The 144,179-nt window shown below is 42.4% G+C and overlaps 2 protein-coding genes, 1 long non-coding RNA gene, 1 other non-coding gene and 1 pseudogene across 5 annotated transcripts in view; 2 read left to right on the forward strand and 3 right to left on the reverse strand.

The window, feature by feature from the left end:
* The window catches only part of ABI3 (ABI family member 3), a 9,133-nt gene extending 260 nt beyond the window's left edge, over window positions 1-8,873 (reverse strand). Inside the window, exons 1-8 of one of the 2 annotated variants that reach the window (XM_037809211.1) lie at window positions 8,608-8,873; window positions 4,377-4,544; window positions 3,174-3,350; window positions 1,807-1,892; window positions 1,525-1,620; window positions 1,134-1,279; window positions 571-708; window positions 1-168 (exon numbers count right to left, since the gene is read on the reverse strand). The exon at window positions 1-168 is cut by the window's left edge and continues 260 nt beyond it. In XM_037809211.1, coding sequence (XP_037665139.1) covers window positions 5-168; window positions 571-708; window positions 1,134-1,279; window positions 1,525-1,620; window positions 1,807-1,892; window positions 3,174-3,350; window positions 4,377-4,544; window positions 8,608-8,724 — 1,092 coding nt within the window. In that variant the 5' untranslated portion in view covers window positions 8,725-8,873 and the 3' untranslated portion in view covers window positions 1-4. Of the gene's footprint in view, window positions 169-570; window positions 709-1,133; window positions 1,283-1,524; window positions 1,621-1,806; window positions 1,893-3,173; window positions 3,351-4,376; window positions 4,545-8,607 lie in introns of both variants that reach the window. The other variant, XM_037809210.1, reaches the window with a different exon arrangement.
* Window positions 8,874-13,723: 4,850 nt separating this feature from the next.
* LOC119514084 lies at window positions 13,724-22,104 on the forward strand. Its single transcript, XR_005212748.1, has 3 exons — window positions 13,724-13,830; window positions 16,317-16,497; window positions 21,969-22,104. It is a non-coding gene; the product is annotated as an uncharacterized LOC119514084 (long non-coding RNA).
* Window positions 22,105-27,117: 5,013 nt separating this feature from the next.
* On the reverse strand, window positions 27,118-27,189 carry TRNAQ-UUG. Its single transcript has one exon. It is a non-coding gene; the product is annotated as a tRNA-Gln (tRNA).
* Window positions 27,190-38,109: 10,920 nt separating this feature from the next.
* B4GALNT2 (beta-1,4-N-acetyl-galactosaminyltransferase 2) lies at window positions 38,110-107,857 on the reverse strand. Its single transcript, XM_037810489.1, has 11 exons — window positions 107,853-107,857; window positions 95,579-95,779; window positions 94,893-95,030; window positions 78,928-79,034; window positions 61,319-61,356; window positions 59,556-59,736; window positions 57,796-57,882; window positions 42,167-42,354; window positions 40,817-40,957; window positions 38,930-39,149; window positions 38,110-38,315 (listed from the first exon to the last, which is right to left on the reverse strand). The coding sequence occupies exons 1-11, from the start codon at window positions 107,855-107,857 to the stop codon at window positions 38,110-38,112; spliced, it is 1,512 nt and encodes a 503-aa protein (XP_037666417.1).
* LOC119513568 lies at window positions 104,075-120,021 on the forward strand (annotated as a pseudogene).
* Window positions 120,022-144,179: the final 24,158 nt, after the last annotated feature.

A 144,179-nucleotide genomic window follows, 5' to 3' on the forward strand; every position in this document is an offset into this window, starting at 1 on the left:
GTGGTCAGCAGCTTGGCTGCACATAGTTCCCGGGGAAGAATCCAGTCCCTTCCGAGCTGACGCCCTCACACCAGCCATCGGAGTAGCGGCGGGTGATGCAGATGACAGTGCCCTCAGAGAAGGAGAGCTCGTTGTCCTTCTGGCGGGTATACGGGTACAGTGTCACAACTGCAGGCCAGGAGGAGAAGGTGCTGTGAGATGCACATCCCACCCCTTCCTCGTGGAAGTGCAGGGGTGTGAGTGCTGAATTCTAGGGAACATCTAGGGGAGAAGGCTGGAGGGAGGGGTAGGAGGGGCCTTTTCCCAAGCCCTTATGATCCCTCCCCAGCTCGTTTAGTATCTAATACCAAGCCAGCTGTCCCCCCTCCTCCGAGTAGTGTGGTTCTGACATGACTCCTGGGTGAATATTTGGTCAGTTCATCAGAAAATGGAGGTGTGTGTGTGTATGTGTGTGTGTGCAGATAATAGGCTCACATCTTTGCAGAGGGTGGGGGTGGGGGGCGGGGGGGGGGGGATGTTTCTGGAGTAGGAGAGTGCGGTCAGTGCCCTTTAGCCTCAGGTGTCAGGTACCTTTCTCCAAGTATGTAGCAGGGACCCAGCTGGGCTCATCGAGGCCAAAGCCTGGGGGTGGTGGAGGCGGCAGCCCCAATTCATCTACATCCAGGGGTGGAGGTGGGGGCAGATCCAGGGGCAGGGGCAGCTCTGGGACTGGTAGGGAAAGCAAAAAGCCTGCAAATATGGCACAGGGAACCCTCTCCGCTGGCCCCAGGAATCTTCACTGCCCAAAAGCAGGGCCCCAGGACCTGCCCATTTTTATACAAACTTCCTCCAGCCGTTGCCCATCCCAGTCCTTTCACAATGCCTCTAGGCACATAATAGGTGTTCAGCAAACACTGAAAGACTGAACAGTGTGGGTAGTCACGTTTAAATAAGAAAATGGATGTGAAGCTTCTAACAGGGTCTGGTATAGAGCAGGCGCCAACAGTCACTTCCTCGGCTTCCTTTCTCTGCCCTTATTCCCCACGTTGGGCCCAGAGGGCCGAGTTAGATCCAGGAGGGGTGGGGTAAAGAGGAGTATCAAGAGGCAAAAAAGCCACGCCATAGTGGAGGAAGAAGGAGGCGGAATTCCTTACCCGGTGGAGACAGCTCCTCCGGAGGAGGGGGCAGCAGGAACACTTCGGTGGCCAGTGGGGGGAGCGGGACCGTGGAGTCAGGAAGAGGTGGGGGGGGGGGGGCCTCCTGCCCTTTGGGGGTGGAGACCCCGCCGACACCTTCCGCGCTGCTGAAGACCAGAGGAAGCGGGGCTTGGTTCGACTGGGGGGGGCGCCTTCCCTAACTCTGCATCCTCCAACTGGTTCCGCCCCTTCAACCGTAATCCCTCCCCTTGACTCCGGAGCCCCAGCTCTGCCCCTGCGACCCCGAGCCCTCTCAACCCCAGCAGTCACCATGACAACAGGCAGGTGGCCCCTCTCAAACATCACCCCCTCCGCACCCACCCACCCACGTAGACTGGTTAGGGCTCACCCCGCCGAGGTCAGGGAGGAGGCGGAGGAGGCGGCGGAGAGTTTGCCGTCGGGCACCACCGGGAGATGCACGGGCTCGGGGATCCGGGGCGGTCTCCTGGAGGGGGTGGGAGAGGTTGTATGTGTGTGTGGGGGGGGGGGCGCATCTGGCAAGCCCGGGTGGGGTGCGGGGAGGAGGGGGCAGCTGGCGGACAAGGAAGTTTGGCGCCAGGAGTTGGGGGCGAAGGTGAGGGCATAGAGAAAGTTTCCGACGGGCAAGGCTTAGATCACCCGGGAGCCTCACCCCAGCGTGGCAGAGGCGGGGGTGGCAGGTGCCTTGATGCTCTTGCGAGACAGGGTCCCGGTCCGCGACAGCTGCGTGCTCAGGTCCTGCGAGGGAGCGGGGTGCCGGGCTGACATCTGTTCCGGACCCCCCAATCCCCACCCTCATCCCCGAGAGGAAATGGGGGAAGGGTAGACGAGAACTGGGAGGGAGAGCGGGCACAGCAAGTTCTCACTTCCACTTCCCGGCCCCTCTCTCGCCCCCGTCCCGCGTCTCCCTCTTGCTCACGGCCTGGGCTCTGGGCCTCAAGTCTGCCTCCGAGCGCAGCTGGGGGCTGGCGGCCACTTCCTCTGCCAGGCCACAGCGGGCTGAGCAGGCCTCCCCCCCCCCCCCAAGCCATCTCAGACCCCTGGGAACTGCAGGCCTGCTTTGGTGGTCCCTAACCTTGATTAGACCCTAACTCTACAGCACGGGAGGGTAAGGTTGGGGATGAGTCACATCAAACTGAGACGGGTCCCACCTGTCATTTTCTCAGGCCTGCCCTGGGGAGTTCAGGGCAGAGATGTGCAGGACTGAAGACACTTAGAGTGCACCAATGACAGGGTGCAAACCCAAGTGCAACTGTTACTGAGGGGATTTCCTTTTCTTTGAAGTGGGGCTACATGGGGAGCAGTGTTCTCTGTTTGCTATACTTCACTAGGGATGAGACAAAAGGGCTGAAGCATAAAGAATTTAAGTTGGACAATAGAGAGAACTTACTGGTGGAGAGGCATGGTGACTGAAGAAAGGAGTGTGGTTTCCCCTTTGGGGGGGATGGTATGTTGCAGGTAGCAAGGAGTCATTTAGCTACAGGAGAGCTTCTCAATCTAGTCTGGAATGTGCAAGAGTGGAGGATGGGATGGGGTGTGTGTGTGTGTGCCCTCTCCCACGTCTCCAAAGGAGACAGAAGAAAACGCCAGAGTCCTGCTCCCCCTCCCTTGTCCCCTTTGAGTGGCTGCATTCCTGCCCCTTCCCACCCAACAGCAGCTCTGGGGTGACTGTTCAGTGCAGTGACCTCAAACCCCCAGACAGAGGAAGTTGCTGTTCTCATGTGGCTGGGAGCTGTTCTCATGCACACCCGGCATCCTCCCTGCCCCCTCTTCCCTCTCACATTCACCCAGTACCCACAGGGGGCAGGGCCCAGGATGTCACACTCAGCAGATCATCTGAGTACAGGGTAAAGGTGAATTATGGAGTGGGGAGTCATGGGAAGATCACAGAATTTGGGGAGGAAGAGGACAACTTGAGGTGATGGCTTCAGGGAGTAGGGAAAGAAAGGGGTTGCAGATTCAGACAAGAATATGGAGAGAAGACAGGGTATGGTGGGAAAAGGGGGCCCCTCACTCTACCTTGATCCCATGGCCAATGTCATCCAGGCAACCAAAGTTGAGGGGTTTCCTGTAGTAGGACGTGAGCGGGGGTAGGCTCTCAGGAGCAATGACCTTCTGGCCGGGGTGCAGCCTCTGGACGGTGGCCAAGGTACCAATCTCCCGGCGGGCTACCTTCTCCATGTGCATGTTCACCATCTGCATGGCGGGGTTGGGGTGACAGTGAGGCACCCGTCTAGCCCCCTTCCCCCTAAGGGGGTAGGGGAATAGAGACTTTGGGATGGGGCAGGGAACATAGGAGGCAGGGAGGTCCAGAGACAGAGTGAGTTTTGTCCCCAGGGCCACACGGCAATTGGGAAAAGAGTAGCGGGGGGAGGATGGAGCCACTTTGGAGCAACTTCCTGGTGGAAGAAAATGAAGGTTATTATTAGCTGAACAGGAACAGGAGGAAAAGGGAAAACAAAGTCCCTGGGGATTCTGGGAAGAGCCTGAAGGACTGGGCTGGCTGGGAGCAGAGGGGGACAAGGTGGGGGTCACAGTGAATCGTGGCTGGATCAGCTCTCCCCTTTGAGGGAAAAATAAGTGAATTAACTTCCTCTGGGAATGCTCTGTGGAGAAACCGAGAGGGCGTGAACTCCAGTTTGCTGGGGTAAGAGGAAAAGACACACCCCAGGCACTGAGCATGTGGGTGATGCACAGGCCAGAGGCTGACTGTGGAAGTGGATATGTGCATGTGCCTCACGGGGCAATTTCTCGGCCAAGGATCCAGGAAGGAAGGAGGAGGGTGTGTATGATAGAAGGGTGGGGACATTATATGGTCGTGGCAGTGTTTCCCGGCTGAAGATGACCTTGCCAAGCAAGCGCTCTGGGTCTAGGAATTTATCAAGTCACTGCCTGTTGTTAGATGGAAACAGGGTCCATTTGTCTCTTTCCTGTACTGTGCAGCCACCATGGATGGCAGGGTCTGTTTACTAAGCTGCAGAGTAGAATTCAGAGAAGAAAAACCTCTGCCTTCAGGGAGTTTCTAGTCGGATGGGGCAATACGCCCCACCACCGTGACAGAGCCACAGAAGTAAGGAAGCCCAAAAAGCTTGGGCAGCACCAAGTTTCTATGGGAGAGTCAGGCTTTTGGACATAGAGGAAAGGAGGAAGGAAGAGAACATCCAAGTGCAGAGGGGCTGAAGAGTTGGGAGCAGATGCAAGGAGGCTGCCTGCACCCCTTACCTGGCCCAGAGTGCTCACACGGGCTTCCACCTGCCGCAGTCCGGCTGCCTGCAGGTCCAGCAGGCGCAGAGTGTGCCCGGCCAGGTTGCCCACCTGGTAGGCCACGCTGGCCAGTGCCTGGGTGGTGAAGGCCATGGTCTCCTCCAGTGCCTTCCGCTTGTCTGTGGCCTGAAACACACCCAGCCTTGGCCTGAGACCAGCAACTCCCACTGTGTCCTTGGCAGGGCAGAGTGGGGTGGGAGGGGGTACAGGGAAGGTGAGAGCTGTTTAGGGGTAAGAAACAGCAGCCCTTAGATGTTTCCAAAAAGATGATGTTGTAGCAAGAGGGACTTGACATTTGGAAAGAGAATCTGCAGCCCTGGGGACTGTGCAAAGGGAGGGCAAGATAGCCCCCCTCAAATGGTCTAGCTGAGGATAGAGTTGAGATGACCCTGCACCTTCCTGGGGACCTCAGTAATGAGCTGCCCTTTTGAGGGGTATGTTGGGGGGAGTGAAAGGGAAGAGGAAGACAATACTGGCTGAAGGGAACGTTCTCAAACTTAAAAAAAACAAACCAGCCAATCCCAGGCACCCCAGACAGAACTGAGGCCGAGGATTCTGTGCCTTTTAAAGCTTTCTGCATGACTCCTGTGCTCATTGTTTAATAACCCCAGTCTCCAGGTTAGAGTTTGGGAAAAAGTGATCTGGTCCATTTTACAGATGAGAAAACTGAGGGCCAGAAGGCAGTGACTTCATTCATTCATTCCCTCCAGTAGCTTCCCAGTACACTGAGAATAAAATCCAAACTTCTAACCATGGCCTATATATGGCTCCACAAGTTTGGCTCCTGCCTTTCTCTCTAGCCTCATCCCCTACCACTCCAACTCACCCACTCCCCTCCAGTCACACTCACTGGCCACTGGGATTCTATTCCTGAGCAAGCTAAGTTTGTGTCTACCTCAGGGCCTTTGCACTTGCTGTACCTCTTTCTAGAAGCCTTCTCACCAGCTTATCTAAGATTTCCCCCAGCCCACCCCCATATTTACTTTCTATCATATTTGCCCTGATCTCCTTTCTTCATGGCACTCAGCACTATCAGAAATTATTTTATCTGTTAACTTCTTCATTATCTCTCCCCTACCCACTAAAATTTAAGTGCCATGAGGGTAGGGACTTGCCTGTTTTATTCTCTATCCTAAGGACCTGGAATAGTGCCCAACACACAGAAGATACTTAATAAATTTGCAAGAACTAATTAACACTTGGATGGGAATCCAGACACTTGCTGGGCATCTTTCTGCCGCCTGCCAGGCGCTGGCCCGTCACACCGCCAGTCAGTGGTAGAGGGGAGGGCAGGGAATGGCCAAAGACAGAAGAGGTTTTTTCAGTCTCAGAGCAGACCATGGGGGCTGGGGCCAAACTTCTGTGTCTTTGGCTTCCCCCAGCAGCTTCCTCCTCTCAACCTGGCCTCGGGCATGGAGCAGCTGCTCTCTGCCTGGCTCCTTTTTCCTCAGAGCCAGCGGAGAGACTGGGACTGACAGGCAAGGCTGCACACTGGTTCCCGCAGCACCTGTCAGTGGGGAACAGACCTGGAACCCGTCAGAGAAGGGTGCTGCGGGGGACCTGGGGGCCTCCAAGGCGGCCTGAGCCAGGCTGGAGCCCAAGGGCACGCCTAGATCCTCCCACATTGTGGTTCTCCCCTCAGGCACACACCCTGCCCTGCTGTTCTGCTCCCCAGCTGGGAAGAGAAACTCAGCTTACAGGTCAATTTACATCTCATCGGTATAAATAACCAAGAGTCTTGAAAAGGCAAAGAAATCAACCTAGGATGCTAAAACCAGAAAAGTTAGCAGGTCCTGTTCCAGTTCAGGAGTGAGGAACCGAAGGCCCAGGCAGGACTCGCTAGCTGGCCCCTTCTCCCACACGCCCCCCAGCCCTGGACTGGCAAGTGGGGTAGTAGGCCAGAAAGGAGAAGTGGGAGAAGTGGCTGCTTGGGCCCGGCTCTGGGAGGCTACAGACCCCACCCCTGGCTTTGCTCTTGGCCCAGAGTTAGGTGTGGAGAAGGGCCAGGGATCCATCCTCATGGCTGAGTGCTTGTTCATCATGCAAATTACCCGGTGGACCCTGACGGAGAACTCCACAGAGCAAAGATCTGAAGTTCACCCCGGCTTGCCCTCCCCCATTCCCCAAGGGTTTCCTGACACCTGGTTGGGGAGGGTCGAGGAGGGGGGGCAGGGAGGGAGGAGCGGAGGGCCTGGGAACCAGGCTTCGTTTAAGAGCAGTTTTGAGTAGTCAAAACTGGGGCACTTGCTCCCCAGACAAAGTGCCTCAGAAAGGCCTGGGAAGGTCACTGGTGGTGTGGGGTAAGAGGACACTGCACGAGGGAAGCAGGAGTCCAGGGGTTCCAGCCTGGGTGTCTTCGCCATGGTGGCTTCACCTCTCTAGAACTGAATTTTATGGTTCACAATGTCCCTTTTATCTCTCAGCCATTAATAATGATAATAATAATAATAATGGTAATAGGTGCCATTTATTCTGCCCTTCTTAAGGGACAGACACTGGGCTAAATGTTTGAATTCATTATCACATTTAACCTGTGTAACCACCCCTCATAGAAGGTATAAGAATCCAACAGGGGAATCTCCCACAGGTCCAGTAGTTGGCAGGTGGGAGAGCTGGAAATTGGACTCGGGTCTTTGTGGCCTTGAATCCTGCGTGCACACTAGGTGTGCAACGGAGAGCCCATCCGGATGCACTTTGAGACCTGCAGGTTACTGAAGGGGTGGAAAGGCCCGCTTTGCCATTGCCGATAGGAGGAGCGCGCCTTTCCGGGCTGCGAGAACCGGGGCTGGTTTGCAAGCCACATTCCAGCTCATCTACGAGGTGGTCACTCAATGTCTACACAGACTGAAATTTTACCTGGGGCAGCATTTTCAGCTAGAGGTTTAGAGAGTAGGCTCTGGAGCCAGGTTTCTGGGTTTGAATCCAGACTCTGTCACTAGCCTGGAGACTTTGGGAAAATGACTTAAACTTTCCAAACCTCAGCTTCCTCATCTGTGAAATGGGGGTGGTGACTACCTCACAGGACTTAGTTGAGGGCTAAATGAGGCATGGCAGGTAACCATGCCTGGCCCAAAGCGAGGGTACAGACTATTTTAAATGTTATCATTATTGACTCTTTTTAATCTGCTATTTTACTGTAAGTATTAGTCTCCCCTGCACCACCCCAACTGGGCTGGGACGTTCCCATGTATCTTCTTACAGTTGAGTTAGTTCTGGTTGGAAAAATGAAGTTTTGCCCAAGGAGCATCAGGTTTAGCCTGTAGTTCTTAAGGGAGCAGAGGAAAAGGAGGACAAGAAGGCAAATAACTTTCTTAAAGCCAGAGATATAGAATATTGGGAAGCTTCAGAAGACAGAGAAGCCTGGGCGGATGCCTGGCTCTGCATTTCTGAGCTGTGCGACCTTTGGCAACTCACCTCACCTCTCTGAGCAGCTATTTCATCATCTATAAAACAGGAATACTAATACCTGCCTCACCAGGTAGTTGTGAGGGTTAATGGAACAACAGGTGCTCAATAATTATGTTTCCTCATCCCTCTTCCCTTGATCTGGGAATCTACATCCCCAGTCCTGGGACAACCACACATTTACAAAACTGTTCTAAAATGCCACCACCGCCCTTATCTTTTGCAGGCAGCCTGCTCCACAAGTCATGTTGTCCATCCCCCTGCCTCTGCATCAGACTTCCCGTCTAAAACCCAGCCTAGTCTGATGTCTGTCCAGCTCTCGAGATATCAGGGAAGGAACTTCACTCCTCCTTCCCCTTGTCCATTTTAAGTTCACTACAATGATTGGGCAGTTCTTCTGAAGTCTTGCCTAGAACCAGCCTGAAAATGGAACGATGGTGCCAATATTTGCGAGAGGACAAGTCTGTGGGCTCTCTGGATTTGAGTGGGAGGGTATGAGGGAGATGACCCTCCAGTGAGGCCTGATAACAGGATAACAGGATGGAAGAGCATTGTCCCAGACATCTCTGAGGCTCTGGGGTGGAGAAGGGGTACAACGGGGGATTGGATGGCATGGGATCAGGATTAAAGTTTGGGGGGCAAGGATGAGGCCAGGCTTGGAGCAGGCAGATTTCTCAGCCAAGGCTCTCAATATCTGCCGAGCCCTCTCTGGCACCTGTTGGGGACGGTTCCCATGACCTGGCCCTGGGGCTGGGGTGCCGCAGCCTGTGCCTGCTCTGCCTACCTGCACGTAGTTGTCCTCGCAGTAGTCGGCGACCCGCAGCAGGGCGCTGTGGTTGCCCCGCAGAGCCTCTCGGCCCGTGGGGATCTCAAACTCCTGCAGCTGCTGCAGCTCCGCCATTGCCCCAGCCTCTGGCCGGCTCCCCAGGGAGCCCGCCGGTTTTGAGCCTCACCCTGCCCTTGATTGGTCGCTCTGCCTCCCCTCCCTCTCACCGCTTTTGGTTTCCTCTGAGTGAGACCCAAACCTGCTTGCAAAGGGCAGGAGGCTCATTCCGGGACAAGAGGAAGTCAGTCCCTGCTCCCTGGGCCTGCGCCTCTCTGTCCCCTGCCCAGATGAAGGGGGAAGCCGGGGGCCCCAATCCCTCCCAGTCCCCCAATCCCTCCCAGCAGAGGAAGCCAAGGCCCGGGCGGCTGTAATTGCTCCCTGGTCCCAGAGAGGAAACTGGATGGTGGGGGGATGGAGTGGCAGACTAAGGAGGAAGGGGGCTGGCCTGCTTTGGGGGGTGGAGATGGGTTTTCCACTCATGGAAGGGGGAGGAAAAGGCAGAGGGTGGGGGCTTCCTTGGGAAGCTCAGGGATGAGTCACCGAGGGATGGGGAGTGGAGGGTGGCTAGGACTCAGAGACCGGTCGTGCCGGGGGGCCTGTGCGGTGGTGGGGCAGCACCAACGGCAACAGCAGGGGCAGCAACAAGAGGCACCAGGGTTGGACACCAGGAAGGACACCACCAGGGGTTCTCTGAGGAGTGATATCAAGTCACTGAAGGGTTATGTACAACAAAGGGCTGCTCTACATGTTCTGTGCCTGGTGAAGGCAGGATAAGATGAAACCAACCAAGCATAGTGTGAGCGATTCAGATTAGGCAACAGGAAGGACCTGAGTTGGAAAAGCACCAGGTTCAAATTCCAGACTAACTTGTCAGTTGTAGGAAGCGGCAGTGGACAGAGCACTGAGCCGGGCACAGGAGGTGTGGGCTCTATTCCATGCGTTAACAGGGAGTTGGATGAGACCACCTCCAGGGTCCTGACCTGAGCTCAGATTTTTAGATTTCACAGCCGTGAGTAGGACTTGGATCCTGAAATAGGGCAGTTGAAAAGGCAGAATGGGCCACGGGCTTCCTCCCCAGCCCACCCACTGCCCAGTCTGTCCCCTAGAGGCAGGAGAATAAGAGGACCCCCCCACTGACCACAGTGATCCCTGAGGGTGTCTGCTCCTCAAGAGGCCCCTTGTCACTGGACCACAGCCAGCCAGAGCAGGAGCTCGGGGTCTGTTAAAAAGCAGGGACCTTGGGTGCTCCTGGGAGGAGACTGAGGGAAAGACCAGGATGTGAGTCCTTGCTCAGGGACCACCTGTAAGGGAGACCCCCACTAGGGCTCCGAGGCCAGGAGGGCAAGAAGCATGGACATGGGCCTTAGAGGTCCCCATGGCCCGAGTGCTAACTGGCACGTGCTAACTGGCACATGCTGCATAGGCAAGGAGTCTGCTTTTATTACTTGAGAAAATGAAGGTTGAGCTAGAACCTTGCAAGGTGCAATTTGGGAGGGACACAGAGGCTTCTTGGATGAAGGAAGTGAGGAGCTGGTTTAGGACTTGCCTTGGAATAAACAGCTTCAGAGCAAGCCCAGAGTTGGGGGAGGGAAGGGCTTGGGGGCATGTAGGGCTGGAGGGTGGAAATTAGAGGTCAGTGAGGGCTCTGACCCAGGAGGGGTCACTGAAGGATGTGGGGCTGATGCAGGAAGCAGGGTGATGAGAAGGTGGGCCAGAGGCAGAGAGAGCAAAGCTGGCCTCTGTTTCCTAGGGCTCAGAGGCTCAGGCTGGTGGATGGGCTTAGAACCTTGAGCTTATAGTCATCTTAGGCATCAGAGATGTTGGCTTGCAGACCTTCTGTGTTATCTGAAGATTTTCAGCTGAGGAGGAGCTAGGAGGCTCAAACACCATCTTGTCTGGGTCCAGGGCAAGTGACTCGAAGTGTGCGCTCCTTCTTGGCAGGTGAGAGGGGCTGAGGTTGCACTGGGCTGGCATCTAGTCTTAGAATTACCAGGCAGGCCTTCCCAATAACCTGCAATAATAATGATGATGATGACGATGATGATAATAATGGTAATAGTAATAAATGTATTAAGTATTCATTATGTGCCAGGCAATGAATTAAAATATTTTATATGCATTATTTTCTTAGTACTCACAATAACTGTATGAGGTAAGTACTATTATTATACCCATTTTGCAGATGGGGAAACAAAGACCCAGGGAGGCTGAGTGCCTTGTGAAGGCCACACAGTGAGGAAACAGCAGAGCTCTGATCAGAGCAGAAATGTGGCAGACTCCAAAGCCCATTCTCTTAACCACTAGGGTATACTCTTCCCCTGCCAGGATCTGGGGACCGAAAAGAAAACTTCCAACCTGAGTCATTATATAGGACAATAACCTTGCCTTCCAAATCCTCCTCACTGAAAGAAGCTCCTTTTCTGTTCCTTCTCCACACTCTGGATTCCTGTTTCCTCCTTAGACAGGCCCTTATCTAAGAGCAAAGACTGTGCCTCCCCCACCGGACTGGCGGCTTCCTCTCCTCCTGAGCCAAAACTCATGAGACCTGCAAGGAGGCAGTGAATATATGTTGCGTGATGAGGGGCCTGAACTGAAGGATATGGCAGGGAAGAGGAAATAAGTTGGGGTGTGGAATGTGCAGAGGAGGGCAAGGGATTTGCAATCCTGGCTGCTGAATACTTTCTGGGACCTGGACTCTCCAGGGCAGGATGGCTCAGGACCTCAGCAAGAAAGAGCTATTGAGGATGGAGGTGGCACAGCTGAAGAAGGAAGCAAGGAACCCAAGAGCTCTGGTGAGCCTCCTCATCCCATCCTCGCTCGCCACTTCTCCATCCCTTCCTGTTCCAGAGGGGGGCTGGGGCACCAAGGAGCAAGTAATGGAAAACAGGATGGGGGACCTCTCCAGGCAGTAGAAGGGGCAGGAGGAGCCTGTGGGGTGGGGTTGGATGTAGAAGGCGGCTGGGGCTTGGTCACATGGAGGTCCCACCCTTCTCTGAGCACGGGAAAGCACCTCTGAGCCTTGCGGAGCTCAGCGTGTCCAGCTCAGTCTCTGGGCTGAGTCTGGCCAAAGCCTCCCACAAAGGCAAGAATTAGTCCTGGTAGTTCGAGTTAAGGGATCACTTACACCCCTCTCACTCTTGCCTGCCCCCCTGGTTTTCCTCCTCTCTGGCCTCTATTCCCCATCCTGCCCCAGAAGCCTGTTTTTTGGGGTCTGAACATATCATGGATCCTGAGAAACAAACAGGGGCTGTAACCATATTTTGTTTCCTCACAGGTTTCTAAGATGGGAGAGGAAATCAAGGATTGTGCGGAGACCCAAGTGGGAAATGACCCTCTTCTCAAAGGCATCCCTGAGGACAATAATCCCTTCAATGTTGGGGACAATTAAGGTAGCATATATAATATTCACCTTCAGCGATACCGGTGACATGCAACATGGCCGCCAGGGCTGATGCAAGAACAGCCTAAGCTATAATTAGCCTTCTTCTAGGAAGTAACAGTAGTTCCCGCCTAAGCAGTAGCTAGTTCGCGCCTAAACAGTAGCCGCCCATTGGCCATCCACCCCAGCAACAGTTATCACCAATCCCAGACCCCCAGCAACAGCAACCGCCAATCCCCCTACATCTGCCTTCCACCCTAGCAACAGCAGCAGCCAATCCTAGATCGCCACCCATCCTTACTAGCCACTCCCTCCACCCTTAGAGTATATATACCCCGCCTCTTCAATAAAATTTTGCAGCTTGATCAGAAACCTGTCTTGCTGTCGTTCTTCGTGTCTCTTGTCCCATACCATTCTTCCCTCGCAGGACTTGGAGCTTCCGTTGATCGTCCCGCGGGCCGGGACACTTCAAGGAGAAAGGCACCTGTATGATAAGCTAATGGCACCAGAGCCCCTCACCCTGAATGTCTGTCCCTCCTCAGCCCCACTCCTCACCCAGAACCAAGTGTCCCCAGACAAACCCCCAGGGGACCTTCTCCCCATCTCCTCAGAAGCCCCAGCTCTCTCAGTCACATAATGAGTAAAGATACCTGGCTAAATGCATCGTGAATCTATTCCCCAATCCCACTTTCAACTCTTTTCTCCCATTATCTCCTCCACCTCCTGGGTCTCCACTGCCCCAGCTTGGGAACATTCTGAGGGGAGCTTTGCTGGCTTAGCAGTTGGCTCCAAATGTGTTGGGGTCTGAAGCGTGTGATACCATGAGTCCTCAGAAGGGGTCCCAAGGGGATGGTTCCTCCTTCGTGGAATCCCTCCTATCCTTCCCCTCCAACCTCTTCCTGAGCAAATGTGTTTCCACAGCAGATCAGTTTGAGGGCTAAAGTTGTGGAAGGGGGCCCTTTCCCCTAGTGTCACGTCCTAACCTGTGGGCCTTGTCCCAGTTGTTTAAATTCTCCCTGATGACAAAAAGAGTCTGTAAAGTCATGATTTTGTGATTTCATGATTTATTTAATATTGATGAGTGCTTCTCACATGCTGGGCACTAGGGATAGAACAGTGACTAAGACTAACATGGTTGCTACTCTTGTGGAATTTAGCTGAGTAGACCTGAAACAAGCAATTTACAATTGAGTTGATAAATTGGGAAAGTCAAGGGCAGTGTGGGGACACACTGCAGACAGCAGCTGTCCTAGTTCATGGGAGGGGGTCAGGGGGAGCTCCTTGGAGGAAGTGACTTTTAAGGAGATACTTGAAGAGAGGTGAGCCGGAAGGGAAGAGTACTCCAGATGGAGGTGAATACAAGTGTAAAGTCTGGAGGTGACCGAGAGCGTGGTCCATTCAGGGCAACGAACAAGGTCATTTGCTCTGTGGCCAGTGGTGGTGGTAGGGCAGGAAGTGGTAATGTGAGGCTGGAGAGGGAGATTGGAGCCAAGTCTTGAAGGCCCTTGCTGTAGGCCCAGTTAAGGAGTTTCTCCATCATCCTTAGGGCAACAGGAAGCAGTGGAGGGTCAGGCTTTGATAGCATTTTTAGCGGATCATTCTAGCAGAAGGGAGGACAGACCCTGTTGAGGGCTGGGAGTAGAATGATAGATGAGTGGTTCCTGGACAACAGACAGGGTCTGCCTGGGGTGTGATGGGAGTCCACAGGAGGGCTTCTCGATCCAGCTTGGGTGGGCTGCATCCTGGGAAGGACAGGAAAGGCTTCTAGGAGGAGATGATGTCAGAGCTGAGTCGTAAAAGGGGTAAGTAGTAAATGGGTGGATGGACAGCACTTCTGGTAGAAGGGGCAATATAAGCACAGGCATGGATAAGAGAAGAAAAAAGAAACATGGTTTGATAGGGAACACCAAACAGCTTGGAATTGTTGGAATGTAAAGAGGGAGGCCTAGATCCTTGAGTTATGCAGCTAGAGAGGTGAGGTTGGAGGCTTTCAGAGGGGCTGCTTTGCTGTATTAAACAACCTTATCCACTAAAGGGTTTTAAGACAGGGAGTAAGTGGGTAGTGTTTGCATTTTGAAGGAAATTTGCATTTTGACAAGATTTAAAGGGGGAAAGAATGGAGGCAAGGATACAGATGTGGAGGTAGTTGTCAGCTCAGGGAGAGGTGAGGAAGGCCATAATTTGAGAGAGTGGGGTTGAAGAATTCTTTGGGAGTTAAAGTTTTCAGATCTTGACAACTCATTGAATGACGAGCAAGGGACAGGAATTTCTCAATGATGACCTCCAAGTTTCTGCCTTGGGGGATTTACTAGATAGGATTGAAAGCAAATCTGAAAACAACTCTGACATAATACAGTGATCCTATGTACAGCTACAAACTTGCTCAGTCTCCTCTCCCCAGCAGGCAACACCCAAAGGCATGTCCTTCTCCTAGGAGTGAGGTCATCAGGCATCTGTGGTCAGAATCCAGCATCTCCAGGGGGTTGTCCACTCCTTTCCCTGTTCTGTCTTGACCCCCATCTCACCATTCTGCAACCTTGAGTCAATTCAGCCACTCTCAACATACCCTACTCAAGAGGAAATTGTTCCGGTTTGCTAATGCTGCCATTATGCAAAGTACCAGAAATGGATTGGCCTTTATAAAGGGGGTTTATTTGGTTGCAAAGTTACAGTCTTAATGCCATAAAAGTGTCCAAGCTAGGTGTCAACAATAGGGTACCTTCACAGAAGAATGGCCAATGGGGTCTGGAACACCTCTGTTGTCTGGGAAGGCACGTAGCTGGCATCTTTTTCCTTTGCTCCCAGGTTGTGTTTCCAAACGGCTTTCTCCCAGGATGTTTCTCTGTAGGCTTCTGGGGGTGTTCTCTTAGTTTCTCCCAGGCAAACTCCAGACTAGCAAAAGTCTACTTTCAATGGTCATCTCCAAAATGTATCTCTCAGCTGCAGCCAACATCAGGGGCCCACACCTCCAAGTATGTCTAAGCACCGGCATCAGCAAGCATCTGGCCCTGTGTGGCTCTCTTTTAAAGTACCCCAGTGATTAAATAAAGACCCACATTGAATGGGCAGGGTCACACCTCCATGGAAATACTCTAATCAAAGGTATTACACAGAGTTGGGTGGCTCACATCTCCATGGAAACAATCTAATCCAAAGATTTCAACCTAATCAACACTCATAGTCTGCCCCCACAAGATTGCTTCAAAGAACACAGCATTTTGGGGGACATCATACCTCCAAACCATCACAGAAATGAAGAGGAAAGAGAAAGAGAAAACATTTAAATACAATTTTTAAAATGGGGGAGAGTAAATATTCCATATGTCTCCAGCAGTTGGAGAGAAACAGACCAGGATCAGAGGCTATAGGTCTTGTGGTTCCTTCTTCTACGTTCCCTGGCCCTTGTTCTCCTACCTTCAGGTGGAATCTCTCTGGTTGGAGTTCTTGGTCCAGGGAGCAGACTCCAACTTTTATTCCTGAGGGATGTGAACCCCTGGAGGGCCTCTGTATGGAGCAGCAATTTCTTCTGTTCACCTTCACTCAGGGCATGGTGTCTCAGGTCTCCCCTTGGCTCCTCCACCCCTTTCTGGCCACCCCAAGGAGGGTAACAATCACAGGACCCCCTGAGCCTCAAGGTCAGTCACTTGGTCCAACAGCTGACCCCTATTCTGTTTTCCTAGTGCCATGAGGAGCCCAAAAGGCTGAGTGGCAATCTCAGCTTCTTGTTCAGAGGAATTACGATTTTGTGCCAGGTGGCAGCATCCCTCCCTTGGGTCCCCAAACCTTCACATAGCAAGTTGAGAGGATGGGAAGGAATCTAAGCCATCCATCCCCATTTCTACCCATGGATCCTTGGGCTTTCCAGCTATGAAAGAAAAGCACCACATGTTGTTACTGATTCGGTTCAGAGTACATCCAGTGGACCTTTTCACAGCACCTCCTCTTTGCAAAGCAGTGTCTCCTAGCTGGTGCCGTGGCTGGGGATTTACTAGGCCAATCTATCATTCTGGAAATCCACCTGCTGGAGACATTTGCCCTTTGCCGCTGCCACCTTTTTTTCCCTTCAGTAGTTTTATTCTGAAATAATTTTGTATTTACAGAAGAGCTCCAAAGATAGTACAGAGTTCCCATAATCTCCTTCATCGAATTTCCCCTAATGTTAACATCTTACATAATCATGGGACTTTTATCAAAACTAAGAAATTAACATTGGTACAATACTATTAGCTACACTAGACTTGATTTGGATTTCCCTGGTCTTTCCCTTAATGCCATTTTTCTCTTCCAGGATCCACATTACATTCAGTGCCTTACTTCTTTCGCTGGGAAGGGTTCCTTGGTTGGAAACAATATGGAGTAGGACACCCTGGCTGTCTCTAAGGCACTCCATAAGTCTACAGACGGTGGTGATGGCAGGGACGCAGGAAGCAAGGAATGCAAATCCAATGACCGAAGAAGTGCCTATTCCGGTGAGAACAGCTCTCTGTCCTCTCCACTGACCTGCCCCCAGAGACTGGCTGCTTGCCTCGAGGTCTGGTAGGGCAGTCAGCCCTGTGGTCAGGCTGTCGATGGGGTTCTGAAAAGCCTCTTCTGCAGTGGGATGAACATGTTTATGAGACCTGAATATTTCCAGACCCTAAGGGGTCTGGTCACAGACCTCTCTCCAAATCTCCTTATCTCTAGTCCTCCAGTTGTGCTCCAATCCCTTGATCACCTTGTCAGAGCCATATCAGTTCCCAGGAATCGGAGTGGAAGGAATTCCTTTCTCCACTGACTTTCAGGGCCCGATCCCGAGAAAGGGGGAGTCACTGTAATCCAGGCACCCCAATGAGATTAGGAACTGACTTGGGGAAGTGGAGTGTGAATGGCGAAGAGGTGAAGAATTGGAGCGATAACTAGGAAGTAAAATTCACAGGGCTTAGAGACCAATTGAGTGTTGAAATGGTGCAGAAGAAAATATCTAGGGTGACTTCAAGTTTCTACCTTAGATGACTGGGCAAATGGTGGTATCGCCAAGTGAAAGTGCTCCCCTTCTGGGTGATTCTAAAGACTCCCCAGGCTTCTCCTTCCCCCATGTTCTGTTGAGAATCACAGAGGTGGCAGCTGATACTGTAAGAATGGATGAGATTGCTCAGAGGGGTTTGTGGAGGGCAAGGAAAAGAAGATCAACAATAGAACTTGGAGGGACACCAGCAACACAGCGTGGTGAAGGAAGAGGGGCTGTGAGGCAGAAAAGAAGGGAGGGTCAGAGAGGTATAAGGATGCCAGGCAGAGACCAGATAATTGAAATTCTGATGATCCCGAGGAGTAAAATGATGCCAAGCCAGGAAAAAAGGAGGAAGAGGAAAAGAATGCTCTTGGAATACTGATTCCCTGATCAAGTGATACTGAGTTGAATAATTCTCAGGTTTCAAATATTTTATCACTTTCCTTGCTTACTCCACATTCCCAGATACTGCCAGGATGGGAGTCTAGGCCTTGGAAGGCGGGAAGGGCCAAAGGGGAACAGGTGATGAGTTCACATGGGGCTCAGCTCCCCGGGCTGGCAGCAGCTCCCAACCCTTCCTCCTGGATCCGGGGGCCAGCCCCTCCCGCCCCGCCTGCCTTCTGGAGCTCTCACCCAAGCAGCCTGGAGAAGAGGCGCAGGGATGGGGTATCATGTGCTTGGCATCTCAATACCCTGAGCAGAGGATGATTACTTTCCCATGATCTCAGGGCCTCTAGGAAAGTTAGTCAGATGCACCCCCACATTTCCCTGCCTGAGTTTGAGGCCTGGGGACAGGGCCAGCTTTATGGGTTTTCGGCCTTGGCAGTCACACAGCACCCCACGCTTAGAAGGGCCCCATGCTTGACTTAATGCTCTGCCCTCACCATACTGAAATTCTTAATAATTTTTAAGCAAGGGGTCCCACATTTTCATTTTGCCCTGGGCTCCGCTTATGCATCTGCTCCTCACAGGGGAGTCAGAGACCCCAGCCTGACGGAGGAGGCAGGGAGCTTATTCAGGAGCAGGGGTTAAAGTGGGGTTCAAAATAAGCACCAAAGTGATTCTGTTCCCTGCTCTCCACCACCATTTCTGACAGTTAATAGCTGGGATGGGAGAGGAGCAGGGGAGGCAACTCTGGAGTAGTTTCTCTCATGCCCCTCTTCCCTCTCTGACTTGCCTGTTCTCTACCAGACCACGGAAATGGGTAAAGAGGGTGACTCAGGGCCACGCATCAGGGCTGAGGAAGCAGGAACCAGGAGAGAAGAAAGAGAAACAGAGAGCCAAGGATTTGCCTCTTCCCTGCCCTATCCCTACCCCATCTCATCAGATGCTGTTTCCTGAAGCTTCTACCTTTAAATCTCTCCCACATTCACCTGGTTAACTCGTTACTCCCTTAGTTAAAGACTCATCCCCTGTTCTAGTTTGCTAATGCTGCAGAATGCAAAACACCAGAGATGGATAGGCTTTTATAAAAAGGGGGTTTACTTGGCTACACAGTTACAGTCTTAAGGCCATAGTGTCCAAGGTAAAACATCAGTAATCGGGTACCTTCACTGGAGGATGGCCGATGGCCTCCAGAAAACCTCTGTTAGCTGGGAAGGCACGTGGCTGGCGTCTGCTCCAAAGTTCTGGTTTCAAAATGGCTTTCTCCCAGGACATTCCTCTCTAGCAAGCTTGATCCTCTTCAAAACGTCACTCACAGCTGCACTCTCTTTCTTCCCCCCGAGTCAGCTCATTTATATAGCTCCACCGATAAGGGCCCACCCTGAATGGGCGGGGCCACGCCTCCATGAGAACATCCCATCAGAATCACTGCCCACAGCTGGGTGGGGCACATTCCAAGCAAATCCAACCATCACCAAAAACGCCTGCCCCACACAAGACCACAAAGATAATGGCATTTGGGGGACACAATACACTCAAACCGGCACATTCCACCCCCTGGAACCCAAAATGGCATTATCTTTCCAAATACAAAATACATTCATTTCATCACAATATCACAAAAACTTAAATCATTTCAGTAACAAAAGTTAAGTACAAAATCCCTTCAAAATCAGTTTAGGCTTGGTCAGTCCTAAGGCATAATTCCCCTCTAGCTGTGGATCTGTGAACCTAGAACAAGTTATGTGCTTCCAATATACAAAGGAGAGACATTCATAGGATAAACATTTCCATTGCCATAAGGAGAAACAGTAAGGAAAACAGGGTTAACAGGACCAAAACAGTTCCTAAAACCTGCAGGACAAACTCCATTAGATTTCAAAGTCTGAGAGTCATTTAGAGAACGACGTTGCATCCTTGGGGCTTGAGAGAGTGGGAGTCTAACCCTTCCTAAGGGCCTTTTTGGCAGCTGTTTCCTCTCCAAACGCTTAGGTGAGTGCTCCAACATACCCGCACATTGGGGAGACCACCTTCTCGGCCCCACCCTCCTCAAACCTCGGGGCAGCTCCCGGATTCCCTTCCATCTCTGGGGCACATGCTCAACCCTTTCAGAACAGTGTGGTGGCAGCCAGGCTCTCCCCAATTCCCTGGGAATGTGCTCCACCCTCTTTGGGACCTCGGGTGGCAAAACTCTTCCAGAGCATCGAGGTGGAATGCCCACCCTCGACCTCCAGGGCAAACTCACCCTTTCCATGTGTGTGGGCTGCTCCACTCTCCCAGCCCAAGGCCTCTTGACTCCAGACCTCAACCTCCATGGCTCTGTGTTTGAAGAAATTTTTCCTGCAATTTGTTCCTTGTCTGTCTCCTCCAGTCCAGACTGGCAGCGGCTCTGTCTATAAAGTTCTCGCAAAAATTCTGTTGGCTTTGCATGAAGCACACAGGGGTCAAAGCCATCAGACAATAGGAGTTTCCACAAATCCTTTCTGGATAATTCCATCTCCAATATTGGCTTGTACTGAAATGGCAGCTGGGTTCCATGTTTGGTTACATCCTCACGTTGGGCTGTAGCTTCTGGGAATCCAATCCCTGGAAGCTCGTAATTTCCCAAGCCATCAACTTCTGGTTTCTTTGAACCCAAGAGTTCAGTTCTAAGTTTATCTCTTTCCGCTCGCATTTTACTATAAGCTGCAAGGAGAAGCCATGGTATATCTTCCACACATAGTCTGGAGATCTCCTCAGCTAAGTATTCCAGGTTGCCACTTTTAAATTCTTCCTTCCATCTGACACCAGGCCTCAATTTTGCCAAATTCTCTGCCACTTTAAAACAAGGATCGCCTTTCTTCCAGTTCACAGCAACACATTGATCATCTCTGTTCAAGGCCTCATCAGAAGTATCTTTAGAGTCCATATTTCCACAAACAGTCTCGTTAAAGCAGTTTTGGCCTTTTCTATCAAGCTCCTCACAATTCTTCCAGAATATTCCCCTTATCCATTTAAAAAGCTGTTCCAACATGTTTGGTATTTGCAAACTCAGCAGCAAAAGCACCCCACTTCTCTGGTACCAAAATCTGTTCTAGTTTGCTAATGCTGCAGAATGCAAAACACCAGAGATGGATAGGCTTTTATAAAAAGGGGGTTTACTTGGCTACACAGTTACAGTCTTAAGGCCATAGTGTCCAAGGTAAAACATCAGTAATCGGGTACCTTCACTAGAGGATGGCCGATGGCCTCCAGAAAACCTCTGTTAGCTGGGAAGGCACGTGGCTGGCGTCTGCTCCAAAGTTCTGGTTTCAAAATGGCTTTCTCCCAGGACATTCCTCTCTAGCAAGCTTGATCCTCTTCAAAACGTCACTCACAGCTGCACTCCCTTTCTTCCCCCCGAGTCAGCTCATTTATATAGCTCCACCGATAAGGGCCCACCCTGAATGGGCGGGGCCACGCCTCCATGAGAACATCCCATCAGAATCACTGCCCACAGCTGGGTGGGGCACATTCCAAGCAAATCCAACCATCACCAAAAACGCCTGCCCCACACAAGACCACAAAGATAATGGCATTTGGGGGACACAATACACTCAAACCGGCACATCCCCTTTCACCCTGATGATTGCAACTGCCTCCTGGTGGCGTCTCCTCCTACCTAGTTCCCTCCAGATCCTCCAGGTGCTGCTAGTATCTTCTCTGTGGCTCCCTTGCTTAAAGCCTTTCATGGCTCTCCACTCCCTAAGATAAAGTCAAAACTTCTGGGGTTAGCACCAAGGCTTCTCAGTTCTGCCCTCTGCTTGCCCCACCTGCCCCCTGAGCTCAGCCATGTGGCGCTTCTTTCAGTTCCTGGACTGTTTCATGCTGTTTCACATCCTCACAGTGCCTGGAACATGCTTAGCCCACTGCCTCATCTTTATCCAGTGAATTCACATGGTGAGTCAACACCTGGTTGAAGCAGCACTTCTAATGAGCTTTCTTTGACTCCTTGAGCTCCTGTGTTTCCTTTGTGACTGAATGAATAGGTAATTCAAATAAGGTGGTTCACAAAAGAATTGAAGACAAGGACTCAGATACCTGTACACCAACATTCATAGCATTATTCACAACTGCTAAAAGGTGAAAACAACCCAAGTGTCCATCAACAGATAAATGAATAAATAAAATGTGGCATATCCTCATAACGGAATACTATACAGCCATAAAAAGGAATGAAGGTCTTATATATGCTACAACATAGATGAACTTTGAAACCATTTTGCTGAGTGAAATAAGTCAGACACAAAGGAACAAATATTGCATGATTCCACTTATATGAAATATCTAGAATAAGCAAATTCATAGAGACAGAAATAGATTAGGGGTTCTCAGGGGCCAGAAAGTGGGGGAATGAGAAGATATTGCTTGAGTGATGAAAAAGTTTTGGTAACGGATGGTGGTGATGATAGTGAAACATTGTGAATATAATTAATGCCACTTATTGTACACCTAAAACAGAAAATTTATGTTATATGTTACCACAATAAAAATTTTTTAAAAAGAATCTAGAGAGGTCACGAAGTCCTTCTGTCTACCTCTTTCTCTCAGCCAAGCCCTGCCTAAATCATAGCAACCAAAGAAGACTTCCACTGGAGAGGATGCCAAACTTACCTTAAACCATTCCAGTGCTTATCAGTCTTCCTCTCCCAGCTGCCTCCGTCTTGCTCCAGGATCAAGGCTCAACCTTACTGTAAGTGGACCCTGGGCCCTTTCTATGGATAAAATTATCTCCTATTTTAAAAATCTTTTCTTTTAGACTTTGGATTAAATACATATTTAATTAGATTGTTCAAAATTCAAGAAGTATAAAAGGGTATATCATGAAAGCCCCTCCATCTTTCTCCCCCCATTTCCTTCCTGGGGACACTAATCTTATCAGCTTCTCATGTAAACTTCCAGAGATATTTTATGCATACGGAAGCTGATACACAAACAAAAACAGTCTGCCCTTTGTACACAAATGGTAGCAAGTACCTGATCTTCTGCACTTTGGTCTGGATTTCTTTCTTTCTTTTTTTTTTTTTACCTTATCAAATTGGATTTCACTTACCTTTGTGTCCACATGTACTCTTATGTTTATTGCTTTCATTTTACACTGTAGTTTTCTATGTATCAGTCCAAATTTCAAGCTCTTTGAGGGCAGGGATCAAGTGTTTTCTGATTTTGTATGTCTAGTGCCTTGAGTAGAGTTGGGTGTTTAACAAATGGGTGCTAAATGACTGTGTTTGCGTTGGAGAACTTACAGGCTTCCCGTTGCGCTGTGTTGTACCTATGTCATCTCATGCACAAATAAAGTTGGACGGCAATCCTGGGAACCTTGCGTAGGCGAGAGGCCGCGCTGGGCACAGCCGTGGCTCCCCGGACGGTCCCGGGTGCGAGCACACCGCCCTCTGCTGGCGACTCTGGTCAGGGGCAGCACCCTGCAGACTAACTTCCCGAAAATGCCCCCGGACCGCCACCCTGGCTCCCTTCACCAGAACAGGACCACTGGAATGGGCTCCGGGAGCGAGAGGTTCTCCCCTGAAATACCGGGGATGGAAAGGGGGGCGAAGGCCGCGGGAAGGTCTCTGAGGAGCTGGAGGAGAGGAGGGACAGGGGCAATGGCGGTGAGCGCATAGGCTCCTGGTCCTCTAGGCCAGTATTTTACGAACTGTGGGTTGCGCGAGACCCATTAGTGGGTTATCATATCAATTTAGTGGTTGTGATCAGCTTTTAAAAAAATAAAGTACAATAGAAAACACCAGAGTATGCCCTTACGAGTAGCAAGGGTAAATATTGTTTCTTAAACCTTTCGTTTCAGTTTTTTGTTTTGTTTTGTTTTGTTTTGGTGTGTATGTACTGGGTCTTGGTGCAAACAAACAAAAAACTGTGAAAGCCACTGGAGAAATGATGAAAAAATCATGGTGAGAAAAGTCCTGAGGCTGGAGTGAGAATTCACAGCAGAATCAAACTTCAGAGCAGAGCAGGAAGGCAACATACTTTTGTGGAGCCCAAGCTTCCAGAAACCTTCCTACGCCCCCGATTGGCAAAGACTTTTCAGCCTCCCCTAGAACGCTACCAAAAACCAGAACCAGAAGCTCAGTATTTCTCAAGCCTGTTCAAATTGTTAGAAAGTTCTTCCTATTTGTCCCTCTATCTAACTTCCACCTGCAAGTTCTCATTCTGTCTATGTAGCAACCAAATAAGGCACAACTAAACAACTAAATTAAGATGGCTACCTTGTGCCCTCCCCATATAAGCATTTACTGTTTTCTCAAATATCTGAGTTTCCATGGTCTTCACCATTCTGATTGTGTTTTTAGCAGTTACCCATTATTGATCATATCATGGATCAGATGTAGAGCTAGAACTTTTACTGTTTTATTAAACCTCTAATATTCCTATGCAAAAAGTATTCTTGTTAGCCTTTTACAGATGAGGCTCAGAAAATTTAAATTGCTTGCCCAAGTGTCCCCAGCCAGTTAGTGACAGAATAAAATTTATCAATGTATTTGTGTTATGCTAAGAATCAAACTTGATCCCCAAATGTGGTTCTACTGGCCCAGAGAAGAGGGTCTTTATCATGACTCCCTCTTTGGACAAACTTTCATCTCAGATTTCTCATCTGTGACCAAGCCTCTAGAAGGATAATTTTGACCTTCTTAATTGAGAAATATAACACACCTTCAGAATAGTGCATACAAGATAAATGCTCATTTCAACCAATTATTGGAAAATGAACATCTATGGGCCTCTATCCAGGTCAAGAACTAGAACAGTACAAGCACTTCCAGAAGACCCCTGTGGTCCCTTGCCAATCACAGCCCCCTCCCTTCCCCAGAGGTATCCCTATCCTGACTGACTTGGTAATCTTTTCCTTTGCTTGATAGTTTTACCACCTAATTTTGCAGTTCTAAACAATATACAGTAGTTAATTTTGCCTATTTTGGATTTGTACAAATGGAATCACACATTATTTTTTCTTTTGTTTCTGGCTTCTTTTTCTCAGTACTATTTTTTGTTTGTTTCATCCTTTTTATTGCAGGTAGCTGTCAACCAAGAATTGACAAACTAAGTGCAAGTCAACAAAGGCATTTACTGGGGGTTTTAGAATCACAATTTGGGAAGCATAGATTCAGGTAGCAACCCAAATTATGTCCAGACTTGGAGCTTACAGGCAAGGGTTTTTAAAGAAAAAGATATTTATGGTTAGTGGATATTTGGGGGTGCTCCAAATGTCCTTCAGGTTAAATAGTTTACTGAGTTCTATATCTTGTGGTTTGCTTATGGTGTCCAGATGTCCTTAAGTGTTTTGAGGAATATTGTTGCTTGAGGCTTTACATACGATGGCAGTTTGTGGTATCTGGCTGAGACCTGCGTAAGAGTAACCTCCAGAATGACCTCCTGACTCCATTTTAAATCTGCTAGCCATAGTAACTCTATTTTGTTTTGTTTTGTTTTGTTTACATAGTGGTTCATTTTTGATGCTGTATAGTATTCCATTGTATTGACATACCACAAATTATCCATTCCACTGTTGATGGGCATGTGAGCTCCTTCCAATTTTCAGCTATCGTGTTGCCATAAGCATTCTTAACCATGTCTCTAGGTGCACATATGCACACATATTTGTGGGTATACTTACAAGAGTGAAATTGTTAGATCATAGGGTATGAGTATCTTCAACTTTAATGTCAAACGGTTTTCCAAAGTAATTGTACCAATTTGCACTCCTATCAGCAGACTATGAGGGTTCACATTATTGCATATTCTTGATAACACTCGACGTTGTCATTCCAATGAGTATTTAGTGGTGTCTCATTGAGCTTTCGATTGGCATTTTCCTGATGACTAATAATTTTGTGCATTTTTCTATGTATATTGGTCATTTTGAATTTCCTTTTTTCTGAAGTGCCTGTTCAAATATTTTACTATTTTTCTATTGGGTTGTTTGCCTTTTCTCTTAGCAATTTTTTTTGTATTTATATAATCCAGATATGAGTTTTTGTCAGTTATGCATTACAAATATATTTTCCCACTCTGTACCTTATTTTTTCACTTTTGTATTGGAGTCTTTAAATAAAAAGAATATATAGTATCATATTCATGGAGTGAAACATACCAAGCTTTTAGAACTTTTTGTGTTTTGTTTAAGAATACTTTTCTCACTCTGAAGTTACGTATTCTCTTGGTTATGTCCCAAAAGCTTTATTGCTTTGCCTTTCACATTTATGTGTATAATTCACATGGAATTTATTGCTGCATTCAGTATAAATTAGGGAAGAATCTGATTTCATATTTTTATATATAGACACCCATTTGTCCCAGAATAATTTATTGAAAAGTACATGTTTTTTTTTTTCCCCCTCACTGCTCTGTTGTGCCACCTTTGTCATAAATCAATTGTCCTACTATATTGTGGAGCTGTATCTGGGCTCTCTGTTTTATTGGCATATTTATCCTTGCACCAGTACCACACTATCAAATTACCTTAATTCCTATAGTTTATAGTCAACCATAACGTTTAATATCTCGTAGAGCAAGCCCTCCCACCTTATTCTTCTCTTGTCTAGATATTTTTGGAGACTGGGATCACTCATACACACAGATCCATTCAACATTTAAGGAAATGTGTGGGATGGGGTGGGAAAGAGGGGCGCTCAGGGGAGAGATGGGGAGAGCAGCGCAGGATCCTGTTTCCATGGCATCTTCCCAAGGGGCGGGACCATGGAACCACAGTGCCAATCACCCTGTAGGGAGAGCATAAGTGCGTCAGCGGGCTCCCTCGTCACTTATACCAGAGGGACAGACGGCTCTCAAAACCCAGATACTAATCCAAAGAAGACAAAGCTCTGGGCAAATCCCAGAGGTACACCCATTCCCGCAAATCATATGCTCCTGGCCGGCAGCCTGAACACATCTCCTGGACAGATCCACCAACAGAGTCATTCTCAACCCTGGCGGTAAACCCCTCAGAGATTACTTATCCTCCGCTCGAGAGAAACGTCCCATCGATACGGTGACAAACCTCCAGCAGGAATCCCCTGATGGACGCTGACACGGACTGAAGAACGGATACCTTGACTAAGGGATTCTTCCTGCGTGGAAGACACAGACAACCCCACTGCCTGAGTGATGGACAACCGAGACCACTTCTCATCTCCGTGACGGGCTCACAGGGACACTGACCCCCAAACAGACAACCCAACACCACCCTTCTTCCCAGCCTTGCTGTCCTGTTGGCAATCAGAGTCACGCCAGTGCCTTTTTTTTCCCTCCCCTCCCCGCCCTTTAGCTCTGTCCCGCCATTTCATTCGCGGATTTTAGAGTAACAATTTACGGCACTCTGCACGAGAGCCAATAGGAGGAAGGAGTCTCCGCTGCTTTCGGGGAAAGGGGGTCGGCCTCCTAGATCTGAAAACTAAAGTGGCTCTCCGCCGGAAGCGGGAGCCTTGGAATCCTTCGGGTTCTGTTGCATGTTTCCCTCTAGAGTTAAAACACGTTCAATATCCTATCAACATGTTTACATTTCCGCCACTCCCTGCGCACGCGCACTGTGACTCTCAAGACTGCCCCGAAATGAAAGCATCTTGAGGGTGGTGCGGGGGAGGATCCTAAATTCCTGTCTGGAAGGTCAGCCGAGATACCGCATAGCTGGAGCTGGCTCCTGCCAGCAACAGTCCCCAAAACACAAATTTCACAACTAAAAAGGTATGAGAGGTCCCACCGAGATTTGAACTCGGATCGCTGGATTCAAAGTCCAGAGTGCTAACCATTACACCATGGGACCCGTTGACGACTTTAAGCGGCCGGGCACATCCTCAAATCTTATGGCTCGCTGAGCTGCGTTTCGAAAGTGGTGGTGGATGCCAGGTTCGCCGGGACTGAGGTTGCACTGGCGGGCGGAAACCGAGCAGCGAGGACTTCCGCAACCCTCGCGTCCCAGACACTCTTGACTCCGTGGATGTTGTCTTTTCCTGCCGCTCTTCCTGAGTCTCCTGCAACGGCCCTGCGCGGCGCCCCGGGAAGCCGAGAGGACGGCGGGCTGGCGGGGTTGCTCTCAGAGAGGCGGGACCGGCGATGACGGGCGGGCCCTGAGCGGGAAGCTCCGCGACCAGAAACTGGGCTTCGTACTTGTTTATTTAATTATTTTTCAAACCCTTCCTCGGCAAGCGCTTTGGCGAAGCAAGGAAGGAAACGGACCGGCACGCTGGGGGACAGTAGTTCAAACCCGCGCGGGCGCCGGGGGTTTTAAAACGGGTGCGCCCCATCTGGCTTGGCCTCCGCTGTGGTGCGTGGCTCTCCCGAAAACTTGCACAGTCGCTCCTCACTACCATTCACCTGGCGGGAGAGTTTCTCTTAACCTCCCGAAATCTTAGGTCAGGGGGAGAGACCAAATCTTTAATGTTACGCGTTTTTCAATAGGTATAAAACAAAATACAGTTCCTGAACTTCGGGTACCGTTTTTTACCCACAGAGGCGATTTCTGATACTCTCCACTAGGGATATTTTATTTTTAAACATGTAAATACACACTCTTTTTCTTAAAAAAAAAAAAATCAAAACACCGTTCTGCATCTTGTTTTACTTAGCTGGAGGATTGTTCTATAACAGTACATAAAAAATTAAATTTTAATGGTTTTTAATTGAGACATTATTTACATAATAATAAAATGAATTGCCCAAACCTGAACTGGAGAGCTCAATGGTTTTTGATTTTTTACAAATGTATACACCTGGTTACCATCAATCGAGAGAGAGAGCATTTCCATCAGCCCTGAAGGTTCCCTTTTCCAATCATTACTATTTTTATTCCCCTGGAATCACTATTCTAGTTTCTATCGCCACTAAGGAGTTTTTGCCTGTTAAACTTCACATATATATGGAATTCACTTATATCATATGGTATATTTTGTGTCTGGCTTCCTTTGCTCAACATGTTTTTGAGATTGATCCTTGTTATTTTTTTATTTCTGCAGCACATTCTTTTTATTCCAGAGTAGCAGTATCCCATTGTATGAATATACCACAATTTGTTTATCCATTCTCTACTTGATGGACCCTGGGTTTTTTCCAGTTTGGGTCTAATATAAACAAAGCTGCTATGACAATTCTTATACAAGCCTTTTTTAATCTCAGGTATATATACCAGAGAATGGATTTACTGGGTCAGAGGGTTGGTGTGTATTTAAGTTTATTAGAAACTGCCAAACTGTACTCTTTTACACTCCCACTGGTAGTGTATGAGACAGTTCTTGTCCCTCCACATCTTTCCAAAAGGTGATATTGTTAGTCTTTTAAAGTTTTAGCCATTCTGGTGGGTGCGACGTGATCGTTCGTTGTGGTTTTAACGTGTATTTCCTTGATGGTTAATGATGTTGGAGCATCTTTTTTACATGCTTGCTGGCCATTTAGGTATCTTCTAAGTGCATCTTCAAGTATTTTGCCGATTTTAGGAAATTATCTTTTGTATACCAATTCATAGGACTCCTGGCTTCAGTGGCTCCCTCTCTCAGCTTCTCTGGTGCTCTTAGGTTCTTGGGGAGGGGGGATGTTCTCTCTCTTTTCTGTGTGTCCTTTATCCCCTTATAAAGGACTCCAGTAACAGGATTAAGACCCATCTTGAAAGAGGTGGGCCACATCTCAATTGAAATAACTTAATCAAAAGATCCCACCTATAATTGGTCTACACCCACAAGAATGGATTAAAAGAACATGATCTTTACTGGAGTACAAACAGCTTCAAACCTTCACAAGGTCCAATAAGAGAGAAAGGTTTTAGCATGAAGTTGGCCTATTCTAAAGCAGGCAGAATATTGTTTTTTAAATTTTATTTTTTAAAAATTTTTATTGAAATGTATCATCCACACAGAGAGATGCACATATCATAAGTGTACAGCTTGATAAGCTTTCACAAGCTGTCTAAACAGCACCAGATCAAGAAACAGAACATGAGCCCAGAGCCCTAGGGGTAACCACTATCCTGACTCTGACACCATAGAGCACTTTTGTCCAATTTTGAACTTTATATGAATAAACATCTATGTATTCACTGGTGCCTGGCTTCTTTCGTTTGACCTTATATTGTCAGATTCATCTGTGTGTTGCACAGAGCAAGACTGTTTCATTGCTGTGTAGAGCATACATTTGCTGTAAATTTTTTTTTTAATCCCTTTCACTGTTGATGGATATTTAGGTTGCTTCCTGGTTTGGGTCCTGTAGTAACTGCAGGAGAGCAAATATGGGCCATGCTATAGATCAGCCTCTCAAAATCTCGCAGTTGAAGGAATCAGACTTTAGCTGAGCACCTATTACCTTCGATGGGAGTCTAACTTCTCCGGGTCCCTGGACTCTCGCCCAGCATTCCTGTTTGGTGTTTATCTGTTTTCATAAGTGTCATCCTCACCCACCCCTAAGTACTGGCTGGGGCACTGGGATATTTGGTGCCAAAAGAAATAGCAAAGTAGCTCTGCTCAGCAGTTGGCATCCAAAAAAGGCTTGAGAAGAAGGTGCCCTTTTCCGCAGGGAGATTTTCTGCTGTCAGGCATTGGGGGATGGGGAGTGGATCCCCTCTGAGGCCCCATGGAGTGGAGACAGGCCAGCAGTGGCATCTCTGGGACCAGCATCTTCCACGTAGCAACTCCCCTGCTTGTCTCATCACAGACAGGAGAGATGGTTCCACGGCGGCGGCCAGCCGGGAAAGATGGAAGTTAGTGCTCCGCCAGGTGTAATGTGATTCTGCTAAGAAGGGCTTACAATCCATATTTATAGGATGTCTTAAAATTTGGAGACTTGCAGTGTTGGAAAAGCAGTATTCTCTACCCAAGAACCCCAAGAGACAATTAGCACCAGCAGAGACAGTAGTCTTAGCAGGAGATAAGTTTGAGCAAAAGATCAGCATGCTGCATTGCCATGCTTTAAACATTTTTTGCTCAAAAAGAGGAAGAAGCCGGGGGCAAAGCGAGTATTATAGACGGCCCTTCTCTGCCTTAGACAATTATTTAGAATCGTCTCAAGACAAAGGCCATTTAAGTGAGGGCCAGGGGATATGCAAGGCATAGAATCCTGAAATTAAGAGAATGGATTTCCCAGCCTATAAGACTATGTCTAGATAAGACATCTGGATTTGACTGGACACATCAGGAAATCTGTAAGCTTTAAGGAGACTGAATTGCCAGTGACTGGTAACAGCTAATGAGTTTTAACTCCTAAGGCCGTTCCCAGCCTTTGACCACTACTAACAGGAAGTGGTCGGTTAGAGCTGTGTAGGTCTCAGAAAGGTCACCCTGCCCAGTGCCCCCCCAAATGTGGATAGAAAGAAGAACCTGGGGCCACTGAATGGTCTAACCAAAGCAGCCTCTGTGGCAACCCGTGGCCTGAGCAAAACAGGCCTGCAGATCTTTGGTGCACAGCAGTCTGCAAAACCTAGGCAGCTAAATATTTAACCTATTGTCTTTCTGAGCCAGTAAAGAGAAAAAGGGTAAATTGACCTTAAAATGTAACTTTATGCAAGCAGGCAGGAAGTGAGAGGCTCTTAGTCTCACAAAAAGAGCAAAATGTAATTGTTCAAGTGTTATTCTAGTCCTTCCTGCACCACCCCCTAGGTCAAAATGACCTATTCCTGCATCTATGCTCCCCCCACCCTTAGGAAGGCCTTTGTCTTAAACCCGTATAAAAGGCTCTCTGTCCTTTTTGCATTGGTCGGTCATCTTCCATGTGAACGCAATGCCTCCCTGGCCTGTGAGAGCCGTCATGATCTCTCCACGACGTCTCCGTAAGCCCTGAATACAAGTTCATGTATCAGAAAATGCTCGTTGTTTTCTTTGGCCTTTGGACTGGCATGGCGCTCTTGGGCTGCGACAGCCCCTCTATTTCAGGGCTTGGAATCCCAGTGTGGGGACCCAGGGCCCCGGCCCCCTCCCCTCCATTAGTGATTTCACTTAGTTGCCTAGTTGACCTGGACGACCATTAAAAGTCATCAGACCTCCCCAGGGGAGGAAACAATGTACTGTAAACAAAGCATTGACACTCCCCTCCCCTGATCACTGTTGATAACAAATCTCCACACCCTTGTGTCTCAAGACCCTGCTGAAACTCTGTTCTCATAGCTCCTTGTCCTAACCCATACACACCACCCCTGGCACCCCATCCCCCACCCCTCCCCAACCCCCACCCGCCACCCCACCCCGCATTTGCAGAGCGCTAGCTTCCATCTTTCCCAGCCTGCTTCTTCCGAGGAACAAATCATCTCCTGTAAGTCAGTTCTGTTAAACTCATGGCTAACTTCGTGCCTGGCATGGTCTTTGGTCTTGGGGCTAAGCTGGGTCGGAACACCTGTTATTCCTGTTGATGTCTGACACCTGAAGTCTGCCCCACCACTGGGCTTCAAGCTATATGAGATAGTTTAAGACAGCTCAAGACAAGTTTCCGGTAATTTCAGGAAAAAGTATTCTAGTAGACACACTTTTGATATTGTATTTTTGTTCTACCAAAAGTCAAAATCGGGGGTGGGGGGTGGGGGAGGAACTTCCTAAGGGTGGAAAAGAGAGTATCCAGAAGGAAGCAGACCCCAGCCCCATTTCTGCTTCAGTCACAGGAAAGGGACATGTCCAGGAATGCAAGTAAAAGGCCACTGGCCTAGTTGCCAATAAGATTCCTCCTGTCTGAAGTCATAGTAGCAGTTCTCCTTTCCTGGTGTTAAAAGAAATAGAACATGTTGTGGGGTTTTATTGGTTGTTGTTTGCCTGTTTGTTTTTAATTTTTTGATAAACAAAGTTAAAAAATTGAAAAAAAATCAGTAGAAAAATGGGAGTAAAAACTAAATGACAAATAGGGTGGGATGGGGGGATGGTTTGGGTATTCTCTTTTCACTTTTATTTTTTATTCTTATTCTGATTCTTTCTGATGTAAGGAAAATGTTCAGAAATAGATTGTGGTGATGAACGCATAACTATATGATCATACTGTGAACAGTTGATTGTATACCATGGATGACTGTATGGTTTGTGAATATATTTCAATAAAACTGAATTAAAAAAAAAAAAAAAAAAGAAATAGAACAAAATAGAATTCCTATGGCTAAGAGATTTCAAATGGAGTCTGGAGATCATTCCAGAGGTTACTCTTATGCAGGTCTCAGCCAGATATCACAAACTGCCAAAGTATGCAAAGCCTCACACAACAATATTCCTCAAAACCCTAAGGACATCCAGACACCATAAACAAACTACAGGACAAAAAACTCAGTAAACTGTCTAATCTGAAGGGCAATTTGGACCACCTCAAATGTCCACCAACCTCAAACAATTTGTCTAATCTTACTTTCCTTTAAAAACCCTTGCCTGGAAATGCCAAGAGAGGACACGATTTAGGTTGCGAACCCCCTGTGGCTGAGAATGTGACTTTATTTGGAAATAGGGCCTTTACAAATGTAATCAAGTTAAAATGAGGCCATACTTGATAGGGGAGGGCACTAAATCCAATGACTGGCACACTGATGAGGAGAGGGCAATTTGGGGACACAAAGGGAAGAAGACCCTGTGAAGATGAAGGCAGAAATTGGAGTGATGCGGCTACAAGCCAACGAACACCAAGGATTGCTGGCAACCACAGAAAGCTAGAAGAAAGGCATGGGACGGATTCTCCCTCAGAGCCTCCAAAAGGAACCAACCCTGCTGATACCTTCATTTTGGACTCCTAGCTTCCAGAACTGTGAGAGAATAAATTCCTCTGGTTTTAAGTGATCCAATATGTGGTACTGTGTTATAGCAATCCTAGAAAACAAATAAACCATCCAATGAGAAAATCTTTTATTTATACCTTTCTGTTCTGAAAATAGGTAGACATACAGTACGGTTGTATTTGTTGGGACACTTTGATTACAAGTAACAGGAACCAACACAAAATAGTTTAAGTAAAAAGGAAGCATGAATTATGAATTATGAGTATTGTGTTTCATAAAACTCTAGGACAGGGCTGTAGCCAGACATCAGGAAAGAACTGGAATGCTGTCAGGAGTCTCCCATTTCAGCTTCTATTTGTGCATATGCTGAATTCTTTTCTAGCTGCAGACTGGCCCTCTCTGCTCCTCAATCCATAGTGTAAAGTGGCAGCTCCACAGCTCCTGAGCTTAGTGTGTGAAGTTCAGCCACCCACAGGGCCTGTCTTGCGTTTTTCAGGCCAAATTCCTGTTTTTGTGCCTGTCTGGGTATTTAGTTGATGGCTTGGTGATGCTTGGATGAGTAAGGACAAAGTTTTTTCCAGAAACTTAATTTTCTTGCTTTCATTTCAGCAAAATCACTCTGCTTTTATAATTGATATTTTCACATAATTTATACCCTGATGACAGTACTAATCTAAAGCAGGGGTTAGCAAATGATGACCCATGGGCCAAATGCAGCCAGTGGCCTGTTTTTGAATGGCCCCTGAAGTCAAAAAGGTTTTTGTATTTTTAAAGGTTTGTAAAAAAAAAAAAAAAGAAGAAGAAGAAGAAGAAGAAGAAAAAGATGTGACAGAGGCTTTATGTGACCTACAAAGTCTAACATATTTACTAATATTTATTATCTGGTCCTTTACAACAAAAATAAGTTTTTACCAAAAAAAAAAAAAGTTTGCTGACCTCATTTCACCTAAAATAATGTTACTCAAAGCCAGCTGTAAGGTCTGGCCTGTAAGCAACTTGTTACCAGTCTGCAATGAGATAAGGAGCTTGTGCCACAATCAAAATCAACTACATCTCACTTGCGCAGTGTGACTGTGTGATTGTGAAAACCTTGTGGCTCACACTCCCTTTATCCAGTGTATGGACAGATGAATGGAAAAAGGGGTACAAAAATTAGATGAAGAATAGGGTGGGATGGAGGGGATGGAACGTTTTGGGTGTTCTTTTTTGCTTTTGCTTTTATTTTGGAGTAAGGAAAAGGTTCAAAAATGGATTCTGGTGATGAACGCACAACTGTATGATGGTGCAGTGAATGATTGTACACTGTGGATGACTGTAGGGTGTGTGACTATATCTCAATTAAACGGTATTTAAAAAAGTAAATGAACAACGGGGGATGAGGGGGGAAATGGGATATTTTGGATGTTCTTTCTAATTTTAATTTTATTTTTTGAGAAATGAAAATGTTCAAAGATTGTGATAATGAATACACAACTGTATGATGATACTGTGAACAACTGATTGTACACTTTGGAGGAGAAAAAAAAATCTACAGCCAGTTTTCAATGTTAAAGTACTTGAACTTGATTAAAATACTTACAGTGGTTAAAAAAAATCAACTACATCTCTAAGCATGCTGTTTTAGTTGAACTGACATGCTTTCATGCAAAGACTTTATCAATGAAGAAAGTCAATGATTTACATTCTGACAAAAGCTCCTTATCCTATGGACCAATAAGTTATTATTGGTAATTATTACTACCCAACAACTGAGTAGTAATAACCAAGGAATTAAAAAAATAAAGTATAACCATATTCAAAGTGCAAAAAATTTAAGGGTAAACTGAAGTAAAGGTAAGAAAAAAATTTTAAATTATTTTTTCATGTTTTTAGAACTAATTTTCCTTCTAAAGTATTCAAAGTTATGTTTTAAAATTAAAGGTAAAAATGATACTAAATACCAAAATGTAAAATAAAATTAAACAAGGCTATTCTGAATTTAATTTTTGTCAATTTAATTAAATCTTCTTAAATATATTTATAAAAATAAAATTATTTGCAATTTTCACATTCAAGGCCCAGCTAGTTACCAATATAAAGAAGTGGTATCACATTTTATGGATGATACATATAAAACTTTATATATATACAGTTTAAGAGTAATATAAATGATTTACTATTTTAAAATGTTATTAACCCACTATGTGCAATTGTTGGTAAAACCATGCCAGTTTTTAGAATTTTTGGAACCATGAATTGAAAGAGGAAGAATAGCAAGAAAGTGGACACTAGCTACTAGGGAAGACTCGAATGAATTTATGCTATGTGAAAGGAAGAATTTGACAAATTAAATAATTTGTATTTTCTCTCACCTAAGTGCCTTCACAGTTCCAGTCCTCCCTGAACTCCAAAGCACTGTCCACACACTTTCATGGCATTCAGATGCAGTCCTTTTTTTAAGAGAGTAAGGCAAGAAAAGTAGGTAGAGAAGCATTTCCCTGGAGCCTGAACAGTGTTAGTCCTGAGAATGGGTGTTTAAGGTGACAGGTCTTGCTGTGCTGTGCTCGGGCTGAGCGCTGGATCCCAAGTGATTGAGATGCCCATTTGTGAGTCAAAAATACATGTTTGTGATCCACGGGGTTTTCTAAGGCACAGGACCTAGGCAGGAGCTTTTCTTGCCTGGATGTAAGAGCAGCACTGAGTGGAACAACCCAACATTGTTTTCCTATATAGCTATGTTAGTGTGATTAAAATGCATGTACTATTGTGCAAAATGACACTGCAACTTCAAGTTGTAAAGGCTTTTGCAATGGAACCTTTATGACATACACAATGGAGTGATGTATGTGCCCAGTTCTGTTTGAGGAGAATAAAGATGATGACCAATCGCTATCCATAGCTGGGAAATGCTGAATTAAACCAAGCTAAACAGATTTCTTTACTGCAGGATTTCTGAGAGCGTTTCATATGCTAATGTGAATGTGGTGGTTTGAAGCTGTATGTACCACCAGAAAAGATCATGTTCTTTTAATCCATTCCTGGGGATGTAGACCTATTGAGGGTGGGACCTTTTGATTAGGTTATTTCAATTGAGATGAGACCCACTTCATTCAAGGTGGGTCTTAAGCCTCTTACTGGAGTCCTATTTTATAAGGGGATAAAAGAAAGAAAAAACCCAGAGAAGCTAAAAGAGACAGAAGCTAAAAGAGAGAAACACACAGAGAAGCTGAGAGAGGAAGCTACTGATGCCAGAAGCTAGAAGCAACAAAACTCAGCAGAGAGAAACCAGCAGACGTTGCCATGAACCTGGCCACATTACAGAGGAGCTGAGCATCATCAGCAGCTAGTAGTAAACTCTCATTGCAAAAGCCAACCCATTTCTGGTAGATTGCATTTTGTCAGCTTTACCAAATCAAAACGGTGAATTGTGACTTCCTAAGAGATACAACATGCAGTATCTCAAAATTATTTGACCACCAAAACATTTTTCATGAAGTTTTGTTGCCATCTCACAGAATACATTTTCAGAGATCCTAAACTACCTTAGCCCATCTTCAGTAGGAGAGAGTCTCTAGGGAGCACCATAGTAAGTAGAAACCATAAAGTCATGGCTAGAGGAGGAATTATAGAACCTGCTGACTCCCAAGAAACCAGAAAGAGCCTTCCTAAACCATGTGTGATGGCTGCACTCCATAGATGACATGGGTCTTGAATGGTCAGCAGCTGGTCTCAAGTCACTGGAATTTTGTGGTTTGCCATTGCATTTACACTGAGTTAAGTATCAGTGATATCTGTTTATCATGATGCCTTAGCACAGGCTCCAAGGTCAACCCATGGCATTCTGGAATGTGTCTTTGTGGTAGTGAGTCGATGCCTAGGAAACCCTTGTTCTGGTAGACAGTGGAATGGCCCCCAGTGCTCTCTTCCCTTCCTCTGCATGCCTGAATCCCATCCATCTTTCGGGCTCCAGACTAGCTTACTTACATGGAGCATTCCTCTGTTGCCTGCGTTCTGGTAACTTCTTTCTTCTCTGATCCTCTGACCCTGGTTGCCCAAATCTTTTATTGGATGGAAGAACCAGGCTCAACCTCTCAAGGTAAGGACTGTGTGTGCTCGTTTGAATCTATTATGTACCCCAGAAAAGCTTATTGTGGATGGGACCTTTTTATCATGTTGTTTCCATGGAGATGTGACCCCACCCATTCAAGGGTGGTATTAATCCCCTTTCTGGAGTCCTCTATGAGAGGATAAAAGGCAGAGACATTTTGGAGAGAGCTCAGAGATAGTTAGAAAGAAAACGTCCCAGGAGAAGCAAGAAGGGCTTGACTCACAGAGAGGCTAAAACAGAAGCCCAGATACATTTTGGAGAAAGTCGCAGAAACCAGAAGGTAAACCTGGGAGAGGACCAGCAGACTCCGGCCATGCGTCTTCCCATGTGACGAAGAACCCGAGATGCCATCGGCCTTTCCTCAGAGAAAGTATCTACCTCTTAATGCCTTAATTTGGACATTTTCATGACCTTAGAACCGTAAATTTGTAAAAGCCAATCCATTTCTGGTATAGTGCATTCCGGCAGTTTTAGCAAACTGAAACACCATGGATTATTCACTTTTTTGAGTCCACAAGGTAAGAACAAACAGGTTTGCAGATGGCAGTGATGTTGGAGATGCTGCTGCCGATTATGATATGATTTCCACCAACTCTCAAGGTAACCATCAGCATTCTTTTGTCTGGGGATACCAATCCATTATATACTCTTAAGTGAGATTATGCAAGAATGTACAAAGGCTTCATAAAAGGTAAAGCATCATACAAACAAATAATACAATCTCCATTGCCCTGGTTAGTGATTGGCCCATTTCTAATGACCCTTAACCTCTAATTGGTACTTCAAGCAACTGAGCCATATCCATTTCCCCTATCCGTTGGCTGGTTCATTATGATGATCATATGATCAGCAATCCATTTTTGGTAGCCCCACTCACCACTTTTTCTGTTCTAGATACCCACAACCAGTCAGTCTAGTGCTTTTCCAGTGCCCCTGCATCTTCAGGTGGAGCACTGGAGATGGTTCTTGAAATAGTGGAGAGCCAGCTTGAACTGGACCTGGGCATTAGTGTTGACCCGGTATTTGCCATACATCTTCTCTAGAGCAGCGAGCTCTGAGTCCACCACTTGAGAACGGGGCTGGTGACCTATAATCACTTCTGGGCATGACCCGACGAGCAGACTTCCTAGCCCATCAATAAAAAACTCTGCAAGGAGAGGGGGAGCAGGAGAAGGAAATATGAACTTCAGTCAGAGATCCAGGGACATATTCCAGGTCTGGGAGGAGAGGCCGGGGGAAGTTTCAGCCCCACACCACACCCTTCACTCTAGGAGCCTGCCTGTGCTGATGAGTTGGAAGGAAATGAATAAGCTCATTTCTCAGGCAGAGATATGGGCACAGAATCAGAGAGCTGCAGATGAACTTTCCAGCTGGACAGAACTGTGGACTGCAGGACTAGAGGATTAAGAGGAGAAAGAGAGAGGGCAATTAACCAGTTGCAGTTAACTGGGAAAGGGTTTCTGGAAAAAGAGAATATGAAGCAGGGTGGGAAGAGAGGGAAGGGACAGAGCTATAGGGAAGGAAAAGGGAAAGTGTCACAAATGGGCAGGGACACCCTATGGGAGACACAGAAGTCAAATAGAGAGTAAAGAGGGAGGCAGGAGAGCCCATGAGATCCCTAGTTGGGGGGACTATCAGGGAAAGGAAACCCACTGTTGCTGGATTGAAACCATGATCAGTGGAGTATGGCATATGGAAAGAACAAACTTCTGAGGTTAATTCATAGCCTGACTCCCTTCCTCACTCTTCCAATGTCCCCACCTGAGTGAGCCACTCGTTGCAGGCGAGGGTCGAAGCCAACTCTTTGGAGTCGTTCTGTGTGAGCCAGGAAGAAATTCACAACGCCACTGGTCACCACGCAGCTGGGGAAGCCGTCAAGGGGCCGGAAAGATCCTGACCTCCGGTGAAGACAATCTCCATTCTCACTCTTTTCCAGCCAGAGCTTAAACTGGAACACATTTCCAAGCACGCTGCCGCCTACCTAGTCAGCAGGCAGAGAAAGCCACATTAGAGAGCACAGACTCACTATTCATCTTGCCTCTTACTGGACCACACTTTAATCATAACATGAAGTATACCCTTCCTGAATCCATCCTTCAAATTGTCCCTTTTACTCTTTTTGCTGGTGAGCCACAGCCTTCACCATACTACTGCTAGGTCCTTTGGAGCTTTCGTTCCTGCCTACCCCCAAAATGTCCTTGGTCTGAGCAGCAGCCCCTATAGAGTCCAAAGGACAGACAGTTTCTGTCTATACTCTGCCTGCTGTAGAGCAAACACAGTCTCTCTGGAAGAAGGTGGCTCACTCACTCCCTTCCAATAGGAGAACAGAATTTGGGTGCAGGCAAGAGGCAGTCTTTGTGCAATGGTCTGTATGTGGAATCTCTACCTGTTAGATTGTCCAGTGAGCTCTTTGTCTCCTGTTCTCTGTTTGCTCTGGGCTGCCTCTCTGTGCATTCTTGGGAGATATCTGAATTTAGACTTTGAGTCTGAGCAAAACAGGATGAACGCATACGTATATTCCTGGAACAATCATAATCGTCTAAGGATGTTAGGGTAAAGTGTGCTCATCATCCCGCATCATGTTCTTTCCTTCTTCCTTTTAGTAAACAAGCCCTTTGAGTTTTAAGTGATATAGTCAACTACCTGACTAAAGACATTTCCCCACCACATTTGCAACAAGGCTTGACCATGTGACAAGGTTCTGGCTGATGGGTATGAGTTGAACTAAAGTATACAGCATCCAGATCACATCCTTGAAAGCTTTCCCTTTGCCTCCTCCCCCCACTTCCCCCCATTCTTCTGGTCATGCAGCCGAGGACCACAAGGATGGTGAAGCAACCAGAGAAGGAACCTGCTTCAAGATGACCGTGGAAGCTGGGTCAACTGTCAGCTTAGATTTTTATCCTAGGGAGAACTGTACCTTCTATCTTGTTTAAGCTCTTGAGACTTTACAAGAGTAGCCAAGCTATTGCTTGGCTAATCCAGATACTTTGGGGATTATCCACCTTGGTTTAAGAGTTAACTGTGGCCATGATAGATCTTACATTCTTACCCATTTTCTTTTTTTTTTTTCCTTCTCTTTTGCACTTATGGGTTGACTTTTGATGTTTTTATTCTTTTCTTTTTTTAAAAATGTCATTAGGGCCATGTGTATTTTTAAAATTTCAAATCATTTACCTGTTGTGTATGTGTGTGTGTGTGTGTGTGTGTGTTTTATAGAGTGTGCCAGAACTAGAGGGCTGCTCTCTATTTTCTATTTAATCTTGCACGAGGAAATTAGAAGTGATATATACGCACACCATTTTAAAGGCAAAACAGTTGTGAACTGGAGGCGGAGACAAAGGGAGGGGAAGAGGAGAGCACCTTTTGATTTGCTCAAATTAAAATAAGTCAAATATGGAGGCAGAAGCAGACTCACACATCTCCTGATTCCTGGAGCGATGCTCTCAAACCTAGAGCTGTGCTGGCTGACTCATCTCCTACATCAGCCCCTCTCCCATCCTGCCCCTTCCCTCCTACTCTCTCCTCTTTCCTTTTTTCTTCTCCTCTTCCCAGATGTACTTTCCTCTCTTTCTTTTCTCCTCCCCTTCCCTCTCCTGGCTGCCTCTACAGATTGCAACTGGGGTAAGACTAGTAACTATCCCTTACCACATCCAATTCAGTTTTCTCCAGGACATCCACCAGCACCTCGATCTTGGTCTTGTTGATGAAGAGAAAGTCATCATCTATCCAGAGAACATATTTGGTGGTGACCTGAGATATGGCCAGGTTCCTACCAGCAAACCAACCCTGTAGATGGGAACAAGGTTAGAGCAGTGATTGTCACTGATTAGAATCACCTGAGGAGCTTTTTAAATTCCCAGGACCCAAGCTGCATCCCAGATAATTAAATCAGAATCTCTGGAAACAGGACCCAGTTATCAATATATTTTTTTCTCCTTGCAATTTTATTGATATATGGTCACATACCATACAGTCATCCAAAGTGTACAATCAGTTGTTCACAGTATCATCATATAGTTGTGCATTCATCACCACAGTCAATTTTTGAACATTTTCATTACTCAAAAAATAATAATGAAAATAAAAATAGGAGTAAGAATAAAAATAACAGTAAAAAAGAATGCCCAAAACAACCCATTCCCCCATCCCCCCTTATTATTCATTTACTTTTTTGTCCATTTTTCTACTCATCTGTCCATACGCTGGATAAAGGGAGTGTGAGCCACGAGGTTTCCTACAATCACATGGTCACACCACATAAGCTATACAGTTATACACCGGTCTTCAAGGATCAAGGCTACTGGGTTTCAGTTCAACTGTTTCAGGGGGCATCAGTATTATTAAATCTTCTAGGTGAATCCAACATGTAGTGAGATTGAGAAACATGATGGTAAAGGACATCCACATCTCAAAGAAAAATGAAGAAGGGATAATGACTCTCTGAGATGAAGAAAGGCTACAAAGGTCCTTCCTTGGCCCTGTGGCTATAGGGATTAGTTGGAGTCCTTCTTGACCTGGCAAAGTTTCCATGGCTCTTCTCCCATCTCTTATGCTGCCTGGAAGATGTTGAGTGGAGGGCACTTAGTAGGTATAATATCCATTTACTCCTGTGCCCTGTGTGTGTGTGTGTGTGTGTGTGTGTGTGTGTGTGGTATGTGGCAGAGAGAAAGTAAGTCTGGACTCCCCAACTTGGGTGGAATCACAGGGTTGAGAGGTATCTCTGCTGAGGACGTCAGAACTCTCAAGTCAATTATAAGGACCCTGCTCAATTTCCACACCAAATATGAGGGAAGGCTGGCTTAATCACCCCATTAATGTAGAAAATTGAGGGTAACTCAGTTTCTCTTGAATCTGGATGTGAATCCTCACATTCTCCCGCTCCAGGACCCGGCCTCCTTAGGAAGGCAGTCAAAGCAGCCCCGTCCAGGGTGGGGCCTGGCTCTGGGAACCTCTTGTCCCGAGACCTGGATGTCCACCCATCTAGGAGGGACGTACCTTCCCAAAGGGCATCTTGTAATACTCCACGTGGTCGTCGTTAATGTTCAGGGGCTCCTTGCCGTCGTCAGCCACAATCACTGTCAAGTCTGGATAATACTCACGGATACTCCGGAGCATGATCATCAGTTTGTGGGGGCGGAGGAAGGTCTTGGTGGCAATGGTCACCAGGTCTCGGAGCTGCCTCTCTAGGGAAGAAACGGTGGGTGTTAGACGTGTGTCTGCAGGAAGCCTCTCCGCCTTGACTTGCTTTGTTCTGATTGCTTCTTTATGCCACAACATCTTAGTGTTTATGAGCCTCATGCCCTTTGTACGCAGTAGGTGCTTAGCAAGAATTTGTTACTTGGATTGGAAAATAAGCATACTTAAAATGTACCCAATTTGTTGAAATTTTATCTGCTTTTCTTTTGGAGTTTCCTTTCCTGGTTCTATTGCTCTACCATGCCATTTTCCTACCATTTATTTGAATGCTTCATTTTACATTTATCTGTCAGCACTGTGCTAGAACCCTGCTTTCATCTTATTACTAGTTGTCAAGGTTTCCAGAACTTTGTCCCTCAAGGGCTGCAATCCCTGAGGGTCACAGGGCCTGGGATGACGAGATCTGGCTCTGCCGTCAGCTGCAACAACTAGAAGAAGGGACAGTGCTTCGCCTACCTGGTCTTTATGCTCAGGAAGACATGGTTGGGGACTGGAAGGTTTGGACAGGACTGTCCATCTTAAGGCATGTGACTTTTATAAAAGTTGGAGAAGGGACAGTTTTGTATGGTAAAGACTCCACAATGAAATGATTGGAGCTGCTGGTGTGTGTTGGGATCAGCCACCACACGTGGAGCCAGGCCGGCTGAGTGCATGTGCGATGTCTGGATGAGCGTGTGGTCAGCTGGGAGTTGAGGCATGCCCAAAGCCACAGCCCTGCCTACTGTTTGCAGGTGAGTGCTCTGTAGCCCCACCACAAAATCACCTTTTCAGAATGACAGAAATCAGAACCCCTTTTAAAACGCATCTTGCAATATTACCCCAGATCCTCTGGAGTTGGAGGGAGTGAAGAGATGTCGGTGGAGACGTCAAGTAAGCTGTGTTTAAGAGTACGTCAAATGTGGCCCCCTCTCTCTCTAAGCCCAATCAGAAGGTGAACTCACTGCCCTCCCCCCTACATGGGACATGACACCCAGGGGTGCAAATCTCCCTGGCAACATGGGAAATGACTCCTGGAGATGAGTCTGGACCCAGCACTGTAGGATTGAGAGGATCTTCTGGCCCAAAACGGGGAAGAGAGAGGAAAAAAAATAAGGTTTCAGTGGCTGAGAGATTTCAAATGGAGTTGAGAGGTCACTCTGGAGGGTATTTGTATGCGCTATATAGATACCATCTTTTAGTCTTTAGTGTGTTGGAATGGCTAGAGGGAAATACCCGAAGCTCTCAAACTGCAACCCAGTGACTTTGATTCTTGAAGACGATTGTATAACTACGTAGATTGCATAGTGTGACTGTATGACTGTGAAAACCTTGCAGCTCACACTCCCTTTATCCAGTGTATGGACAGATGAGTGGAAAAATGGGGACAAAAATTAGAATAGGGTGGGGTGGAGGGGATGGAAAGATTTAGGTGTTCTTTTTTGCTTTTATTTTTATTTTGGAGTAAGGAAAAGGTTCAAAATGGACTCTGGTGATGAGCACACAACTGTATGATGGTGCTGTGAATAACTGCTTGTACACTGTGGATGACTGTAGGGTGTGTGAATATATCTCAATTAAACTGTATTTAAAAAAGTAAATGAATTAAGGGGGGTAGAGGGGAATGGGATGTTTTGGATGTTCTTTTTTGTTTTAATCTTTATTTTATTTTTGGGATAATGAAAATGTTCAAAGTTTGATTGTAGTGATGAATGCACAACTATATGATGATACTCTGAACAACTGATTGTACACTTTGAATGATTGTATATTATGTGATTATATCGCAATAAAATTGCATAAAAAAAGAGAGCACATCAAATGAATCTGTCCCTCTTTTTTCTTTTCTTAGGCCAAATTAATAAGTTGGTTCTTTTGTTATAGTAAAGAGAGAAACTAGGGTGTGAACCCCTATAGACATTGTCTAGGTGGCAGACTACTGCCCAAGCTGGTTGTATAAGCATTTGCGTTGACATTCCTTTCTTTTCCAAACACATAGTGATGATAGTTAAAATATAAAAAGAAAAATGCAAAGATATAACCATGCTCAAAAGTAAAATAAATTTCCCCAAGGAACAGAAATAAAAAACCAAGTAGAGCCGAAGCTGGGGCCTGGTGCATTCTGGAGTCTGAAGCAGGCAAAGGAGGCCACATCGAGGGGCTGCAGGGAATGAAAGGGTCTCATGGGATGCATGGGTCCAGAGTCAGGCTCTTTGCTAAAAACCAGAAACTGGAACATGGCTGCACTTCTTCTGTCCCCCACCACCTACCACTTGCCATTTAAGGAGAACCTTAACAGCTAGCATCTGTGCTGATATAGCCCTGGGTGCAGACACAGCTGACAACCTCACAGCCAGCACCTGTGCCAAGCTACCCTCAAATGGCTCTTCAATGACTCATCTATCACCAGGGAACAGGAACCCTGAGACTCCAGTTTAATGGGTAAACTAGGAATCTGGGGAACTGGGGCTTGAAGCAACTATAAAACTGTGAGATGGGAAGAAGTCTGCTGAAGGAAGAAAAACAAAACAAGTAAGCAAAAGCCTTCTACTACAGATAAGCCCACTAATGAAAATTCCAAAAATACTCAGAAAATTAGTCTGAAGAATGTAGCTGACAGATCTACCATGTGCAGATGAACCCACTCCAGATAGCTCAAAAACAATAGAGAAATCTGAAAAAGATTTAAACCAAATCTTTAAAGAGATGAAGATTCACGTCTGAAAAAAAGAAAATATGAAAAGAAAATAGGCATAAGTGAAATGAGAATATTTGGGTATGAAAACAACCTTAAAATTACTGAAGATAAATGCTAAGAACCAAAGGGGAGAAAACCAGACAGAGGAGGCGGGGCAAGATGGCAGACTGGTGAGCTGTATGTTTTAGTTACTCCTCCAGGAAAGTAGGTAAAAAGCCAGGAACTGCGTGGACTGGACACCACAGAGCAATCTGTCTTTGGGCATACTTCATACAACACTCATGAAAACGTGGAACTGCTGAGATCAGCGAAATCTGTAAGTTTTTGCGGCCAGGGGACCCGCGCCCCTCCCTGCCAGGCTCAGTCCCGGGGGAGGAGGGGCTGTCAGCTCCAGGAAGGAGAAGGGAGAATTGCAGTGGCTGCTCTCATCGGAAACTCATTCTACTGATTCAAACTCCAACCATAGATAGACTGAGGCCAGACACCAGAGACTCTGAGAGCAGCCAGCCCAGCAGAGAGGAGACGGGCATAGAAGGAAAACAACACGAGAAGCTCCAAAGTAAAAGCAGAGGATTTTTGGAGTTCTGGTGAACACAGAAAGGGGAAGGGCGGAGATCAGGCCTTGAGGCGCATATGCAAATCCCGAAGCAAGGCTGATCTCTCTGCCCAGGGCACCTTTCCTTAATGGCCCTGGTTGCTTTGTCTATTAGCATTTCAATAACCCATTAGATCTCTGAGGAGGGCCGTTTTTTTTTTTTTTGTTTTTTTTTTTTGTTTTTTTTTTTTTAAATCCTTTTTGCTTTTTCTAAAACAATTACTCTAAGAAGCTCAATACAGAAAGCTTCAAAGAATTGAAATTTGGGCACGTCAAGTCAAGAGCAGAACTAAGAGAGCTCTGAGACAAAAGGCAATAATCCAGTGGCTGAGAAAATTCACTAAACAACACAACTTCCCAAGAAAAGGGGGGTGTCCGCTCACAGCCACCATCCTGGTGGACAGGAAACACTCCTGCCCATCGCCAGCCCCATAGCCCAGAGCTGCCCCAGACAACCCAGTGTGACGGAAGTGCTTCAAATAACAGGCACACACCACAAAACTGGGCGTGGACATTAGCCTTCCCTGCAACCTCAGCTGAATGTCCCAGAGCTGGGAAGGGGGAGCAGTGTGAATTAACAGAGCCCCATTCAGCCATCATTTGAGCAGACTGGGAGCCTCCCAACACAGCCCAGCAGCCCAGAACTGCCCTGGGGGGACGGCACTCACCTGTGACATAGCACAGTCATCCCTCAACAGAGGACCCGGGGTGCACAGCCTGGAAGAGGGGCCCACTTGCAAGTCTCAGGAGCCATACGCCAATACCAAAGACTTGTGGGTCAGTGGCAGAGACAAACTGTGGCAGGACTGAACTGAAGGATTAGACTATTGCAGTAGCTTTAAAACTCTAGGATCATCAGGGAGATTTGATTGTTAGGGCCACCCCCCCTCCCCGACTGCCCAGAAACACGCCCCACATACAGGGCAGGCAACACCAACTACACACGCAAGCTTGGGACACCAATTGGGCCCCACAAGACTCACTCCCCCACTCACCAAAAAGGCTAAGCAGGGGAGATCTGGCTTGTGGAGAACAGGTGGCTCGTGGACGCCACCTGCTGGTTAGTTAGAGAAAGTGTACTCCACGAAGCTGTAGATCTGATAAATTAGAGATAAGGACTTCAACTGGTCTACAAACCCTAAAAGAACCCTATCAAGGACAGCAAATGCCACGAGGCCAAAAACAACAGAAAATTATAAAGCATATGAAAAAACCAGACGATATGGATAACCCAAGCCCAAGCACCCAAATCAAAAGACCAGAAGAGACACACCTAGAGCAGCTACTCAAAGAACTAAAGATGAACAATGAGACCCTAGTACGGGATATGAAGGAAATCAAGAAGACCCTAGAAGAGCATAAAGAAGACATTGCAAGACTAAATAAAAAAATGGATGATCTTATGGAAATTAAAGAAACTGTTGACCAAATTAAAAAGATTCTGGACACTCATAGTACAAGACTAGAGGAAGTTGAACAACGAATCAGTGACCTGGAAGATGACAGAATGGAAAATGAAAGCATAAAAGAAAGAATGGGGAAAAAAATTGAAAAACTCGAAATGGACCTCAGGGATATGATAGATAATATGAAGCGTCCGAATATAAGACTCATTGGTGTCCCAGAAGGGGAAGAAAAGGGTAAAGGTCTAGGAAGAGTATTCAAAGAAATTGTTGGGGAAAACTTCCCAAATCTTCTAAACAACATAAATACACAAATCATAAATGCTCAGCGAACTCCAAATAGAATAAATCCAAAAAAACCCACTCCGAGACATATACTGATCACACTGTCAAACATAGAAGAGAAGGAGCAAGTTCTGAAAGCAGCAAGAGAAAAGCAATTCACCACATACAAAGGAAACAGCATAAGACTAAGTAGTGACTACTCAGCAGCCACCATGGAGGCGAGAAGGCAATGGCACGATATATTTAAAATTCTGAGAGAGAGGAATTTCCAGCCAAGAATACTTTATCCAGCAAAGCTCTCCTTCAAATTTGAGGGAGAGCTTAAATTTTTCACAGACAAAGAAATGCTGAGAGAATTTGCTAACAAGAGACCTGCCCTACTGGAGATACTAAAGGGAGCCCTACAGACAGAGAAACAAAGACAGGACAGAGAGACTTGGAGAAAGGTTCAGTACTAAAGAGATTCGGTATGGGTACAATAAAGGATATTAATAGAGAGAGGGGAAAAATATGGCAAACATAATCCAAAGGATAAGATGGCCGATTCAAGAAATGCCTTCACGGTTTTAACGTTGAATGTAAATGGATTAAACTCCCCAATTAAAAGATATAGATTCGCAGAATGGATCAAAAAAAATGAACCATCAATATGTTGCATACAAGAGACTCATCTTAGACACAGGGACACAAAGAAATTGAAAGTGAAAGGATGGAAAAAAATATTTCATGCAAGCTACAGCCAAAAGAAAGCAGGTGTAGCAATATTAATCTCAGATAAAATAGACTTCAAATGCAGGGATGTTTTGAGAGACAAAGAAGGCCACTACATACTAATAAAAGGGGCAATTCAGCAAGAAGAAATAACAATCGTAAATGTCTATGCACCCAATCAAGGTGCCACAAAATACATGAGAGAAACATTGGCAAAACTAAAGGAAGCAATTGATGTTTCCACAATAATTGTGGGAGACTTCAACACATCACTCTCTCCTATGGATAGATCAACCAGACAGAAGACCAATAAGGAAATTGAAAACCTAAACAATCTGATAAATGAATTAGATTTAACAGACATCTACAGGACATTACATCCCAAATCACCAGGATACACATACTTTTCTAGTGCTCACGGAACTTTCTCCAGAATAGATCATATGCTGGGACATAAAACAAGCCTCAATAAATTTAAAAAGATTGAAATTATTCAAAGCACATTCTCTGACCACAATGGAATACAATTAGAAGTCAATAACCATCAGAGACTTAGAAAATTCACAAATACCTGGAGGTTAAACAACACACTCCTAAACAATCAGTGGGTTAAAGAAGAAATAGCAAGAGAAATTGCTAAATATATAGAGACGAATGAAAATGAGAACACAACATACCAAAACCTATGGGATGCAGCAAAAGCAGTGCTAAGGGGGAAATTTATAGCACTAAACGCATATATTAAAAAGGAAGAAAGAGCCAAAATCAAAGAACTAATGGATCAACTGAAGAAGCTAGAAAATGAACAGCAAACCAATCCTAAACCAAGTAGAAGAAAAGAAATAACAAGGATTAAAGCAGAAATAAATGACATAGAGAACAAAAAAACAATAGAAAGGATAAATATCACCAAAAGTTGGTTCTTTGAGAAGATCAACAAGATTGACAAGCCCCTAGCTAGACTGACAAAATCAAAAAGAGAGAAGACCCATATAAACAAAATAATGAATGAAAAAGGTGACATAACTGCAGATCCTGAAGAAATTAAAAAAATTATAAGAGGATATTATGAACAACTGTATGGCAACAAACTGGATAATGTAGAAGAAATGGACAATTTCCTGGAAACATATGAACAACCTAGACTGACCAGAGAAGAAATAGAAGACCTCAACCAACCCATCACAAGCAAAGAGATCCAATCAGTCATCAAAAATCTTCCCACAAATAAATGCCCAGGGCCAGATGGCTTCACAGGGGAATTCTACCAAACTTTCCAGAAAGAACTGACACCAATCTTACTCAAACTCTTTCAAAACATTGAAAAAAATGGAACACTACCTAACTCATTTTATGAAGCTAACATCAATCTAATACCAAAACCAGGCAAAGATGCTACAAAAAAGGAAAACTACCGGCCAATCTCCCTAATGAATATAGATGCAAAAATCCTCAACAAAATACTTGCAAATCGAATCCAAAGACACATTAAAAAAATCATACACCATGACCAAGTGGGGTTCATTCCAGGCATGCAAGGATGGTTCAACATCAGAAAAACAATCAATGTATTACAACACATTAAAAACTCGAAAGGGAAAAATCAATTGATCATCTCAATAGATGCTGAAAAAGCATTTGACAAAATCCAACATCCCTTTTTGATAAAAACACTTCAAAAGGTAGGAATTGAAGGAAACTTCCTCAACATGATAAAGAGCATATATGAAAAACCCACAGCCAGCATAGTACTCAATGGTGAGAGACTGAAAGCCTTCCCTCTAAGATCAGGAACAAGACAAGGATGCCCGCTGTCACCACTGTTATTCAACATTGTGCTGGAAGTGCTAGCCAGGGCAATCCGGCAAGACAAAGAAATAAAAGGCATCCAAATTGGAAAAGAAGAAGTAAAACTGTCATTGTTTGCAGATGATATGATCTTATATCTAGAAAACCCTGAGAAATCAACGATACACCTACTAGAGCTAATAAACAAATTTAGCAAAGTAGCGGGATACAAGATTAATGCACATAAGTCAGTAATGTTTCTATATGCTAGAAATGAACAAACTGAAGAGACACTCAAGAAAAAGATACCATTTTCAATAGCAACTAAAAAAATCAAGTACCTAGGAATCAACTTAACCAAAGATGTAAAAGACCTATACAAAGAAAACTACATAACTCTACTAAAAGAAATAGAAGGGGACCTTAAAAGATGGAAAAATATTCCATGTTCATGGATAGGAAGGCTAAATGTCATTAAGATGTCAATTCTACCCAAACTCATCTACAGATTCAATGCAATCCCAATCAAAATTCCAACAACCTACTTTGCAGACTTGGAAAAGCTAGTTATCAAATTCATTTGGAAAGGGAAGATGCCTCGAATTGCTAAAGACACTCTAAAAAAGAAAAACGAAGTGGGAGGACTTACACTCCCTGACTTTGAAGCTTATTATAAAGCCACAGTTGCCAAGACAGCATGGTACTGGCACAAAGATAGACATATAGATCAATGGAATCGAATTGAGAATTCAGAGATAGACCCTCAGATCTATGGCCGACTGATCTTTGATAAGGCCCCCAAAGTCACCGAACTGAGCCATAATGGTCTTTTCAACAAATGGGGCTGGGAGAGTTGGATATCCATATCCAAAAGAATGAAAGAGGACCCCTACCTCACCCCCTACACAAAAATTAACTCAAAATGGACCAAAGATCTCAATATAAAAGAAAGTACCATAAAACTCCTAGAAGATAATGTAGGAAAACATCTTCAAGACCTTGTATTAGGAGGCCACTTCCTAGACTTTACACCCAAAGCACAAGCAACAAAAGAGAAAATAGATAAATGGGAACTCCTCAAGCTTAGAAGTTTCTGCACCTCAAAGGAATTTCTCAAAAGGTAAAGAGGCAGCCAACTCAATGGGAAAAAATTTTTGGAAACCATGTATCTGACAAAAGACTGATATCTTGCATATACAAAGAAATCCTACAACTCAATGACAATAGTACAGACAGCCCAATTATAAAATGGGCAAAAGATATGAAAAGACAGTTCTCTGAAGAGGAAATACAAATGACCAAGAAACACATGAAAAAATGTTCAGCTTCACTAGCTATTAGAGAGATGCAAATTAAGACCACAATGAGATACCATCTAACACCGGTTAGAATGGCTGCCATTAAACAAACAGGAAACTACAAATGCTGGAGGGGATGTGGAGAAATTGGAACTCTTATTCATTGTTGGTGGGACTGTATAATGGTTCAGCCACTCTGGAAGTCAGTCTGGCAGTTCCTTAGAAAACTAGATATAGAGCTACCATTCGATCCAGCGATTGCACTCCTCGGTATATACCCGGAAGATCGGAAAGCAGTGACACGAACAGATATCTGCACGCCAATGTTCATAGCAGCATTATTCACAATTGCCAAGAGATGGAAACAACCCAAATGTCCTTCAACAGATGAGTGGATAAATAAAATGTGGTATATACACACGATGGAATACTACGCGGCAGTAAGAAGGAACGATCTGGTGAAACATATGACAACATGGATGAACCTTGAAGACATAATGCTGAGCGAAATAAGCCAGGCACAAAAAGAGAAATATTATATGCTACCACTAATGTGAACTTTGAAAAATGTAAAACAAATGGTTTATAATGTAGAATGTAGGGGAACTAGCAGTAGAGAGCAATTAAGGAAGGGGGAACAATAATCCAGGAAGAACAGATAAGCTATTTAACGTTCTGGGGATGCCCAGAAATGACTATGGTCTGTTAATTTCTGATGGTTGTAGTAGGAACAAGTTCACTGAAATGTTGCTATATTATGTAACTTTCTTGGGGTAAAGTAGGAACATGTTGGAAGTTAAGCAGTTATCTTAGGTTAGTTGTCTTTTTCTTACTCCCTTGCTATGGTCTCTTTGAAATGCTCTTTTATTGTATGTTTGTTTTCTTTTTAACTTTTTTTTTCATACAGGTGATTTGAAAAAAGAAGGGAAAGTTAAAAAAAAAAAAAAAAAAAAAAAAGAAAAAAGACAAACAAGGGGAAAAAAAAAAAAAAAAAAGATGTAGTGCCCCCTTGAGGAGCCTGTGGAGAATGCAGGGGTATTCGCCTACCCCACCTCCATGGTTGCTAACATGACCACAGACATAGGGGACTGGTGGTTTGATGGGTTGAGCCCTCTACCATAAGTTTTACCCTTGGGAAGACGGTTGCTGCAAAGGAGAGGCTAGGCTTCCCTGTATTTGTGCCTAAGAGTCTCCTCCTGAATGCCTCTTTGTTGCTCAGATGTGGCCCTCTCTCTCTGGCTAAGCCAACTTGAAAGGTGAAATCACTGCCCTCCCCCCTACGTGGGATCAGACACCCAGGGAAGTGAATCTCCCTGGCAACGTGGAATATGACTCCCAGGGAGGAATGTAGACCTGGCACCGTGGGACGGAGAACATCTTCTTGACCAAAAGGGGGATGTGAAAGGAAATGAAATAAGCTTCAGTGGCAGAGAGATTCCAAAAGGAGCCGAGAGGTCACTCTGGTGGGCACTCTTATGCACACTTTAGACAACCCTTTTTAGGTTCTAAAGAATTGGGGTAGCTGGTGGTGGATACCTGAAACTATCAAACTACAACCCAGAACCCATGAATCTCGAAGACAGTTGTATAAAAATGTAGCTTATGAGGGGTGACAATGGGATTGGGAAAGCCATAAGGACCAAACACCACTTTGTCTAGTTTATGGATGGATGTGTAGAAAAGTAGGGGAAGGAAACAAACAGACAAAGGTACCCAGTGTTCTTTTTTACTTCAATTGCTCTTTTTCACTCTAATTATTATTCTTGTTATTTTTGTGTGTGTGCTAATGAAGGTGTCAGGGATTGATTTAGGTGATGAATGTACAACTATGTAATGGTACTGTAAACAATCGAAAGTACAATTTGTTTTGTATGACTGCGTGGTATGTGAATATATCTCAATAAAATGATGATTTAAAAAAAAAAAAAAAAAAACCAAAGGGGAACTTAATTTCACATGTGTTAAAACTTATTTAAAAGCATAGAGAATATTATGAACAACTTTATGATAAATTGAAAAATTTAGGTCAAGTGGATAATTTATGGAAACATTTTAAAAATTGAATCAATATACATACAGATCAATGACCATTAAAGACAGGGAACTGAGATACAAAAATTTTTCCCTTTTCTCTCATTTCTCCCCATTCACATTCCCACCTCCAACCCCCACCCCCTTGGGCACATGCACACACACGACACAAGGATCAGATAAGTTTTAACAAACTTTCAAGGGACATAAATTCTTATTTTATTACAATCCATCTCAGAAAACAGTAAAAAAGGGAAAACTACCCAACTCATTTTGTGAGACTTGTATAATATTACCACGCTGGGCAGGACATTACAGGAAAAGATAATCCCATTTTGGGGTATAGAAGAAAGAATCCTAAATAAAATACTATTAAATTTAATTCAGCATTTAATCAAATCATGCATCACAATCAAGATGGGTTTATTGCAAAAATGCAAGGATATTTCAACAGCAGAAAACCTATCACTATAAATCAGCACATGAACTGAATTGAAAGGAGAAAAATTATTTCTATAGTTGCAGACAAATTATCTGATAAAATTCAATATTCATTCATAATAAAAACTCAGCAAGGAAATAGAAAATTAAAAAGAGAAATAGAAAATTCTTAGCAATGGAAGTAGAAAAAAGAAGGAAACTTTCTTATCCTGATACATCTACCACACTCCTAAACAACAAACATTAATGGTGAAACATTAGAATATTCTGAAAGTCAGGAACAAGCAAAAATGCCTGCTACCGCTGCTACTATTCAACAGTATATTGGAGATTTTAGCCAATGCAATAAGACAAGAAAAAGAAATAGATTATAAGCATTGGAGTGAAAGAGACAAAAATCATCATTTTCTAAGAAACTCTATGTTACAAAAAAAATCACTGATAAGAGAGTCCAACAAGAATACTGTTTGTAAATTTAACCTCAGAAGTCACTAGTGTTTCTATATATCTGCAATAACCAATAATCAATTAAAATGTAGAAAAAAATATCCAATTCATAGAAACAATAAAAAATATGATATCAAAGACTAAAGCCAATAAAATATGTGCAATTCCTTTACTAATAAAATTATAAAAAATTATTGAAGAACCTATAATGAGACCATAATATATGGAGAATTATACCAGATTCACATTTGCAAATATTCAGCTTTATAAAGTTGTCAGTTCATTTCTAATTAATCTATAAATTCAATACAATTCCAATCAAAATCTTAAGAGATTTTAGAGGATCTTGATAAGCTGAACATAAAATTTTAACGAACAAAAAAAGCTAAGAAAATTTGCAAATGAAGTACAGTGAGACAGGATTTGTCCTCACCAAATATCAAAGCCTATTATAAAACATTTGTAATTAAACATTATGGAATTAGCCCAATGATAAACAGGCAGATTGATGGAACCTAACAAAGCCCAGATTCAGGCACCTGCACGTATGGAAACTTGGCATGTGAAAGAGGTGGCAACACAAGCCAGAGAGTTGGTGGATAGGCTATTTAATAAATGATATTGGGACAATATACTATTCATATGTCAAAAAAATTAGATCCCTTCATACACCATATATAAAAATAACTTCTAAGTGGATTAAATGTCTGAGTGTGAAAGGCAAAAATGTACAACTTTGGAAGGAAATAGAGGAGAACTTCTTTATGGCTACAGGGTGGGGAAGAATTTCTTACCAAACAAGGCACAAAAAGCAAAAGCCAGAAAGAAATAAGTTAATCAATTTTACTATATTAAAAGCTAAAGCTTGTGTATGACAAAAGACACCAGAATCAAAATAAAAAATACAGACCAACAAAAAATCAGAGTCTATAATTTCATACCATGCAGTGCAAAAACTTTTATGAAAAGTTTAAAAACACATAAAGCCACACTATATGGTATATACATATAGCTAAAATATTGTAAAATTGAAATGAAAATTAAAATCTACACACTAAATGTACAAAAATATGGAAAAGATAGATACACATAATCATGGTTACTGGAAGAAGGGGATTAAGGTTGGGGAAATTTCCATTGTTTCTGTAACACTTTATCTGTAAAACAAATCGGAAGCCAAAAGAAGTTTTTCATGAATTTTCTTGCACTTTTTTTTTTGAGATAGTCGTTGTGTTAAGCAAATATTTTGACTCCTTCATCACAGATATTTAATGCTATTACATTTAAATTTTAGTTCAACATATTTTGAATAGAATCTATTTGGATAGAATAAATTCTATTCTGAATAAAAGGTAATATATCCAAAAAATGCCAAGGGATTCAAAATTCAAAATATATCAAATTTATGCCATGAAAATTCTTCTTCCCATCCCTGTCCCGTAAATGCCTAGTTTCCTTCCAGGAGACTACCAATATTACCAATTTCTTGTTTGTTTTCCCATAATCAAGCAATTATATACATACATTCTATCCTCCACCCCGTTTTTCTTTTTACATAAATGGTAGCTTACTATTCACTAGGTCACTTACCTTTCTGGCATCTTGGAAAACATGTATCAGCATTAAAAACAAATGGGAAGAAAAAACCCTTTTCCCTTCTGCTTTTGTGACCGCATGGTATTTCATTGTTCAGATCACCACACTTTATTTAACCAATCTATCCCACCTTTAAATTGTTTCCAGTATTCTGGCATTGCAAACTGCACTGCAATACATAACTCTGAACAAATGTTGTTTCACACAGCTGTAAGTAACTGTAGGATAATTTATAGAAGTGGAATTGCTGGCCTAATGAGTCTACACATTTAAAATGTTGATATTGCCAAATTGCCTTCATAAAGATTATGTCTATTGACATTCTCATCAGCAGTTTATAAGTGCTCATTGCTCCACCCCTTATCGAACATTTTTTATGTGAATGTAGTTTTCATTTGCACTTTTCTTAATGTGAGATTTTGCACCTATTTTATTTTTTTAATTTTTTATTAAGATTTATTATCATATCATACAATCATCCAAAGTATATAATCCATTGATCACATTACCATCATATAGTTGTTCATTCATCACCCCGATCTATTTTTTTAACATTTTCCTTGTACCAGAAAAAGTGAAAGCAAGAATTAAAAAAACAAGAGTAAAAACAGAACACCCAAATTGCCCCCACCCCATTCTTCCATTAGGTTTTTTTTTTTTTTCTTTTGCCCACATTTTTCTACTCATCCATCTATATACTGGACAAAGGGGAGTGTGATCCACATGGCTTTCCCAATCACATTGTCACCCCTCATAAGCTACATTGTTACACAATCATCTTCAAGATTCATGGGTTCTGGGTTATAGTTTGATAGTTTCAGGTATTCACTGCTAGCTATTCCAATTCATTAAAACCTAAAAAGGATTATCTATATTGAGCATAGAATGCCCACCAGAGTGACCTCTTGGCTCCTTTTGGAGTCTCTCAGCCACTGAAACTCATTTAATTCCATTTCTCATCCCCCTTTTGGTCAAGAAGATGTTCTCCATCCCACGATGCCAGCTCTAGATTCCTCCCTAGGAATCATATTTCACATTGCCAGGGAAATTCACACCCCTGGGTGTCAGATCCCACGTAGCAGGGAGGGCAGTGATTTCACCTGCCAAGTTGGCTTAGCTAGAGAGAGAGGGCCACATCTGAGCAACAAAGAGGCATTCGGGAGGAGGCTCTTAGGCACAATTATAGGAAGGCCTAACCTCTCCTTTGCAGTGATGGTCTTCCCAAGGGCAAGGCCAGTGATAGAGGGCTCAGCCCATCAAACCACGAGCCCCCAATGTCTGTGAGCACATCAGCAACCATCGAGGTGGGGAAGCCCAACACCCCTTGCACCTATTTTAATGGTTAAGAGGATTGTTGAATTTAGTCTTTTTGTGAACTCCTGGTTTGTATCACTTGTGCATTTTTCCATTGGATTAAGTGTTATTTTCTTACTAGTTCATAGGTGTTCCTCAGTAAAATGAGACCTTTGATTTTCAAGTGAGTTAAAGATAGTTTTCCCCAATTTGTCTTTTGTCCTTTGACTTTGCTTGTGGTGTTTTTCCACCTCGTAGATATTTAAAATTTTTACTTCTTTTATGTTTTCAGTCTTTTCTTTATGACCTCTGGGTTTTATGTCATAGTCAGAGGCATAAAACACTCTAACATAATTAAAAAAAAAAACCCAAATACTTAAAAAAATATTTAGATATTTGATCTACTTGGAATTTATCTTGGTATGAACTGGGAGATAAATTCAAGTTTTTATCTTCTAGGTAACTACACAGTTATCCCACATGGTTTCTTGAATAATCCATATTTCCTCCTTTGATTTGAAAAGCTATCTTTACGACAGTGAAATTCCAGCATATATTTTTTTTCTGGATTTTCAAATTGATTCCATTATTATATCTGTTCATGCTGTTTTTGTTAGTACTACTTATTAAAATACTGTAATTCATTAAGTTTTTTCAAAATAAGTAGAGACCATATAATAAGTTAAATATTAGGGGAGTGTGTGAGAGAATTTTTTTTCCTCCAAACAAAGCTTGCTGTCAGGAATCATATTAGAACTGTGATTTTTCAACAACTCTCCCCCCACCATCTCTGAGACAATCCCTTCCGACTTGCATCTACAGCGCTGCAGCGTCCCGTCCCAGATCCCCAGGGTCACGGGCCTTACCTGGTCCAGGGTCATACAACTTGGGGAGGATGGGATGGCAGATAGTCACCGGAAACTTGGCCACCGAGGTGCCAGACTCCAGACTCACTGGAGGGAGAAAGGAGGTCAGAACCTGGGCACCACCCCATCTGCTCTCTCCCCACTGCCCAGGGAAGCCGACTGGATGGCCGAGTGAAGGCGTGGTAGGGAGTGTGCTGGCTGGGATGCGATGGAGCGGACTCCTTCAGGCTCCCAACTTGCTGTGTGTCCCCAGGGCAACCTGCCAAATGCTTCCGGAGCTCACATGGGGTGGAGTACAGCACTGGGCCAGGAATCAGAGGATCCGGACTAAGTTCTGACTTTGCCACCTACTGTCTGAAATAACTTGGAGAAGTCACTTCATTTCCTTAAAGTCAGTTAATCCATCTACAAAAATGAGGATAATTATACCCACTCTATTAGGTGACAGTAGCACATTATTGTGAGAGCGATTCATCGTACTGAATGGTGTGGGAATGTGGTGGAAAGGGGAGGTTTAGAGTCACCGGAAGGAAAGTTGGAGGTTAAAACACGAGAATATATAATACAGTGTATTTTGTGGTGGACTATGACTGTGATTAACTGCACAAATATAAAAAAAATTAAAAAGTTCTTTCATGACCTAGAACAAAGCTACGACTCTATTACAAGGAGTTAATAATAGAGGGGATATATGGGAAAAAATGTACCTATTGCAAACTATGGACTATAGTTAACAGTAATATTTTAATATTTTCATCAACTCCAATACTATGGGCAAACAATGGGGGGAATAAGACGTATGGAGGGATTTGGGTTTTCTTTTCTATTTCTATTTCTTTTCTGGAGTAATGAAAATGTTCTAAAATTGATCATGGGATGTATGCACAACTGTGTGATGATAGCATGAGCCAGTGATTGTATAAATCGGGTGGTTGCTATGGTGTGTGAATATATCAATAAAATTGAAGAAAAAAAAGTAATACATGCCACTTAATGGAACACTCCTAAATACTGAAGGATACAAAAAAAAATACAGAAAAATCTCCAAAATTAATACCCACGCTATTTTATTTCATGGGGTCATTCTATGAAGGGGAATGGTTGAAAATCTGCAGATGAAGAGAACTATTTCTATAGTTTATGTTCACGGGTAATCTGTCCCATGTTTCATTTTCTCTGTTGGTGCCGTGGGGATGCATTCTGTGTAGCAAGTCAGAGGAGAAAAGGTGATCATGATTCACGCAGAAAGAAACAGGGGCTACCCAGATGGCGGCAGTAATTGTTTTCCCGGGAATTCCTGCGGGTGGTGTTGGGGGGCGGGGGAGGAGACTAAGCTGCTGCCCTCCGGACTGGCTGGTCCTCTACATCCCCTTTCCTGCTGCCCCTCACAGTGCCCAAGATAAGACACCATGCGTGGACAGACTCCCTCCTTTGAGAATTGCAGAGAAGGGTAACAAAATTGGCTGGTTCCACAGTGAGTGCTCCCCATTGCCAGGAGCACAGCATGAATGAGCTGTCCTCTCCGAGATGAGCGGAGACATTTCACCCGTCCTCCCTTGGAGTCACTGCTGGGTGGTCAGTGGCAACTTGGGGATAGTATTGGGTTCAGTAATTGGGAAGTTAGGTGTGTGGGGTTAGAAACAGGAGTGAGGGAGGAATCTTAAATGCAGATAGGCTTCCTGGAGGGGAAGGACTTAGAGGGGGCCTGGTAGTGTTTTCTGGCTCCCTGAGCATTTTGCAATCCAAGGACTGGCTCTCACCCATGTCCACCCTGTGATGCTGGTACACTGAGCTGGTGTATGTCACGTGCTGGAGGATGAAATTCAAGAGCTTCCGGTCACTGGTTGAAATGATCAGCTGCTTCTGGCCTCTGCCCCGCACCACACTGCCTGAGGTGTCAGCGAGGGTGTTCAGTGTCCCCAGAGAAGCTGTCAGTGTGACCTGGAGAGGGGGGCGGTAAGAAAGACGCTAAATGCAAGGTTTAGAAAATGTCTGTCCTCCGGGAATGGCACCTACCCAGGATGGCCAGCAGGGGGTAGAGCACATACGGATGAGAGGGAAAGCATGAGGGATGTCCCTGGCTCTGCAGCCTTACCCGGCTCTAGTTCCCAAGCCCTAAGGTACAGGATATTCAAGGGCAGGGCTTCTAGAAATTCTTATAGATAGATTCTTACTCTACAGCCTGCTCCTTTTTACTTTTCTCTGCCCTCTCTGCCTCTTCAATCTGACCTCCAAATGGAGTTTTTCAGGGCGTGGTTCTGGGCCCTTTTCCCTTCTTACTCTATACCTTCCTACCAGGGGACTTCATCCATTCCCATGGCTTTAAGTACTGTCCATATGCTGATGGTTTCAAACCGCTCATCTCTCTCAGACCCAATTGCTTGGTTGGTCGCTCTGCTAGGAAGTTTCGCAAGCAACTCACACCTGATATCTTCAAAACTGATCTACTGGGCTTTTCTATGAATCTGTTCCTCATTCTCTCCCCAGTTCTCCCTGCCTGTCTCAGGAATGGCACTGTCATGACTCAACAAAGCTCCCAAATGGAAGTCGTCCTGCTTCTGCTCTTTCCCTCACACCTACATCCAATCTATTAGTGAGTCCTGTTGGTTCTACCTTCAAAATGTGGCTAGAACTGATCTACTTCTCTCCATCTCCATTGCTACCTGCTAATGCAAGCCACCCTCTTCTATTGCCTTATCTTCTGCAACAGCCAATTAGCTTCCTGAAAAGTAACCTGTATTATGTTACTCCTGCCCAAAACCCTTTTGTCAGTCAACAGGTATTTCCTGAGAAACAAGTTACAGACACTGGGAAAACAGTGGTACACAAGACAGACTTCCCTACTTTCAACAAGCTTATATTCTAGTAGGGAAGGAGGCACTAAGCATATAAGCATATAAGATAATTCAGGTACAGGTACAGATAAGTGCTATGAAGAAGGTAACAGAGTAACAGGAAAGTGACAGTGGCAGCACGGTGGGGACTTAGCTTGGGAGACAGAGAAGGCCTCTGGAGGACAGAGCAGCTCTGTGGATTTGCTCACCCGTCGCCCATTCCAACCCCTGTCTAGTATGCAGAGTTGGAAGAACTAAAAACACATTTCCTAGACTCCTTTTTAGTTGGGCTTCGGGATGTGAATTGTATCCCACCAACCAGATACCCTTGCATAAGACCCCGATTTGGAGCTAAGCTAAGTGGGGAAAAAAGACAAGGCACATAGCATCCACACTGCTGCAGCTAACCCTGACGGAGGCAGCACCACATGGGGACCTGTGCTATGGCAGCAGCTCCCATGGTGGCCCAGTTCTTTGGTGGTCTCAGAAGTCCTCCCTGGAGCTCCAGCCATTCCCATGGCAGGAAAAATCATTCCTTCTGTGCACACTCTTGCCACCTCCATCCCCAGCCTTGGACTCACATTTAATATTTAATCTGGATAGGGGCTTCTGTCAGAGTCCGTGGCCTGCCATAACTGAGGGAGAACAGGATGCTAAGTGCAAACATGGGCTGGGAAGGGGACCCTTACCTCATAGATGGGGGCGTGAGGTCCTTCAAACTGGAGACCTGGATGACACAGGGAAAGCGTAAACAACACTCTCTGAGAGGATGCCAAGGGCTCCCAATCCCCTCACTACATGACTGATACCTGCACATCCTTTGAGAGTCCCTTCAAATGTCACCTTTCATCCAGAAGAGAGTGTACTGACACTCCCCACTCCAGGACTTTCTGTTAGATGATATTCCATGGTCCTTCTCAAAGCCCAACAGTTCTAAACCCTCTGATTCCCACCCTCAGCTTTGGATGGGAATTGTGAATTTGTTCGATCCTATGATGGTCAGGTTCATGTGCCAGCTTGGTCAGGTGATGATGCCCAGGTGTCTGGTCAAGCAAGCACTGTCATAACCATTACTGCAAGGACATTTGTGGCTGGTTAATAAACCAGAAGCCTGGTTTATTAAATCATCAGCCAATTGACTGCATCTGTGGCTGATTACATCAACAAAGGGTGTGTCTTTCGCAATAAGAGAATTCAATTAGCTGGATTTAATCCAATTAATTGAAGACTTTTAAAGGAGAAGAGAGAGAACCTTCACTTCTTCAGCCAGCCAGCCTCTCCTGGGGAGTTCATCGGAAACCTTAATCAGACTTGCCAGCTGGCTGCCTGCCCTACGGAATTTTGACTCGTGCATCCTGCCCTACGGAATCTGGACTCATGCATCCCCACGGTTGCATGAGACACTTTTACAAAATCTCATATTTACAGATATCTCCTGTTGGTCTGTTTCCCTAGAGAACCATAACTAATACAGCTTGGGACCAGGAGTGGTTCTTAAGAAACAGAATCCTAAAATAGGCTTTTATAATTGGTTTTCTATTCTGATTCAAAGGCACTAATGATTCCATTTCCAATAATCAAGATGGCACTGACAGTCCATGGCATGAGTTGGCAACAGAGATATGCAAAATATCACCACTTGATTCTCCTAATCATACTCTTGTACAAGGCAAGGCTCTGAGTGACAGTGTTTTTGACACCTTAACAGAATTTTGTTGAGTTAAGAGGTATAATGATGTTGGCTGGTTGCTCTTAGGTACGCTGGATAAAGTTATAAGAGAAAGGGATGAGCTGAAGGCATCAAATTTGAAACTTAAACACTGTATGACAGATGTAAAGGTTGCTATGTGTGACCTGAAAGAAGATCTTATTTCCTGTGGCTGCAGACTTGAGATTTCTGAAAACCAGACCCAGAGTCTCATTGCATGAGTACCAGATTTACAACGTAAACTAAAATCTCAACCTCACAGGGTGTCTGTTGTTAAAGGCATTGACTGGAAAAGAATGGGATTCTGAAACTTGGGATGGGGACATAAGGATTGATAATGATGGCAGTGGGGATGCTGGAACCCTGGATTCTGCTAAGTCTTTGCTAGATATATCTGTAGTGGTCTGTCCTGAGGAAACAGCCCCCCACCTCCAGTCGGCCCTGAGGAGACAGCTAACCAACTGCCAGCCTGCTTTGAGGAAACAGTTTCCAGAACTCCAGTCTGCCCTGAGGAGCTTGCCTCCAACTTCTACCTAAAGAGATTAACCCTTCAGCGCCTTCTAAACCTGTAATCACCTCCCCTGAGGAAGCAGCCCTCCTCTGTCTAGAGAGATTAATCCTGTTTCACCAGATAAAACTGCAACAGAATGACCTCAGGTAATTGGGTAGAGGGACACTCTAATTCTTTTCATAACCCACCCCACCACCACTCTTTTCTTTCAAGACCTATAACTAGACTGAAGCCCCAATAAGCCCCGAGGGGTGAGGTACAAAATGTGACCCATGAGGAAGTATGCTATACTACAAAAGAACTGCATGAGTTTTCCAATTTATATAGACAGAAATCAAGGCAATATGTGTGGGAATGGATATTAAGCGTGTGGGATAATGGTGGAAGGAATATAAGATTGGATCAGGCTGAATTTATTGATATGGGCTCACTAAGCAGAGATTCTGCATTCAGTGTTGTAGCTTGAGGGGTTAGAAAGGGCATTAACAGTTTGTTTGGGTGGTTGGCTGAAACATGGATCAAAAAGTGGTGGACATTGCCTGAGGTCAAAATGCCAGATCTGTCCTGGTGTAATACAGAGGAGGGGATTCAAGGGCTTAGATAGATTGGAATGTTAAAGTGGATTTTCATGGAAGACTTGCTCACACACCCCAGAATGTCTAGAGGACACACCTTTTACCAGGACTGTGAGGAATAAATAAGTGATACTAGCTCCATCATCCCTGAAGAGCTCTGTAGATGCCCTTCTCTGTAGGTCAGATATTACTGTGGGAACTGCTGTCACTGAGCTGGAATCCTTAAACACAATGGGGATAATTGGATCCTGAGTTGGCAGAAGCCACACGGCAGCAGTTAATTGCCAAAGACAAGGCAGGTGTGACTATCATAATGGACAACAGACTCAAAGCAGTAGTCAAAATAATCTGACTCGCAGAGACTTATGGTGTTGGCTAGTAGATCATGGAGTATCCAGAAGTAAAATAGATGGACAGTCTACTAAATTTTTGTTTAATCTGTTTAAGCAGAAGAATTTTAGATCAAGTGAACAAAAATCTAACTTGAATTACAAAAACAGGGAGTCATGGTCCTTAATCATTTCCCAGACTGGAGACAGTTTACAGACCCAGAACCCCTTGAATGAGGGGAAGGACGGTACCCTTGGGGAAGGACCCTGTTACACTGCCAAAAATTTATACTGTTAATCTTCCCCACCTTCCCCAAAGAGACCTATGGCCTTTTATTGGGGGGGGGGGGGGCTCAAGTAGTACTTTAATATTTATTTATTTTTTTTAAATTTTATTTTGAAATAAATTCAAAGTTAAAGGAACAGTTGCAAAAACAATACTAACCCCATACACAGAATTCCATCATACCCTGACCCCCTCCCCCGATAGCCCAATCCACCAACTTTAACATCCTGTCACACCACCATTTCTTTCTTTCCCTCCCTCCCTCCCTATCTATCATCCACCATCTATTGCTCTGTCTTCTGAACATATGAGAGCAGGCTGCACACATCCTTGAACAAACAATATAATTCACATATACATTTACCATGAACAAGAACATTCTTTTATGCATTCCCATTAAGCACAGCTAAGAAGTTCAAGAGATTCAACATTGATACAAAGCTTACATTCTATATTTCCTTTTTTTTTCCTTATGTCCCAACTGTGTCCCTTTGAGCCTCCTCTCCTCCATTTTCAGATCCCATCCAGGATCATCCTTGGCATTTAATAGTCGTTGTCTATTTAGACTGTCTTTTTTTTTTTCCACTTGTAGAAACATACATACAGCCTAAATCTTCCCATTCCAATCCCTCCCTAGCATTCCATTAGTGGCATTAATCACATTTAGAATGTTGCAATGCTATCACCTTCCCACCACCCATTACGAGAAATTTCCCTTCACCCCAAACAGAAACCCTGCACTCCTTTCTTAACTCCCCATTGCCCCTTCCCCCACTTCTCGTAACCCATACTCCAATTTTCATCTCTATGGTTATATTCTCTGACACTTTCTTTGTGTTTACCATGTGGCTTAAATTTAACCTCTTAAGTCTGTAACAATCTTGTTTTTCTTTGATACCAACTTAACTTCAATAAGACACATAAACTATGTTCCTTTACTCCTCCATTCCCCCACCTTTATGTAGTTCTTGTCAAAAATTATGTATTTTACACTGAGTCCAAAACCACTGATTTATCATTATACTTGATGTATTTTAGATCCTGTAGGAAGTAAATAGTGGAGTTACAAATCAAAAATACAGTAGTATTGGTATTTATATTTACCATGTGATCTTTACTGGAAATCTTCATTTCTTCATGTGGTTTCAGTCAATTGTTTAGTGTCCCTTCCTTTCCACCTGCTCAATTCCCTTTAGCATTTCTTATAGGACTGAACTACTGGTGATGAAGTCCCTCAGCTTTTGATTATCCAGGAATGTTTTCATCTCCCCCTAATTTTTACCTTCCAGGTGTTTGTGAATTTTCTAAGTCTCTGATGGTTACTGACTTCTATTTGTATTCCATTGTGGTCAGGGAATGTGCTTTGAATAAATTCAATTTTTTTTAAATTTATTGAGGCTTGTTTTATGTCCCAGCTTACGGTCCATTCTGGAGAAAGATCCGTGATCACTAGAGAAGAATGTGTGTGCCAGTAACCTGGGATGTAATGTTCTATATATGTCTGTTAAATTTCTCTACATCTCTCTCTCCTTTCTTTGTTTCTCTGTCGGTAGGGCTCTCTTTATTATCTGAAGTAGGGCAGGTTTTTTATTAGCAAAATCTCTCAGCATTTGTTTGTCTGTGAAAAATTTAAGCTCTCCCTCAAATTTGAAGGAGAGCTTTGCTGAATAAAGTATTCTTGGTTGGAAATTTTTCTCTCTCAGAGTTTTAAATATGTCATGCCACTGCCTTCTCGCCTCCATGGTGGCTGCTGAGTAGTCACTACTTAGTCTTATGTTGTTTCCTTTGTATGTGGTGAATTGCTTTTCTCTTGCTGCTTTCAGAACTTGCTCCTTCTCTTCAGTATTTGAGAGTCTGATCAGAATATGTCTTGGAGTGGGTTTATTTGGATTTATTCTATTTGGAGTTCACTGGGCATTTATGCTTTGTGTATTTATATTGTGTAGAACGTTTGGGAAGTTTTCCCCAATAATTTCTTTGAATACTCTTTCTAGACCTTTACCCTTCTCTTCCCCTCTGGGACACCAATGAGTCTTAAATTTGGACATTTTATTTTATCTATCATATCCCTGAGATCCATTTCAATTTTTTCGATTTTTTTCCCCATTCTTTCTTTTGTTCTTTCATTTTCCGTTCTGTGGTCCTCTAGGATGCTGAGTTGTTGTTCACCTTCCTCTAATCTTGTACTATGAGTATCCAGTGTCTTTTTAATTTGGCCTACAGCTTCTTTTATTTCCATAAGATCTTCTATTTTTTTATTTACTCTTGCAATTTCTTCTTTATGCTCTTCTAGGGTCTTCTTTATGTCCTTCATATCCTGTGCCATGCTCTTCTTCATGTCCTTTATATCCTGTGCCATGCTCTCGTTCTTTGACTTTAGTTCTTTGATTAATTGCTCCAAGTACTGTGTCTCTTCTGATCTTTTGATTTGGGTGTTTGGGTTTGGGTTCTCCCTATCGTCTGGTTTTATCATATGCATTAAGATTTTCTGTTGTTTTTGGCCTCTTGGCATTTGCTTTACTTGATAGGGTTCTTTCAGGGTCTATAAAATACCAGTCTCTAATTTGTCAGATCTACAGCTTGGTGGCATACACTTTCTCTAACTAACCAGCAGATGGCATCTGTGAGTCACCTATTCCCCTCAAGTCAGTTCTCCCCCGCTTTGTCTTTGTGGTGTGTGGGGGTCTGATTCTTGTGGGGTTCAATTGGTGCACCAAGTTTAGGTGTGTTGTTGGTGCTGTCTGCCCTGAATGTGGGGCATGTGTCTGAGCAGTTAGGGTGGCAGGGCAGCTTTAATAATGAAACCTCCTAGGTGTTCCTGGAGATTTAAGCTGTTGCAAGAGTCCAAGCCTTCACCTCAGTCCCGCCACAGATAGTTTCTGCCGCTGACCCACAAGTCCCTGGCACTAGCTAGGGTCCCTGGGATTTCCGAGCGGGTCCCCCTTCTCAGCCATGCTCTTCCAGGACCCCTACCGAGGGAAGGCTGCGTCATGTCACAAGTGTGCACCGGCCCTCCAGGGAAGCCCTGGGCCACCGGGCCATGCAGGGGCATTCCTAGCCTGCTGTAAAGATGGTTGAATGGGGCATGTTAATTTCCCCCTCTTTGCACAGCTCCGCCTTCCCAGCTCCGGGACAATTAGCTGTGGGTGTCCTAAAGGCCACTGTCCATGGCCGATATTGTGGCGTGTGCGCGGTGCTGCAGGAAACACTCCCTGTCACACTGGGTTTCTTGGCGCAGCTCTGGGTTGTGGGTATGGCCCCAGGTGGGAGCATCCCCAGCCTGCCTGGGAGGTGGTTGCAAGGGACGCAGTTTCTTTCTCCTTTTGGCTCCCCTCCCCCTGGCCCCGAGACAATCAGCAGCGGGTGTGGGTAGGGCTAGCCTCCATGCCAGACACTGAGGTGTTGGCAGAGCCCACTCCTGCTGTGCTTCACTGCACAGTTCTCACTGTTTTATCCACAGTCCGTCCCAGGTTTGTTTGTTTTTTTTTTTTTTTAAAGGCCTAGTCCATCTCCAAACTCCAACCCACGGTTTCGCCACACTGCAGCATAGCCACCAGACATTCAGCTGGCTCACTCACTCGTTTCAGAATGCAGACTCCCGGTTTCACCAAATGCACGGTCCCTGTGGATTTAGCAGACCTTGTCCGGCTGGTGCATCGCTGGAATGGTGTTCTGGGTCACTTTCTGGCTTTTATCTAGTATTTTCCACAGAGGTGTTTTTTTTCCCTGTCTTATCTAGCCGCCATCTTGGGTTCTCCAGGACCTATGGCCTTTTATCAGGGTAAGTGTGCATTGGGGAAAAGGAAATGATCAGATATTTCAGGGATTATTAGATACTGGCTCAGAAGTGACATTAATTCCAGGAGACCCAAAACACCCCTCTGGTCCACCAGTCAGAGTAGGGGCTTATGGAGGCCAGGTAATCAATGGAGTTTTAGCTCAGGTCCCTCTCACAGTGGGTCTAGTGGGTCCCCAGACCCATTCTGTGGTTATCTCCCCAGTTCCAGAATGCATAACTGGAATAGACATACTCAGCAACTGGCAGAATCCCCACATTTGTTCCCTGACTTGTGGAGTGAGGGCTATTATGGTAGGAAAGGCCAAGTGGAAGCCACTAGAACTGCCCTTGCCTAGCAAAATAGTAAATCAGAAGCAATACTGGATTCCTGGAGGGATTGCAGAGATTAATGCCACTCTTAAGGACTTGAAATGTGCAGGAGTAGTGATTCCCACCACATCCCCATTCAACTCTCCTATTTGATCTGTGCAGAAAACAGATGAGTCTCAGAGGATGACAGTGGATTATCATAAGCTTAAGCAGGTGTTGATTCCAATGGCAGCTGCTGTTCCAGATGTGGTATCATTGCTTGAGTAAATCAACACATCCCCTGGTACCTGCTATGCAGCTATTGATCTGGCAAATGCTTTTTTCTCAATAACTGTTAGTAAAGGCCACCAGAAACAATTTGCATTCAGCTGGCAAGGCCAGCAGTATACCTTCACTGTCCTACCTCATGGTTATATCAACTCTCCAACCCTATGTCATGATATTGTCCTCAGGGATCTTCATCGTTTCTCCCTCCCACAAGATATCACACTGGTCCCATATATTGATAATACCATGTTGATTGGACCTAGTGAGCAAGAAGTCACAAACTGCTCTAAACTTATTGGTAAGGCATTTGTGTGTCAGTGGATGGGAGATAAATCCAACAAAAATACAGGGAACTTCCAGCTGTCCTAAAACTTCTAGGTGTTCAGTGGGTGGGGCATGTGGAGATATCCCTTTTTGGTGAAAGGTAAATTGTTGCATCTGGCCCCTCCCACAACCAAAAATGAGGCACAATGCCTAGTTGGCCTCTTTGGATTTTGGAGACAACATATTCCTCATTTGGGAGTGCTACTCCAGCCCATTTACTGAGTGACCAGAAATGCTTCTAGTTTTGAGTGGGGACCAGAACAAGATGAGACTCTGTGACAGGTCCAGGCTGCTGTGCAAACTGCTCTGCCTCTTGAACTATATGATCCAACTGATCCAATGGTGCTGGAAGTGTCAGTGGCAAATAGAGATACTGTTTGGAGACTTGACAGGCTCCTATAGGAGAATCACAATGCAGGCCCTCAGGATTTTGGGTTCAGCCTTACCATCTTCTGCAGATAACTACTCTCCTTTTGAGAAACAGCTTTTGACCTGCTACTGGGCCTTAGTAGAGACAGAGCACTTGCCCATGGCCACCAAGTTACCATGAGACCTGAGTTGCCTGTCATGAGCTTGGTGTTGTCAGACCCGCCAAGCCACAAAGTTGGGCGTGCACAGCAGCACTCCATCATAAAATGGAAGTGATATATATGAGATAGGGCTTCAGTGGGTCCTGAAGGCACAAGTAAGTTACCTGAGGAAGTGTCCCAAATGCCCATGGCTCCCACTCTTACCACATTACCTTCTCTTTCCTGGCCCAGAGCTATGGCCTCTTGGGGATTTCCTTACAATTAGTTGACTGAAGAAGAGATAACTCGGGTTATCACGATATGCAGGTACCACCCTAAAGTGTACAGCTACAGCCCTGCAGCCCCTTTCTGGGATGCCCCTGAAGGACAGTGGTGAAGGGAGGTCCTCCCAGTGAGTGGAACTTCAAGCAGTGCAGCTAGTTGTTCATTTTGCTTGGAAGGAGAACTGGCCAGAAGTGTGTTTGTATACTGATTCTTGGACTGTTGCTAATGGTTTGGCTGGATGGTCAGGAACTTGGAAGGAACAGGATTGGAAAATTGATGACAAAGAAGTCTGGGAAAGAGGTATGTGGATAGACCATTCTGAGTGGGCAAAAAACATGAAGATATTTGTGTCCCATGTGAATGCTCACCAGAGGGTGACTTCAGCATAGGAAGATTTTAATAATCAAGTGGATAACTTGACCCATTCTGTGGATACCAGTCAGCCTCTTTCCCTAGCCACTCCTGTCAATGCCCAATGGGCTCATGAACAAAGTGGTCATGGTAGCAGGGATGGAGGTTATGCATGGGCTCAGCAACATGGACTTCCACTCACCAAGGCTGATCTGGCCACAGCCATTGCTGAGCGCCCAATCTGCTAGCAGCAAAGACCCACACTCAGTCCCCGATATGGCACCATTCTCCAAGGTGATCAGCCTGCTACCTTGTGGGAATACTATGGATAAAAGATTTATAATATTTGTTGCTTGCTGTCCCTGATTCCTATTGCAAATGATAGGAACGTCACATCTTTACTGATTCCGATCGCAAACGATGAGAACGTCCTGCTTCGCTATGTTCCAGCGCCCAGCACTTACTGCTCTTAGTCTATCTACTAGCACATTGCTTCCGTCATTTCTTTAGCATTCACAATGGGCTTTGTTTTTTGTAAACTTGCAGCACTGCCTTCCATCATGGCCTCGCTCTTGTTTTTTGGTAATAAATACTTGAGAAACTATGGCTCGAGAGGACACTCTCTTTGAGCTGTTCTCGCTCTTGCAACTTGTGGTTTCACCTCAAGTTATTTCGCTGCGTCACTGTGGGTCCGGCTGGTTTGGCTCCCACAAGTGGTGCCCCATGTGAGGCACACTGCACCCTGCTCATTCATCAGGTATTGCTGCCAGCTCGTCCAGTGGAAGTGATATTCGCCTAGGCTCATAATCATTCCAAGGTAAGGGACAGCAGCGTTCTCTTGAAATAGCTGCCGACGTGCTTAGTCTCAGCAGGAGCTTTTCTTCTTTCTTTATCATGGGTTCAGGTCTCACTAAAGAGCAGTCTATCTATATTAAAACCCTGCAACAGCTTCTAAAAGCTGCTGATTGCTCAGTTAAGGAAACTCAGTTACTTTCATTCTCCAAGCTATATAAGCTTATTGTCCTTGGTTTCCCAACCGAGGCACCTTAGATCTTGAATTATGGGAGCAAGTTGGTTATGTGCTTAAGAAGAAACGTGAATTGGGAAATAAAATTTCAGTCTCCGCTCTAATGACATGGGGCCTAGTGCTGCCTTGCGTCCACTGCAATCTGCAGTACTGCCCGAGTCTTCCTCCCCGTCCGCTCCTCCTGCTGAAGTTAAGCAGCCAGCTCCCACGGAAACAGATAAATCCTGGCCACCTCCTGTTCTACCTATTGCCCCCATTTCTTCCAGCAAGGCTCCTCCACCTTTTACCTCGCGTCCTGTAACTGAACAGTGCTTAATGACTGCTGCATTACAGGGAGACTGTACTGCATTCCCTGTAATCCTAAGACAACGGCAGCCTCAGCATGATGGCCTCCCTTATACTGGCTTCGAAGAACTGCGTAAAAGCATTGCAGATAATGGTATTCAAAGCACTTTTACTAAGGGAATTTTAGAAGCCATTGCTAGTAGCTATCAAATGTGCCCATGGGACTGAAAATCACTTATTAAGACTATTGTAACTCCTGCTCAGTTCAGTGTCTGGCAATTAGAATTTCAAGAGGGTTGCCTTCAGCGCTCTCTTTGTAACCTGGAACAACAAATTCCTATTTGCCTTGATGCCCTTGCCAGTACTGGCGCATGAAACTTCGCATTCAGACACAACAAAATGCCCAGGTTTTTAGTCAATGTGCCCAAATTGCTCTTCAGGCTTGGAATAAAATACCAGAATCAAAATCTATCCAGGGTTCCTTTGCTGCTATCAGACAAGGCGCTACTGAGCCTTACATAGATTTTGTAAATAAATTGCAAAGCGCAATCTCGTGTCAAATAGACAATCCTGATGCTGCCTCTGCACTTTCACTTCAGTTAGCCTGTGAAAATGCCAATATAGACTGTAAACAAGCACTAGAAGCCTTAGAGCTACTGCCCAATCTATTGGAGAATTTGTAAAGGCTTGTCAAAATGTGGGAACTGAAACTCATAAAGCTCAAGCATTAGCTCCTGTCCTTCACCCTCCACCCACTTGTTTCTGATGTTGGAAAGAAGGACATTTTCAAAAGGACTGTACCCAAAATAATAATAACCAAAGCAGTAAACCTCCTGCCACAGTTTGCCCAAAATGAAAAAAAGGGAAACATTGGGCCGATTAATGCTGTTCTAAATTTGATAAAGAAGGTCACCCTATTTCAGGAAATGGGAAGAGGGGCACTTGCTCTGGTGCCCCCCAAAATCAACGGAGTGCCCATCCAATGCCCCCTCACCCATCTTATTGGAACCAGGCCATAGAAGGGTCGGCGATCTCAGCACCGCCACCCAGGGCAGGGCCGGATTGGACCTTCTCATTACCAACGAATTAGTCCTTAATGAGCAAGACAAAGTTTATTTAGCCCCTACTGGGGTCTGGGGACCACTCCCTGCTGGTATGGTCAGCCTCATTCTTGGGCATTCTAGTTTTTCCCTCAAAGGTATCTATGTCCTCCCTGGTGTTATTGATTCTGATTATCTAGGAGAAATTAAAATTATGATACAAACCCCCACTTATCAGTTGCAACATTTGTTCAACTCGCTAAAAGGAAATTCTGATCTACTCTCCCCTCATACACTAACCCCAGCAGCTTTACAAGAAGTTCAAATAGTCAGTAGCGCCATTCAGTCTCGGCAACTTACAGACGAAACCCTACCCTTCCAATAAGTCTTTTTCTATTTCCTACAGCCCTTTCACCCACCGGACTGTTAGGTCAGCTTGCCCCGCATCTAACCTGCATAGAATGGCTATTTCTTTCTCACACCCCTCGTAAAACATTAATCCCGTACTTAAGTAATCTTGCATCATTATTGTTTAAAGGCTACTTTCACTGCCAGCAACTTACTGGTTATGGTCCTGATTATATACATGTTTGTTTGCCTCAAGAACTATTTCAACAAGCCTTATTCAATTCTGCAGAATTACAAACACCTATGCTGATTACATAGGGTAACTCAGCTTCTCACTGCCAGCAGATAAAATTCTGCCCAACTTCCTTTGCTGCACCTTAAGCTTCCTGCAAAGATTAGCTCCACACCTCTCCCCAACGCCATAACTATTTTTAGATGGATCAGGAAAAGCTACTAAAGCCGCTATCACTTGGTACCAAAATTCTATCTGGCAATCGGCCGTTACTAAACACCATACATCCACTCAACGTGCTGAACTAGCGGCCTCCATTATGGCTCTCAAGCAATTTCCCTCTCAGCCTATCAACATCATCTGTGATTCTGAATACGTAGTTTATACCCTTCTCCATATTGAACAAGCATTTATTAAACCTATTAATGACCAAGATTTGTACACACTTTTTCTCACTTTGCAAACTCTATTAAATCAACGATATCAGCCAATCTTTGTTACCCATATTCACTCTCATTCTAATTTACCTGGTCCTCTTACTGAAGGAAATCAGAAGGCTAACTCTCTAGTCGGACTAATCTTAGCTTTTTAGCAAGCGCAATGCTCACACAGTTTTTTTCATCAAAACGCAAAAGCACTTGTCAAAGAATTCCAACTTACCCTAGCCCAAGCTAAAGAAATCATTCTAGCCTGCCCAAACTGCCAGCAACATGCAGACCCATCTGACCACTAGGCAGTTAACCCTCACGGCTTAGCCCCTAATCAACTGGGGCAAATGGATGTAACAAATGTCCCGTCTTTTGGACGTCAGCGTTTTGTTCATGTTTCATGTGACACCTTCTCTGGGTTTATACATGCCACCCTGCTAACTGGAGAACGAGTGAAAAATGTTAAATAACATGTCCTTGAAGCAATCAGTCACGTGGGACGTCCAAAAACTTTAAAAACAGATAATGGCCCTGCATGTACTGCACTTTTATTCCAGCATTTTTTACAATTTGGAATATTAAACATGTTACTGGCATCCCCCATAATCCTCAGGGACAAGCCATTATCCAAAGAGCACATCTCACACTCAAACAACTTAAAAAACAAAAACAGGGGAGTATGGAAGCTAATCCCTAAAGCAAATTAGCAATTGTTCTCTTTACTCTAAATTTTTAACATTGTGACGCTAATGGGCTCACTGCAGCCGAGCGTCATTGTCAACAACTATCAAATTCCACCCAACCAAAAGTGAAAGTTATGTATAAAGATTCATTAGGTGATGGTTCCTGGAAAGGACCCTATGACCTTCTCACTTGGGGAAGAGGATATGCTTGTGTGCTTACTCCCTCAGGACCGCAGTGGTTCCCAGCAAGACATGTCAAACCATATCATAAGCTGGAAAGACCAACCACCAAACCCGATCCCGCAGTTGAAACAGATGAACCTGGCTGATAAGAGAAATGGCCGCGCACAGCCATTCGTCCCAACTATGCATGCACAGGGAGTAACCTGGGGTGGTCTTAAACAATTAGATCAAAAGACCATAGAAATGTGTAGCACCAACACTCCGGCTACACCTAAAAATAGATTTCTTGCTTATCTTGCAATCGTGTCTCATAATTCCTCGCAGGTATTTTTTCTGTCAGTGTTGATTCTTATGCTTTTACCACCCGTTTCTACTAATTACATTTATTGGGCATGTATAGTAGACCCTCCCTTTTTTAAGCCTGTCACTTGGTGGGACTCAGACCCCCCTATGTCTTCCAATGACACTCACTGGACTGGGGGACATTGGGTACCACCTAATGGCCTTCTGATAGAAAATGTCCATTGGCTCCATCTAAACCAAACTACTACCGTTTTCTCACAACGAAAGCTCTTCTAGTCTTTTTCAAATTAACCATGCTCTTGCTCAACTCCATGTAAAAAGGTTTCTGGGAATGCTAATTGCTTTTATTATTTCAGCTGTTATTACAGCCGCTACTGCTGCTACAGCAGTGGCGGCCTTAACAGAATCTGTACAAACTGCTCATGCAGTTAATCAAGTAATGACAAATTTTTCGGAAGACATGCTTTCCCAAACCCATATTGATAATGAAATCCTTACTCACCTTGATGCTCTTGAGACTGCTGTACTATAGATTGGAGAATGACAACATGCAATAGCCACTCGACTTAGCTTACAATGCGATTGGAACTATACTAAAATTTGTGTCATTCCCTTAGCATGGAATGAGTTTTTGAAAGACTGGTCTCAAATTAAAGCCCATTTACTAGGTGCCTTTACACCTAATGTAAATTCTGAAATCTCCAATCTTCACCATAACCTAAAGCAACGACTCACACAAATACAAATTTTAACACAACAAAAAATTTTTGATACACTTAGTAACAATCTGAAATGGTTAAATCCCTCTAACTGGTTCCAAGGCCTCAACTTATGAATCTGGATTTTAACTGGTTTAGGCTTAATTTTATTTCTCATTCTTATTTGCTCCTGCAGACTCACCATTAAACTTTCCCAAAGAATCTGCCAAGCAGAAACCAAGCTCGTCACCTTCACCACCACGGCCGCCTTCCCTGATTGTCCCTCAACTATTACACAGTCAATTAATAGAGAGGGGGGAAATGTGGGAATACTATGGATAAAAGATTTATAATATGTGTTGCTTGCTGTCCCTGATCCCTATCTCAAATGATAGGTATGTCACATCTTTATTGATTCTGATCACAAACGATGGGAACTTCCTGCTTTGCTATGTTCTGGTGCCCAGCACTTACCGCTCTTAGTCTATCTACTAGGACATCGCTTCTGTCATTTCTTTAGCATTCACAATGGGCTTTGTTTTTTGTAAACTTGTAGCACTGTCTTCCCTCAAGTCCCCGCTCTTGTTTTTCGGTAATAAATACCCGGGAAACTATGGCTCGAGAGGACACTCTCTTTGAGCTGTTCTCACTCTTGCAACTTGTGGTTTCGTCTCAAGTTATTATGCTGCGTCACCATGGGTCTGGCTGGTTCAGCTCCCACACTACCTGATGGCAAGTTGATTACATTGGACCACTTCCATCATGGAAGGGACAGAGATTTGTTCTAACTGGAATAGACATATACTATGGACATGGGTTTGCCTTCCCTGCATGCAATGATTCTGCCAAAACTACCATCCATGGACTTATGGAATGCCTTATCCACCATCATGATATTCCACACAGCATTGCTTCTAATCAAGGAACCCACTTCACAGCAAATGAAGTTGGGGAATGGGCACATGCTCATGGAATTCTCTGGTCTTACCATGTTCCCCATCACCCAGAGGCAGCTGGGTTGACAGAACAGTAGAATGGCCTTTTGAAGACTCAATTATGGCACCAACTAGGTGGCAACATCTTGCAAGGCTGGGGCAGTGTTCTCCAGGAGACTGTGTATGCTCTGAATCAGCATCCACTGTATGGTTCTGTTTCTCCCATAGCCAGGATTCACAGGTCCAGGATTCAAGGGGTGGAAATGGGAGTGGCACCACTCACTATCACTCCTAATGATCCACTAGGAAAATTTTTGCTTCCTGTCCCTGCAATCTTAAGCTTTACTGGTCTGCAGGTCTTAGTTCCAAAAGGAGGAGTGCTCCCACCAGGAGACACAACAATGATTCCACTGAACTGGAAGTTAAGACTGCCACCTGGCCACTTTGGGCTTCTCATGCTTCTGAATCAACAGGCAAGGTGGGGGGGGGGGGGATTACTGTACTGGCTGGGGTGATTGATCCTGACTATCAAGGGGAAGCAGGACTGCAACTACACAATGGAGGTAAAGAAGAGTTTACCTGGAATACAGGAGATCCGCCACGGTGTCTCTTAATACTACCATGCCCTGTGATTTAAAGTTAATGGCAAACGGCAACAACCCAATCCAGGCAGGACTACCAATGGCCCAGAAACTTCAGGAATGAAGGTTTGGGTCACCCCACTAGGCAAAGAACAATGGTCAGCTGAAGTGCTTGTTGAGGGTAAAGGGAACATAAAATGGGTAGTGAAAGAAGATAGTGATAAATATGAACAATGACCATGTGACCAGTTACAGAAACGAGGACTTTGATGGCATTAATATTTCCACCTTGTTCTGTTATGAGCATGTTTGTATTTGTCCATAAAGCAAATACCTTTGTTTTGTTTTCTTCTCTATCTTATCCCCTTACCATATGACAAGTTGTACTGTTCATTTCATTGTGTTTAAGTTATAGGACATCAAGTTTAAGAGTGAATGTTTCCCAAGAACTTGTACCCTATTCTGGAGAGATTTAGTGCATTTCCTGTTGTATGCAGGACAGCTGAGTATTGTTAGGTGAAACATATGTCTGTTATTGTGTTCTATTTAGAAATTAAGTATGGTTTAAGGTGATGTGTATAGCTGCCAAGTTGACAAGGGGTGGACTGTGATGGTTAGGTTCATGTGTCAACTTGGCCAGGTGATGGTGCCCCGATGTCTGGTCATGCAAGCACTGGCCTACTGCTACTGCAAGGACATTTGTGGTTGGTTAATAAGCCTGAAGGCTGGTTTATTAAATCATCAGTCAATCGACTGTTATCTGTGGCTGATTACATCAATGAAGGACATGTCTTCTGCAATGAGAGAATTCCATCAGCTGGATTTAATCCAATCAGTTGAAGACTTTTAAGGGAAAAGAGAGAGAATCTTCACTTCTTCTTCAGCAAGCCAGCCTCTCCTGGGGAGTTCATCAAAGACCTTCATCAGAGTTGCCAGCTCGCTGCCTGCCCTATGGAATTTGGACTCCTGCATCCTGCCCTATGGAATTTGGACTCGGGCATCCCCACAGTTGCATGAGACACTTTTATAAAATCTCATATTTACAGATATCTTCTGTTTGTTCTGTTTCCCTAGAGAACCCTAACTAATACAGATCCCTTCTGGGTATCTGTGACTGAAGGGTAGGAAGCAATGGATAAATAATCACCCAAAATGGCAAATCATTTTAAAAATGGATATTAAAAATTGATATTAAAAAAACACTGACAATTTATTCCACATGTATTTAGTTCTTATGACTAATTAGTTCTTATGACTAATTCAAGCTCTAATTCAAGCATACTCCCTACGTGGCCTTGGATAGCTTACCAAGTTCATCATCAGTGAAAGTGGTGAAATAATACTTACCCCTCAGGGTTGCTGTAAATGTGAAGTCCGCTTAAAAGAAAGGATGCTGAGAGTGGAATCCGGGTGAACCAGGCTCACCTAGCTTAGGGGCTGTAGCCTCAGTCCTGCATCCCCCTGCTCTTTGTCCCCTCTCTAGGACAGCTCAGCTGCACCTTTGCAGGTAGGGCCATCCACTGACATATCCTACATTCCCTTCTGTCTCATGACACTCACATTCATCATTACCCTGTTTGATATGTGCGTTTATGTGACTTGGGTGTCTGTCTTTCTCACTGGTGCTGGAAACAAAGAAAGCTCAGCTAGATCCATGTGACATGAGATGTCCAGGTGGCATCACCACCCAGACACTACTGGATCTTTTCCAGGGCCCCTGGTGGGACTACTTGCCTCAAGATGCCAAAAGCCCAAAAGCAGAAGAGTTCATGGGATAGGGTCATAGAATTCAACATCTCTGAATTGGGGGAACATGCTTGCACCTGCAGGCTCACTCCTCTGGTCTCTCTTGATTATACTCCACTTGACTTTGATATGAGATGCAAAACTGGACTATAGAGGTATGTAAAAGTCCATTGTGGAGGGGATTTTTAAGTCATAAATATTCTTTTCAAAATGCATTTCCCAGAGATTGGCTTGTGCTTTGCCTGCTCCCCTGATGCTGGGTGACATCAAAAAACCAATTATATACTAAGACGCTTTGAGGCACACAGATTTCTGTCTTCTTCTAAGTTATCTCGGAGCCCCAGGGAAGTCAAAGCTACTAAGGGAGATTCCCAGTTGTGGAAACAGTGAGACTAACATTAAATGAAATAACGTCAAGCTTCTTGCCTGGTGCTGAGTACACAGCAGGTACTCAGTGAATGATTGGGCCCTTCTGTTCCCTCCTTTTGCTCCAAAAGAAATGCCTAAAAGGGAATGAGAAAGCTGTGTGGGTTCTCCCAGGATGGGATGTACTTACCTGGGATGGGAACTGTGTGCAGGGGCATCACTTCTACCCCGTAGACTGGGTACCCAAAGGGGAGGTTGGGCTGAGCCAGCAGGGGCGGGGGGCGGGGCAGCCCTTCCCTGCAGGGAAACAGAAATGTTAGCAACTGCCATCGATGGTGATGGTGGTCCCCAGTTAGTTCTTAAAGGGGTACCTGCTTATAGGGGAAGTCAAAAGTAGATTGCCTGGCTCTATATCCCTTCCATCCTCTCTCCCCTTCCTTTACTCATCTCCCCTTGCCCCCTTAAGCCTCTAATTCCACAGAGGTACCAAGGCAGTGTCCAACAGAGCATATAAAAATAAAAATCAGGACCAGCAGAGAAGAAGAAATGAAATCATCAAATCATAAGGGTAACCTAGATGTAGAAGATGAACAGCAAAGACATACCTGAACTTCCTGGTAGCCAGGGAATAAGGAGATTTAAAATCAACACATTATTTAAAGGTGGAAGCAGACCAATTCCTGCAGGGAAATGAAAACTTTTCCCAGAACTGAACTAAAAAATAAACCATATCCCAAGAAATTTTATATGGGAGTGGTTGTTGGCTCAATATTTTTAGAGCAAACGCAGTAACTATGTTCATATGGGCTTTTTTGGGTAACAAAAAACACATAATTCAATCCAGTGAGATTGATTGTTTGAAGGACTAAGGTAATTCGGTCGAAATGTTTGTAGCCTTCAGGGATGCAGTTTAACCAAGGATACAATTTAGATTACCTTGAAGAGTGACTAGACTACCATGGTGGATATTTATGGGAATATGAAAAATGACAAAACTTAAAAACGGAAAAGGACATAAATATGCAATTAGAAGAGAAATGCTAACTAAGCCTCAGTATTAATCAGGAAACTGTAAATTTAAAATGTAATGAATTATCTTTTTCATTAAAGTTTTAAAATTTGGTGACAGCAAGTGCTGGTGAGGTAGGGGCACATAAGGTATGACACTTAACACACTCTTCATGAAAGTGTAAATCAATGTAGGCTCTCTTGAGGACAATTTGGTAGTATCTATTAAAAGTAAAAATTAGCATATCCTATGATCTAGCAAGTCAGATGCTAGGTAAGGGGAAAAACACTTGCCTGTACAAACAAAAAGTCATGTTTAAAGATGTTCATTTCAGCATTTTTTTGTAATAATGGAAAATTTCAAACAAACACCTTTCATTAGGGAAATAGCTTAAATAAAATAGTGTATTAATATTCACAGCCATATAGCAATTAAGAGGAATGAACTAGATGTATCAATAGCTCTTAAAAATATATCATTGAATGACAAAAGCAAATTGCAGAGTGATTGTTCTTACGGTACCATTTCCATTTGGAAACATACACACAAAAACCCAATAATGTGTATTTAGATCCTTATATTTGTCTGTATGAGCGTGTACGTAACCATTTTTAAAAGTGTAAACTAATAAATACCAAACTCATAATGGCAGTTTCCTCAGTTGGATTGGCAAGGGAGATATCATATAAGAAAAGGATGAGAATGGTGGGGGAGCAGGAGGGGTGTCTTAATATCCCAGCTGTGATCACAGACACCACAAAATGGGTTGGCTTAAACAATGGAAATTTATTGGCTCACAGTTTTGAGGCTAGGAGAAGTTCAAAATTGAGGTGTCAGCAGTGCAATGCTTTCTCCCCAAAGACTGTGGCATTCTGGGGCTGGCTGCCAGTGATCCTTGGGGTTCCTTGGCCTTCCTGCCTTGTGGCCAATGCATGTGGCAACATCTTTTCCCTTCTCTTCCAGGTTTGTTTGAAAAACAGCTTCTTCCCATGGCTTTCTCTCTCTATGCCTGAATTGCATTCTGCTTATAAAGGACTCCAGTAATCCAGATTAAAGCCCAACCTGATGCAGTTGGCCATATCGCAATTAAAAATAACATCTTCAAAAGGTCTATCTACAGGTTCACACCTGCAGAAATGGATTAAGAACATGTTCTGTTCTGGGGTACATAATTCAATCTACCACAGGGGGGTTGGTTGACATGGACTTTTTTTTTTTTTTTTTTTTTTTTTTTTACCAAAGGAGCATTTTTCGGGTATTATTTTTAAATCAAAGTATAATATGGAGGTAACACAGAGAATTAGATTGATGAATCAGACACAAGTGAATCAGAGAGCTTGCCCAATATTTAGCTTTACTAATAATTTCAAGGACACAGTCAGTGAAGGGGTATAAGATCTCCAAGTCATTCCTTCCCACATCAGACCTGTGCTCTCTGGCACAGGATAACAGATGTGGTCTCCTAATGTGGTTTTGTGGGATTACCTCACACAATGCAAAGCATGCAAGTTATGAAACATCTCTATTTTATACCCCCAGAGCACTGGATAGCTTACATAACATTCTGACATTCTCCAGGGGGCTGAAGATTCTGGGTTATTTACCATATATGATCCTTTAGCTGGAGACATCCTGCTAAGATCATTCTATAGATAATGTCACTTTCTTCTAACAAATTTTATTCTATTTCTAGAAGGGCCAGTTGATAAGGACATTAAACCAAATCACCTGCTTTCTTTTCTTTCCCTTGGGGGCAACGGTTCTCCCTCCCCCTCAAGGGAGTGGATGAGTGGCAGTACGGATGGTTGAATTCCTTTCCTCTCAAATATGTAAAAGGGAAGTGAACAAAACATACACATACAGCTCATTGAATCACTACAAATGAATAGCACCCCTGAAGCCCCTTGACCCTACAACCAACCACTCTCCTAACTCCTAACACCTGTTTTTGAGCTTTAGAAAAATGAAATCATAAAGGATGTATTCTTTTTGCCTGACTTCTTTTGCTCAATATTATGCTTGTGAAATTCACTGGTGGTGTTATATGGAAATCTAGTTTACTTTTTTATTGCAGTATGATATTCCATTGTATGGCTATATCCTGATGTTTTTTTCCATTCTCCTGGTGGACATTTGAATTGTTTCCATTTTTTGGCTTTTGCAAATAATGCTGCCATGATCATTCTTGTGTATTGTAATTTCTGGGTCAGAGGGTACCCAAATCTTCAACATTAGTAAACAGAGCTAAACAGTTGTCCAAAAGGGTTGCACCATTTTCTACTCCCACCAACAAATGGAGACTTCCACTTCCTCCGTAGACTCATTAATAAATGGTATTGTCAGTCTTGTTTATTCAGACCATTCTGTGGATGTGTAATGATAATTCATTGTTTTTGTTTGCATTCCCCTGGTTACTAATAAGGTGAAGCACCTTTTCATCTGTTTATTGGTCATTTGATTATCATCTTTTGTGAAGTGCCTTTTTAGATCTCTCGCCCATTCTTCTATTGGGTTGTCTGTCTGTTAGCAATTTGTAGGAATTCTTTATATTTTCTGGTTAAAAGCCCTTTGCTGTTATGTATGTTGTAAATATTTTTGCTCACTCTATGGGTTGCATTTTTTCACTCTTTAATGGTGTCTTATGATTAATAAAAGTTCTTAATTTTAATGTTGATCAATTTATCGAACATTTCCTTTATGGTTAGTATTTTTTGCGTCCTGTATAAAATAATACTTTCCTACCTTAAAGTCATAAAAATAATCTTTTATATTATTTTCTTTTAGAAAACTTATTTTTTTAATCTTTTACATTTAGATCTATAATCCACTTGAAATTGATTTTTTTGTGCGGTGTGAGGTTTGGATCAAGTTCAGTTTTTGCCAAATGGATATACAATTGACCCCGAACCATTTATTGAAGTGGCTATCCTTTACCAACTGCTCTACAATGCCACTGCTGCTATAATTAAATATCCACATATGTATGGGTCCCTTTCTGGTCTCTGTTCTGTCCCACTAGTCTAGCTGTCCATCCTAGCACCGATTCTACACTGCCTAAATTACTGTAGCTTTATGTGTCTTGATTGCCAGTACAGCAAATTCTCTTGCCTTGTTTTCTTGGGATTGTCTTAGCCTACTTATGAAGTTTTTTGAAACATATACACATAGAAGAAGTTCAGAATTAAATTACTCTGGGCTGTGGGAATACAAATATTCATTGTCTCCCACACCAAAAAGCAAAATGGTATAAAGTTGGATTTAATGTAACAGAAAATTGTTCACAATGCATTTTTTTTTTAATCATCATTTTATTGAGATATATTCACATACCACGCAGTCATACAAAACAAATTGTACTTTCGATTGTTTACAGTACCATTACATAGTTGTACATTCATCACCTAAATCAATCCCTGACACCTTCATTAGCACACACACAAAAATAACAAGAATAATAATTAGAGTGAAAAAGAGCAATTGAAGTAAAAAAGAACACTGGGTACCTTTGTCTGTTTGTTTCCTTCCCCTACTTTTCTACACATCCATCCATAAACTAGACAAAGTGGTGTTTGGTCCTTATGGCTTTCCCAATCCCATTGTCACCCCTCATAAGCTACATTTTTATACAACTGTCTTCGAGATTCATGGGTTCTGGGTTGTAGTTTGATAGTTTCAGGTATCCACCACCAGCTACCCCAATTCTTTAGAACCTAAAAAGGGTTGTCTAAAGTGTGCATAAGAGTGCCCACCAGAGTGACCTCTCGGCTCCTTTTGGAATCTCTCTGCCACTGAAGCTTATTTCATTTCCTTTCACATCCCCCTTTTGGTCAAGAAGATGTTCTCCGTCCCACGGTGCCAGGTCTACATTCCTCCCTGGGAGTCATATTCCACGTTGCCAGGGAGATTCACTTCCCTGGGTGTCTGATCCCACGTAGGGGGGAGGGCAGTGATTTCACCTTTCAAGTTGGCTTAGCCAGAGAGAGAGGGCCACATCTGAGCAACAAAGAGGCATTCAGGAGGAGACTCTTAGGCACAAATACAGGGAGGCCTAGCCTCTCCTTTGCAGCAACCGTCTTCCCAAGGGTAAAACTTATGGTAGAGGGCTCAACCCATCAAACCACCAGTCCCCTATGTCTGTGGTCATGTTAGCAACCATGGTGGTGGGGTAGGCGAATACCCCCGCATTCTCCACAGGCTCCCCAAGGGGGCACTACATCTTTTTTTTTTTTTTTTTTTTTAACTTTCCCTTCTTTTTTCAAATCACCTGTATGAAAAAAAAAGTTAAAAAGAAAACAAACATACAATAAAGAGCATTTCAAAGAGACCATAGCAAGGGAGTAAGAAAAAGACAACTAACCTAAGATAACTGCTTAACTTCCAACATGTTCCTACTTTACCCCAAGAAAGTTACATAATATAGCAACATTTCAGTGAACTTGTTCCTACTACAACCATCAGAAATTAACAGACCATAGTCATTTCTGGGCATCCCCAGAACGTTAAATAGCTTATCTGTTCTTCCTGGATTATTGTTCCCCCTTCCTTAATTGCTCTCTACTGCTAGTTCCCCTACATTCTACATTATAAACCATTTGTTTTACATTTTTCAAAGTTCACATTAGTGGTAGCATATAATATTTCTCTTTTGTGCCTGGCTTATTTCGCTCAGCATTATGTCCTCAAGGTTCATCCATGTTGTCATATGTTTCACCAGATCGTTCCTTCTTACTGCCGCGTAGTATTCCATCGTGTGTATATACCACATTTTATTTATCCACTCATCTGTTGAAGGACATTTGGGTTGTTTCCATCTCTTGGCAATTGTGAATAATGCTGCTATGAACATTGGCGTGCAGATATCTGTTCGTGTCACTGCTTTCCGATCTTCCGGGTATATACCGAGGAGTGCAATCGCTGGATCGAATGGTAGCTCTATATCTAGTTTTCTAAGGAACTGCCAGACTGACTTCCAGAGTGGCTGAACCATTATACAGTCCCACCAACAATGAATAAGAGTTCCAATTTCTCCACATCCCCTCCAGCATTTGTAGTTTCCTGTTTGTTTAATGGCAGCCATTCTAACCGGTGTTAGATGGTATCTCATTGTGGTCTTAATTTGCATCTCTCTAATAGCTAGTGAAGCTGAACATTTTTCATGTGTTTCTTGGTCATTTGTATTTCCTCTTCAGAGAACTGTCTTTTCATATCTTTTGCCCATTTTATAATTGGGCTGTCTGTACTATTGTCATTGAGTTGTAGGATTTCTTTGTATATGCAAGATATCAGTCTTTTGTCAGATACATGGTTTCCAAAAATTTTTTCCCATTGAGTTGGCTGCCTCTTTACCTTTTTGAGAAATTCCTTTGAGGTGCAGAAACTTCTAAGCTTGAGGAGTTCCCATTTATCTATTTTCTCTTTTGTTGCTTGTGCTTTGGGTGTAAAGTCTAGGAAGTGGCCTCCTAATACAAGGTCTTGAAGATGTTTTCCTACATTATCTTCTAGGAGTTTTATGGTACTTTCTTTTATATTGAGATCTTTGGTCCATTTTGAGTTAATTTTTGTGTAGGGGGTGAGGTAGGGGTCCTCTTTCATTCTTTTGGATATGGATATCCAACTCTCCCAGCCCCATTTGTTGAAAAGACCATTATGGCTCAGTTCGGTGACTTTGGGGGCCTTATCAAAGATCAGTCGGCCATAGATCTGAGGGTCTATCTCTGAATTCTCAATTCGATTCCATTGATCTATATGTCTATCTTTGTGCCAGTACCATGCTGTCTTGGCAACTGTGGCTTTATAATAAGCTTCAAAGTCAGGGAGTGTAAGTCCTCCCACTTCGTTTTTCTTTTTTAGAGTGTCTTTAGCAATTCGAGGCATCTTCCCTTTCCAAATAAATTTGATAACTAGCTTTTCCAAGTCTGCAAAGTAGGTTGTTGGAATTTTGATTGGGATTGCATTGAATCTGTAGATGAGTTTGGGTAGAATTGACATCTTAATGACATTTAGCCTTCCTATCCATGAACATGGAATATTTTTCCATCTTTTAAGGTCCCCTTCTATTTCTTTTAGTAGAGTTATGGAGTTTTCTTTGTATAGGTCTTTTACATCTTTGGTTAAGTTGATTCCTAGGTACTTGATTTTTTTAGTTGCTATTGAAAATGGTATCTTTTTCTTGAGTGTCTCTTCAGTTTGTTCATTTCTAGCATATAGAAACATTACTGACTTATGTGCATTAATCTTGTATCCCGCTACTTTGCTAAATTTGTTTATTAGCTCTAGTAGGTGTATCGTTGATTTCTCAGGGTTTTCTAGATATAAGATCATATCATCTGCAAACAATGACAGTTTTACTTCTTCTTTTCCAATTTGGATGCCTTTTATTTCTTTGTCTTGCCGGATTGCCCTGGCTAGCACTTCCAGCACAATGTTGAATAACAGTGGTGACAGCGGGCATCCTTGTCTTGTTCCTGATCTTAGAGGGAAGGCTTTCAGTCTCTCACCATTGAGTACTATGCTGGCTGTGGGTTTTTCATATATGCTCTTTATCATGTTGAGGAAGTTTCCTTCAATTCCTACCTTTTGAAGTGTTTTTATCAAAAACGGATGCTGGATTTTGTCAAATGCTTTTTCAGCATCTATTGAGATGATCAATTGATTTTTCCCTTTCGAGTTTTTAATGTGTTGTAATACATTGATTGTTTTTCTGATGTTGAACCATCCTTGCATGCCTGGAATGAAACCCACTTGGTCATGGTGTATGATTTTTTTAATGTGTCTTTGGATTCGATTTGCAAGTATTTTGTTGAGGATTTTTGCATCTATATTCATTAGGGAGATTGGCCAGTAGTTTTCCTTTTTTGTAGCATCTTTGCCTGGTTTTGGTATTAGATTGATGTTAGCTTCATAAAATGAGTTAGGTAGTGTTCCATTTTTTTCAATGTTTTGAAAGAGTTTGAGTAAGATTGGTGTCAGTTCTTTCTGGAAAGTTTGGTAGAATTCCCCTGTGAAGCCATCTGGCCCTGGGCATTTATTTGTGGGAAGATTTTTGATGACTGATTGGATCTCTTTGCTTGTGATGGGTTGGTTGAGGTCTTCTATTTCTTCTCTGGTCAGTCTAGGTTGTTCATATGTTTCCAGGAAATTGTCCATTTCTTCTACATTATCCAGTTTGTTGCCATACAGTTGTTCATAATATCCTCTTATAATTTTTTTAATTTCTTCAGGATCTGCAGTTATGTCACCTTTTTCATTCATTATTTTGTTTATATGGGTCTTCTCTCTTTTTGATTTTGTCAGTCTAGCTAGGGGCTTGTCAATCTGTTGATCTTCTCAAAGAACCAACTTTTGGTGATATTTATCCTTTCTATTGTTTTTTTTGTTCTCTATGTCATTTATTTCTGCTTTAATCCTTGTTATTTCTTTTCTTGTACTTGGTTTAGGATTGGTTTGCTGTTCATTTTCTAGCTTCTTCAGTTGATCCATTAGTTCTTTGATTTTGGCTCTTTCTTCCTTTTTAATATATGCGTTTAGTGCTATAAATTTCCCCCTTAGCACTGCTTTTGCTGCATCCCATAGGTTTTGGTATGTTGTGTTCTCATTTTCATTCGTCTCTATATATTTAGCAATTTCTCTTGCTATTTCTTCTTTAACCCACTGATTGTTTAGGAGTGTGTTGTTTAACCTCCAGGTATTTGTGAATTTTCTAAGTCTCTGATGGTTATTGACTTCTAATTGTATTCCATTGTGGTCAGAGAATGTGCTTTGAATAATTTCAATCTTTTTAAATTTATTGAGGCTTGTTTTATGTCCCAGCATATGATCTATTCTGGAGAAAGTTCCGTGAGCACTAGAAAAGTATGTGTATCCTGGTGATTTGGGATGTAATGTCCTGTAGATGTCTGTTAAATCTAATTCATTTATCAGATTGTTTAGGTTTTCAATTTCCTTATTGGTCTTCTGTCTGGTTGATCTATCTATAGGAGAGAGTGATGTGTTGAAGTCTCCCACAATTATTGTGGAAACATCAATTGCTTCCTTTAGTTTTGCCAATGTTTCTCTCATGTATTTTGTGGCACCTTGATTGGGTGCATAGACATTTACGATTGTTATTTCTTCTTGCTGAATTGCCCCTTTTATTAGTATGTAGTGGCCTTCTTTGTCTCTCAAAACATCCCTGCATTTGAAGTCTATTTTATCTGAGATTAATATTGCTACACCTGCTTTCTTTTGGCTGTAGCTTGCATGAAATATTTTTTTCCATCCTTCACTTTCAATTTCTTTGTGTCCCTGTGTCTAAGATGAGTCTCTTGTATGCAACATATTGATGGTTCATTTTTTTTGATCCATTCTGCGAATCTATATCTTTTAATTGGGGAGTTTAATCCATTTACATTCAACGTTAAAACCGTGAAGGCATTTCTTGAATCGGCCATCTTATCCTTTGGATTATGTTTGCCATATTTTTCCCCTCTCTCTATTAATATCCTTTATTGTACCCATACCGAATCTCTTTAGTACTGAACCTTTCTCCAAGTCTCTCTGTCCTGTCTTTGTTTCTCTGTCTGTAGGGCTCCCTTTAGTATCTCCAGTAGGGCAGGTCTCTTGTTAGCAAATTCTCTCAGCATTTCTTTGTCTGTGAAAAATTTAAGCTCTCCCTCAAATTTGAAGGAGAGCTTTGCTGGATAAAGTATTCTTGGCTGGAAATTCCTCTCTCTCAGAATTTTAAATATATCGTGCCATTGCCTTCTCGCCTCCATGGTGGCTGCTGCGTAGTCACTACTTAGTCTTATGCTGTTTCCTTTGTATGTGGTGAATTGCTTTTCTCTTGCTGCTTTCAGAACTTGCTCCTTCTCTTCTATGTTTGACAGTGTGATCAGTATATGTCTCGGAGTGGGTTTTTTTGGATTTATTCTATTTGGAGTTCGCTGAGCATTTATGATTGTGTATTTATGTTGTTTAGAAGATTTGGGAAGTTTTCCCCAACAATTTCTTTGAATACTCTTCCTAGACCTTTACCCTTTTCTTCCCCTTCTGGGACACCAATGAGTCTTATATTCGGACGTTTCATATTATCTATCATATCCCTGAGGTCCATTTCGAGTTTTTCAATTTTTTTCCCCATTCTTTCTTTTATGCTTTCATTTTCCATTCTGTCATCTTCCAGGTCACTGATTCGTTGTTCAACTTCCTCTAGTCTTGTACTATGAGTGTCCAGAATCTTTTTAATTTGGTCAACAGTTTCTTTAATTTCCATAAGATCATCCATTTTTTTATTTAGTCTTGCAATGTCTTCTTTATGCTCTTCTAGGGTCTTCTTGATTTCCTTCATATCCCGTACTAGGGTCTCATTGTTCATCTTTAGATCTTTGAGTAGCTGCTCTAGGTGTGTCTCTTCTGGTCTTTTGATTTGGGTGCTTGGGCTTGGGTTCTCCCTATCGTCTGGTTTTATCATATGCATTAAGATTTTCTGTTGTTTTTGGCCTCGTGGCATTTGCTGTCCTTGATAGGGTTCTTTTAGGGTTTGTAGACCAGTTGAAGTCCTTATCTCTAATTTATCAGATCTACAGCTTCGTGGAGTACACTTTCTCTAACTAACCAGCAGGTGGCGTCCACGAGCCACCTGTTCTCCACAAGCCAGATCTCCCCTGCTTAGCCTTTTTGGTGAGTGGGGGAGTGAGTCTTGTGGGGCCCAATTGGTGTCCCAAGCTTGCGTGTGTAGTTGGTGTTGCCTGCCCTGTATGTGGGGCGTGTTTCTGGGCAGTCGGGGAGGGGGGGTGGCCCTAACAATCAAATCTCCCTGATGATCCTAGAGTTTTAAAGCTACTGCAATAGTCTAATCCTTCAGTTCAGTCCTGCCACAGTTTGTCTCTGCCACTGACCCACAAGTCTTTGGTATTGGCGTATGGCTCCTGAGACTTGCAAGTGGGCCCCTCTTCCAGGCTGTGCACCCCGGGTCCTCTGTTGAGGGATGACTGTGCTATGTCACAGGTGAGTGCCGTCCCCCCAGGGCAGTTCTGGGCTGCTGGGCTGTGTTGGGAGGCTCCCAGTCTGCTCAAATGATGGCTGAATGGGGCTCTGTTAATTCACACTGCTCCCCCTTCCCAGCTCTGGGACATTCAGCTGAGGTTGCAGGGAAGGCTAATGTCCACGCCCAGTTTTGTGGTGTGTGCCTGTTATTTGAAGCACTTCCGTCACACTGGGTTGTCTGGGGCAGCTCTGGGCTATGGGGCTGGCGATGGGCAGGAGTGTTTCCTGTCCACCAGGATGGTGGCTGTGAGCGGACACCCCCCTTTTCTTGGGAAGTTGTGTTGTTTAGTGAATTTTCTCAGCCACTGGATTATTGCCTTTTGTCTCAGAGCTCTCTTAGTTCTGCTCTTGACTTGACGTGCCCAAATTTCAATTCTTTGAAGCTTTCTGTATTGAGCTTCTTAGAGTAATTGTTTTAGAAAAAGCAAAAAGGATTTAAAAAAAAAAAAACAAAAAAACAAAAAAAAAAAAAAAACGGCCCTCCTCAGAGATCTAATGGGTTATTGAAATGCTAATAGACAAAGCAACCAGGGCCATTAAGGAAAGGTGCCCTGGGCAGAGAGATCAGCCTTGCTTCGGGATTTGCATATGCGCCTCAAGGCCTGATCTCCGCCCTTCCCCTTTCTGTGTTCACCAGAACTCCAAAAATCCTCTGCTTTTACTTTGGAGCTTCTCGTGTTGTTTTCCTTCTATGCCCGTCTCCTCTCTGCTGGGCTGGCTGCTCTCAGAGTCTCTGGTGTCTGGCCTCAGTCTATCTATGGTTGGAGTTTGAATCAGTAGAATGAGTTTCCGATGAGAGCAGCCACTGCAATTCTCCCTTCTCCTTCCTGGAGCTGACAGCCCCTCCTCCCCCGGGACTGAGCCTGGCAGGGAGGGGCGCGGGTCCCCTGGCCGCAAAAACTTACAGATTTCGCTGATCTCAGCAGTTCCACGTTTTCATGAGTGTTGTATGAAGTATGCCCAAAGACAGATTGCTTTGTGGTGTCCAGTCCACGCAGTTCCTGGCTTTTTACCTACTTTCCTGGAGGAGTAACTAAAACATACAGCTCACCAGTCTGCCATCTTGCCCCGCCTTCCCACAATGCATTTTTAAATAGAAAAAATATAGAGGTCACCAAGTGGCATAATCTTGTATATGTAAAATAATTGCATATAGTAAAGCCTCATGAACTGTTCATCCTCAAATGGTGGCAGCTAAAGTTCTTATGGGCAGTGAGGACATGGAAGGGAGGGTAAATCCTGGCAGGAGATAGCAGACATCCCAATGAGGGAAGCAGAAAAACAGAGGTAGGTTCCCCAATTTCCTGATTCTTCTCACCTCAGATAAGGCTGATAAAATGGAGCCTACCAACTGGGAGACTGGAAATCCCTGCCTGGTTTAGGATCCAGAATTATCCTCATGGGATTTTAAACTGAAGTAGAAAGACACTGCCACCAGATGGCGCCATTCTGAAGCCAGATCCTTGCAGACATTGAACTTTGGTGTCTCCCTCTGTGCACTGGTAAATCCCCTAACAGAGGAGGGAAGTGTGGACACGGTGTGTGGAAGGGGCTTGCAAGGCAAAATCTTGCCCACTTTCTCCACCAAGGTGTAACTGAACAGAACCAGATGGGAATTTCTCTGAGCTGTGACAGAGGACACATAGCCCATGTTAAATATATAAAATAGTGGTGTGCTGGAGCTGGCTTGTGAGAGTTAATTGCTGAATTTTCAGGAATTTTGCAAGTCAACTGTTAAACACAGCCATTAATAAAAATTAAATTATATAAACTTAAAATATAATGTAATAAAGGCAAAGGTAATAAACACACAAAACTCATCACTTCCAAATTATTTTACCACATTTTACAATTATCTCTGCTCTTGAAATTATTTATCTATTTTATCTGTCTGGTGAAGATACAGTGAGCCACTGTACATCTCTTCCCAACTCCACGTCCAGTGAAGTCATGTTGGTAGCCTGAAATCAGCCATGGTGGAAGTATTTACACCCTGGAGAATGGCAAACACTACAGATCAGGTTCCCTCCCCCTCAAAAGCAGGTTGTTAAAATTTACCACCACCATTCATACCTCTCCCCACACATACATAGACATACCTACATACATAATATCCACCCTTTACAAAACGCAAATGGTAGCCTAATGTACAAATTTTCTGCATCTTGCTTTTTTCACTCTATAAATAATAGAGCTTTCTCTCCATCGGTGTATCTAGATCTACTTCATTCTTTGTAAAGCTGCATTCTTTAATGCCCCCTTGCTCCTCTTTCCTCTGGAACCGTACCACGTCTAGAACTCGGCCGAGAATCAGAAATCACCACATGCCCCAATATTCATTCATTTATTGACTGCCAGCCCCTGGACTAAACTGGGACATAGAACTGAATAAGGTCTCATTCCTGCCCTGAAGGATGTCACAGCCTGGGGGGGCAGGGGGCACCCAGACACAGGCCTGGACACCAACACAAATGGAGATGAGAATGCCTGCCTGCTGAGGCCTGGCTTTGAATAGCACCTTCTTCTTGAAAATCCCTTTCTCAATTTGAAGAGCTGGAAGCCACTCTCCTTCCCAAGACCTACCATAGCACACCCTTGGATTGCTATTATAAGACTGTGCTCTGAATTGATCTTGAGTTCCACACAATTTACTGAATACATTCTATGGGCCACAGACTGTGCCTACATTCACTCGTTTTTTCAACACCAGGTTCCGTCACTTAGTGTAATAATGGCACACGGAGAGTGAGATGCAGAGAATGGACGTACCTCTTGGGAGAGGGTATGTCAACACAATCTCTCTTATGCTGTAAGCCACTGAGAGCAGGATTTGCATCAAACTTGCCTTTGAATCAAACTCAGTGCCTTGCACAAAGCAGGTGTCCAGTGTGTTTCATCAGCTAAATGAGAATATGAGGCACTAGCCGGAGCTGAGAATTCCCTGACCAGACACTTTCTCATCAGTTCACATCAGTCATTATTGGGCTGAGTTTGGTTTTGTTCATACCCGTATTGCCAGGTTTAATCCCAAGAGAGCTGGGCACTCCCACAGGTGAAGGATGGGGCAGGGGAGGGCATGACCAGGAACTCCTTCAGCTCCTTAGCCTTCCCTGGGTGGGATCTGTTCCTTCTTATAATTCCTCAGCTCAGCTCCCTCCAGACCACTACCCCTTCCAACAGTCACCCATCTCCTGTCCTCTTAGCCCTCTCCCACCCTCCCCATCTCACCCTCTCCATCTCCCAGCCATCCATGCTCCTTCCCTATTCCCCCATCCCCTCCACTGCATTCCTGCAATTTGCACACCTGAGGTGTCCCCTGGGGGAGACAACTGTACCTCCTTTCTCTCAGCAGTGCCTGCCCTGCCCGGGACAGACACAGAAGCCACCTTCCTACCTAAACGAGTTCTTGGTGCTTCCCCTTACACTGTCCACTTATTCTACAGACTTTGCTGAACTCACTCTGAGTCAGGCTCTGTCGCAAGAGCTTCAAGTTCCTGACTTCAGGGACCTCAGAGAATAATGGCACAGAAACCAGGAAACAGACAAACAGTGGGCACCGCAGGCAGATGGTGTTTGGGAACCCAGAGCACGAGAGTCTGCTGGTGTGAGCACCAATGACATGGATTTGTGGTTGTTTATACACTTTTCTTATCTCCTTGCCTCTTGTATAATCTCATTGAGAACTGAGTGCTAGTGATAATGGTGACCATGAAGATTTACAAACCTGGTGCAGTTTTAAGTCCTTTCTATAGACCAACTCACTATATTCTCCCAATACCTCTAGGAGTGAGCTACTATTATTATCCCCATTATACAGAAGAGGAAACTGAGGTGCAGAGAGTTTACTCAACTTGTCCAAGGTCACATAACTGGGGGGGTTGGGGGGTTGGAGGCTGCAGGATGAAAATGCAGCCAGCCTGCCTCCTGCCCTGCCAACTTCTGAGCCCTATAGTTTCTTGCACAGCTAAGTTGTGGTGGAGGCCAGAGTTCAAATCTATTCTGGAATCACCTATGTATTACCCCAGCTGTCCAGTTTTCAATTCCCTCTTCCTTTGGTACCTCCATCTGTCTTTTCCGGAACATTCCATTTGCATGTAATTTGGGGGAAAGTGGCAACTCCCAAAATCAAATCTGGAGGAGCCCAATTCATCCTTTCCCTTCCTTGACACATGACTTAGGCTCAGTCAACCAAATGCTAAGGACACAATGACAACATGGGGACCAGATTGCTCCAGAGCCTACTCCACCTTCGGTGGTCTGTTGGTTCTTGTCTGACATCCCAGCCTGGTCATCCTACCCTCTATGGATTCAGGGAGGCCCCAAGATCCTTCCAATAATTTCCCTTTTGATATAAGTCAGCCAGAATCAATTTCTGCAATTTTAAACCAACAATCCTGGTTGATAGACTGTGAGTGTTTAACCTGGGCCTTTGTACCTACTAGGGAGACAGCATGTTCCCAATACATAAATGAATAAGGTACTCGGTATAAACGAATGCAACTTGGTGATGCCTATGAACACCTTGAGGCTATGCCAGCAACATCACACTGACGTTTCAAACAATCTTCATTCCTTTTTTTATTATGAAATTTTTATACATGCAAAGGTATAAATCTTATTTCTAAGGACTGTTTCCTGAATTTTCTTTCCTTGGTTTATTCCTAAGAGTTCCTCCCAAGGATCCCTGCAAGACAGGGAGCCACCACTGAACCAGAGAGGTGGGAATCAGAGCCGGAAGCAACCTCCCAGCCCCTGTGGCTCTCTGTCTTGGTGCCAGGGTAGAGGTTCTGGGTCTCAACGGGCCTCTCTACCAATGCCCCAGGGCTGTGAAGACAGAGCAATTTGATTGCTAACTCCAGCCCTGTCATTGACATGCTGTGTGACTTTGGTTAGTTGCTTTCATTTCTCTGAACTTTGGTTTCTCATCTATAAAACGAGGATAACAGTTCTTAAGATTTTGGGGAGGATGAAATGAGCTATTGTAAGTCAAGTGCATTGTACAATGCCTGGCATGTGTGTTAGTAGAAGTCCCTTCCTTTCTCTTAGGAGATAGTCCTTCAGGACACAGTAGAGAGAGCTTTGACTCTACCTCACGACATGAGAGCCTTCAGGATCTGCATTACCTTCTCTGAAAATGTTCAAATTCAGCCTGTCTCCTTGCTTTCACTGCTGGGAGGTCACTCCGGTCATAGGCATCCTGAAAGTAATAGCCTCTGTGCTGTTTGGTGGTTTCACATTTGCACTGATTTTTCGGGAACAGCCTAAAACAAGCAAGAAGCCTGTGAACAGTGGTTGGGGTGATGATGGTGGGTGGGCTCTTGATGAGAGAGGACCCAAGAAATAACCCAGTGTGTCGCTCACCCTGAGAATCTCCTCTCCCACACCCAGGTGTCCTAATTGGGTTGAGACCCTGGAATTCCAGAACAGGTCCCTCCAAGAATCACAGGGAGGGCTCGAGGGAAGGGGATGGTGGCTGAAGACCCCCCCTCAAATTATACCCCACACCTAACTTCTTTAAACCAAGGGCCCCTAAGAATGTCAGTGGCATCTTTGCCCCATCACAAGGGGAGGGCAGAGGAACAGAATGGCAGTGTCTTTCCTACAGTTTTGGCCAAACAGGCCTTCCAATGTTTTAAGGGACACTGCTATAGAGAACAGAGATGGTTCCTACAGGCCTTTTCCTGGTTCACACAATTTGGAATCACTTTAGTGATCAGCACTCAGGAAGGTAGAGAACCATCTGTCAAAGGGGCACAATGGGATGAGGGAAATGTCTGGACCAAGGTGGAGAGGATGCTCAATATCTCACCAGATCCCGTCATAGGTAAAGAGGTTCCTGAGATGTTCCTCAGGTAGAAGCTTCAGCATGGGGGCAGCTGGAACAGGCCGTGGGAGCTCTGACTTGAGGCTAATGAACTTGACATCAAGGGACATACTTCTGAATAGAAATAAAATAACCCCAAGTCCACAGATTATGAAGAGCCTCTTAAGGAGCCATAGAAATCTAGAGCTGTTGGGAGACCAAAAAAAAAAAAGAAAAAAAGAAAAAAAAAAGAGTAAGGTTTGCAATATCAGCATAGTTGAACTCAAGGAAAAAAAATAGTGTTAAAAAGGACAAAAAGGATCACTTTACAACGATCAAATGCATGATCCACAAAATAGAGTGGTTAGGAGCTTCATCCACTAAACAATAGAATTAAAATATACAAAACAAAAAACGTCAGGAAATGAAAGGAAAAAGGATTAGAAATACAATGATAGCTACAGCCAAGAGGGACACTTTGAAGAATGCACAGAAGCTTAGAGAGTAGCTGCAGATGAGAGACAGTTTGAAGATGGCCGTTGAAGCAGATTCTTGCTCCGGAGAAGTTAGAGAGGACAAACACCCCAAGAGCAACTGAGAGTGACATTTTGGAGGAACTGCAGCCTAGAGAGGAACGACCTGGGAGAAAGCCATTTTGAAACCAGAACTTTGGAACAGACACCAACCATGTGCCTTCCCAGCTAACAGATGTTTTCTGGACACCATTGGCCATCCTCCAGTGAAGTTACTCCTCCAGGAAAGTAGGTAGAAAGCCAGGAACTGCGTGGACTGGACACCACAGAGCAATCTCTCTTTGGGCATACTTCATACAACACTCATGAAAATGTCAAACTGCTGAGATCAGCGAAATCTGCACACACCACAAAACTGGGCGTGGACATTAGCCTTCCCTGCAACCTCAGCTGATTGTCCCAGAGTTGGGAAGGTAGAGCAGTGTGAATTAACAAAGCCCCATTCAGCCATCATTTGAGCAGACTGGGAGCCTCCCTACACAGCCCAGCAGCCCAGAACTGCCCAGGGGGGACGGCACTCACCTGCGACATAGCACAGTCATCCCTCAACAGAGGACCCGGGGTGCACAACCTGGAAGAGGGGCCCACTTGCAAGTCTCAGGAGCCATACGCCAATACCAAGGACTTGTGGGTCAGTGGCAGAGACAAACTGTGGCAGGACTGAACTGAAGGATTAGACTATTGCAGCAGCTTTAAAACTCTAGGATCACCAGGGAGATTTGATTGTTAGGGCCACCCCCCCTCCCCGACTGCCCAGAAACACGCCCCACATACAGGGCAGGCAACACCAACTGCACACGCAAGCTTGGTACACCAATTGGGCCCCACAAGACTCACTCCCCCACTCACCAAAAAGGCTAAGCAGGGGAGAACTGGCTTGTGGAGAACAGGTGGCTCGTGGACGCCACCTGCTGGTTAGTTAGAGAAAGTGTAGTCCACGAAGCTGTAGATCTGATAAATTAGAGATAAGGACTTCAATAGGTCTACAAACCCTAAAAGAACCCTATCAAGTTCAGCAAATGCCACCAGGCCAAAAACAACAGAAAATTATACAGCATATGAAAAAACCAGACGATATGGATAACCCAAGCCCAAGCACCCAAATCAAAAGATCAGAAGAGACACAGCACCTAGAGCAGCTACTCAAAGAACTAAAGATGAAAAATGAGACCATAGTACAGGATATAAAGGAAATCAAGAAGACTCTAGAAGAGCATAAAGAAGACATTGCAAGACTAAATAAAAAAATGGATGATCTTATGGAAATTAAAGAAACTGTTGACCAAATTAAAAAGATTCTGGACACTCATAGTACAAGACTAGAGGAAGTTGAACAACGAATCAGTGACCTGGAAGATGACAGAATGGAAAATGAAAGCATAAAAGAAAGAATAGGGAAAAAAATTGAAAAAATCGAAATGGACCTCAGGGATATGATAGATAATATGAAACGTCCAAATATAAGACTCATTGGTGTCCCAGAAGGGGAAGAAAAGGGTAAAGGTCTAGGAAGAGTATTCAAAGAAATTGTTGGGGAAAACTTCCCAAATCTTCTAAACAACATAAATACACAAATCATAAATGCTCAGCGAACTCCAAATAGAATAAATCCAAATAAACCCACTCCGAGACATATACTGATCACACTGTCAAACACCGAAGAGAAGGAGCAAGTTTTGAAAGCAGCAAGAGAAAAGCAATTCACCACATACAAAGGAAACAGAATAAGACTAAGTAGTGACTACTCAGCAGCCACCATGGAGGCAAGAAGGCAGTGGCATGATATATTTAAAATTCTGAGTGAGAAAAATTTCCAGCCAAGAATACTTTATCCAGCAAAGCTCTCCTTCAAATTTGAGGGAGAGCTTAAATTTTTCACGGACAAACAAATGCTGAGAGAATTTGCTAACAAGAGACCTGCCCTACTGGAGATACTCAAGGAGCCCTACAGACAGAGAAACAAAGACAGGACAGAGAGACTTGGAGAAAGGTTCAGTACTAAAGAGGTTCGGTATGGGTACAATAAAGGATATTAATAGAGAGAGGGGAAAAATATGGCAAACATAAACCAAAGGATAAGATGGCCGATTCAAGAAATGCCTTCACGGTTATAACATTGAATGTAAATGGATTAAACTCCCCAATTAAAAGATATAGATTCGCAGAATGGATCAAAAAAAATGAACCATCAATATGCTGCATACAAGAGACTCATCTTAGACACAGGGACACAAAGAAACTGAAAGTGAAAGGATGGAAAAAAATATTTCATGCAAGCTACAGCCAAAAGAAAGCAGGTGTAGCAATATTAATCTCAGATAAAATAGACTTCAAATGCAGGGATGTTTTGAGAGACAAAGAAGGCCACTACATACTAATAAAAGGGACAATTCTGCAAGAAGAAATAACAATCGTAAATGTCTATGCACCCAATCAAGGTGCCACAAAATACATGAGAGAAACACTGACAAAACTAAAGGAAGCAATTGATGTTTCCACAATAATTGTGGGAGACTTCAACACATCACTAGATCCTATAGATAGATCAACCAGACAGAAGACCAATAAGGAAATTGAAAACCTAAACAATCTGATAAATGAATTAGATTTAACAGACATATACAGGACATTATATCCCAAATCACCAGGATACACATACTTTTCTAGTGCTCACGGAACTTTCTCCAGAATAGATCATATGGTGGGACATAAAACAAGCCTCAATAAATTTAAAAAGATTGAAATTATTCAAAGCACATTCTCTGACCACAATGGAATACAATTAGAAGTCAATAACCATCAGAGACTTAGAAAATTCACAAATACCTGGAGGTTAAACAACACACTCCTAAACAATCAGTGGGTTAAAGAAGAAATAGCAAGAGAAATTGCTAAATATATAGAGACGAATGAAAATGAGAACACAACATACCAAAACCTATGGGATGCAGCAAAAGCAGTGCTAAGGGGGAAATTTATAGCACTAAACGCATATATTAAAAAGGAAGAAAGAGCCAAAATCAAAGAACTAATGGATCAACTGAAGAAGCTAGAAAATGAACAGCAAACCAATCCTAAACCAAGTAGAAGAAAAGAAATAACAAGGATTAAAGCAGAAATAAATGACATAGAGAACAAAAAAACAATAGAGAGGATAAATATCACCAAAAGTTGTTTTTTTGAGAAGATCAACAAGATTGACAAGCCCCTAGCTAGACTGACAAAATCAAAAAGAGAGAAGACCCATATAAACAAATTAATGAATGAAAAAGGTGACATAACTGCAGATCCTGAAGAAATTAAAAAAATTATAAGAGGATATTATGAACAACTGTATGGCAACAAACTGGATAATGTAGAAGAAATGGACAATTTCCTGGAAACATATGAACAACCTAGACTGACCAGAGAAGAAATAGAAGACCTCAACCAACCCATCACAAGCAAAGAGATCCAATCAGTCATCAAAAATCTTCCCACAAATAAATGCCCAGGGCCAGATGGCTTCACAGGGGAATTCTACCAAACTTTCCAGAAAGAACTGACACCAATCTTACTCAAACTCTTTCAAAACATTGAAGAAAATGGAACACTACCTAACTCATTTTATGAAGCTAACATCAATCTAATACCAAAACCAGGCAAAGATGCTACAAAAAAGGAAAACTACCGGCCAATCTCCCTAATGAATATAGATGCAAAAATCCTCAACAAAATACTTGCAAATCGAATCCAAAGACACATTAAAAAAATCATACACCATGACCAAGTGGGGTTCATTCCAGGCATGCAAGGATGGTTCAACATAAGAAAAACAATCAATGTATTACAACACATTAAAAACTCAAAAGGGAAAAATCAATTGATCATCTCAATAGATGCTGAAAAAGCATTTAACAAAATCCAACATCCCTTTTTGATAAAAACACTTCAAAAGGTAGGAATTGAAGGAAACTTCCTCAACATGATAAAGAGCATATATGAAAAACCCACAGCCAGCATAGTACTCAATGGTGAGAGACTGAAAGCCTTCCCTCTAAGATCAGGAACAAGACAAGGATGCCCGCTGTCACCACTGTTATTCAACATTGTGCTGGAAGTGCTAGCCAGGGCAATCCGGCAAGACAAAGAAATAAAAGGCATCCAAATTGGAAAAGAAGAAGTAAAACTGTCATTGTTTGCAGATGATATGATCTTATATCTAGAAAACCCTGAGAAATCAACGATACACCTACTAGAGCTAATAAACAAATTTAGCAAAGTAGCGGGATACAAGATTAATGCACATAAGTCAGTAATGTTTCTATATGCTAGAAATGAACAAACTGAAGAGACACTCAAGAAAAAGATACCATTTTCAATAGCAACTAAAAAAATCAAGTACCTAGGAATCAACTTAACCAAAGATGTAAAAGACCTATACAAAGAAAACTACATAACTCTACTAAAAGAAATAGAAGGGGACCTTAAAAGATGGAAAAATATTCCATGTTCATGGATAGGAAGGCTAAATGTCATTAAGATGTCAATTCTACCCAAACTCATCTACAGATTCAATGCAATCCCAATCAAAATTCCAACAACCTACTTTGCAGACTTGGAAAAGCTAGTTATCAAATTTATTTGGAAAGGGAAGATGCCTCGAATTGCCAAAGACACTCTAAAAAAGAAAAACGAAGTGGGAGGACTTACACTCCCTGACTTTGAAGCTTATTATAAAGCCACAGTTGCCAAAACAGCATGGTACTGGCACAAAGATAGACATATAGATCAATGGAATTGAATTGAGAATTCAGAGATAGACCCTCAGATCTATGGCAGACTCATCTTTGATAAGGCCCCCAAAGTCACTGAACTGAGCCATAATGGTCTTTTCAACAAATGGGGCTGGGAGAGTTGGATATCCATATCCAAAAGAATGAAAGAGGACCCCTACCTCACCCCCTACACAAAAATTAACTCAAAATGGACCAAAGATCTCAATATAAAAGAAAGTACCATAAAACTCCTAGAAGATAATGTAGGAAAACATCTTCAAGACCTTGTATTAGGCGGCCACTTCCTAGACTTTACACCCAAAGCGCAAGCAACAAAAGAGAAAATAGATAAATGGGAACTCCTCAAGCTTAGAAGTTTCTGCACCTCAAAGGAATTTCTCAAAAAGGTAAAGAGGCAGCCAACTCAATGGGAAAAAATTTTTGGAAACCATGTATCTGACAAAAGACTGATATCTTGCATATACAAAGAAATCCTACAACTCAATGACAATAGTACAGACAGCCCAATTATAAAATGGGCAAAAGATATGAAAAGACAGTTCTCTGAAGAGGAAATACAAATGGCCAAGAAACACATGAAAAAATGTTCAGCTTCACTAGCTATTACAGAGATGCAAATTAAAACCACAATGAGATACCATCTAACACCGGTTAGAATGGCTGCCGTTAAACAAACAGGAAACTACAAATGCTGGAGGGGATGTGGAGAAATTGGAACTCTTATTCATTGTTGGTGGGACTGTATAATGGTTCAGCCACTCTGGAAGTCAGTCTGGCAGTTCCTTAGAAAACTAGATATAGAGCTACCATTCGATCCAGCGATTGCACTTCTCGGTATATACCCGGAAGATCGGAAAGCAGTGACAGGAACAGATATCTGCACGCCAGTGTTCATAGAAGCATTATTCACAATTGCCAAGAGATGGAAACAACCCAAATGTCCTTCAACAGATGAGTGGATAAATAAAATGTGGTATATACACACGATGGAATACTACGCAGCAGTAAGAAGGAACGATCTCGTGAAACATATGACAACATGGATGAACCTTGAAGACATAATGCTGAGTGAAATAAGCCAGGCACAAAAAGAGAAATATTACATGTTACCACTAATGTGAACTTTGAAAAATGTAAAACAAATGGTTTATAATGTAGAATGTAGGGGAACTAGCAGTAGAGAGCAATTAAGGAAGGGGGAACAATATTCCAAGAAGAACAGATAAGCTATTTAACGTTCTGGGGATGCCCAGAAATGACTATGGTCTGTTAACTTCTGATGGATATAGCAGGAACAAGTTCACAGAAAGGTTGCTATATTATGTAACTTTCTTGGGGTAAAGTAGGAACATGTTGGAAGTTAAGCAGTTATCTTAGGTTAGTTGTCTTTTTCTTACTCCCTTGTTATGGTCTCTTTGAAATGTTCTTTTATTGTATGTTTGTTTTCTTTTTAACTTTTTTTTTCATACAGTTGATTTAAAAAAGAAGGGAAAGTTAAAAAAAAAAGAAAGAAAGAAAGAAAAACAAGGAAAAAAAAATGATGTAGTGCCCCCTTGAGGAGCCTGTGGAGAATGCAGGGGTATTCGCCTACCCCACCTCCATGGTTGCTAACATGACCACAGACATAGGGGACTGGTGGTTTGATGGGTTGAGCCCTCTACCATAAGTTTTACCCTTGGGAAGACGGTTGCTGCAAAGGAGAGGCTAGGCCTCCCTGTATTTGTGCCTAAGAGTCTCCTCCTGAATGCCTCTTTGTTGCTCAGATGTGGCCCTCTCTCTCTGGCTAAGCCAACTTGAAAGGTGAAATCACTGCCCTTCCCCCTACGTGGGATCAGACACCCAGGGGAGTGAATCTCCCTGGCAACATGGAATATGACTCCCGGGGAGGAATGTAGACCCGGCATCGTGGGATGGAGAACATCTTCTTGACCAAAAGGGGGATGTGAAAGGAAATGAAATAAGCTTCAGTGGCAGAGAGATTCCAAAATGAGCCGAGAGGTCACTCTGGTGGGCACTCTTACGCACACTTTAGACAACCCTTTTTAGGTTCTAAAGAATTGGGGTAGCTGGTGGTGGATACCTGAAACTATCAAACTACAACCCAGAACCCATGAATCTCGAAGACAGTTGTATAAAAATGTAGCTTATGAGGGGTGTCAATGGGATTGGGAAAGCCATAAGGACCACACTCCACTTTGTCTAGTTTATGGATGGATGAGTAGAAAAATAGGGGAAGGAAACAAACAGACAAAGGTACCCAGTGTTCTTTTTTACTTCAATTGCTCTTTTTCACTCTAATTATTATTCTTGTTATTTTTGTGTGTGTGCTAATGAAGGTGTCAGGGATTGATTTAGGTGATGAATGTACAACTATGTAATGATACTGTGAACAATCGAAAGTACGATTTGTTTTGTATGACTGCGTGGTATGTGAATATATCTCAATAAAAAAAAAAAGTAATACAAAAAAAAAAAAAAAGAAATACAATGATAATCATAGATTCTAACATGCCACTGTCAGTCCTTGTGAGATCAAGTCTCAAAAGTACACAAAGCAGTAGAGCAACTAAATATAATTCCTATTCTATTAAAGAGTTCTTAGAATATTTACAAAAATTGGCCATATGTAGGACACAAAGGAGACCGTAATAAAGTAAATATAGTTCAGATCATATATTCTGACAGTGCAATTAAAACGTAACCTAGGGAGTAGGTGAGGTGGAATGGGCTTCTCCTCCATGAAAGTAACTAGAAAGGGGCCGGAGGACACCAGGGACCGTGGGTTTGGGATGTGACCGGCCATAGAAGGTTCCCCACAGTACATGGAAGGGACACCCACAAAAATCGAGGAGGGAAAGTGGCTGGAAGGATGTGGTGAGTGTGTTCCCATTGGAAGGCCTCCCAGCTGGCAGCACCAAAACTGCTGCCAGGCAAGGGAGTGAGCAGCGGCTCTCACTCCCATGCACATACCTTGACAGTTTGCAGGGGTGTGTGTGTGTGGGGGGGGTGATCCTCCATAGTCAGACAGCTAGGAGCTCCCGTGAGGGAACCTGGAGGGCAGCATTTGCTCTCCCTCCATGGAAGTTCCAGGGGGTGCAACGGGAAGAAGCGGGGAAGGGAGAAACACCATACTGGCAATCAGGAGCCCCTCCCACACCCCAGTTACCCTTATTAATAACAGACCCTTAGCTAGACTGAAAAAGTAAAAAAGAGAGAATATCCAAATAAACAGAATCAGAAATGAGAAGGGGATAATTACTACAGATCCCAAAGAAATAAAAAAAAATCATAAGAGGATACTATGAACAACTGTATGCCAACAAGCTGGACAATTTAGAGAAAATGGATAATTTCCTGGTGAACAACCTAGACTGACCCAAGAGAAATAGAAGACCTCAACAAACTAATCACAAGCAAAGAGATCCAATCAGTCATCAAAAATCTACCTACGAATAAAGCTCAGGGCCAGATGGCTTCACAAGGGAATTTTACCAAACTTTCCAAAAAGAACTGACAACATTCCTGCTCAAAATCTTCAAAAAAAATTGAAGAAAAAGGAACACTATTTAACTCATTTTATGAAGCTGATATCACTCTGATACCAAAACCAGATAAAGACGCTACAAAAAAGGAAAGCTATAGGCCAATCTCCCTAATCAATATACATGTAAAAATCCTAAACAAAATACTTGCAAATCGATTCCAAAGGCACATTAAAAGAATTATACACCATGACCAAGTTCATTCCTGTTCATTCCAAGTTCATTCCTGGCATGCAAGGGTGGTTCAAAATAAGAAAATCAATTAATGTAGTTCAACACATTAACAAATCAAAAGGGAAAAATCAAATGATCATCTCAATAGATGCTGAAAAAGCATTCAACAAATTTCAACATCCTTTTTGATAAAAACACGTTAAAAGGTAGGGATTGAAGGAAACTTTAATATGATAAAGGCCATATATGAAAAACCCACAGCCAGCATAGTACTCAATGGTGAGAGGCTGAAAGCCTTCCCCCTAAGATCAGGAATGAGACAAGGATGCCCATCGTCACCTCTATTATTCAACATTGTGCTAGAAGTCCTAGCCAGGGCAATTCACCAAGACAAAGATATAAAAGGTATCCAAACTGGAAAGGAAGAAGTAAAACTGTCATTATTTGCAAATGATATGATCTTATATTTGAAAATTCCTGAGAATTCAACCACAAAGCTACTTGAGCTAATAAACAAATTCAGCAGAGTAGCAGGATATAACATTAATGAACATAAGTCAGTAATGTTCCTATACACCAGTAATGTCCGAACTGAAGAAGCAACAACAACAAAAAAATTCCATTCACAATAGCAACTAAAAAAATCAAGTACCTAGGAATGAACTTAACCAAGGAGTAAAAGACCTCTACATAGAAAATTATAAAATTTTACAAAAAGAAATTAAAAAAGGACCTAAATAGGTAAAAAAAAAAAAATTCTGTGCTCATGGATATGAAGGCTAAACATTGTTAAGATGTCAATTCTACCCAAACTGATCTACAGATTCAGCACAATTCCAATCAAAATTCCACAACCTACTTTGCAGACTTGGAAAAGCTAGTTATCAAATTTATTTGGAAGGGAAAGGGGCCTCAAATTGCCAAAAATATCCTACAATAGAAGAATGAAGTGGGTGGACTTAAACTTCCAGACTTTCATGCCTACTATAAAGCTACAGTGGTCAAAACAGCATGGTATTGGTATAAAGATAGATATATTGATCAATGGAATAAAACTGAGAGTTTGGAAATAGACCCACAGATATACAGTGGACTGATTTTTGATAAGGCCCCCAAATCCACTGTACTGGGATAGAACAGTCTCTTCAACAAATGGGGCTGGGAGAACTGGATAGCCATTCAAAAAAATGAAAAAGGACCCCTACCTCACACCCTATACAAAAACTAACTCAAAGTGGATCTAAGGTCTCAATATAAGAGATAGTATCATAAAACTCCTAGAAGATAATGTAGGGAAACATCTTCAAGACCAAGTATTAAGAGGTCACTTCTTAGATCTTACACCCAAGCACAAGGAACAAAAGAAAAAACAGATAAATGGGAACTCCTCAAACTCGAAGCTTCTGTACCTCAAAGGAATTTTTCAAAAAGGTAAAGAGGCAGCCAACGCAATGGGAGAAAATATTTGGAAACTATGTATCTGATAAGAGACTGATATCTTGCGTATATACTGAAATGCTACAGCTCGACGACAGTAGTATAAACAGTCCAATTATAAAATGGGCAAAAGATATGAAAAGACATTTCTCTGAGAGGGGAATATAAACGGCTAAAAACACATGAGAAAATGTTCATCTTCACTAGCTATTAGGGAGATGCAAATCAAGACCACAATGAGATATCATCTTACACCAATAAGAACAGCTGCCATTAAACAAATGGGAAACTACAAATGCTGGAGAGGATGTGGAGAAATTGGAACTTATTCATTGCTGGTGGGACTGTATAATGGTACAGCCACTCTGGAAGACAGTTTGGCAGTTCCTCAGAAAACTAGAAATCAAGTTACCCTATAATCTGGCAATTTCACTTCTCAGTATATATCCAGAAGATCTAAAAGCAGTGACATGAACAGATATTTGCACATCGACATTCACAACAGCATTATCCACAATTGCCAAAAATGGAAACAATCCAAATGCCCTTCAACAGATGAGTGGATACACAAAATGTGGTATATATATATACAATGGAATACTGCACGGCAGTAAGAAGGAACGAGGTCATGAAACATACGACAACATGGATGAAGCTTGAAGACATAATGCTGAGTGAAATAAGCCAGACACAAAGAGAGATATTGTATGTTACTACTAACGTGAACTCTGTGAAAAATGTAAAATAAATATTTTGTATTGTATAATGTGGGGGACCGAGAGATAGACAGCAAATAGTTAAGGGGGAACGATAATCTAATAAGAACAGATAAGCTATTGAGGGTAATTTCAACGTTTATGAGAATGCTCAGGAATCATTATGGTTTGCAAACTTTCTTGGATATGGTAGGGTCATGTTAGAAGCAATGTAGTTAATTTAGGTTTTTTGTTTTTCTTATTCCTTTGTTTTGTTAGGGTTTAATTTTCTTGGGTTATGGTAGGGACATTTTGGAAGCACTACAGTTATTTTAGGTTATTTGCTTTCCTTATTCCTTTGTTTTGTTTTGTTTGAAATTTTTTAGTAAAGTAAAATAAAAATCTATTGCATTAAAAAAAAAAAAAGAAAATTAAGAACAGAGAGATTATCCAGTATGAGCAACAGAAAGAATAAAATAACGAAGAAAATGTACAGAACCTGAGCGACCTGTGGATTACCAACATACACATCATTTGGAGTCCCAGGCAGACAAGGAGGAGACAACGGGGCAGAAAAAGTATTTGAAGAAATAATGGCCAAAACTTCCCCATCTCTTGAAAGACATGAATATACATGTACAGGAAGCTCAACAACACTAGGACATTTAGAAGACCTAGTACAGTGAAACTGACAAAACCCAAAGACAGACTTCCAGTCAGCCAAGATTACCATTTTGGTATTGTAAGAAGCTCCAGGGTGTTAGTACCCCACAGAATCTTTGAACAACTAGAAAAAAAACTGGCAGAGCCATTTTCCTCAAAACTCCAGAAAGCAGTTTAAACAGTTGCAGTAACTGGTGTGAGGGCCCAGGGCCCGGGGCGCCGCCCCCTCCTCCGTTACTGAGATACACGCAGCTGCCTACGTAACCAGGCAACAGGGGGAAAGCATTAAAACTTCCCTCCCCTAATCGATGCTGGTAAACAAATCTCGGGAGACCTTGCAACCCAAGATCACGAGAACTCCGTTGTCACAAACCTTTATAAGCTCCCCCCCTTGGCACGCCCCCTCCATCTCTCTCTCTGTCTCTGTCTCTCTCTCTGAGGAATGATGGAACGCTGACGTCATGTTCCTGACCCACCGACATCGTGATGTCCTCTATTTTCGAAAGTTACCTAATGGGTAACTCCATGCCAGTTATGTTCTTCTGTCTAAGGGCTAATCTGGGTCGGAACCTGGGCAAGTGCCAAATCAAGAAAAAGGAGCTTGAAAATGGTAGGCAAAGCTTCTGGCTACCCTTGCTAGACCTCCCTCACTCAGGCATGGTGTGGAGCCAGCCTGTGCTCCCATTGTGGGTCCCAGGCCCCTATGTACATGCTGGGGTGCCTGTGTGTCAGTGCCAGTCTATCAGGTTGAAGCCTGACAGATTGAACAAGGAAATCCGACTGGGGCTCACCCTTTCAGAACTTGCCCTGCAGGCAGAAGCAGCTTGCAGACAGCTAAACCAGTGTAAGAAACAATTAAGTCAAAGTGGCCTGGGCCAAACTGCTTTAAGTCACAAAATAGAGCACAATTAAAGAGACTGAATCAGTCTTTAAACACCTCCCAAGAGTTGTTTGGAATCAAGATGACAGGACAGGTCTGGGCTCAAGGTTGTCAGTCCGGTAGGGGTGGAGGGTGGGGTCACTGGCTGCGCTGTTTGGATGTTTAGTGTACCCTCACCTACAGGGCTCAGAAAACCATAGCTTCTGCTAAAGGAATGCCCACTGGCATTGACCTGGGCACCACCTACTCATGAGTGGGGTATTCCAGCACCACAAGGTGGGGATCATCACCAACGACAAGGGCAGCTGCACCATGCCCAGCTACATGACCTTCATAGAAACCGATTGGCTCATCTGGGATGCGGCCAAGAACCAGGTGGCTATGAATACCCAGAACACTATCTTTGATGCCAGACTTCTGATTGGCAGGAAATTTAATGATCCTTGGTATAATCAGATATGGAACTCTGACCTTTTCAAGTGATCAATGAAAGAGGCAAGCCCAAGGTGCTGGTGTTTTACAAAGGGGAGAAGAAAGATATCCAGCCTGAGGAAATCTCTTCTATGGTACTGACTAAACTGAAGGAGACTGCTGAGGCTCTTTTGAGCTACCCTATCATCAATGCTGTGATCACCATGCCAGCCTGTTACAATAACACTCAATGCCAGGCCAGAAAGGATGCAAGTGTAACTGAAGGACTCAATGTGCTAAGAATCATGAATGAACCCACAGCTGCTGCCATTGCCTATAGCCTACATAAAGGAAGTCAGGCTAGTGACATGTACTGATCTTGGATCTGGGTGGAGGAACATTTGATGTGTCCCTTCTTTTTTTTTTTTTTTTTTTTTTAATCTTCATTTTATTGAGATATATTCGCATACCACGCAGTCATACAAAACAAATCGTACTTTCGATTGTTTACAGTACCATTACATAGTGGTACATTCATCACCCAAATCAATCCCTGACACCTTCATTAGCACACACACAAAAATAACAAGAATAATAATTAAAGTGAAAAAGAGCAATTGAAGTAAAAAAGAACACTGGGTACCTTTGTCTGTTTGTTTGTTTGTTTCCTTCCCCTATTTTTCTACTCATCCATCCATAAACTAGACAAAGGGGAGTGTGGTCCTTATGGCTTTCCCAATCCCATTGTCACCCCTCATAAGCTACATTTTTATACAACTGTCTTCGAGATTCATGGGTTCTGGGTTGTAGTTTGATAGTTTCAGGTATCCACCACGAACTACCCCAATTCTTTAGAACCTAAAAAGGGTTGTCTAAATTGTGTGTAAGAGTGCCCACCAGAGTGACCTCTCGGCTCGTTTTGGAATCTCTCTGCCACTGAAGCTTATTTCATTTCCTTTCACATCCCCCTTTTGGTCAAGAAGATGTTCTCCGTCCCATGATGCCAGGTCTACATTCCTCCCCGGGAGTCATATTCCATGTTGCCAGGGAGATTCACTCCCCTGGGTGTCTGATCCCACGTAGGGGGGAGGGCCATGATTTCACCTTTCAAGGTGGCTTAGCTAGAGAGACAGGGCCACATCTGAGCAACAAAGAGGCATTCGGGAGGAGGCTCTTAGGCACAACCATAGGGAGGCCTAGCCTCTCCTTTGCAGCAACCGTCTTCCCAAGGGTAAAATCTGTGGTAGAGGGCTCAACCCATCAAACCACCAGTCCCCTATGTCTGTGGTCATGTTAGCAACCATGGAGGTGGGGTAGGCGAATACCCCTGCATTCTCCACAGGCTCCTCAAGAGGGCACTACATCTTTTTTTTTTCCCTTGTTTTTCTTTTTTTTTTTTTTTTTTTAACTTTCCCTTTTTTTTTTTTTTTAAGTCTTTTTAAGTGGTTTTATTCACACACCATACAATCCATCCAATGTGTATACATTAACAGTTTAAAATGACATCTTCAGGTTTCCTTCACTGGATCAATCCTTTTAAGTACTTCGGATATCAGCGCTTACCACCTTTTATATTTAGGTACAATAATAGACACTTACCTATTCCATGTAGGAAAGTCAGCCCTGCATCATTTAAATAAAATGGAGCATTATGTATTTTTTACTTAGTTCTAGAAAATTAAGACACCTTTTCATATTATAGCAAGGGCTTAGGAAGATCTTCCAAAGTAAGGCTTGTGTGTAAGACAGTGGAAAGTATAAAGTATAAAGCTTTACTGTATTTCATATTTTTTGATACTTTTCCTAATACGTCAATATGGTATGTGACAGCGTCTCCTTTTTTGCTGCGTTTTATAATTCACTACAGTTTGAAGCCCAGGCTACGTGGAATATAGTCCTTACACAATATATGAAGTGCTTAAAAAGATTCCCAGCAAGAAACAGACCACTAATAATTGCAAGCATATAAAAAGTTGGTTTTTAAAATAATTTGGTTAATGAATGGAAAATTATTCTGAAATGGGACAGCCAATGTTAAGCTATGTATGATATGCCTTAGTATATGTATTTTTATTAAGTAGTTAAATCAAGGATGGGTGCTCTAATTTGTATAGATATTGTGGGTGCACTGGAGATGACCAAATGAATATTAACTTTTCTTTTTCTATTCTAGAATTTACATAGTACATGATGAAGTTAAGGATAAAGCTTTTGAACTAGAGCTCAGCTGGGTTGGTGAATGTACGTTATTATTTTTTTTTTTAATCTTCATTTTATTGAGATATATTCGCATACCACGCAGTCATACAAAACAAATCGTACTTTCGATTGTTTACAGTACCATTACATAGTGGTACATTCATCACCCAAATCAATCCCTGACACCTTCATTAGCACACACACAAAAATAACAAGAATAATATTAGAGTGAAAAAAGAGCAATTGAAGTAAAAAAGAACACTGGGTACCTTTGTCTGTTTGTTTCCTTCCCCTATTTTTCTACTCATCCATCCATAAACTAGACAAAGTGGAGTGTGGTCCTTATGGCTTTCCCAATCCCATTGTCACCCCTCATAAGCTACATTTTTATACAACTGTCTTCGAGATTCATGGGTTCTGGGTTGTAGTTTGATAGTTTCAGGTATCCACCACCAGCTACCCCAATTCTTTAGAACCTAAAAAGGGTTGTCTAAAGTGTGCATAAGAGTGCCCACCAGAGTGACCTCTCGGCTCCTTTTGGAATCTCTCTGCCACTGAAGCTTATTTCATTTCCTTTCACATCCCCCCTTTGGTCCAGAAGATGTTCTCCGTCCCACGATGCCAGGTCTACATTCCTCCCCAGGAGTCATATTCCACGTTGCCAGGGAGATTCACTCCCCTGGGTGTCTGATCCCACGTAGGGGGGAGGGCAGTGATTTCACCTTTCAAGTTGGCTTAGCTAGAGAGACAGGGCCACATCTGAGCAACAAAGAGGCATTCGGGAGGAGGCTCTTAGGCACAACCATAGGGAGGCCTAGCCTCTCCTTTGCAGCAACCGTCTTCCCAAGGGTAAAACCTGTGGTAGAGGGCTCAACCCATCAAACCACCAGTCCCCTATGTCTGTGGTCATGTTAGCAACCATGGAGGTGGGGTAGGCGAATACCCCTGCATTCTCCACAGGCTCCTCAAGGGGGCACTACATCTTTTTTTTTCCCTTGTTTTTCTTTTTTTTTTTTTTTTTTTTAAACTTTCCCTTCTTTTTTAAATCAACTGTATGAAAAAAAAGTTAAAAAGAAAACAAACATACAATAAAAGAACATTTCAAAGAGACCATAACAAGGGAGTAAGAAAAAGACAACTAACCTAAGATAACTGCTTAACTTCCAACATGTTCCTACTTTACCCCAAGAAAGTTACCTAATATAGCAACATTTCTGTGAACTTGCTCCTACTATATCCATCAGAAATTAACAGACCATAGTCATTCCTGGGCATCCCCAGAACGTTAAATAGCTTATCTGTTCTTCTTGGATTATTGTTCCCCCTTCCTTAATTGCTCTTTATTGCTAGTTCCCCTACATTGTACATTATAAGCCATTTGTTTTACATTTTTCAAAGTTCACATTAGTGGTAGCATATAATATTTCTCTTTTTTTGCCTGGCTTATTTCGCTCAGCATTATGTCTTCAAGGTTCATCCATGTTGTCATATGTTTCACGAGATCGTTCCTTCTGACTGCTGCGTAGTATTCCATCGTGTGTATATACCACATTTTATTTATCCACTCATCTGTTGAAGGACATTTGGGTTGTTTCCATCTCTTGGCAATTGTGAATAATGCTGCTATGAACATTGGCGTGCAGATATCTGTTCGTGTCACTGCTTTCCGATATTCCGGGTATACCGAGAAGTGCAATCGCTGGATCGAATGGTAACTCTATATCTAGTTTTCTAAGGAACTGCCAGACTGACTTCCAGAGTGGCTGAACCATTATACAGTCCCACCAACAATGAATAAGAGTTCCAATTTCTCCACATCCCCTCCAGCATTTGTAGTTTCCTGTTTGTTTAATGGCAGCCATTCTAATCGGTGTTAGATGGTATCTCATTGTGGTCTTAATTTGCATCTCTCTAATAGCTAGTGAAGCTGAACATTTTTTCATGTGTTTCTTGGCCATTTGTATTTCCTCTTCAGAGAACTGTCTTTTCATATCTTTTGCCCATTTTATAATTGGGCTGTCTGTACTATTGTCATTGAGTTGTAGGATTTCTTATATATGCAAGATATCAGTCTTTTGTCAGATACATGGTTTCCAAAAATTTTTTCCCATTGAGTTGGCTGCCTCTTTACCTTTTTGAGAAATTCCTTTGAGGTGCAGAAACTTCTAAGCTTGAGGAGTTCCCATTTATCTATTTTCTCTTTTGTTGCTTGTGCTTTGGATGTAAAGTCTAGGAAGTGGCCGCCTAATACAAGGTCTTGAAGATGTTTTCCTACATTATCTTCTAGGAGTTTTATGGTACTTTCTTTTATATTGAGATCTTTGGTCCATTTTGAGTTAATTTTTGTGTAGGGGGTGAGGTAGGGGTCCTCTTTCATTCTTTTGGATATGGATATCCAACTCTCCCAGCCCCATTTGTTGAAAAGACCATTATGACTCAGTTCAGTGACTTTGGGAGCCTTATCAAAGATCAGTCGGCCATAGATCTGAGGGTCTATCTCCGAATTCTCAATTCGAATCCATTGATCTATATGTCTATCTTTGTGCCAGTACCATGCTGTTTTGGCAACTGTGGCTTTATAATAAGCTTCAAAGTCGGGGAGTGTAAGTCCTCCCACTTCGTTTTTTCTTTTTTAGAGTGTCTTTAGCAATTCGAGGCATCTTCCCTTTCCAAATAAATTTGATAACTAGCTTTTCCAAGTCTGCAAAGTAGGTTGTTGGAATTTTGATTGGGATTGCATTGAATCTGTAGATGAGTTTGGGTAGAATTGACATCTTAATGACATTTAGTCTTCCTATCCATGAACATGGAATATTTTTCCATCTTTTAAGGTCCCCTTCTATTTCTTTTAGTAGAGTTATGTAGTTTTCTTTGTATAGGTCTTTTACATCTTTGGTTAAGTTTATTCCTAGGTACTTGATTTTTTTAGTTGTTATTCAAAATGGTATCTTTTTCTTGAGTGTCTCTTCAGTTTGTTCGTTTCTAGCATATAGAAACATTACTGACTTATGTGCATTAACCTTGTATCCCGCTACTTTGCTAAATTTGTTTATTAGGTCTAGTAGCTGTATCGTCGATTTCTCAGGGTTTTCTAGATATAAGATCATATCATCTGCAAACAATGACAGTTTTACTTCTTCTTTTCCAATTTGGATGCCTTTTATTTCTTTGTCTTGCCGGATTGCCCTGGCTAGCACTTCCAGCACAATGTTGAATAACAGTGGTGACAGCGGGCATCCTTATCTTGTTCCTGATCTTAGAGGGAAGGCTTTCAGTCTCTCACCATTGAGTACTATGCTGGCTGTGGGTTTTTCATATATGCTCTTTATCATGTTGAGGAAGTTTCCTTCAATTCCTACCTTTTGAAGTGTTTTTATCAAAAAGGGATGTTGGATTTTGTCAAATGCTTTTTCAGCATCTATTGAGATGATCAATTGATTTTTCCCTTTTGACTTGTTAATGTGTTGTAATACATTGATTGATTTTCTTATGTTGAACCATCCTTGCATGCCTGGAATAAACCCCACTTGGTCATGGTGTATGATTTTTTTAATGTGTCTTTGGATTCGATTTGCAAGTATTTTGTTGAGGATTTTTGCATCTATATTCATTAGGGAGATTGGCCGGTAGTTTTCCTTTTTTGTAGAATCTTTGCCTGGTTTTGGTATTAGATTGATGTTAGCTTCATAAAATGAGTTAGGTAGTGTTCCATTTTTCTTCAATGTTTTGAAAGAGTTTGAGTAAGATTGGTGTCAGTTCTTTCTGGAAAGTTTGGTAGAATTCCCCTGTGAAGCCATCTGGCCCTGGGCATTTATTTGTGGGAAGATTTTTGATGACTGATTGGATCTCTTTGCTTGTGATGGGTTGGTTGAGGTCTTCTATTTCTTCTCTGGTCAGTCTAGGTTGTTCATATGTTTCCAGGAAATTGTCCATTTCCTCTACATTATCCAGTTTGTTGCCATACAGTTGTTCATAGTATCCTCTTATAATTTTTTTAATTTCTTCAGGATCTGCAGTTATGTCACCTTTTTCATTCATTATTTTGTTTATATGGGTCTTCTCTCTTTTTGATTTTGTCAGTCTAGCTAGGGGCTTGTCAATCTTGTTGATCTTCTCAAAGAACCAACTTTTGGTGATATTTATCCTCTCTATTGTTTTTTTGTTCTCTATGTCATTGATTTCTGCTTTAATCCTTGTTATTTCTTTTCTTCTACTTGGTTTAGGATTGGTTTGCTGTTCATTTTCTAGCTTCTTCAGTTGATCCATTAGTTCTTTGATTTTGGCTCTTTCTTCCTTTTACTATATGCGTTTAGTGCTATAAATTTCCCCCTTAGCACTGCTTTTTGCTGCATCCCATAGGTTTTGGTATGTTGTGTTCTCATTTTCATTCGTCTCTATATATTTAGCAATTTCTCTTGCTATTTCTTCTTTAACCCACTGATTGTTTAGGAGCGTGTTGTTTAACCTCCAGGTATTTGTGAATTTTCTAAGTCTCTGATGGTTATTGACTTCTAATTGTATTCCATTGTGGTCAGAGAATGTGCTTTGAATAATTTCAATCTTTTTAAATTTATTGAGGCTTGTTTTATGTCCCAGCATATGATCTATTCTGGAGAAAGTTCCGTGAGCACTAGAAAAGTATGTGTATCCTGGTGATTTGGGATGTAATGTCCTGTATATGTCTGTTAAATCTAATTCATTTATCAGATTGTTTAGGTTTTCAATTTCCTTATTGGTCTTCTGTCTGGTTGATCTACCTATAGGAGAGAGTGATGTGTTGAAGTCTCCCACAATTATTGTGGAAACATCAATTGCTTCCTTTAGTTTTGCCAGTGTTTCTCTCATGTATTTTGTGGCACCTTGATTGGGTGCATAGACATTTACGATTGTTATTTCTTCTTGCCGAATTGCCCCTTTTATTAGTATGTAGTGGCCTTCTTTGTCTCTCAAAACATCCCTGCATTTGAAGTCTATTTTTTCTGAGATTAATATTGCTACACCTGCTTTCTTTTGGCTGTAGCTTGCATGAAATATTTTCTTCCATCCTTTCACTTTCAGTTTCTTTGTGTCCCTGTGTCTAAGATGAGTCTCTTGTATGCAACATATTGATGGTTCATTTTTTTTGATCCATTCTGCGAATCTATATCTTTTAATTGGGGAGTTTAATCCATTTACATTCAACTTTATAACCGTGAAGGCATTTCTTGAATCAGCCATCTTATCCTTTGGTTTATGTTTGTCATATTTTTCCCCTGTGTCTATTAATATCCTTTATTGTACCCATACCGAATCTCTTTAGTACTGAACCTTTCTCCAAGTCTCTCTGTCCTGTCTTTGTTTCTCTGTCTGTAGGGCTCCCTTGAGTATCTCCAGTAGGGCAGGTCTCTTGTTAGCAAATTCTCTCAGCATTTGTTTGTCTGTGAAAAATTTAAGCTCTCCCTCAAATTTGAAGGAGAGCTTTGCTGGATAAAGTATTCTTGGCTGGAAATTTTTCTCACTCAGAGTTTTAAATATATCATGCCACTGCCTTCTCACCTCCATGGTGGCTGCTGAGTAGTCACTACTTAGTCTTATGCTGTTTCCTTTGTATGTGGTGAATTGCTTTTCTCTTGCTGCTTTCAGAACTTGCTCCTTCTCTTCTGTGTTTGACAGTGTGATCAGTATATGTCTCGGAGTGGGTTTATTTGGATTTATTCTATTTGGGGTTCGCTGAGCATTTATGATTTGTGTATTTATGTTGTTTAGAAGATTTGGGAAGTTTCCCCAACAATTTCTTTGAATACTCTTCCTAGACCTTTACCCTTTTCTTCCCCTTCTGGGACACCAATGAGTCTTATATTTGGACGTTTCATATTATCTATCATATCCCTGAGGTTCATTTCGATTTTTTCAATTTTTTCCCCATTCTTTCTTTTATGCTTTCATTTTCCATTCTGTCATCTTCGAGGTCACTGATTCGTTGTTCAACTTCCTCTAGTCTTGTACTATGAGTGTCCAGAATCTTTTTAATTTGGTCAACAGTTTCTTTAATTTCCATAAGATCATCCATTTTTTTATTTAGTCTTGCAATGTCTTCTTTATGCTCTTCTAGGGTCTTCTTGATTTCCTTTGTCTCCCGTACTATGGTCTCATTGTTCATCTTTAGTTCTTTGAGTAGCTGCTCTAGGTGCTGTGTCTCTTCTGGTCTTTTGATTTGGGTGCTTGGGCTTGGGTTATCCATATCGTCTGGTTTTTTCATATGCTTTATAATTTTCTGTTGTTTTTGGCCTGGTGGCATTTGCTGAACTTGATAGGGTTCTTTTAGGATTTGTAGACCAATTGAAGTCCTTATCTCTAATTTATCAGATCTACAGCTTCGTGGAGTACACTTTCTCTAACTAACCAGCAGGTGGCGTCCACAAGCCACCTGTTCTCCACAAGCCAGTTCTCCCCTGCTTAGCCTTTTTGGTGAGTGGGGGAGTGAGTCTTGTGGGGTCCAATTGGTGTACCAAGCTTGCGTGTGTAGTTGGTGTTGCCTGCCCTGTATATGGGGCGTGTTTCTGGGCAGTCAGGGCGGGGGGGGGTGGCTCTAACAATCAAATCTCCCTGGTGATCCTAGAGTTTTAAAGGTGCTGCAATAGTCTAATCCTTCGGTTCAGTCCTGCCACAGTTTGTCTCTGCCACTGACCCACAAGTCCTTGGTATTGGCGTATGGCTCCTGAGACTTGCAAGTGGGCCCCTCTTCCAGGCCGTGCACCCCGGGTCCTCTGTTGAGGGATGACTGTGCTATGTCACAGGTGAGTGCCATCCCCCCAGGGCAGTTCTGGGCTGCTGGGCTGTGTAGGGAGGCTCCCAGTCTGCTGAAATGATGGCTGAATGGGGCTTTGTTAATTCACACTGCTCTACCTTCCCAACTCTGGGACAATCAGCTGAGGTTGCAGGGAAGGCTAATGTCCACTGCCCAGTTTTGTGGTGTGTGCCTGGTTATTTGAAGCACTTCCGTCACACTGGGTTGTCTGGGGCAGTTCTGGGCTATGGGGCTGGCGATGGGCAGGAGTGTTTCCTGTCCACCAGGATGATGGCTGTGAGCGGACACCCCCCTTTCCTTGGGAAGTTGTGGTGTTTAGTGAATTTTCTCAGCCACTGAATTATTGCATTTTGTCTCAGAGCTCTCCTAGTTCTGCTCTTGACTAGACCTGCCCAAATTGCAAGTCTTTGAAGCTTTCTGTATTGGGCTTCTTAGAGTAATTGTTTTAGAAAAAGAAAAAAGGATTAAAAAAAAAAAGGGCCCTCCTCAGAGATCTAATGGGTTATTGAAATGCTAAGAGACAAAGCAACCAGGGCCATTAAGGAAAGGTCCACAGGGCAGAGAGATCAGCTTTTCTTCGGGATTTGCATATGCGTCTCAGGGCCCTTCCCCTTTCTATGTTCACCAGAACTCCAAAAATCCTCTGCTTTTATTTTGGAGTTTTTCGTGTTGTTTTTTTTCTCTATGCCTGTCTCCTCTCTGCTGGGCTGGCTGCTCTCAGATTCTCTGGTGTCTGGTCTCAGTCTATCTATGGTTGGAGTTTGGATCAGTAGAATGAGATTCTATGGGCTGCCACTGCAGTTCTCCCTTCTCCTTCCCGGATCTGACAGCCCCACCTCCCACAGGACTGACCCTGGCAGGGAGGGGCGCGGGTCCCCTGGCCGCAAAAACTTACAGATTTCGCTGATCTCAGCAGTTCCACGTTTTCATGAGTGTTGTATGAAGTATGCCCAAAGTCAGATTGCTCTGTGGTGTCCAGTCCACGCAGTTCCTGGCTTTCTACCTACTTTCCTGGAGGAGTAACTAAAACATACAGCTCACCAGTCTGCCATCTTCGATGTGTCCCTTCTGACTATAGATAATGGGACTTTTGAAGTCAAGGCCATGACAAGGACTTTGACAACAGACTGGTGAGCCACTACATGGAGGACTTCAAGAGGAAATACAAGAAGGATGTCAGCCAGAACAAGCAGGCCATGAGGCGGTTGTGCACCACCTGCAAGAGGGCCAAGAGGTCCCTGTCTTCCAGCACTCAAGCCAGCCCTAAAATTGATTCACTCAAAGAAGGCATCAACTTCTACATGTCACTCACCTAAACCTGATTTAAAGAGTTTTGTGCAGACCTGTTTAGGGGCACCCTGGAAATGGTGGAGAAGGTCCTTCGGGATGCTAAGATGGACAAGGCTAAAATCCATGACATTGTTTTGGGGTGGGAGTAGAGGGGCTCCACGCACATCCCCAAGGTAGAGAGCTGCTGCAGGACTACCTTAATGGACGTGATCTTAACAAGAGCATCACTCTGACAAGGCAGTGGCCTATGGGCCACAGTACAGGCAGCCATTTTGATGGGTGATAAGTCTGAAAGGGTACAGGACCTTCTCTTGTAGGACATGGCTCCCCTATCCCTAGGGTTGGAGATAGCAGAGGGCATGATGACTGTCCTGATCAAGTCAACTCCACCATACCTACCAAGCAGACACAGATCTTCACTACCTTCACTATCAGCCTGGAGTTCTGATCCAGGTGTAAGAGGGCAAGAGGGCCATGACGTAGGACAACACCCTCCTGGGGTGCTTTGGCCTCACTGGAATCCCTCCAGCACCCAAGGGGGTTCCTCAGCTGGAGGTGACCTTTGATATCAATGCTAATGGTATTCTCAATGTCCCAGCCATGGTCAAGAGCACAGGCAAGGCAAAGAAGATCACCAACAGCCACCCGAGCAAGGCGGAGATGGAGTCCATGGTTCTGGATGCTGAGAAAAATAAAACTGAGAATGAGATCCAGAGAGAGAAAATCACTGCAAAAAAAAAAAAAAAAAAAAAAAAGCTTAGAATCCTATGCTTTTAACATGAAGAGTGCTGTGAGTGATGAAGGCTTGAAAGGTGAGATTAATGAGTCTGATAATCTGATAAAAAGAAAATATGGATAAATGCAATGAGGTCCTTTTGTGGCTGGAGCCAATCAACTGGCTGATAAAGATGAGTTTTATCACAAGAGAAAGGAATTAGAGATGGTGTGTAACCCAATCATCACAAAAGTCTACCAGGCAGGATGCACTGGGCCTGCCTGTGGCACTGGATATACTCCTGGAAGACCTGCCACAGGCCCCACTATTGAAGAAGTAGATTAATCTTATCTGGGACTGGAGGGTTCTGGGCTGCCTCTAAGGTGAATTTTGTTCCTCTCATATTCAAGCATCATTGATTCTGGAATTGACTGGATATGAACCTAAGGTGACCATCCTTCGGGATTCTGATGAAGAGTTGTGTACACCACCTTTTCACACTTGAAGGTCCTATTTCTGACACTGCAATGGGACTTTTAAGAAAACTAGGCTCCTCGCTCAGTAAATATGGTCTTAAAGCAAAAACAAACAAACAAACAAACGAAAAACTCCTAAAAGGCTTCACTTGTGAATTTTACTAAACATTCCAAGAAAAATTAATACCAATCCTGCTCAAACTCTTCCAAAAATCTGAAGAGGAGGAAACACTCCCTAACCCATTCTATGAGGCAAAGATCATCCTAATACCAAAGCCAGATAAAAATACCACAAGAAAATAAAATTACAGACCAATATCCTTTATGGATATAGATGCAAAGATCCTCAGCAAAATATTAGCAAACCAAATTCAACAGCAGATGAAAAGAATGATAAACCATGATCAAGTGGGATTTATCCCAAGTATACAAGGGTGGTTCAGCATAAGAAAATCAATTAATGCAATACAACACATTAATAGAACAAAGGGAAAAAAACAGGATCATCTCAATTGACGCGTAAAATAAATCTGACAAAATGCAGCACCCCTTCTTGATAAAAACATAGAAAATTAGGAATAGAAGGAAACTTCCTCATATGATAAAGAACAGATATGAAAAACCCACAGCTAACATCATACTCCATGGTGAAACACTAAAAACTTTCCCTCTAAGATTAGAAACAAGATAATCATGCCCAATGTCCCCCATTGGTATTCAACATTGTACTGGAACTTTCAGCCAGAGCAATAAGGCAAGAAAAAGAAATAAAAGTCATCCAAATTGGAAAGGAAGTAGTAAAATTTCCCTATTCATACATGACATGATCCTATATACAGAAAACTCTTAAAAATCCACAAAAAGCCACTAGAGCAAATAAACAAATTCAGCAAAGTGAGAGGGTACAAGAGCAACATGTAAAACTCAATAGTGTCGCCCTCCCCACTACATGGGATCTGACTCCCTGGGGTGTAAATCTTCCTGGCAACACAGGATATGACTCCTGGGAATGAATCTGGACCCAGCATTGTGAGATTGAGAACATCTTCTTGACCAAAAGGGGGATGGAAAATGAAATGAAATAAAGCTTCAGTGGCTGAGAGATTTCAAATGGAGTCGAGAGGTCATTCTGGTGGACATTCTTACGCACTATATGGATAACACATCTTAGGTTTTAATGCATTGGAATAGCTAGAAATAAATACCTGAAACTACTAAACTCCAATCCAGTAGACTTGATGCTTGAAGATGGCTGTATGACAATGTAGATTACAAAGAGTGACAGCGTGATTGTGAAAACCTTGTGGATCGTACACCCTTTATCCAGCATATGGATGGATGAGTAGATAAATGGGGACAAAAGTGAAATGAAAAATAGGGTGGGATGGGGGGATGATTTGGGTGTTCTTTTTTATTTTTATTTTTTATTCTGATTCTGATTCTTTCTGGTATAAGGAAAATGTTCAAAAATAGCTTGAGGTGATGAATGCACAATATATGATGGTACTGTGAACAGGTGATTGTACACCATGGATGATGGTATGGTATGTGAATATATCTCAATAAAACTGTATTTAAAAAAATTCTCTATAAATTAGTAATGAACAATCTGAAGAGGAAAGCAAGAAAAAAATTCCATTTATAATAGCAACTAAAAGAATAAAATATCTAGGAATAAATCTAACCAAGGATGTAAAGGACTTATACGCAGAAAACCATAAAACAATGCTAAAAGAAATCAAGGAAAACCTAAATAAATAGAAGAACATTCTGTGTTCATGGATTGGAAGAATAATATTATTAAGGTGTCAATTCTACCCAAAACAGTTTACAGATTTAATGCATTCCCAATAAAAATTCCAACAAACTTCTTTGCAAAATGGAAAATCCAATCATTAAATTTATGTGGAAGAGTATGGAGCCCCAAATAGCCAAAGCCATCTTGAAAAGGAACAAAGTTGAAGGACTCATAATTCCCAATCTTAAAACTTATTATAAAGCCACTGTAATCAAACAGCATGGTACTGGCACGAGGACAGACACATAGACCAATACAATCAAACAGAGTTCAGAAATACACCCCACCCCCCATCTATGGCCAACTGATTTTTGACAAGGGTGCCAAATCTACTCAATGAAGAAGAAAAGTCTCTTCAACAATGGTTCTGAGAAAACTGGAACACCTTATACAAAAGAATGAAGGTGGACCTCTACCTCACACCATATACAAAAATCAACTCTAAATGGCTCAAAGACCTAATATTGTAACAGAAATTATAAAACTCCTAGAAAAAAATATAGGGAAGCATCTTCAGAACTTTGTGTTAGGGAATGTTTTCTTAGACATTACACCCAAAGCACAAGCCATAAATGGGATATCATCAAAATTAAAAACATTTGCACCTCAAAGGACTTTACCATGAAAGTAAAATGATAACCTACACAATGGGAGAAAATATTTGGAAACCACATATCCAATAAGGATTTAATATCCAGAATATATAAAGAAATCTTACAACTCAACAAAAAGACAAACAACCCAATTTTTAAAATGGGCAAAAGACTTGAATAGACATTTCTCCAAATGGCCAAAAAGCACATGAAAAGATGCTCAAAATCATTAGCCATTAGGGAAATGTAAATCAAAACCACAATGAGCTACCATTTCACAACCACTAGAATGGCTATAATTTAAAAAAAAAACAACAGAAAATAACAAGTGTTGGAGAGAATGTGGGGAAACGGGAACACTAGTTCATCATTAGTAGGAATGTAAAATACTGCAGCTGCTGTTGGCAGTTCCTCAGAAATTTATATGTAATTACCATATGACCCAACCATCCCACTTCTAGTTATATACCCAGAAGAACTGAAAGCACATAGGTATTCATAGCAACATTATTCACAATTGCCAAAAGATGGGAACAACCCAATGTCCATCAACCAATGAATGTATAAACAAAATGTGGTATATACAGACAATGGAATATTATTCAGCTGTAAAAAGGAATAATATTCTGATACATGTGACAACATGGCTGAACCTTGAAGACGGCTTTGAGGACAAATATTGTATGATCTCATTGACATGAAATAATTAGAATAAGCAAATTCATAGAATCAAAAACTAGAATATAGGTTGCCAGGGGCTGGGGTGGGAGTAAGGAATAGGGAGTTAATGCTTAAATTGTACAGAGTTACTATTTAGAATGATGGAAAAGTTTTGATAATGGATGGTGGTGATGGTAGCATAACATTGTGAATATAATTAAAAGTACTGAATTATATATTTAAATATGGCTAAAAGGGGACTTTAGGTTGTATATATGTTACTAGAATAATTTTTTTATTAAATTCAGTTTTATTGAAATACATTCACACACCATACAATCATCCATGATATACAATCCACTGTCCACAGTATGATAACATAGTTATGCGTTCATCACCACAATCTATCTCTGAACATTTTCCTTACATCAGAAAGAACCAGAACAAGAATAAAAAATAAAAGTGAAAAAAGAACACCCAAATCATCCCCCCATCCCACTCCATTTGTCCTTTAGTTTTTATCCCCATTCCTCCACTCATCCATACACTAGATAAAGGGGGGTGTGATCCACAAGGTCTTCACAATCACACTGTCACCCCTTGTAATCTACATTATTATATAATTGTCTTCAGGAGTCCAGACTGCTGGGTTGGAGTTTGGTAGTTTCAGGTATTTACTTCTAGCTATTCCAATACATTAAAGCCTAAGAGGTGTTATCTATATAGTGCATAAGAATGTCCACCAGAGTGACTTCTCGACTCCATGTGGAATCTCTCAGCCACTGAAACCATTTCGTCTGATTTTGCATCCCCCTTTTTTAATAGTCCATAGGACTATACAACACAGTGAACCCTTAAGTAAACCATGAACAATAGTTAATAGTACAATTATAAAAATGTTCTTTCATCAGTTGCAACAAATGTACCACACTAATGCAAGGTATTAATAATAGGATGGTATACGGGGACTCTGCATTTTATGCATGATTTTCCTATAAACTTACAACTTTGAGGATGATGATGATGATAATGTGTGTGCCAGTTTGAATGTGTTGTGTCCCCCAAACACCATTATCTTTGATGTAGTCTTGTGGGGCAGACATTTTGGTGCTGATTAGATTTGCTTAGAATGTGCCCCACCCAGCTGTGGGTGATGACTCTAATGAGATATTCCCACGGAGGCATGGCCCCACCCATTCAGGATGGGCCTTGATCAGTGGAGCCATATAAATGAGCTGACTCAAAGAGAAGGAACGAACTCAGTGCAGCTGTGAGTGATGTTTTGAAGAGGAGCTACAGACAAGAGGGATACTTTGAAGAAAGCACAGGAGCTGCAGATGAGAGACAGTTTGAAGATGGCTGTTGAAAGCAGACTCTTGCTCCAGAGATGCTAAGAGAGCACAAATACCCCAAGTGCAACTAAGAGTGACATTTTTGAGGAACTGCAGCTTAGAGAGGAATGTCCTGGGAGAAAGCCATTTTGAAACCAGAACTTGGAGCAGACACCAGCCACATGCCTTCCCAGCTAACAGAGGTTTTCCGGACACCGTTGGCCATCCTCCAGTGAAGGTACCCGATTGTTGATGACTTACCTTGGACACTTTGTGGCCTTAAGACTGTAACTTTGTAACCAAATAAACCCTTTTTATAAAAGCCAATCCATCTCTGGTGTTTTGCATTCTGGCAGCATTAGCAAACTAGAACAATGTAGTAAAAGGCAAAAGAAGATTGTCAATGCTAACAGTAATTGAAAGAGAGCTGAAGTGGCTATATTATTGTTAGAGAAAAAGACTTTAAGTCAAAAAAAGATTACAAGAGACAAAGAAAGACATTATTGATAAAAGTTTCAATCTAGAAAGAAGATATAATGATTATAAACATATATGCACATCATAACATAGCCTCAAAATTTATGAAGCAAAAATAGACAGAATTGAGGGAGAAATAGACAGTTCTTCAATAATAGTTCAGACTTTAATATGCCACTTTCAATAATCATAGAACATCTAAGCAGAAGATCAGTCAGGCAATAGAGGACTTGAGCAACACTATTAACCAATTAGACCTAATGGACATATTTAAAACTCTCCACCCAACCACAGCAGAATATACATTCTTCTCAAGCGCACATGGAATATTTTCCAGGATAGACCATATGTTAGGCCACAAGTCAAATCTTAGTAAAATTAAAAATATTGAAATCATACAATGTATCTTCTTGGACCACAATGCAATAAAGTCAGAAATCAATAACAGAAGGAAAATTTACAAACATGTGGAAATTAAACAGTGCACTCTTAAACCAACAATGGGTAAAAAAAATCATAAGGGAAATTAGGAAATATATTGAGATGAACAAAAACTAAAACAAAGCATAAAACTTATGAGATGTAGCAAAGGCAGTACTCAGAGGGAAATTAATAGCTCTAAATGCCTACATTAAAAAAGAAGAAAGATTTCAAATCAATAACCCAACTTCACACCTAAAGAAACTAGAACAAAAAGAAGAGCAAACTACACCCAAAGTGAGTAAAAGGAGAGGAAGTAAATAAAAAAGATTAGAAATAGAGGATAGAAAAAAAATAGAATCAACAAAACCAAAAATTTTTTTAAAGATCAATAAAATGGACGAACTTTAGCCAGACTGACAAAGAAAAAGAGAGAGAGAGAACACAAATAACTAAAATCAGGAATGAAAGGGGAAACATTACTAATGAACCCACAGAAATTAAAAGGATTATAAGAGGGTATTATGAACAATTGTATGCCAACAAATTAGAAAACCTGTATTAAATGGACACATTCCTAGAAATTTACAAATTACCTAACCTGATACAAAAAAGAAATAGAAAATCTCAACAGACCTATACAAACTAATTCAAAATGGATCAATGACCTAAATATAAGAGTTAATACTATACAACTCTTACACAAAAACATAGAAAAGAGTCTTCAGGACCTTGAGGTACACAAATGGATTTTTACATTTAATACCAAAAAAGCATAAGCAACAAAAGACAAAATAGATAAAAAGGACTTCATCAAAATTTAAAACTTTTGTGCATCAAAGGACATTATCAAGAAACTGAGAAGAAAACTTATTATGTGGGAGAAAAAATGTGGAAACCATGTATCTGATAAGGATTTAACATCAGAATATATTAAGAGCTCCTAACACTTAACAAAAAAATGACAAACAATCCAATTTTAGAATGGGCCAAGGATTTGAATGGACATTTCTCCAAAGAAAATAAACAAATTGTCAATAAGTATATGAGAAGATGCTCAGCACATTAGTCATTAGAGAAATGCAAATTAAAACAGTGAGATACTACTTTGCACCTATTATTTTAAAAACTGAAAACAACATATGTTGGAGAGATTGGAGAGAAATAGAAACACTCATACATTGTTGGAGGGAAGGTAAAATGGTGCAGACACTATGGAAAACAGTTTGACCGTTCCTCAGAAAATTTAACACAGAATTACCATATGACCTGGCAATTCCTTTCCTAGGTGTATGTACCCCAAAGAATTGAAAACAGGGACTCAGATAGATATTGGTACACCAGTGTTCCTTGCAGCCTTGTTCACAATAGCCAAAAGGTGGAAGCCACCCAAGTGTTCAACCACTGATGAAGGGATAAACAAAATGTGGCATATCCATACACTGGGCTATTATTCAACTGTAAAAAGAAGTGAAGTGCTGGTATATGCTACAACACAGATGAACTTGAAGACATCATGTTGAATGAAATAAGCCAGACACAAAAGGACAAATATTATATGATTTCTCTTACATGAAATACTTAGATAAGCAAATTCATAGAGATGGAAAGTGGAATAGTGGTCACCAGGGGCCAGGGAGAGTGGAAGTGGGGAGCTACTGCTCAATGCATACAGTCTCTGTTTTAGGATGATGAAAAAGCTCTGGAAATAGAGAGTAGTGATGGTTGCAGAACATTGTGAATGTAATTAATGCCACTGAATTGTACACTTAAGAATGGTTAATTTACATTCTCTATATTGTACCACCATAAAGGAAAAGGGAAAAACATTATGCAAGCGGAAGAAGCATAGCAAAAAATCACACATACAAGATTCGAATTACATGAAATGTCCAGAAAGGAAAAATCTGTGGAACAGAAAGCAGACTAGTGGGTGTCTGGGGCTCAGGGTGGGAATGGAAATTAACTATAAACAGGAATAAGGAATCTTCCTGGGGTGATGGAAATGTTCTAAAACTGATGGTTGCTCAACTTTGTAAATTTACTAAAAATCACTAAATTACTTAATATGGTAAATTTTATGGTATGTAAATGATACTTCAATAAAGTTGTTAAAATTAAAAAAAGTGACAGTAAACACAATTTTGGTGCACTCTTTCAAGTTGTTATGAGGTGCTGGGCTTAGGAGGTGAGTATGATTTGATCCCCTTTTTACAGGGGAGGTCGATTCCTGGGGACAAGTCTCTGGCTGCAGAGCCAATTCCGGCTTGATAAGCTAGGGCTTTCAACCATCCCAGAGCCTGCAAACTGCAGTACCGCTGACATTGGGGATGGATCATTCCCCGCAGTGAGGGCTGCCCTGTGCATTGCACGGTGTCGAGCAGCATCCCTGGTCTCCACCCACTAGATGACACCAGCATTTCCCTTCCCCACCCCACCCAGGTGTGACAATCAGTCATTGCCAAGTATCCCCTGGGGAGGGAGCATAATCACCCCTGGGCGTGAACCCTACTCTCATCCTTTTCCCTGCTGTGCTGAGTTGAATGGCGACAACACTCTCCTGAAATTTATGTCCTGGTCTTAACTCCTGGAAGCTGTGAGCTTAGTTGGAAATGTAAGTTAAAGATCCCCAGGTGAGATCACCCCAATTATCCAGGTCTTTATAAGAGGAGGTGATCTGAGTCATAGAAATGCAGGGGAGAAAACCACGTGAAGATGGAGGCAGGGACTTGAATGACTCTCTTAATGTCTGCGGACCACACTTCAAGAACTGCTGCTCCAGGCCATTTTTCTGTGGGATCACTTTTTGTCTGTGATAAAAGTTGCAAAGATTTTTTTTTCCTTCAATATGTGACTTGTCTTTTTTCTTTACTTAGAACATTTTTGCCATGCAGCTTTTTTTTTCCTAAATTATGTAATTGAATTTTTAAAGTCTTTTGCCTATTGAAGATTTAAAGGCACTATTTTAGTTTGCTAAAGCTGATGAAATGCGAGTGTACCAGAAATGAGTTGGCATTTGCAATGGGGATTTATTAGCTTACAAGTTTACAATTCTAATGTCATGAAAATGTCCAAATCAAGCCATCAGCAGGACGATACCTTCTCTGAAGACAGGCTGCTGGCATCCTCAGCTCCTCTGTCACATGGGAAGGCACGTGGCGTGTCAGCAGGTATCACCCTCCTCTCCGGATTTCGTTGCTTCCAGCTTCTGGCTTCAGTGGCTTCCTTCTCTGAGCTTCTGCATGTTTCTCTCTTTCAGCTTCTGTCTCTCTTAGCTTCTGTGTGTCCTTCTCTCTAAGCTTCTCTGACTTTTCTCTCTGAGCTTCTCTGGGTCGTGTGTGTGTGTGTGTGTGTGTGTGTGTGTGTGTGTGTGTGTGTGTGTGTCAGGGGGAGAGAGAGAGAGAGCTTCTCTGGCTTTTTTCTGTGTCTTCTGTCTTTTATCCTCTTATAAAGGACTCCAGTAAGAGGATTAAGACCCATCCTGAATAAGGTGGATCACATCTCAAGTTAAGATCCTACTCACCAAAAGATTCTACTTACAATGGGTCCACACCCACGGGAATGGATTAGCTTTAAGAACATGCTTTACTGGGGACATACAGCTTCAAACCATCACAGGCACTAAAGAAATGTAAAAACTAAATGCAGTGTATGACCTTTGATTGAATCATTGCTCCCCTCAAAAAGTTATAAAGGCATTTGGGAGACAATTGTGGATATTTGAACAAAGACTGGACATTAGATTTTATTAGAAGATCATTAACTTTTTTTTAGGTGAGACAATTATACTGTGATTAGATAGGATAATGTTCTTATTCTTAGAAGTGTGCTGAAGTATTTAGGGCTAATGTGTTAAGACTCTGGAATGCCATTTCAAATGGTTTAGCCATTTAAGGAAAAGGAGGACGGAAGGAGGGAAATAAGGGGAGAAATGTGGTTAAACATTAGTTGTTGGATCTAGGGGCGTGGTTGTATGGGTATTCATTGTAACATTCTTTCAAGCTTTTTTTTAATTTGAAAAATTTTAAAGTGAGACCTTGGAATCTATAAACAATCAAATAAATAAAAACTCCTCAGCTAAAATAAGACCCAAATCAACAGTATTCCCAAGAATCCTAAAGAATATCCAGGTCCCTATCTGAGACTCTATAAAAGTTTCACTAAGTTTATTTTTCAGAAACTTAAATCCTCCAAAGTGTTCCTATGCCAGATAAGTCCCCAAACCCAGAGGCAACATCAAGAACATCAACCAGATGCATCCCCCTTCTCCATAATGTCAACACCCCTTTTCAATATGAATGAGTTAGGGTGGTCACTGACCAGATATCCCTGAAGATTGACCAAGTGATCAAATGAGAGAGAGGAGTAGCAGCAAACAAAATAGGATTTAACAAAGGATTATGAATACTTAATCTTTATATAATTTTCTTTGTTTTAGACTCTAAGGTATTAGAACAACTAGAAGGAAATAACTGAAATGGTGGAATGTAACACATAACATTCTTTGAAATTTGTTCTATAACTACTTGTTAAATCATACTTTGAAAGGTATCACTTTTCTGTATATAGGCTATATTTCAAAATAAAAATATTTTTTAAAAAATTAATGACAATTATAGTTACCTAATGACACCATGCTCCACACCCTCTGCTAAGAACCTTATTGTGCCTTAATCTCATTTAATTCTCCAAAAGACTGAGAGAGGTTCTATTACTCTGCCCAATTTATAGATGAAATAGCTGAGGTTCAAAGGGACAAAGTAACTTCGCCACTTGGTTAGTTTTTGAAGCAGAATTCAGAATTAGGCTATAGTCTTAACCATTACACTACATAGTTTCTATAAGCCAGCAAAAGTTAGTCAGAAATCACAATGAAAGAAGAGATCTGTTAAAAAAGTATCAACACGAAAGGATAAAATACCCAGGCACAAACTTAGGAAGAAAAATGTAGAACCTATGTGTCAGACAGGCTATTAAGTGGCCCCCTATAATCTCAGTCTCCTGGTGTCCATGCCTTTTTGTAATCCTCTCCCCTTGAGTGTGGACAGGACCAGTGACTTGATTATAACCAACAGAATACAGTAGTGGTGACAGCATGTATGTGAGTATGGGTATGTGACCACATTACATGACATGGTTATGCTTGTCTTGCAAAGAGACTCTCTTTCCCTTGCTGGCTTTAATGAAGCAAGTAGCCATGCTGGGGAGACAAGGTAGCAAGGAAGTGAAAGTGGCCTCTAGACTGAGGGTAGCCTCCAGTCAACAGCCAGCAAGAAGCTGAGGACCTCAGTCTGACAGCTGGCAAGGAAATGAGTTTGGAAGTGAATCTTTCTCCTGTCAAGTCCCAGATGAGACACAAGCCCTAGCTGACACTTTGATTTCAGCCTTGCAGAGTCCCCAGCTAAGCTGTGCAGGGACTTCTGACATGCAAAAACTGTGAGATAATTAATGGGTGTTGTTTCAACCTGCTACATTGTGCTACATAGCAATAGAAAACTAATACAGCTATACAAAGAAAGTCTTAAAACACTGCTGAGTGGAGGAAAAGGCATGCTCATATGTGATTAGTGGAGGTATAATTGGTTCCACTATCTTGGAGGGCCATTTGCTATTCTATTAACATTTCAAATTTTGACCCAGTAATTCCATTTTTCATGAACTTAACATGAAGAAATATTCCTGAAAGAATGCTTGTTATAGCACTGGTATAGGAAAAGAAAGAAAGAAGGCTGGGAGAGAGAGAGAAGGAGGGAGAACAAACCTAATGCTCCAGTTTGCTAATGCTGCCATTATGTAAAACACCAGAAATGGATTGGCTTATATAAAAGGGGTTTATTTGGTTACAAATTTACAGTCTGAAGACCATGAAAATGTCCAAATTAATGCATCAACACAAGTATACCTTCACTTAAAGAAGGCCAGTGGCATCTGGAAAACCTCTGTTAGCTGGGAAAGCACGTGGCTGGCATTTGCTGATCCCGGATTGTGTTCCACTCCTCTCTCAGCTCCTTTGTGTTTTTCAGAATATTGCTCTTGGGGCATCTTGTCCTCGCTTAGCTTCTCTGGAGCAAACACTGGACTAGCATCTCCAAAGTATCAGCAAAAGTCTGCTTTCAGCAGCCATCTCCAACATGTCTCTCTCAGCCGCTCTCCAAAATGTCACTATCAGCTGCTAGGGGGTCCTTCTGTTTGTGAGCTCTTTTACAGGACTCCAGTGATTAAAACAAGACCCAACCTGAACGGGCAGGGCCGATATCCCCACAGAAATAATGCAATCAAATGTTTTGCTCACAGTTGATTGAGTCGTATCTCCATGGAAACAAAGGATTCTAACCTAATCAACACTAATACATCTGCCCCCAAAAGATTGCATCAAAGACCATGGCATTTTGAGGGGCATAATACATCCAAATTGGCACACCTAATTATCTATTAATAGGGGATTGTTTGGGTAAATTGTGCCATGTCCATATCACGGGCTATTGTGCAGCCATTAGAAAGAATCAGATGTATAGGTACTGAGACATAGAAGATAGCTACATGTTTAAAAAGCACATTACTGAATATAAATGATATATACTGTATGAGCCTTAAAAATAAGTAAAATTTTATCAGATTGTATATCAATTTACATGTATATTTAAAGAAGTGACTATAGATAGAAAAAAATACCTGGAATGTTGCATACCAAATTGTGAGTCATGGACAGTACTAGGAAACAGGATTATGGAGAGGAATTTTTTAATCAACATATTCTTAAACTCTTTTTTTTCCCAGTGATCAAGGATTAACTTTGTAATTAAATACGTATTTAAACAATTTACCACTATATTTGTGAAAGATGACTAAATGGAGATATATTCCTTATTCTTCACTAGAATAAATCAATATTGTAAAAATGTAACTTTACCCTATATTAATCTATAAACACAATACAGTAATAAAGAAATTGCAACTAGATTTTTTTATGTATTAAAATGATGCTAAAAATTATTGGGAATAACCCATGAGAATAGCAAGGACAAGATTAAAAATAAGATGTACTACTCCTAAAGAATAAAATGTATTATAAAGCTATAGTTATTAATAGTATGGTACTGATTCAGGAATAAGCAGATAGGTGAATTGAACAAACCAAAGTCCAGAAAGACCCAAGTATACATAGAAATTTTATGCGGAATTTCTATATATTTTCTATATATTTCTGTAATATGTGAATTTTCTAAAATTGTATTCAGAAAAAAATATGTATTGAAATTAATCAAGTTATAAAAACACTGGCAGAGAATAGATTTTTACTTCTTGTTAGTCAGGTTTGACCATCTTATTGGACATGTTTCAGCTTGGACTTGTGAATCATCAAACCTGGTTCCAGATAGGGATGGCACTTTGTACTCTAGTCATTAACAGAAATTGTGTGGTAGGAGATTACTAGTAAAATATCCAACAGGTGAATTTTTATCAGATAACTAAAAATGCTCTACACTGTTAAAACTGCATTGTTTGTGTGCTTAAGTGGGGGGTGCTTAAAATTATAATTGCATGGGTCTGCTATCCTGGTTGGACCATATTTAAGAAACATTCAAGAAAGGGCCAAAATAATATCTGTGAAGCCATGACAAATAAGGAAACAAGGCAGTCATCCATATCAGGTGATGGTGTCATGTCCCTTCAAGCCAGAGGAGGCTGCTTAACCCTGCCAAGCTTTTCTCAGGTACAGCACTTTGGACCTAGGCAGAAGGTGGGACGGCAACGTGAGCCCTGAGTCTAGGCATCTTGTTCCTCACTATCCGAGGGACTGTGGGATCCTGTTTTGGTTTGCTAAAACTGACAAAATGCAATATACCAGAAGTTGACCAGTTTTTAACTATGGGGGTTTATTAACTTACAAGTTTACAGTTCTGAAGCTATGAAAATATCCAAATCAAGGCATCAACTGGATGATACCTTCTTCCTGAAGAGAGGCTGCTGGCGATCTGGGACTCCTATGTCACACGGGAAGGCACATGGTGGCGTCTGCTGGTCCTTCTCTCCTGGTTTTGTTGCTTTCAGCTTCTGGTTGCTCTATCTGTGGCTTTCTTTCTGAGCTTCTGTGTGTTTCTCTCTTTAAGCTTCTGTCTCTCTTAGCTTCCATGTGTGCTTCTCTGAATTTCAACTCCTTTTTAGGACTCCAATAAGAGGATTAAGACCCATCTGGGGCACACCTCAATTGAAATAACCTGAAATAACACACAATAGTTCCACACCTACAGGAATGGATAGCTTTAAGAACATGATCTTTTTTGGGGTACATACAGCTTCAAACTTATCACTCCACCCTCTGGACCCTAAAAAGATGTTTTTTTTTTCCATATGCAAAATACATTTGTTCCATCACAATACACAATATCACAAAACCCTTGAATCATTTCAGTAATAATATTAAGTACAAAGTCTCATCAAAATCATTTATAGGCATGGTCTGTCCTGGGGCAAAATTCCCGTCCAGCTTTGGACCTGTGAAACTTAAAACAAGTTATCTGCTTCCAAAAATCATAGGAGGGACAGTCACAAGATAAAAATTCCCATTGCCATAGGGAGAAATTGGAAACAAAACAGGGGTCACTGGCCCAAAACAGTTCCAAAAACCTGCAGGGCATACTTCATTAGATTTCAAGGTCTGAGAGTCACCTATAGATGTTTTGTTTTGTCCTCCCAGCTTGATGGAGCAACAGCCCCACACTTTCCAAGGTTTGCAAAGCAGCCATGCTCTCCCCAAACACTGGCGTGAAGATTTCAATATCTCCAAGCATTGGGGTGACAGCTGGACTCTAGGCCCACCCTCCTCAAGCAACACGGTGGAGGCCAGACTCTCCCCAATCCCCAGGGAATGCTTTCCACCTTCACTGAAGCCTGGGGCAGCAGCACTCTTCCTGAACAAGGAGCAGAAGTCCTGTTCTCTGCAAGCTCCAGGTGCACTTACCTTTTCCACATACAAGGATGGGTCTGCTCTCTTTGCGTGAGATGTCTTAGCTCCAGATCTCAGCTTCCCTGGTTCTGCCTTTGAAGTCATTTTTCCTTCAGTCTGTTCAGGATGGCAGAGGTTCCATTCATATAGATCTTGCCAAAAAAAACTTGGTTTTGTATACAGTGGACAGGGTCCCAATAGTCAGACAATAAGACTTCCCACAAATCCTTTCTGAATAATTGCATTTCCAATCCTGACTTGCACTGAAATGGCTGAGTGGTTCCATGTTCAGTTAAATCCTCACATGGAGCACTATTCTCTGGGGACTTGCTTTCCAGAAGCTCAGAATTTTCCAAACCATCAATTTCTGGTTTCTTTGTACCCAAGAGTTCATTCTTGGCTTATCCCTCTCCTATGGTATTTTACTATAAGCTGCAAGGGGAAGCCAGGCTTCACTCTCCACATTTAGATTGGAAATCTCCTTAGTTAAATATCCAAGTTCATCACTTTCAAATTCTGCCTTCCATCTGACATCAGGAGTCAATTTTTCTAAGTTCTCTGCCACTTTAAAACAAGGGTTGCCTTTCTTCCATATCTATCATTTGTGTCTAAAGCCTCATTGGAAGTACCTTTAGCATCCATATTTCTACGAACAGTCTGTTTAAAGCAATCTAGGCCTTTTCTATCAAACTTCTCACAATTCTTCCAGAGCCTTCCCCTTAACCATTTTAAAGCCTTTCCAGTAATTTTGGTATTTGCAATTTCAGTCCCTCACTCTTCCGTTACCAAAATCTGTTTTAGTTTGCTAAAACTGATGAAATGCAATATACCAGAAATGGACTAGATTTTAACAATGGGGATTTATTAGCTTACAAGTCTACAGGTCTGAAGCTGTAAAAATGTCCAAATCAAGGTATCAGCAGAAGATACCTTCCACCTGAAAAAGGCTGCTGGAGATCTGGGACTCCTGTGTCATATGGGAAGGCACATGGTGGAGTCTGCTGGTCCTTCTCTCCTGGGTTCCGTTGCTTTCAGCTTCTGCCTGCTCCATGTGTGGCTTTCTTTCTGAGCTTCTGTGTGGTTCTCCCTTTTAGTTTCTGTCTCTCTTAGCTTCTCTGTGTGTTTCTTTGAATTTCATCTTTTTTTTTTAGGACTCCAGTAAGAGGATTAATACCCCTCTGGGGCATGCCTCAACTGAAATAACCTAATCAAAAGGTTCCACCCACAATAGGTTCACACCCACAGGAATGGATTAGCTTTAAGAACATGATCTTTTCTGGGCTACACACAGCGTCAAACCACAAAGTACCCCACAAAAGGATGCAGTATTAATGCAAAGCTATCCTTATGCACCTAATGGAAACCAGTTAGTTGAGATTTTTCCTTTTGCATTAGAAAGTTACTCCATAATTTCTGTATATTTTCTCACTCTAATGATTTGTGAACCAACACGTTTTGGTCATACAAACACCTATAAGCAGAAAGATCAAAAGATTTAAATATGCATCAAAACTTTTATTTAACATCTATACAATGAAAAACAACACTGGCAAATTAAAATGGTAATATTAGACTGCCAAAATTATTCCTAACAGGTATAGGTGCAAGGGTTTATACATCTCAATTCAGTTACGAGAAAAACATCAAGACATCAATAAATAAATTGACAAGAAATATGAAGAAACAACTGACCCAGAATATAAATAATAGGCAAACATATAGGAAAATATTTGTTCTCACTGGTTAGTTTTAAATGTTGAAATTAAAAATAACTTTGAGGTAGCAATTTATGTCTCTACTAAGCTAACAAGCAAAAAGGTTTGATGAGACTATGGACATAAGTGTACATACACACCACTTTTGGATATTTTAGTCAGGAATTTTTGGTTGCAAGTAACAGAAACCCATTCAAATTATATACATAATAACAAATTATTATATAGTTATATAAAAACTATGAATTGTTTAACAATACTAAGAGTACAGATAATATCACCTTTCTTTATTTTCTTGAGCTAAATTAAAATTGAGTCTAGTCTACCCTTCCTGTGATTTTTAGAAAGTCAAAAAACAGTTTCTTGGAGCTTACACCTCTTCCACTGGCTCATCTAAGAGACTTAGGGAGAAAGGAACTTCTCCCTCCAATAATAGTGAATTAGGCAATTCAGACCAACCTTCTCACTTACAACAACTAGAAAATGTGGGCCAAAAAAAAAATCTTGAAGTTTTCAGAGGGCTATCAAGACAGTGAAGAATTACTGGGCTGGGATCCAAGGGATAAAGAAGGCTAAGGAAGGTGGCCACTTTTCATCTGGATGTGTTTGTTGATTCCTGAGGGGGCAGTTGAGAGGATGAGCATGGTTTTCTCAGCCTCGCGGTTAAGGGAATAGAGATTACAGTCCAGGACCTACACTTGGGGAGAGGGGGTTCCTGGTGGCCCTTTGCTTTGCCTTGGGACTCCAAAGAGCTAGACCAAAGAGAAGCAGTGAACTGGAATTAGCCAGACACTCCCAGGCACAGTCACTCAGCTTCAGATCATCTCTTGAAATTGAATTGAGGTGATCCCACATTGCTAGTGCTCCCAGTCCCTAGCAGAACCAAGCTGAGTGAAATAAGCAAGGCATATAAAACAAATACTGTATGATTTCACTTATGAAATGTCTAGAAATAGCATATGTGTAGAGACAGAAAATATATTAAAGTTAGCAGGGGATTGTGACAGGGGAGAAGAGGGAGTCATTGCTTGGTGGGTATAGAATGTGTGTAAATTTTTGAAAATTTTGAAGTAAAATATTTTTTAAAGTACAGCTCATATAACTTGAAAGCCAAAGCAAGAAAACAGAAAGCTTCATAAATACTTGAGAATTACTCCTCTAGAAATTATATACAACATGCTCGTTTTCCACCAGAAACTTACATCTTTAACAAGCATGCCAAATACACACACACACATGCACACTCACACACACATGTGCACAGAATTTCTCATGAAAAAAGTAAAATAACAATATTGAAAACTCAGTGGATGGATATGATATCCAATTAGACACAACTGGAAGACAGATCAGAAGAAAACATTCAAAATGAAGGATGGAGAAGCAAAAGATTTTAAAATACTAAAAAGAAGGAAGAGACATAGAGGGTACAGCAAGTATTGGATTATTGCAGGAGAGAGAGAATGGGGAGAAGAAATACTTAAAGGGAAAAAAATGGTTGAGAACTTTCAAAACCAAAGAAAGACGTCAACCAATGGTTTTGAGACACTCTATAAACCACAGGCATAAAAAGCAAAAAATAAATTCAAATCAAAGAACAGCATACCTTCAAAAGAGATTGACAGCTTACTTTCCAACAGAATATATGGGAAGCAGAAGGCATTGAATTGATATCTCCTATACAAGCAAACATATATAAGAATGAAAATCAAATAAAGACATTTTCAGACCAACTACATTTGAGGGAATTTGTCATTGACACATTTGCAGCAAAGGAATACTTAAGGGTATTCTTCATGCAGAAGGAAAATGATCACAGAAGGAAAGTCATAAAGAAAGAAGGAAGAGAAATAAAAATGGTAAATGTGTGGGTAAATCTAAATGAATATTAACTGTATAAAACAATAATAGTGTTTTGTTTGGTTTCAAATAATACAGAACAAAAAAAAATAAAAATAATGACAGATAAGTCAGAAAAGATGGTAAATAGAGTAAAAGTAATCTATGGGCTCAGGCAAGATGGCGGCATAGAGAGGAGTGGAAGCTAAGTAGTCCCCCTGGAACAACTACAAAAACCCAGAAACAACTAATAAATAATCCAGAATAACTGCGGGGGGACAAACGAGACCATCCACTCATCATACACCAACCTGAATTGGGAGGAATGCCCAAGAACACAGCATAAAATCTGTAAGTAAAACCTGCGGAACCAAGTCATGAGACCCCCTCCCCCATAGCCCGAGCTACAAAGCCTCGTGGTGCCACAGAGAAGCTCTCTCCCAGCAAGCCAATATAGCTCAGCTGAGCTCCAACTGGAGTTTTAAGTAGTGAGTGTGAACTACTCACTACAGGTACGCATCCCCAAAAACAGACAGAGGCTTTGGGTGACGACTGACCTGGAAGAGCCGGAGGGTTGCCTTGGACTGGGTCTGAAGGGGACTGTTTCTTTTTTGGCTCAGGGGAGAAAGCCCCAGTCATTTTCAGTTTCCAGGGCTGTGACTCTGGGAAGGGTGGAGACACCACAAGCAGAGAGCGAGACCATTGAAATGCTAATGACCTCCACCTGGGGGGTCTATCTTCTCTAGGAGGAAAGGGGTGGGGCCCTTTCCATTCAGAACCAGATCCCAGAGCCTGGGGGAACACGGCCATACCTCCTCACACCAGTCAAGAATTATAGGCTGACAGGCGCCACCTGCCGGGCAGAAAAGCACAGTGACCTGAGGCATCAAAGGGTGGAGCAATTTTCTAAGACACACCCGCAGGGAAACCAGATACTGAATATTTCTTCCCTCTGGGACCTGAGCCTGTTCTGGTCTGGGAAAACCTGATTTGGATAACCAAGGAAACCATGCCTAGATAACAGAAAATTAAAATTTACACTAAGAAAAACAAAGTTATGGCCCAGTCAAAGGAACAAATGTACACTTCAACTGAGATACAGGAATTTAAACAACTAATGCTAAATCAGTTCAAAAAGTTTAGAGAAGATATTGCAAAAGAAATAGAGGCTGTAAAGGAAGCAATGGACATGTATACGGCAGAAATCAAAAGTTCAAAAAAACAACTAGAAGAATCTATGGAAATGAAAGGCACAACACAAGAGATGAAAGACACAATGGAAACATACAACAGCAGATCTCAAGAGGCAGAAGAAAACACCCAAGAACTGGAGAACAAAACACCTGAAAGCCTACACGCAAAGGAGCAGATGGAGAAAAGAATGAAAAAATATGAGCAACGTCTCCGGGAACTCAAGGATGAAACAAAGTACAATAATGTACATATCATTGGTGTCCCAGAAGGAGAAGAGAAGGGAAAGGGGGCAGAAGCAATAATAGAGGAAATAATTAATGAAAATTTCCCATCTCTTATGAAAGACATAAAATTACAGATCCAAGAAGCGCAGCATACTCCAAACAGAAGAGACATGAACAGGCCTACGCCAAGACACTTAATAATCAGATTATCAAATGTCAAAGACAAAGAGAGAATCCTGAAAGCAGCAAGAGAAAAGCAATCCATTACATACAAAGGAAGCTTCATAAGACTATGTGTGGATCTCTCAGCGGAAACCATGGAGGCAAGAAGGAAGTGGTGTGATATATTTAAGATACTGAAAGAGAAAAACCACCAACCAAGAATCCTGTATCCAGCAAAGCTGTCCTTCAAATATGAGGGAGATCTCAAAATATTTTCTGACAAACAGACAATGAGAGACTTTGTGAACAAGACACCCGTCCTACAGGAAATACTAAAGGGAGCACTACAGGGTGATAGAAGACAAGAGTGCGTGGTTTGGAACACAATTTTGGGAGATGGTAGCACAACAGTGTAAGTACACTGAACAAAGGTAACTATGAATACGGTTGGGAGAGGAAGGTGGGGAGCATGTGAGACACCACAAGAAAGGAGGAAAGATAAAGACTGGGACTGTGTAACTTGGTGAAATCTAGAGTATTCAACAATTGTGATAAAATGTACAAATATGTTCTTTTACGAGGGAGAGCAAGCAAATGTCAACCTTGCAAGGTGTTAAAAATGGGGTGGCATTGGGGGAGGGATGCAATCAGCATAAACTAGAGACTGTAACTAATAGAATCATTGTATTATGCTTCCTTTAATGTAACAAAGGTGTTATACCAAGGTGAATGCAGATAAGAGGGGGGGATAGGGGAGGCATGTTAGACACTTGACATTGGTGGTATTGTCTGATTCTTTATTCTACTTTGATTTAAGGTTATTTTTCCTTTTGCTGCTTCCTAGCTGTCATTTTTTTTGTTTCCTCTTTCTTTTGCCTCTCTACCTTCTTTGACTCTCCCTCCTGCCTTGTAGAAGAAATGTAGATGCTCTTATATAGATAGTGGTGAAGGTGGTGAACACATAAATGTATGACCATGCAGAAAACCATCGATTATTTACTTGGGATGGAATGTATGGTGAGTGAACAAAACCATATTAAAAAAAAAAATAGGTTGATGACAAAAACTCGAGGGCAATATACTGAGTGAAATAAGCCAGACACATTAGGACAATTATTACAGGGTCTCACTGACAGGAACTAATTATAATATGTAAACTCATAGACATGAAATATAAGGTACCAAGATATAGGACGAGGCTTAAGAATGGGGAGTGGTTGCTTAATATGAGGAGAATGTTGAATTAGGATGAACTCAAATGTTTGGAAATGAACAGGGGTGTTGGTAGCAAGATGTGAGAATAACTAACAGCGCCGAATGGTGTGTGAATGAGGTGGAAAGGGGAAGCTCAGAGTCATATATGTCACCAGAAGGAAAGTTGGAGGTCAGAAGATGGGAATGTATAAAACTGAATCCTATGGTGGGCAATGTCCATGATCAACTGTACAAATACTAGAAATCACTTCCATGAACCAGCACAAATGTATGACAATACAATTAGAAGTTAAAAATAGAGGGGCATATAGGGAAGAACTATATACCTATTACAAACTATATACTACAGTTAGTAGTATTTCAACATTTTTTCATAAACAGTAACAAATGTACTATATCAATACTACGAGTCAACAATTGAGGGGGGTTAGTTAGGGATAGTGGAGGATTAGAGTTTCCTTTTCTTTATTTCTTTTTTCATCTTTCACTTTATTTCTTGTCTGGAGTAATGAAAAGTTTCTAAAAATTGAACAAAAATTAAGTGTGATGGATGCACAGCTGTATGAGGGTACCTAGGGGCAAGTGATTGTACACTTTGGATCTTTGGATAATTGTATGGTATCTGAACAATCTCAATAAAAATGAAAAAAAAAAAAAGTAATCTATGGTCTTTGCATTGTCCTGAAACAGGATTAAAAATATCAAGTAATTTTAGACTGATAAATCAGGAATATATGTTATATTTGATAGTGCTACTACTATAGAAACAGTAAAAATAGTGAATAACTTTTAAGCTAATAGTAATATGGAATACTAAAAAAGAATCAATCACCAAAAGAAAAAGGAAAGAAAGAGGAACAGAGGCAGAACAAATAGAAAGTACTCAATCAGATATTAGATTTAAACAAGCTGTATCAATAATTACATCAAATGTAAATGGATTAAATGCTCCAATTAAAAGACAAAGAGAGATTGGGTGGTGTGCTGGTCTGAAGCTGTTATGGTACCCCAGAAAAGGCCATGTTCTTTTAATCCATTCTTGTGGGTGCAGACCTATTGTGGGTAGAAAATTTTGATTAGGTTGTTTCAATTGAGATGTGACCCACCCAGTTCAAGGTGGGTCTTAATCCTTTACTGGAGTCCTTTATGAGAATAAAAGAGAAAAGAGAGAGCTTAGAGAGAAAAACACCAATAGAAGCTTAAAGGAAAGCCATTAGAGAAGCTGAGAGAGCCACTGAAGCCAGGAGCTGAAAGCAATGAAAACCAGGAAAGAAGGATCCAGCAGGTACTGGCCATGTGACTTGCTATCTAACAGAGGAACCCTGGATGCCATTGGCCTTTCTTCAGAGAAGGTATCATCCTGTTGATGCCTTAATTTGGACATTTTCATGGCCTTGGAACTGTAAATTTGTAAACTGATAAATCCCCTTTAAAAAAGTCAATCCATTTATGGTATATTGCATTCTAGCAGCTTTAGCAAACTGAAACAGGTGGGAAAAAGAAACTTAATTATATGCTGTTGTAAAAGACCCATCTAAAACATAAAGGTATATGTTCTGGTTTGCTAAAGCTGCCATTATGCAAAATACCAGAAATGGACTGGTTTTTATAAAGGGGATTTATTAGTTTACAAATTTATAGTTCTAAGGCCATAAACGAAGTCATCAATAAGAGGATACCTTCACTGAAGAAAGGCCAGTGGAGTCCGGAACACCTCTGCAGCTGGAAAGGCTGGCTGCTGCTGCTCCTTTGCTCCTGGGTTCTGGTTTCAAAACGGCTTTCACTAAAATGTCTCTGGGCTTCTGTTTCTCATAGCTACTCTCTCTCAGCTTCTGTGCACCTTTGCTCATTCTCCCAGGGTGTTTCTCTCTAAGTATCTGGGGGTCCTAGGTTCTCTGGGGCAAACTCTGGGCTTCATCTCTTAGCTTAGCATCTCCAAACATCTGTCTTCATGTCCAAGCATCTCCAAGCATCAGCTCTTAGCTTCTCCCAGGGGCAAACTCCGGATTACGTATCTTAGCTTTCTCTCCAAAATGTTTCTCTCAGTTTCTCTGAGCTCCTTCTCTCTGCGCTCTCTCTTAAAGTACTCCAGTGAACTAATCACTAGATGGGTGGGGTCACACATTCATGGAATGATCTAATCAAAATATCTCACCCACAGTTGGATGGGTCACATTTCCATAGAAACAATCTAACAAAAGGTCCCACCCTAATCAAAAGACTAATAAGTCTGCCTCCACAAGATTGCATTAAAGAACATGGCTTTTCAACTTGGCAAGTGAAATCACTGCCCTCCCCCCTACAAGGGATCTGACACCCAGGGGAGTAAATCTCCCTGGCAATGTGCAATATGACTCCCGGGGTGGAATCTAGACCGGGCATCATGGGATGGAGAACATCTTCTTGACCAAAAGGGGGATGTGAAAGGAAGAGAAATAAGCTTCAGTGGCAGAGAGATTCCAAAAGGAGCCAAGAGGTCACTCTGTTGGGCACTCTTACGCGTAATATAGATAACCCTTTTTAGGTTCTAATGAATTGGAATAGCTAGCAGCAAATACCTGAAACTATCAAATTACAACCCAGAACCTTTGAATCTTGAAGATGATTGTATAAAAATGTAGCTTATGAGGGGTGACAATGTGATTGGGAAAGCCATATGGACCACACTCCCCTTTGTCTACTGTATGGATGGATGAGTAGAAAAATAGGGGCAAAAAAAAAAAAAAAAAAAGGCACCCAGTATTCTTTTTTACTTTACTTGTTTTTTTTTCACTTCCATTTTTATTCTTATTATTTGTGTGTGTGTGGTAATGAAAATGTTCAAAAATTAATTTTGGTGATGAACGTACAACTATATAATGGTACCGTGAACAAGTGAATGTATGCTTTGTATGACTGCATGGTATGTGAATATATCTCAATAAAAAGGAAAAAAAAAGAACTTAAAGTTATCGCAGGGACTGAACCAGCAGAAAAAAAAAAAAAAAAAAAAAGAACATGGCTTTTGTGGAGGATACAATAGATTCAAACCAGCACAGTACAGCACAGTACAGAAAGGTTGAGAGTAAAAAAGGAGATAACAAATATACCAAATGTAACCAAGATAAAGTTGGTATCTCTACATTAACATCAAATAGACTTTTTTCTTTCATAATTGAGATTTTATTGGTTGTTTTGAGGATGAGCACAGACATTAAGAACAATGTATACACAATTCTTAATGCATGTACCAAAAATCTAAAAAAACAAAAGCAAACAAACAACAAGAAAAAAACAAGTAGTTGTAACTCTTTTCTAAAGTTATCCTGGTGACTGTCCAGCTTAAAATTTGGAGGCAAATTTTCCTTAAGAGGATATCAAGTACCAGTATCTTCAAATGCTGATAAGCTGTTACATCATAAGTCCCACTAAGTCATAATTTACTATCATATACATTACATACACAAATTTCC

Source organism: Choloepus didactylus, chromosome 18, assembly GCF_015220235.1.
Source record: "Choloepus didactylus isolate mChoDid1 chromosome 18, mChoDid1.pri, whole genome shotgun sequence".
Taxonomy (NCBI): domain Eukaryota; kingdom Metazoa; phylum Chordata; class Mammalia; order Pilosa; family Megalonychidae; genus Choloepus; species Choloepus didactylus.

Coding starts and splice junctions, on each gene's coding strand:
- B4GALNT2 (XM_037810489.1), bottom strand. Junction 39,150..40,816: donor AGAAAACTGAATTGGATGTG/GTAAGGGATAGT, acceptor CCTGCTGACTAG/GTAGGCGGCAGCGTGCTTGG. Junction 38,316..38,929: donor GCAACGAGTGGCTCACTCAG/GTGGGGACATTG, acceptor CTCTCCTTGCAG/AGTTTTTTATTGATGGGCTA.